The following is a 144,179-nucleotide window of genomic DNA, read 5'->3' as shown; positions in this document are numbered from 1 at the left end:
CCCCAAGTACCCAATAATGCACACTAGTCAACACACCCACCTACCACCTGACTGCCAACAACCATTGAGACACGACTATAAAATGACACCCACCCACTACCACAATCCTTTGCATCACAGCATTGCTGCTAGCAAGAGGCCCTATACTATCTACAGCATACTCAAATTTAAGGCACACAACCACCACCCTACCACACCCACCACACAAACACCCACCACACCATTCCTACACACCACACACCTGCACCCCCCAACTCACTCAACCCACACACTGAGCACCACACACCATGGCACCCAAAAAAAACCTAAATTCACGGAGACCGAGTTGAGGGTAATGGTCGATGAAATTCTCCGTGTTGAGCCCCACATATTCGGGGCACTAGTCCAGCAGAGCACCGTGGCACAAAAGAATCACATGTGGGACAGAATCGTCAGTCGGGTGAATGCGTCAGGGACCGTGCCTAGGACAAAGCACGAAATACAGAGGCGTTGGCATGACCTGAAAACCAGGGTGAAAGGCATCCACGCCAAAAACCATGCGAGAGCCAATCACACTGGCGGCGGAACACCCCCGGAGCCCATACCCTACACCGATTGGGAGGAGAAGGTGCTGGTTATACTTCACCCAGAGAGCCTAGACGGACTTGAGGAAGGAGAAGAGGCTGGTAAGTACAAACCAAGCACCATGATCAGTACGACATGGTCAGCCTCACACAACTGAGAAGACACATCTCCCAGGCCCCAACCCATTCACGTCGGACACATACTCACCAAAATGTAAATGGCTACCAACATGCCCCCATGTCCACAGGGAGGGTGGTGGAGGGTGGTGGAGGGTAGGATGTGTGGGGTGTGTGAGAGGTCACAACTACAACTCCCAACAGGCCCCCATGTCCACAGGGAGGGCGGTGGTGGTGTGTGGGGTGGGTGAGAGGTCACAACTACAACTCCCAACAGGCCCCCATGTCCACAGGGAGGGCGGTGGTGGTGTGTGGGGTGGGTGAGAGGTCACAACTACAACTCCCAACAGGCCCCCATGTCAACAGGGAGGGCGGTGGTGGTGTGTGGGGTGGGTGGGAGGTCACAACTACAACTCCCAACAGGCCCCCATGTCCACAGGGAGGGCGGTGGTGGTGTGTGGGGTGGGTGAGAGGTCACAACTACAACTCCCGACAGGCCCCCATGTCCACAGGGAGGGCGGTGGTGGTGTGTGGGGTGGGTGAGAGGTCACAACTACAACTCCCAACAGGCCCCCATGTCCACAGGGAGGGTGGTGGAGGGTGGTGGAGGGTAGGGTGTGTGGGGTGTGTGAGAGGTCACAACTACAACTCCCAACAGGCCCCCATGTCCACAGGGAGGGTGGTGGAGGGTGGTGGAAGGTGGTGGAAGGTAGGGTGTGTGAGAGGTCACAACTACAACTCCCAACAGGCCCCCATGTCCACAGGGAGGGCGGTGGTGGTGTGTGGGGTGGGTGAGAGGTCACAACTACAACTCCCAACAGGCCCCCATTTCCACAGGGAGGGCGGTGGTGGTGTGTGGGGTGGGTGAGAGGTCACAACTACAACTCCCAACAGGCCCCCATGTCCACAGGGAGGGTGGTGGAGGGTAGGGTGTGTGGGGTGTGTGAGAGGTCACAATTACAACTCCCAACAGGCCCCCATGTCCACAGGGAGGGCGGTGGTGGTGTGTGGGGTGGGTGAGAGGTCACAACTACAACTCCCAACAGGCCCCCATGTCCACAGGGAGGGTGGTGGAGGGTGGTGGAGGGTAGGGTGTGTGGAGGTGTGTGGGGTGGGTGAGAGGTCACAACTACAACTCCCAACAGGCCCCCATGTCCACAGGGAGGGTGGTGGAGGGTGGTGGAGGGTAGGGTGTGTGGGGTGTGTGGGGTGTGTGAGAGGTCACAACTACAACTCCCAGCAGGCCCCCATGTCCACAGGGAGGGTGGTGGAGGGTAGGGTGTGTGAGAGGTCACAACTACAACTCCCAACAGGCCCCCATGTCCACAGGGAGGGCGGTGGTGGTGTGTGGGGTGGGTGAGAGGTCACAACTACAACTCCCAACAGGCCCCCATGTCCACAGGGAGGGCGGTGGTGGTGTGTGGGGTGGGTGAGAGGTCACAACTACAACTCCCAACAGGCCCCCATGTCCACAGGGAGGGCGGTGGTGGTGTGTGGGGTGGGTGAGAGGTCACAACTACAACTCCCAACAGGCCCCCATGTCCACAGGGAGGGCGGTGGTGGTGTGTGGGGTGTGTGAGAGGTCACAACTACAACTCCCAACAGGCCCCCATGTCCACAGGGAGGGCGGTGGTGGTGTGTGAGGCGGGTGAGAGGTCACAACTACAACTCCCAACAGGCCCCCATGTCCACAGGGAGGGCGGTGGTGGTGTGTGGGGTGGGTGAGAGGTCACAACTACAACTCCCAACAGGCCCCCATGTCCACAGGGAGGGTGGTGGAGAGTAGTGGAGGGTGGTGGAGGGTAGTGTGGGTGGGGTGTTTGCGACAGGACACTGAAATGTATACAAATTGATATGAACATGTAATGTCCACATTACTGACCTGCACAATCTTGTCCCTCAGGTGATCGTAATCTGACTGGGGAAACCAGCACCCGGCCGCCAGACTCGCCTCACACCCATACCGGACTCTCTGGGGACGATGACACAGGCAGCTCCGGTGCGAAGGATGGTGCGGGCCCAAGCAGACAGCCAGGGCCATTTGGCTCACAGGGAATCCCGGCCCCGACAACCGTCGCATGTGTAACTCCAGCGACACCGGCCTCAGTGATCTGCAGAGTCACCACCACCACCACCACCACCAGTACCACCACTCCTGCCTGTGCCACCCAGCCTAATCCACCGCACGACACAGGTCCATCGGCCTCCCACCCAAGCAGGGTGAGTGGGCCACAAAGGAGAGAGGCGAGGCCACAGCAGGCAATCAGGAGACCCACACTCCGCCGCACAGAGGAAGGACACCCACCCCATCCTGTGGCAGAGTCCCTTGAAGCCCTAGCCAGGTGCCAGGCTTCATACGACCGTAGCCAGGAACAGGCAGATCGTGCCCACCAGGACTCGGTGGACAACACGAACATGTTGCGTGAAATTTCGGGCTACCTTGGCAAGATAGTGGACATCATGGGCCAGCAGACAACAATGTGGAGGGAATGGATAGCCCGGAACAACCCCACCCCCCCTCAACCAATTGTCCTTGCGCCACGGCCAGCAACACCACCGCCACCGCCACCACCACCACCACCTGTGCCCCTGGCGACGGATGTGGCCCCTGAACAACCTGCCCCCCCAGCTGACTCTGTTCCACCTCAAAGACGGAGGGGCCGTCCGAGGCTGGAAGTGGGTGAGAGCAGTGTGGGTGCGCCATACACACGCTCCAAGAGGGGCCGCCACTGACTCTGACACTGACTGAGCCAGCCATTCACCCTGCCAAGTATCCTGTCCCACATAGCCAATCATTGGCACAGGTCTGCTGGACTAGCCTGACACCACCCAATGTGGTGTCAGCACGGACATTTCATCGGCCATTACCTTCAACTCCCACTCCCCCACCCCACACTTACTTGTAAATATTCACCTGCACAAATGCACAACCTGTAAATAAATGCCACTTACACACTCAATGATGTGTTGCCTCCATGTTTAATCACATGATTGCCTCAGAAACAGACGTAACCAGGTGCAGGGATCCAAGTCGTACATAATCATGCCGCTGCGGGAGTGACCTAGGGAAATTCTGAGACAGCAAACACACGTCAGGAAACAGATTCACACACATCACAACACACTGCACAGCAACATTACACAAACTACACTCATCAATAAAGCATTGGATGAGAGGACACACATCATGGAGACTTGCATGTCCAAATGAATGAACACACACATATGCAACCATCACATACCAGAACACACAGCTGATGCACCCCACATCCACACAACACCAGCAAACATACATAAGGCATTGTCAACCTGCACAAGAGGTAGTTACTCACATTCAATGAAAATAGCGATCAATGAGCTGACGCCTCTGGTCCACACCTTCCTCCTCACCACTATCCTCATCAGTCGACATGGGTGGGATGGGAGGCCGAGAAACTTCTTCGTCTTCAGGGTCCAAGAGCAGTTCAATGTCATTGCGCACGGCCAGGTTGTGGAGCATGCAGCAGGCAATCACGATCCTGCATACTTTGCCTGGTGAGTAAGGCAGGGCCCCTCCGGTCTTATCCAGGCACCGAAACCTAGACTTTAGCAGTCCAAAAGTCCGTTCAACCACTCTACGTGTCCTTCCATGTGCATCATTGTAGCGCATTTCACCCGCTGTAGTAGGATTACGTATGGGACTCAGGAGCCAGGGCCGGTTTGGGTACGCCTAGTCGCCTATGTAGGGGGATGACAGACATAAATATCACAACCAGATTTGGTGGGTACCCCATGCCACACAGAAAGCACAAAAGTTCCCACAGCATACTCACCAACAAGCCACGCTTGACCGGGACGCAGATTTGCCATCAGTTGGGGGACAATGCTGCTCAGCATGATGTGGGCGTCATGTGCGGAGCCTGGAAATCTTGCGCACACATGGGAGATGATGTTGTTGGCCAGGCACACCACCTGCACATTCAGCTAATGGAAGTGCTTCCGATTCCTAAAAACCTGCTCACGTGCCCGTGGTGGAATGATAGCGATATGTGTGCCATCAATGGAACCCACTACGTGTGGTATCTGGCCCAGTGTATAGAAGTCTGCTTTGACTGCTGGCAACTCTTCCGGCGGTGGGAAATGGATATAGTCATCCTTGTACAGCATCATAGCTTTTAAAACATCCCGAAGTACCATGCTGAACATGGCCTGTGACATCCCCCCGGCATGTCCAACTGTGTACTGAAAGGTTCCAGTAGCAAAAAAGTGTAGGGCCGCCATCACCTTTGCTGTGGGTGTAATTGAACCAGGATAAGTCCTTCGTGGCTGCAGATGAGGAGACAATTGGGCAATAAGCTCCATCAACCGAAGTCGATCAAGCCGGAATTTCCTAATCACCTCCTCGTCAACCATATCCTCCAGCACAGTGTATGGCCGATGCACATTTGGAGCCCTCCTGTGTGGGAGAGAGATGTAACTTGAGTCAACTTGCAAACGACGCATACGTGTGCAACTACATCACATGTAAGCCAACATTAGCAAGAAGAAAAATGTTTCGGAGAATGGTCATATGTGTGACATCTCTGATAGTTACTACAATACGGAGTGGCCCTTTAACAATGTGCAGCCACTTGCAACAGGAAGTGTGTCAACACGTACAACGCTACTTAGTCACATGTGAACATTACTGACAATACGTGTGTCATGGCCCTAATGTGTAGAAGCCACATCACAGACACACATGCTAGTGCATGCACACAAACGATAATGATACACACACACCATGTCATCATGCACCAATGCCAACACCAACAATGGTGAGCATACAGTCATTACATGCATGGTGACACAACAGCCAACACACATACACTGAATGCATTTGTACCCCCACCATTGTAGTCACCTCGCCTGAACCACACACTGACAACAGATTCAGCATGTGGCCGTACAGTCGTGATGTCATGTGTAGATGTGAAGATGTAATAACGTCTGTAGAGTCACACCCGACGTCAACACGTTGACATGCACATCTGTTGCACATTGTGTGCCCACCAATGGGCATAGTATGGACACACATGGAATAGTGCATGACATATGAAGTTTCCCTATTACGCTCACAACCCTCATGACGCAACTACAGACAACACATCACGGTGCAGCGTCTGACAATAAAAAATCCTTGGCGCCGCCATGGCGGTGCACTGCTTCCGCTATCTTCCAATGGCCATACGCGGCCAGCTTTACCTCTTCCCATTAGCTGCATGTGCACGGACCGTCACGGTCACACATCGGCAACCGCACGTGCACGCTTCCGGCACGGATGCTTCAGTTGCAACAATGTTCTATCACTGGCGCCACCATGGCGGTGCACGTACTCTGCAGGGGAGGTGCAGGCCTACACACCCTTTAGATGTAGTCAATGGACATGGCAGTTCATGTCCCCTCTTACAGTCACATTGCATCATCCACCGTCCACCGGCCGGACCAGCCCGGCCTAGGACCTGCGTGCCGGCCATGTCCACAACCGGCGTGCCGGCCATGTCAGCCCCCGTCGTGCCAGGCCTGGCCTAGGACCGGCGTGCCGGCCATGTCAGCCACCGCCGGGCCAGCCCGGCCTAGGACCTGCGAGCCGGCCATGTCCACAACCGGCGTGCCGGCCATGTCAGCCCCCACCGTGCCAAGCCTGGCCTAGGACCGGCGTGCCGGCCATGTCAGCCACCGCCGGGCCAGCCTGGCCCGGCGGTGGCTGACATGGCCGGCACGCCGGTCTTAGGCCAGGCCTGGCACGGCGGGGGCTGACGTGGCCGGCACGCCGGTTGTGGACAAGGCCGGCACGCAGGTCCTAGGCCGGGCTGGTCCGGCCGGTGGACGGTGGATGATGCAATGTGACTGTAAGAGGGGACATGAACTGCCATGTCCATTGACTACATCTAAAGGGTGTGTAGGCCTGCACCTCCCCCGCAGAGTACGTGCACCGCCATGGTGGCGCCAGTGATAGAACATTGTTGCAACTGAAGCATCCGTGCCGGAAGCTTGCACGTGCGGTTGCCGATGTGTGACCGTGACGGTCCGTGCACATGCAGCCAATGGGAAGAGGGAACGATGGCCGCGTATGGCCAATCGAAAGTAGCGGAAGCAGTGCACCGCAACATCAGGGCCAGTCATTGGCCCTTTTACGAACACGCTTCCAGGGCTGACCAATTGCTGGCGACGTATGCCACTGACACGTGCTGAGGGCCCTATATATGTGTGATGTTCAAAAGCACACATCCTACCATGGGAACCAGTGCTGCCTCTTCACCTCGACCTGCTGCTGCTGAGCTGACCACCGACTGCTGCCTGTGACCATCACCTCGACCTGCTGCTGCTGAGCTGACCACCGACTGCTGCCTGTGACCATCACCTCGACCTGCTGCTGCTGAGCTGACCACCGACTTCTGCCTGTGACCATCACCTCGACCTGCTGCTGCTGAGCTGACCACCGACTGCTGCTCCAGTGCCATACTCCGTGATCTTGCCATGTCGAGAGCAAAAGAGATCCGGTCTCGTCCCTTCACCGTCGCGGAACTTGATGTCCTCGTGGACGGTGTGCTCCGCAACTTTGGACGGCTCTACGGCGCACCCGGACAGGTGGTAAGTGCAGTGTGGGACATGTTTGTGTGCATGAGGTGGCCAATGACTCCTGGCTTCTGCAATCTTAGCTGTGTACTGTGGCCTCGACATCTTTTTCGGATTGTGCATGGCGGATGACACATACGTGTTGCCCCTATCTGTGTGACAGGCCAACTGTCCACTGACTTGCACCCTTGTGTCTCCCATCATGGTAGGTCAAGCTGCACCTTCCCAAGGACGTGTGGAGGAGCATTGCACGTGATGTACGGGCATTGGGGGTGTGCAACAGACAACATACACACTGCCACAAACGCTGGGACGACATTTCCAGGCTGAGCAAGAATGTAGCGGAAGTGACACTGGGGATGATTCCAAGGACGCCACGTCTGGCCCGACGCTCCATGACCCCTCTCATGCACCGTATCATTGCTTCCTGACCTGTCCGAACGGCTGAGTGTGGATCAACAGCAAACTAGCGGTGAGCACACTGTCTGTGTAGGATACTTGGAAGTGCAATGCATGTATTGGTGCCCAGACACAGTATTGAGTTCCGTGGTGCGTATGTATCTCTACGATGTCATGTTGGTGCCATTGGGTGTGTGTAATTTGACATCCAGGTCCGGCTTGTTGACACGCCACTTGCTTAGTAGTTGAGTGTTTAAGCACATGTCGTAGTGGTCCGTGGACCCATGGCAACACATGTGTGCAGATGTACGTGCTCCTGCCCTGTCCCCATGCTGTACATGTGTCACGGCCACCAACACTTATGTAATGTGAGGATGACTGGTAGAGGTGGGCCGTGTGCTGGATGGGGGCTAGAAGAACTTTGTCAGCTATGGAATTAGGGATTCCTTGGCCTTCTGTACGTGAGTGTGCCCATGACTTACACCTCTTTTCTGTGCATTTCAGCTTTGACAGAGGGCACTCAGCCACAGACGGCGGAGATGAGTGGAGGCAATGCATCCAGATCAGACTTTGCACACACGCTGACTGACACAGAGGAGGGCAGCGCCGGAGAGGGGACAGGACCGTCCCTGAGGACTCGCATGTGGAGACACCATCGTCCTCATCTTCGGAAAATCTTGGTGAGCCAGCACTGTTGTCACAGACTGGGAGTGGGCAATCAACACCTTCTGTCGGGACACAGCCCACAGGGCCCACACTTCCGCCAACTGCACCATGTACTGTTCGTGCACGCAGGAGTAGGGGGAGCAGAGTGGCGTTCGGTGCAGGCACCGCTGCCCCTGCCACGGTGAGCCAAAATGCACTGTGTGCTGAGGCTGTTGATCTGATGCGACAGCTGTGTGTGGGGCAGACCAATATGACAAATGCTTTCCAAGACCATGATAGGAAGTTGGTGCAGGTGGTGGCATTCATGGAAGGGATGCATGGCGATCTTGCTGGTCTACACAGGACAGTTCAGTCATTGGCAAGCAGTGTGTCGTCTGCCATAGTACAGTCGCATGGACAGGGTGCTACTTCTGTTTCCCCATCTCCACCACTGGATGTCTCAGGGGGTAGTGAATATTCTGACCAGGACTCTAATACAGGTTATTGCACTAGAAGCAGCGTCAGACAGCACGTCAGGGCACGGAGGGTACAGACACCATCCCCTAGGTCATCAAAATCTGTTCACAAAGACAATGTCAGATACACTGGAGTACACACACAGGATCCACAAGTGGTGTTGGGGGACATGCCTTCACATGCTACACAGGCATTCAACACAAAAGGTACTCCCAAGGCAAGGGATACTCCCAAGTCCATGGACAGTCCCTTGGACAAGGACAGTCAAAAGACAAAGGCAGCTCCTAAGAGCAGGGAGAGTCCCAAGGCCAGGCCCACAAGAGAGGAAAGGGCCACTCCCAAGGACATGGACAGTCAAAAGACAAAGGCAGCTCCTAAGAGCAGGGAGAGTCCCAAGGGCAGGCCCACAACAGAGGAAAGGGCCACTCCCAAGGACATGGACAGTCAAAAGACAAAGGCAGCTCCTAAGAGCAGGGAGAGTCCCAAAGGCAGGCCCACAACAGAGGAAAGGGCCACTCCCAAGGACATGGACAGTCAAAAGACAAAGGCAGCTCCTAAGAGCAGGGAGAGTCCCAAGGGCAGGCCCACAACAGAGGAAAGGGCCACTCCCAAGGACATGGACAGTCAAAATACAAAGGCAGCTCCTAAGAGCAGGGAGAGTCCCAAGGGAAGGCCCACAACAGAGGAAAGGGCCACTCCCAAGGACAGGGACAGTCAAAAGACAAAGGCAGCTCTTAAGAGCAGGGAGAGTCCCGAGGGCAGGCCCACAACAGAGGAAGGGGCCACTCCCAAGGACAGGGACAGGGACAGGGACAGTCAAAAGACAAAGGCACCTCCTAAGAGCAGGAAGTGTCCCAAGGGCAGGCACACAACAGAGCAAGGGCCATCTCCCAAGGGCAGAGACACACACAGTGAGCAGGTGTCTTCTGGATACAGGTACACCACAGACGACAAGTCTGCTGGCAGGAACAGGGCACCGTCCAGGGCACAGGCAAAGTCCAGAGACAACACTCCACCTACGGATAAGGCACATCCTAGGGACAAGGATTCTCCCATGATCAATGGCGCAGTCAAGGACAGGCATACGTCACCCCTGGCTGCACTGCGGCTGATGTTTTCGAATGAACGGCAAACTGATGTCTCCGCGGCGGAGTCCCCCCATACCTCCACTCCCATCCAGGCCAGTCAGAAGCAGAGGAGGGAGTCCCCTGTTGTTGCATCCACCATTACACATGATTCTGAGTCCAGGCGGCAGGCACACAGCAAACGACAAGCAGGCTCCAGCACGTCCCCAGAAAGCCGATCCCCGGCAGCAGATGCTCCACCTATGGTGGGTGATATTTGTTTTGAGTCACCACCACTTGCCAGTCCTGTCCTGTCCAGGGTGCACTCACATATCCCTAAGAAACGAAGGCACACACCATTGACACCTGCCCACCCAGATGTCGCTCAAGTACAGCTATCCCCAGCTCCCAGTGCCACCCTGCCTCCTGGCCCATACAGCCCTGTGGCTCATCATTTAAGTGGTCCCAGTGGTGCAGGTGCAGTTGACTCTCATGTATCAGATAGTGCCACTGTGTCTGTTGTTTGCTGTCATGCATCATGTAGTAGCACAGTCTCAGTTGTGCCCTCTCCTGTTTCAGGTGCTGGCAGTGTATCTGGGTCTATGGCTCATGTGTCTGTGAGTAGATCTGTGGCTGTGTCTCACACTCCTGTTTCTGGTGCTGGCAGTGTGTCTGGGTCTGTGGCCCATGTGTGTATCACTAGGGCTGTGGCTGAGTCTCTACAATCTCAGAGGAGCTTCCTGAGTGAAGAGGACTCCGCCCGAGTTAAACATTTGGAATCTTGGGTTGGTGACTCTCCCCAGGTTCTCAATCATTTTCCTGCGCTTTCTATGGAGGGATTAAACCTCCTGCTGGATAGAATGAAGTCTGCCTCTCCCTTAGACCCGGTTCCTTTGAAAGTACTAAAGGACTGTAGGGATACTATTCTTCCTCCCATGCTGAAAATTATGAATGAAGCGATGGAACATGGTATCTTTCCTGTAGCCTGGAAGAAAGCCATCGTAAAACCTCTGCTTAAAAAGCCCACTCTGGATCCAGGGATCCTGCAGAATTTTAGACCTATATCTCTTCTGCCGGCCCCTGCTGAGATGCTTGAAGCCCACCTGAACTGCCATCTCTCTCGCTTTCTGGATGCTTCAGGGTTTTTGGATGGGTCCCAACATGGCTTTAGAAAGCTTCATAGCACGGAGTCTGCTTTGACTATGGTCACGGATAACATACGTCGGAAAGTAGACCTGGGCCAAACTTCCGTGCTAGTACTGCTAGACCTTACAGCAGCGTTCGACACCCTGTCTCCCCTTACGTTAACATCTAGGTTAAGGGAGGCAGGGGTAACAGGATCGGCCCTTAGTATCCTGAGCTCTTTCCTACAACAAAGAGAGCAGCGTGTGATGCTTGGAGATCTCCTCTCCCCTGCTAAGTCTTTGCAATGTGGGGTGCCACAGGGGTCGGCATTGAGTCCAACCCTGTTTAATATCTACGTGGCCCCCCTTGCTAGACTAGTAAGATCTCAGGGGATGGAGGTAGTGTCGTACGCTGATGACACGCAGATTATGGTGTCCCTGACCCACTCTGCGAGTGTCACCGCTTCCAACTTTAGGTCCTGCATGCAACTTGTTGCAGAGTGGATGATTTTCAATTCTCTAAGGCTGAACGGTGACAAAACAGAGGTCCTGGTCTTTGGCAAAGACCAGGACATGTGGTCAGGTGAATGGTGGCCTCCATCTTTAGGCAACTGCCCCACTCCCACACAATCTGCTAGGAATCTAGGGGTCATTTTTGACACTCGGCTATCTATGGAAGCCCAGGTCAATAAAACTGTGGCCACCTGCTGGGGTGTCATTAGGACTCTGAAAAGAATCCTTCACTATCTCTCCCTGCAGGCACGCAAGCAGGTTGTGATCGCTCTTGTTGGCTCAAGGCTTGATTATTGTAACTCACTGTATGCCGGAGCCAACAAGGGATTTTTACAGCGCTTGCAGGTCGAACAGAATGCGGTGGCATGATTTGTCTTGGCCCTGCCCTGGTTGTCCTCAGCGACCATGGCAAGGAAGAGTCTTCATTGGCTCCCCATCATCTCGAGAGTATCTTTTAAACTCCTCTGCCTTACATATCGTGCCCTCATGGCCGGCCCAGCTGATGCGCTTGGATCCCGGCTTACTCGATATGTTCCGAGTAGATGCCTACGCTCCTTAGAGCTTAATCAACTGGTAGTTCCGCGCTCCAGGAAGGTTAGATGGGGAAGTAAGGCCTTTTCCATCTTGGCACCCCAATTATGGAACTCACTTCCCCTTGAGATTAAATCACAACCCTCACTGGATCTTTTTAGGAAGGCTCTGAAAACTTGGTGCTTTGGTAATGCGTACCAGTAAGCTCTACCCATCTTGTGCCTCAGCTAGTTTGGTGTTAGGCGCCTTGACGCCCATGGGGCTAAGTCGCGCATGTGTAAATCCCGCTTCATTCATTCATTCATTCATTCACTCCTGTTTCTCTTGCTGGCAGTGTGTCTGGGTCTGTGGCCCATGTGTGTGCCACTCGGGCTGTGGCTGTGTCTCACACTCCTGTTTCTGGTGCTGGCAGTGTGTCTGGATCTGTGGCCCATGTGTGTGTCACTCGGGCTGTGGCTGTGTCTCACATTCCTGTTTCTGGTGCTGGCAGTGTGTCTGGGTCTGTGGCCCATGTGTGTGTCACTCGGGCTGTGGCTGTGGCTGTGTCTCACACTCCTGTTTCTGGTGCTGGCAGTGTGTCCGAGGCAGGTAATTCACGCAGTCCACCTGATTCTGTGATGTGAGGTGCTGTTCACTTCACTCACATGTTATTTCACATGGTGTGTGCATTGTCCATTGAGAACAGCCTTGCACTGTTGTGGTCCCTGGGACGGGTTGGTTGGAACACGTACTTGTGCTGCCTCTGATGTACCTGCTCTGTTGTCCACATTGCCCTGTTGATGCTGTGATACTGCATTCTGCCCTCTCACGTGCTGCCTCTGATGTACCTTCTCTGTTGTCCACATTGCCCTGTTGATGCTGTGATACTGCATTCTGCCCTCTCACGTGCTGCCTCTGATGTACCTGCTCTCTTGTCCACATTGCCCTGTTTATGCTGTGATACTGCATTCTGCCCTCTCACGTGCTGCCTCTGATGGACATGTTCAGTGCTATGGACTGTTGATGCACTTAGCCCCTCTCACGTGCTGCCTCTGATGGACCTGCTCTGTTGGGCACAATGCCCTGTTGATGCTGTGATACTGCATTCTGCCCTCTCACGTGCTGCCTCTGATGTACCTGCTCTGTTGTCCACATTGCCCTGTTGATGCTGTGATACTGCATTCTGCCCTCTCACGTGCTGCCTCTGATGTACCTGCTCTGTTGTCCACATTGCCCTGTTGATGCTGTGATACTGCATTCTGCCCTCTCACGTGCTGCCTCTGATGTACCTGCTCTGTTGTCCACATTGCCCTGTTGATGCTGTGATACTGCATTCTGCCCTCTCACGTGCTGCCTCTGATGTACCTGCTCTGTTGAAAGGGCCACTCCCAAGGACATGGACAGTCAAAAGACAAAGGCAGCTCCTAAGAGCAGGGAGAGTCCCAAGGCCAGGCCCACAACAGAGGAAAGGGCCACTCCCAAGGACATGGACAGTCAAAAGACAAAGGCAGCTCCTAAGAGCAGGGAGAGTCCCAAGGGCAGGCCCACAACAGAGGAAAGGGCCACTCCCAAGGACATGGACAGTCAAAATACAAAGGCAGCTCCTAAGAGCAGGGAGAGTCCCAAGGGCAGGCCCACAACAGAGGAAAGGGCCACTCCCAAGGACAGGGACAGTCAAAAGACAAAGGCAGCTCCTAAGAGCAGGGAGAGTCCCAAGGGCAGGCCCACAACAGAGGAAGGGGCCGCTCCCAAGGACAGGGACAGGGACAGTCAAAAGACAAAGGCACCTCCTAAGAGCAGGAAGTGTCCCAAGGGCAGGCACACAACAGAGCAAGGGCCATCTCCCAAGGGCAGGGACACACACAGTGAGCAGGTGTCTTCTGGATACAGGTACACCACAGACGACAAGTCTGCTGGCAGGAACAGGGCACCGTCCAGGGCACAGGCAAAGTCCAGAGACAACACTCCACCTATGGATAAGGCACATCCTAGGGACAAGGATTCTCCCATGGACAATGGCGCAGTCAAGGACAGGCATACGTCACCCCTGGCTGCACTGCGGCTGATGTTTTCGAATGAACGGCAAACTGATGTCTCCGCGGCGGAGTCCCCCCATACCTCCACTCCCATCCAGGCCAGTCAGAAGCAGAGGAGGGAGTCCCCTGTTGTTGCATCCCCCATTACACATGATTCTGAGTCCAGGCGGCAGGCACACAGCAAACGACAAGCAGGCTCCAGCCCGTCCCCAGAAAGCCGATCCCCGGCAGCAGATGCTCCACCTATGGTGGGTGATATTTGTTTTGAGTCACCACCACTTGCCAGTCCTGTCCTGTCCAGGGAGCACTCACATATCCCTAAGAAACGCAGACACACACCATTGACACCTGCCCACCCCGATGTCGCTCAAGTACAGATATCCCCAGCTCCCAGTGCCACCCTGCCTCCTGGCCCATACAGCCCTGTGGCTCATCATTTAAGTGGTCCCAGTGGCGCAGGTGCAGTTGACTCTCATGTATCAGATAGTGGAACTGTGTCTGTTGTTTGCTGTCATGCATCATGTAGTAGCACAGTCTCAGTTGTGCCCTCTCCTGTTTCAGGTGCTGGCAGTGTATCTGGGTCTATGGCTCATGTGTCTGTGAGTAGATCTGTGGCTGTGTCTCACACTCCTGTTTCTGGTGCTGGCAGTGTGTCTGGGTCTGTGGCCCATGTGTGTGTCACCCGGGCTGTGGCTGTGTCTCACACTCCTGTTTCTGGTGCTGGCAGTGTCTCTGGGTCTGTGGCCCATGTGTGTGCCACTCGGGCTGTGGCTGTGTATCACACTCCTGTTTCTGGTGCTGGCAGTGTGTCTGGGTCTGTGGCCCATGTGTGTGTCACTCGGGCTGTGGCTATGTCTCACATTCCTGTTTCTGGTGCTGGCAGTGTGTCTGGGTCTGTGGCCCATGTGTGTGTCATTTGGGCTGTGGCTGTGTCTCACACTCCTGTTTCTGGTGCTGGCAGTGTGTCCGAGGCAGGTAATTCACGCAGTCCACCTGATTCTGTGATGTGAGGTGCTGTTCACTTCACTCACATGTTATTTCACATGGTGTGTGCATTGTCCATTGAGAACAGCCTTGCACTGTTGTGGTCCCTGGGACGGGTTGGTTGGAACACGTACTTGTGCTGCCTCTGATGTACCTGCTCTGTTGTCCACATTGCCCTGTTGATGCTGTGATACTGCATTCTGCCCTCTCCCGTGCTGCCTCTGATGTACCTGCTCTGTTGTCCACATTGCCCTGTTGATGCTGTGATACTGCATTCTGCCCTCTCACGTGCTGCCTCTGATGTACCTGCTCTGTTGTCCACATTGCCCTGTTGATGCTGTGATACTGCATTCTGCCCTCTCACGTGCTGCCTATGATGGACATGTTCAGTGCTATGGACTGTTGATGCACTTAGCCCCTCTCACGTGCTGCCTCTGATGTACCTGCTCTGTTGGGCACAATGCCCTGTTGATGCTGTGATACTGCATTCTGCCCTCTCACGTGCTGCCTCTGATGTACCTGCTCTGTTGTCCACATTGCCCTGTTGATGCTGTGATACTGCATTCTGCCCTCTCACGTGCTGCCTCTGATGTACCTGCTCTGTTGTCCACATTGCCCTGTTGATGTTGTGATACTGCATTCTGCCCTCTCACGTGCTGCCTCTGATGTACCTGCTCTGTTGTCCACATTGCCCTGTTGATGCTGTGATACTGCATTCTGCCCTCTCACGTGCTGCCTCTGATGTACCTGCTCTGTTGTCCACATTGCCCTGTTGATGCTGTGATACTGCATTCTGCCCTCTCACGTGCTGCCTCTGATGTACCTGCTCTGTTGTCCACATTGCCCTGTTGATGCTGTGATACTGCATTCTGCCCTCTCACGTGCTGCCTCTGATGGACATGTTCAGTGCTATGGACTGTTGATGCACTTAGCCCCTCTCACGTGCTGCCTCTGATGTACCTGCTCTGTTGGGCACAATGCCCTGTTGATGCTGTGATACTGCATTCTGCCCTCTGATGTGCTGCCTCTGATGTACCTGCTCTGTTGTCCACATTGCCCTGTTGATGCTGTGATACTGCATTCTGCCCTCTGATGTGCTGCCTCTGATGTACCTGCTCTGTTGTCCACATTGCCCTGTTGATGCTGTGATACTGCATTCTGCCCTATGATGTGCTGCCTCTGATGTACCTGCTCTGTTGTCCCCATTGCCCTGTTGATGCTGTCACGTGCTGCCTCTGATGGACATGTTCAGTGCTATGGACTGTTGATGCACTTAGCCCCTCTCACGTGCTGCCTCTGATGGACATGTTCAGTGCTATGGACTGTTGATGCACTTAACCCCTCTCACGTGCTGCCTCTGATGGACATGTTCAGTGCTATGGACTGTTGATGCACTTAGCCCCTCTCACGTGCTGCCTCTGATGGACATTTTCAGTGCTATGGACTGTTGATGCACTTTGCCCCTCTCACGTGCTGCCTCTGATGGACATTTTCAGTGCTATGGACTGTTGATGCACTTTGCCCCTCTCACGTGCTGCCTCTGATGTACCTGCTCTGTTGGGCACAATGCCCTGTTGATGCTGTGATACTGCATTCTGCCCTCTGATGTATTGCCTCTGATGTACCTGCTCTGTTGTCCACATTGCCCTGTTGATGCTGTGATACTGCATTCTGCCCTCTGATGTGCTGCCTCTGATGTTCATGCTCTGGTGCACACTTTGCCCATGCTCACGCATACACTGTGATTATACCCCTATTATGTGTAATAAAGGTAGTCAATCATGTCTCGTGGTTTGTCGTTGTCATTCCTGCTTGCGTACTACAAATGTGTATTTCTATTTGCTTCTCATCAGTGGTTTCGGTAACATGACACTCCCCCTCCCTACGTCACGACCCTTGCAGGTATTCCCCTCCAGACAGCCAATGGTTTGTGCCTTACATGCGTCGGCGTCGATGGTGGGCCAAGACTAGGACGTGGTGGATGGCGAAGAGCATCGGGAAAGCGTGTAGCGCTGGGTCCATGGTGGCGAACAGCTTGTGGTGGGTATCTCTGCTATGTATCTTATCTTCGCTGTGGGCAATCAGCCGTGTTCAGACAGGTTGTTTTTCCGCTGCGGTTTTATGTGTATTTTCCGCCATCTTGATTTGGGGGACGGTCTTAGACGTCAGTACGTACGGCGGAGTCTCAGGATTCGTTCCGTCCGCCGCGTGGTCGGGTGTAGTTGGGCGGCGGTGCGTGATTTCCCGTCGCGGACGGAATTTTGACACTATTTCCTATCCTGATATGGCGGACGGAGTGTCCGCGGCTGGCGGAAACGGAAAAGGCATTTTCCGCTTACTCCAGGGCTGCGGTCGCTCTTCCGTCCGCCATCCTAATGATCCCCTTAGTTTACACCCATACCAGAAGATCCTGGCCCCCACAACCACATAGGTGCTGATATCTCCCTCTCAAGAACTCCCCTGTACCCCAGGGTTGAAGCCCACATTGATAGAGTATCTCTACCAATGCGAGAAGGGGCCATATGATAAGGTATGCTGCATCTGTGTGGGGAAGGGCGGTTTCTCCTTTAAAATAAAAATGTTATCATACTGTTTGACGTTGTTTAAGACTCCTCCATGTAATATTCCTCGGGCAGTCAGATTTTGGGTTTTTACAATTTCATAAGCCATTCTGCTTTTTTGCAACTATAAATATGTATTTTTGGGATTAAACAGCTTTCACAATAAAAGAAAGAAATCAAGTTGGGTACCTGTCAGAATCCTCCTGATTTACTTTTTCAATTGAGAGAGGAAAGTGCAAGCCGGAGTGACCTATGGAATTTCTAAGTCTCTCTCAGGTATTTTACTGCATATGGAGTAAATATTCAACTTTTTGGAAATTGTAAAAGCAGTCCAGAAGTAGGTCTCGAAAGCTGCAAAAGTGGTAGGTCCTTCAATGTACACGGAGCATATGATTGCATAAGTAACTGTAATGCAATACTGGAAATGTTTGGAACTTTGTTTTTCTCATGCTAAAATTACTTATCACTGTGAAAAAAACCTTCCTGTACACACGCACCATTTTTGGGAGACACGCTTTCCTCTGCATGAATGGTACTTATGTTCTTGGTAGAGATACATTTCCAAGCAGGAGTTTTCAATAACGTCCTGCCAAAATATCAACGTTAGAATATCAACTACGACAGTATCATAAAGGCATGCTTAAGTAGGTTAACATAGTTCTACATTTGTTAATTTCACATCTGTGTACTTTGAGGATATGTAACGTCAAGGTACACTGTACTATATGAGTAGAACATAAATGCCATTGGGCAAGTAGAGGACTGGTTTGAATGCAAGTTCTGCTGAGGCTGTACTAGTCCATTCGTAAATGAAATAGGTTACATTTTTTAGAAGAGGATTATTGTTGTAGATGTGAGGAAGGTAATCCTGGACTATTTCACATGTGGGTGAGAGGTAGCATAATGTAAGATTTTCAGGCCAGAAGTATGAACACATTTTCCCGTAGACACAGAGGGGTCGATTCTGATCCGGTAAAAAGTGCTCCGAATTGCTGTTCGGAGTGTTTTTTCCCGTATGAATCGTACCCTGCAACGTCCCCCGTACGTACGACGAAGTACGATTCGTACCAGGAGCTGGTCTCCGTACGAATCGTACAGGGACCGTACAAATCAAATCCCCGTACGAATCTCCCTCGGAACCCGCTGTACATGACATCTGTATGGTTCACGGTTGCTTTTTCCGAACTGGCAAGTACGATTCGTGTGGGGTACGCACCGTACGACCCTTTTTATACGGGAGCTGAAAACAGCCATAAAAGCAAAGTTTGCCCCGAAACAGGTACGGAACGGCCCCCCGGGTACGGTGCGTACACCCCATGATCGCAGTGGTACGGTCACGGGGTGTACGCACCGTACCCCGCGATCTTGGGGTGTACGCACTGTACCCCATGTACGCTGGGTGTATGGTGCGTACCCCATGTATGCTGGGTGTATGTTGCCTACCCCCCATGATCGCAGAGGTACGGTGCGTACCCCTGCGATCATGGGGGGGTACGCACCGTATGGTGTGTATGTGAATTATTATTATTATTATTATAATTGCATTTGTTGAGCGCGCAGCTACCCGAAGGTTTCCCGGCGCTGTAGCAAACGGAAGATGGGAAGAAAAACATGGGCAAGGCAGTTACATGTTAAAAAGCCAGGTCTTAATACCTTTGCGGAATGCCATATAACAGACTTCCGAACGCAGGGATTGGGGCATAGAGTTCCATAAAGAGGGGGCCAGAAAGGCGAACGAACGTCCGCCCATCTTGGCTCGCTTCACACGTGGAATTTGAAACTTATTTTGGGTGGACGATCTTAAAGTGCGAGATGGAACATAGTGCTGGACCAAGGAAGATAGATATTTCGGGGCCTGATCCATTTTAATACGGTGCATGATACAAAGAGCTTTGAATTTTATACGGCTCTCTATTCGTAGCCAATGCAGTTTGTGCAGATGGGTAGTGGCCGATGATCTAGCAGGTAGGTTGCATATCAAGCGCACAGCCATATTCTGAACAACCTGAAGTTTCTTTAGTACCTCCTTACAGGCGCCCAGAAGTAGTACATTCCCGTAGTCCATCCGAGAGATAACAAGGGCTTGGACCACGGTTCTCAGGGTATCCACTGGGAGCATCCATGTGATTTTTCTAAGCCACCTGATGATGGTAGTACAGGTGGCAGAGACCTTTACCACATGTTGCTTCAATGACAACTGGTTGTCAAGCAGAACCCCGAGATTACGGGCAGAGTCTGAGGGGGTAGGTAAAGGGCCCATCTGAGGAGGCCAATGTTGCGGGCCCCACAAAGGTGCATTGGGACCGAATAGGAGCAGCTCCGTTTTGTCCCCATTGAGCTTTAATTTATGTCTCTGCATCCAATTGGCAATCTGTTCCAAACCGGTCTGCAAAGAGGAGGAAGGCGAATGATTCTTGGTGGAAAGAGAGTAGACGATTTGAGTATCGTCAGCGTAAGAATATATTGTGAGACCCGCTTGCTCTGCCAAGAAAGCAAGCGGTCTCACATAGAGATTAAAGAAGAGGGGACTAAGAATAGACCCTTGGGGAACACCGTGAGGGGAAGAGTAGATAGAAGAAACAGAGGTAGCAGAAAAGCCCTGGAAAGTGCGATTAGAAAGGAAACTAGCAATCCAGGCCAGGGCAGGGCCAACAATCCCCACGGATTGCAAGGTGGACAATAAGATGGAATGGGAGACGGTGTCAAATGCGGCACTCAAGTCAAGTAAAATGAGTGCCACAGTCTCCCCATTGTCCACCTGTCTCCTGATGGTCTCAGACACGCCAAGAAGCGTAGTCTCCGTGGAGAAACCAGCCCTGAACCCAGACTGAGAGCAGTGAAGAAGGTGAGAAGATTCCACATAAGAGGTGAGAAAAGAATTCACGTGTTTTTCAAGAATTTTAGAATAACAGGAAAGGAGAGAGATAGGACGAAAGTTAGAGAGGTTATTAGAATCCGCATTGGCCTTCTTTAGCAATGGAACCACCATTGCATGTTTCCATTCGCTGGGAACTGAAGCCTCCTCCAGTGAGGCATTCAACATATCTAGAATGATCTGAAGCAGATTTGGGTCCAGGGAGGCCATTATTTGAGGGGGCAGCGGGTCGGTGGGGGAACCCGATTTAATTTCCTGTAAGTATTTCTGGAGAAGCGGAAGAGATATCGGTTCCCAAAAGTGAATAGGTGGAGTAGTATGAGTTCCATCATCAGCAGCAGCAAAACGGGGAGTGGAAAATACGGGCTCAAGAATAGTAGGAGCATTGGGAGTGGCATCAAGGATAGCATAGATCTTTAGATTTAGCCAAAGCGTTGCATTGGGAGGAGTCCAAAGAAGGATCTTTAGGTGCAGAGGACATGCCAGAAAGATCTTTTACTAGTTTAAACAGAGCCTTAGGTCTATTTTGGGCCTTGAGTATGATGCTATTAGCATGATTGGCTCTGGCAGTGTCACAAGCAGTGTGGTAAGTCCGGAGGGCAGCCTTGTAATTTGCTTTCTTAAGTGTGCAATAGTCCGAACGCCATAAGCGCTCCAGTTTCTTGCAACGGGACTTTTCCAAATGCAAAGAGTCATTAAACCAGGGGGCTGGTGGATGATGGAACTGTGACTTATTCCTCTGAGTGGGGAGACATAAATCTAAGGCTGTGTTTAGCCAGGAATTGACTGCAGAAACATCCTTGGTAGAGATGATGAGAGATGTTGGTTTTGAATTATCGAGGCAAGAGTTAAGTTTGTCTATATTCAAACGTTTCCAGTTCCTACTAGCTTTATGAGGGGGAAGTGTAGAGGAATTATTATGAGCTGGTATTGTAATTGAAAAGTTAACAGTAAAATGATCGGACCAAATGACAGGGGAGGAAGAGTGGTGGGTAATACAGTTGAGATTTGAGATGATGGGATCCAATAAATTTCCAGTTTATGGGTGGGGCCGGAATTGTGTAGGTGGAGGTCAAGGGCAGCTAAGTCCTGAAGTAGGCGCATACCAATGGGACAAGATGTGAGATTAAAATGAATATTTAAGTCACCCACAACTAAAAAATTAGTGGCTTGTAAAATAAGAGGGGCAATCAGCTCGGGGAAGGAAGAGGAATGTGCGCTTTTCTGTACGAATCGCCCTTACCTGACGTGGACCGTACAAATTGCGTCCTGATACCCCGGTCCGGATCGTACTCGTCGAGTCCTACGGTGTGTGTACGAGTCGTACGGAGACGGCTCCGGATGTGAATCATATGGACGAGAATTTTAATGGATCGGAATCGGCCCCAGAATGGGTGAAACTGTTTGATACATCTGGCCCTTCGGGTGTAAGTCTTTTATTAAATGTGTTATAGTGTTAAGAAGTAATTTAGCAGAGGATAATGGTGGTATACAGTTCATATCTAAGTTGAAGAACTGGAGGAAACTCCTGGCTCTAGCACAGATGTTTAATAGATATTTGAAAATTGGAAAACTAAAGGGAACATATCACTAATATGTGGTTGAAGAATATGCTGAATCTAGGCGGATTGGAAAGAATTACATTCAGGAGTGAGGGAAAGCGCTGGTTTATTTAGGAATATAGTATATATTTATGGGTTCCTATAAGGTTGTCCAAATGTTTAACTGGACCTTTCTTAGCCAATGTTTTTGGACTGAGTATCGATGAGTGTATAGTATTGAATTTTATTATTTTCTTGAAGTCAATAATGTATTTCCTGGAAGATTGCAAATCTGCGAAAATGTAGCTCTATACTATACTACAAGATCAAGTCCCCCCATGACATCCTTCACCTCAATGACACCTTGAATAAAGTCCAAGCTTGGTTCCATCTTAACCATCTCAAATTGAATCCTAAAAAAACTGAGATCATCCTTTTCACTCCCAAAAACAGTGCTTTGCCCATCCAACTCTGGCTCAATGATATCAAAGCACTCAATTGCTCCCTCTCCACCACTCTGTCAAATCCCTGGGCATCAGCATTGATCAGAATCTTACTCTCATCCCCCACATTAAAAATGCTGCTAAAGGTGCTCTCTTCACCCTTCTCCACCTAAGAAAAATCAAACCTTTTATTCCAGCTGCTGACTTTAAAATCGTTGTCCAATCTCTTGCATTATCCAGAATTGACTATGGCAACGCCAACCTTGTAGGCACCCCTAAAGTCCACCTTGCCCCGATAAAATCTGTTCTCAACCTGGCTGACAGGCTTATCTCGGACTGTAAGCGATTTGATCACATCTCTCCTGTCCTCAAAAACCTCAATTGGTTCCCAATCAAAGGTAGATCCACCTTCAAGATGGCATGTATCACTCACAAAGCTCTTCACCAAAACACCCCCTCCTCCCTCTCTGACAAACTAAACAAAAGCTGGTTGCTCCAGGTCCTTGAGAAGCACTAATGCCCTTATCCTCATCCCCCGAGACTCAAATGTAAGAAGACCCAATCACGTGCATTCTCCGGAAATGCCCCTACGATTTGGAACTCTCTCCTCAAAGATCTTCGCTGCAACCCCTCCTACCCTCTCTTCAAAAAAAGACTCAAGGTGCTTCTTCTCAACAAATACTGGGGTACCTAACGCCGCTGTAATGACACAGTCCTTATTTTGTACTCTCCTCGACCCACCTCCTCTTTCTTCCTCTTCCTATTTCCGCTCCCCTTCTCCTTCTTCCCTTCTCTCTCCTATCTTGCAACCTCCCTTGTCCCCCTTATTTATCTCTTAGTTACATTCTTTGCTCCTTTCCCTCGTCTAACTGAAATCCCCTATCCTATGTGAGCTTAATGCACAATGTAATTTTTGTCCTGATGTGGTTACCTATCTGTAAAGCGCTCTGATTCTCTTGGGTCCAGTAGCGCTATATAAAACCTTTTAAATAAATAAATAAATAAAATAAATAAATAAGAACGTACTTTAAGAAACCTCTGCAAAATAAAGGAAAGTTCATCTTTGCAGAAAAGAGAGTTCTGTAGTTCTGTGAAATGAGATTAGGTCAAATATGCATTTTGGGGCATTGTTGTGTAAAACTATGCTGATTATAGTTAATATTTTATGATATGTCCTTCTTTGACATTTCCCCAATATAGCCCATTGAGGATTGGGAGAGCCTAGTCTGATATCCAACAATATTAATACGCCATCCGACATATGTTACTGGAACTAATGAGCATGCCGAGCAAAGGCATTGAAATTATCAAGAGTGCATTACTGTGTGCCAGCATGGGCATGATCAAGGACTGTTTTACTGTGCTGATGACCAATGTTTAGAGATGATGTCTTATTGTCTTTTGGGCAAACTGGAATGAGGCATCATGTCGTCACAAAATTGAGACACAGTTGAGACAAAGTAGGTTCTGATTTCTTTGCTTTTGAGATTTTGAGGGTTGCTCCAATTTGAAAAGGTGGGGAGTGACCAGAGAGACCAATGCATTATTGAGTGTTGCCAGCATAGATGTGTGCAATTCCCTGCTTGGAGCCCTGATTGCAGAGATCAGACATGACTGAGCTTGCACTAGATTGTTTTCGTTAAGAGTCAATGGTGTTCAACAGTTAACAGGTGAGGTCAAAAGCAGGTTCGCTTAGATTGTTGGGAATACCTTCAGGTAGAAGATTTCTTATCTTGAGAAAGTAGGTATTAAGCAATATATGAATCATGGAGGAGGTGAACTCTCAGTTTTAAATTTTTTCAATGCAAGAGTTTTCTTATGTCAACAGAGGAAGGGTAATACAAGGAGATTTTGATGTCTGTCCCCTTTATTAATGTTTCCCTAGGACATTTCAGGGGATTATCAAGTGCAGAAGCATAATGTTATCTTTTGAACTGATTGATGGTTAGAGAATATCAAGGTTGGGGTTCTGGGTTGTTCTGAAAATAATGTGTAGTTCCTTTATTTCCTATCTTTTCTTCTTAGCTCTTGTTCAAACAAGGAGTAAATAAGAAAAAGGGAAAATATCTTCTTCTAAACTGCTATATCTGGGAAAAACACGTTGATGGTTGATCTGAATTTGTATAGGAACATGCAGGGAAAAATACGTTTTAGGACAAATTATTATAAAATAAGGAGTTGCACATCTAGAATAGATAATTACAGTGCAGGGGTTAATGGAAGGAGATTAGACATTGACTGTATTACGCTGCAGGCCTCATATCACGCCAATTCAAATCAGCCTTGTTGCACTCCTTCATAGAGTCCGGTTCTCAGAGTGTGGGTTGTGGTTTGACCTAATTGGCACGTGTTAGGTGTGAGATAGACTTGTAACTGTGCACAAGCATGAGGTGTTGCTGAAAGATGTGATATTCATATTATGCCTCATCTGGGTACCTGCCATCCTGTGAGCAATTTTCTATAACATTGAATTGTGTGAATGTAAGAACCTGGGCCAGATGTGCAAAGTATGTATGTGGCCACACACACAACGATTCTGAGTTTGCAACTGCAAACATTTCTTTTAAAATGCATTTAACCATTTTAGGAGTCAGTAAGTTTTTTATGATTCTTAAAATGTCTTTAGAAGTGGAGCATGAATCACTCTTTGAAAGGGGTGTGCAGTTGGTGTGCCTTTCAAACATAGGGTCATAAAACATTGAAAAGTTTCCAACCACCAAGTTGAAGTGGCAACCTGCTCACATATGGGAGTAGGTACCCTTTGTGGATGTCAAAGGAAAGAGTTTGTTCCTTGGAGCGAAACCAGCTGCATTTAAAAAACAAAGTTTCATTTGTTTGGAAGGCATTCACCGATGTGGTGGTCTGATAAACCCGGCAGGCTACCTTCCTTCTGATGGACCCAATCAGTGAAAGTCACAATTTGAGACCTACATCATTATTAATAATGAGATATGTTGAAATGTGACCCACTCTGAATGTGAATTTTCCTTAGAGATCTAATTGTACATAGGTCAGTTTGAAAAGTTATTTATTAATCAGGAAAACCCTGGTTACAAATTGCGACCTGTATTTTTAGAACAGTAAGTAGTATATGCGGCCCATTGTAGCTGTTCTTTCATAAGAATCTAAGATGAGGAGAATTGTTGGATTTCAGGTAAGATGGATAGAGGAAAGAGGAGACTCAGGGTGTTACTAATGCTGTGATTCTGGGCTTGAACCATCTTAGAGAGGCCAGTAAGAGACACAATTGACTTAAATGCTGGTCTCAGTGAAGAAGACCCTATTATAGTCACGAGGAAGGAGGTGGAGTAGTCCACAAATTTGGCAAGAAAGTTGGGATCTTTGTACGGAGGACATTTTATGGAAGTTAGATTTACAGGCGAGACTGGTGCTTGGAGGTGAGCAATAAAGCTTCAAGGGGCGGCCGAAGGAATTTCGCGAATGGAGACAGTGTAAGAGTCACAGTGGGTGGTGAAGAGTTCACACTCAATGTTCCAAGCTAATGCTGAGATAATATGATAAGAGTTACACAACACTAACACAGGGATGTAAGTCAATGGAAGATCACTTTGGGTTTCGACCTATATATATAATTTTTATTGCTTGATTAATTAAAATCATTGCAATCACAACATCTTAGTTCACCAAGAAAAATACATTTACATTTACTTGAAAATGAACAAAACCATGACTAGATTTCTACACACCATATCCTAAACCAAAGGAGTGAGTGTCAAGATCGTAGAGTTGATCATTCTTTTGAAATTTCAGAGACACACTAGTTTTTATTCTAACCACGGGACCCTCAACTCCACAAGTACCCCCAAAGGCCGCTTTTCTGCACTCAGACGTTTTACATTAGACAGAACAAGAATTCCCCACACTGTGAGAATCCCCTCCCCCACTCCCAGCCAGGCAGTGCACATGCTTCCTGTTTGGTCAGTAGATGAAACGAGACCTTCTCTTGGTCTCATTAGTCACTTTCCTGCCCATGCTGCAGAGGTGAGGGACACATTCAGCGCCAGAGTGACACCTGCAGAGAAAATCTGCACTACACCAATAGGACAAAATTTGCGTTCATCATACCTGGGGATGGCTGACATCACATATGTGGACGTGAGAGTTTCTAAGACAAAGAGGATACCCCCAACTTCTCAAGAGAGCCCAGAAAGTAAGGATATTCTGCTATATGTCATGTATTGATGGGCATACCATAGTTTGTTTAAGGAAAGCTTCTAAAATATTCTGCAAAATTATATGGGTTTATCCCCTTTGTCCTGAAGTTGTCAATTTTCCATTAAATTCTATATTCATGTCTGCTTTGCCCTGAAGTGTCTTCTTTCCCATCCTTTTACTTTTCATGCCTTTTAAAATCCAGCCCCCAAAAATGCTTCCAAAATCTTTTTTTATTTTTATTTGGGAAACCAGATGGCAGTTTAGATGTACTTTCCTCCTTCAGATTTATTTAGAACTGGGTGCTTAATCTTCGAGTAATAAAGTTACTTCTCAGCATTCCTTCTAAATGTAGGAAATAAAAGAGAAATAACATGCAATTAAATAGTTAGTGCATGAGTTTCTACTTTTATGAGTTCAATGATATGCTGTTGCGGCAGTAGAACAGTACTACTCCAATTTAAGGGAAGTGCAAAAAATTCTGGCGGCTGGACACGTTTTCCTTAAAAATTGCCTTACCATACAATCGCAACTCATCCCTGTTCTGTCACTGAAGGTGTGCAATATATTCCTCCAGCACAAACTGTAAACAATGGCGCCGGATGAAATAGACAGTATACGAGAGTGACTCTAGCTGTGCACTGCAGTAGAATTAAGGCGAGAATGAAGGCTGCCTGTGCTGTGGGATCTGCCTTGTATTTTCACAGCATTCACCGGTGTGTTTTTGGCTCTGCGCGTTTTTTTGTTAAGCACTTTTATGTGTATTTTCCACAACACTCCTTTTGTGCCAAACAACAGCACAAGAGTTCCTGTTTTATTTCTTTATTTTGTGAACTGACCCATATTCTGTGTTTTCTATGCAACATTCATGAACCTACGATATAGGATCCCCAAAGGTAGTACACAGACACACAGAGGTGGGGAAAAGTACGGTTTTTAAAAAAAAAACATTTCCCTACATATTCTTACATCTAAAATTACGTTTAATCGTAACCATAATTAATTACTCTTGGTACCATTCACTTTCTAGCACTCCCTCTCAGTTAACTTGCACCTCGATGGTGCTGAATTACACTTGAGGTTACTCCTGCCCCCAGGCAGGGAGAACATGACAGACCAGTCTACGCTGCACTGCCCATATGAGGACCGGGCAACGACTGAGCGGTTTCTGTAATGGAACAGAATAGCTGAACAGGAGTGGAGTGCAATGATAACCAGAGTAATTATCAATGATTAGGAAGTATTGAGTCAGAACAATACATCACTATTTGTTGGTGCCTGTGGTGGGTCTCACTGGTGGCCTCATTTATGGGATTTTGGCACCTTACACCAAAGTGAAAGGGCAGGAATGCACCGTATTTAAGCAATACAGTGAATTCCTGACCGTTTTCCCTGCGCTGGTGCTGTTTCAGTGACCTAGTGCCAACATAGGCACCCTTGCACCATGGTGCAAGGGTGCCTCTGTTGCATGCAGGATGTTTTTGTGCAGGAAGGGGCACCTTCTGTGCAAAAACAATCCTAAGAGCCGTTTTCTTCTTTCTATGTGTGCTGCAGGATGTTTGCAATGCATGATAAAATAGCTTCTAATTCCTTGCTTACAGTCTGAGTACAGTAGGGTATGAGTTACAGTACCTGTGCATATATCTGTTTCTTGATTACTTATTATCTTACAAAATTATGCCCACTTGAGCAGCTATTGCTGATAAAATGCTTAATTTGAGCAGGTGCTTTCAGGTGCTCAGCACCTGCACTTCTTTCACAGGCTACAATTTCTGAACCTGGAGGTGGTGGTATCAATATTAATTGTTCAATTCAAAATAAAAAGAATAACATACATTGCATGGTGACTGGCTGGTAAATGTTCATAGGCAGGACGGCATACGCCTGTCCAGGCAGGCATGATTGTATTTCATCACGCTGGTCACAAATCCAAGAAGTCATCGACAAAGTATGGCTTGCATTCTGTTCCCCTAGTCTGCTGCACCCGGCCACTGCCTGAGCCTAAACCTCCCACTGAATAATTGTAGCTGGCTTATGACAGAGTTGAGGCAAGGAAGCTGCAAGAGCGCATTTGGAACTTAGGAGTGAGGGCTCTTGAGGAAGAAGAAATGAAATTAAGTGTGTACTTTCCACTTGTTGCGTAGCCAGAGTAGCATATCCGGCAGCCCTGGATTGCTGCTATCCTCAATGTGCTTGATGAGGCTGTGGCCCAACACAACTTTTGTGCACCATGGCATCACCAGTAGAATCTGTGTGCTGCACCCCAGCATGGTAATTGCTGAGCGTGAGTGAGTCCAGTAGACACCCCAGCCATACTTACTGGCATTGGCAGCATTACTGCTGGGGACAACGCCTGTGCTGTAGCAGTCAGGATCACAGCAAGCTAAGCAGTGGATGCCGATGCCGTCGCCTTCCCTGGACCTACTACTTGCAGGCAGTACTAGCAGTGACATGACCTGCTGTGCTCAAACAGCCGCCAGTTCCGAGATAAACCCAGTAATACCACACTTATTAATATATGCAAAAAAGCATTTTCATTTGGTGTACATTTTGTTTTTGCACTCAGTGTAGGTAAGAAAGTAAAACATCTTCTGCTTCTTTAGGAATGACAACAGGGAAACACAGAGTACAAAATATCAGGGACATCTACAGGCTGACGACAGGGGTTACAGGCAGCAGCAGTGTTAGAGATGAGAGACAGCAAAAGTAAAGAGGAGAAGAAACAACAAGAGAGGAGAGAGATAAAACGGGGCAAAGTAGAAGAAAAGGAGGAGAGCAAATCAGATACAAAGAGAAAGTAGCCATGATGTGAAGAAGAGAGCATTAAGAAGAGAGAATATAGAATGAAAGGATTTGGAGGACAGGACAAAGGAAAAAAAGCAGTCAAATGATAAAATGGGGACACAGCTAATCACTGCTAGAGAGTGATAGTAAAGAGCCAAGATCGAGGGAAGAGAGCAGAGCATGGATAACATTGAGGAGAAAAAAAGGCAGGGCTGAAATGAATAGAGGGCAAATCAGAAATACAGGGTGTGACAAAGGTGATAGAAAACAATTAGAGAGGTGAGAGGATAGACTCTTGGAGCAAAGACTTAGGGGACAGACAACAGATCAAGGTTAGAAGATAGAGACTTAGGCAGTGAGAGTGTTGAAAGTGGGGCTCACCGGAGGAAGACGTGTGTGGTGGCCTCCTTGGCAAAATGTTCAGCACCTGAACTTCTTATTTTACAAATTAAGCACTTGATCTATGTGTGACTGTATTGCAACTGTATTATTCTTCTATTGTACTTATGCGAGAGTGCTTTAGGGTTCAAGAACATCAGTATTTTATTTGTAGCCTCTTGGTATGCCACAATATGTTTTATTACCAGCTTGGGGAGTGACCAGCATTCTGATAAATTCTTTCATTTGAGATCTCATTTTATCAGTGGTATCTATCTGATTACATGTTTGCCCACATTTGGGCAGTGCTTAGCTAACACCCACCATATTTATCTAAAAGATCCCACTGTCCCTTAAACAGTTGGACGGGCTTGCAATCTACTGTATTTCAGATTTATTTCATTGATTGTACACTGTTTCCTTCCTTTCTCTGGAATGTGTCCCATTTATGGTCAATTTGGCTGTATTGAGCGTGTTATCAACTAATTTGACATTCCAACAGGGCCACCGCAGCCACTTTCACTGTAATGTCCTTTGTTTATTTCCATGCATTTATGTTGGTAACACATCACCTTACTCATGATTTATGAGGCCACTCAAAGCTATGCAGGGTGGCTTTGCACAGCTTCATAAATTTAATTGAGAGCCTTTCGTCACACATCATAAATAAGCCCCTGGGTATCTGCATCTCGCAGACACAAATCTGGGTATCTGTGATCTCTGTTTCTGTAGCTGTGCCTCCCTCTCTATCACACACACAATGCCTGTATGAACACACATATACACAAACTCAAAAATCTCAACATTTGTGCATGACATGGAGACCAGGAGGTTCAGGTGAAAAATGTTAAGTCGTGGGAGGATGTATTACTCTTTCTAGAACTACTGCTTCCCAATCACGCACACTTCCGCACAATGTATGTCACTATATTGTGGTAAAACTATCAACCAACCAAAATAATGCATCAACTATTTTAACAACCACTACATCTTGTCAAGGTAGGTAGATATTGCTAACGCGCTTCAAATTCTTGACCATAACGGTACCTGCCTCCTCATCCTACTTGACCTTTCATCAGCATTTGACGCGGTCAAACACGAGAACTTACTCTAACTGTTGAATATCAGAATGGGTCTTTCAGGGACACTACTCAAATGGTTCACCTCCTTCCTTCATAACCGGACTCAGAAATTAAAAATTAACAACACTATGTCCACACCCGTTCCAGTAACACTAGGTGTCCCACAAGGATCCTCCTTATCCCCAACCCTGTTCAATCTGGTCATGGAGCCTCTCACCACACTGCTACATGCCTCTAATGTGCAATTTCACATGTATGCGGACGATACCCAACTCTACCTCAAACTGCAATCCCCTGAAGACATCAAACTCCTCAGCTCAACACTTAAGGACACACAGACATGGCTGGCAGAGAATCATCTCAAACTTAATGCTCTAAAAACTGAATTCCTCCTAATAGCACCCCCTCCAAAATCCTCATCGCTCTGGATTGGCTTAAACACCTCATTGCATTCAACGTCCAACCTATCATTGTAGACCCAGCAAAATCTTTAGGTATAACCCTCAACTCCAATCTCAATATGCAACAACATATCAGCAATGCAACGAAGGGAGCTAATTTCCAAATCAATACCTTGAGGAAGGTGAAACCCTTCCTCCCAGCCAAGGACTTTAGGACTGCAGTCCCTCAGATTGATTATGGAAGTGCCGCCCTCAGCGGGCTCCCCCAATCAACAACCGCACCATTAGGAGCCTCTATCAATGCTGCAGCGAGGCTCATCACTGGATCAAAAAAACGCTCACACATCTCTCCTGAATTAAAATCTCTGAATTGGCTACCTTACGAAGCCAGAATACACCTGAAAATCGCGTGCATTACTCATAAGGCCTTACACCACAACTCGCCCAGTTACATTGCTCAGAAATTGACAATTTCAGGAGGCTCAAGAGCCACAAGAAGCGCAGAAACTCCACAAGAAAAAAACATACAAACGCTCCTTCTCAGGGATGGCTCCCAGGATCTGGAATGCCCTCCCTCCAGAAACAAGACTTATCTCATCCACTGTGTAGTAAATACTATCTTCACTGTTCCTCTCTGGCTAGACAATACTATTATACTTATGACATCATAGAATGCCAGAGTGTCTCTCTAGCTGACTGTACCTTTCTATTACCTATTGTGACAGTTGGTCATCTGAGGCTGAGCTACCAACAGCGAGCTCCTGGTGGGGTTTACCTTATAACTTAACTTATCTGTCTAACCTGGAAGGAACCTGCAATAAAGGATCTTAACCTATCAAGTGGACTCTGCATCTTCCTTTACCACATTTTGGCGACGTTTTCTTGAGGATGAACCTGCGTATGCACTAAAGAAGCTACTTCAACAAAAGAAACTAAAGAAAGGAACTAAGGACTTTATGAAAATTACATCTACACAAAAGGTAAAAATTACATCTACACAAAAGGTAACGCCCAGATGACCCCACCAGTGTCCTGTGCCACCTGGACAGCCTACACCCTGGGCGCATGTCTTTACCTCAATTCTTGTTAGCGTTCAGTCAACCAGCAGTCTACAACCTGAGCCTTTGTTACTGTTATGCCTGCTGTCACCTTGCTTCTGTCAGCTGAAAGTCTTCCAGTATTACCCTTCCCTGAGGCCTGCAGTATGTTATATTAAGTCTAGCCTTCGTACAGTGTGGGAAGAGTCAAGTGTTGGCAATAACTGGCAATTTATGTAAAGTGCTCAATTGGCTGCATCAGAGACAAATACTATGAACCTTTCACCAGCGCATAGATACAGCGCCGCTTCAGCTTGAGCCTTCGTGCCTCCCACCGTCCGGACAGTATGACATGTTTGGGGAGTTTCTCCAGCTGTCCCGGATCTGTTTGAGGCTGCCCTGTGTGTGCTTGTCACGGCTCTGTCGGGAGAAACCTGAAGCATTGGTGAAGAGTAAGACGTGTTGATCAATTTCACCTGCATACACTCAATTGCCTTCGTGAACAGTGCGATGTATACACAAGTATGGAGGCGGTGAATGTGTGTAAAGCCTGGACGGCCTCAGCGTCAGTCTCCCAAGTTTTGCCTTGCTGTGCTCATTCACTCACCGTCTTGTATCCCGCTGTCCGTTGGTGACGGTTGGTCTGCAACCATCTTCTCTCCTTCCTGTCAGCCTTTCATCTGATGACGTCCCTGGAATGCTTCGGGGAGTTGGTGAGGCCGGGTTCTTCTCGAGTCCTGTGACGCCTGTGACGCCGATCTTCACGCTTCTTACGCCGCCGCGACCGATGTGGCTGCCATCTTGTGATTGTTTGGATCGTCATAGCAACCACTGCCACTCGTAGCGTTTTCAGTCTATTGCGTGAGTCTTGGGAGTTTGTTTTTTCCTTCGGTGATGTACACACCAGTGTATATTTGGATCTCTGAGTTTTCTTCATGAGTGCTAACCATGAAGCTTCGTTTAGAGGATGTAGGAAACAATGGAGCGGAAGAGACTTTGCTCATGGAAATAATCACTCTGTACTCAGCTGACAAAAACCCACGACGACTTCTGGAAGCTCAACAATGTCGACAGAGAACAGTAAACACAGAACCCGGGTGAGAGGTCGCTCACCGAAGCTGGCATTGTTACTAATTTGTTTTAAAGTGTTTAGCTTGCATATTGTTTTCAGCATGATCTTTTGTGTGGTTGGTAGTCTCTTCAGTGTTTGCCCTATCGTTTACATCTGGGATCAGATTGACAGTATTTAACTCTACCGAAATCATTTTTCTAGGGTTATGATGTACACCATAGTGAATCCTATGTAGGGCTTAGTGTCGTTTCGTTTATCAGTGTGGGTGTGATGTCATAGTGGGTAGTCCAAGCCCATACCAGTTCACAAGGTGTGTGTTTCACTAGTCCTTGTTGAATGTTTGCGAATAGTCTCTTGTCCCAGGGTTTTAGTCTTTATCCTGTCGAGTACCCTAGTCTGGAGATGTTGGTTTTTGTGGGTAGTCCATGCCCATGGTTGTACCCTTACCTGAGTATGTTGGTGTTTGTGGGTAGTCCATGCCTATCTCTTGTCCCAGGGTTATAGTCCATACTATGCGCTGTACCCTCGTCTGGGGACGTTAGTGTCTGTGGTAGTCCATGCCCATGGTTGGTTGATTGGGGATGTTGAAGGGTAGTCCATACCCGTAGTATGTTCCATAAGTATTAATGGATAGTCCATGCCCCTTTTCCCAGAGATAATTTGTTTACTCTGCGGTGTACCCTTTTCAGGGGAGGTTAAATGTTTTTTTTGGGTAGTCCCATGTTCCATAAGTAGTTATGGGTAGTCCATGCCCTTTTCCCAGAGATATTTTGTCTACTCTGTGGTGTACCCTATTTAGGGGAAGCCAAAAATGTTTTTGGGTAGTCAACGCCCATGCTGTCCTGCAACGTACCCTTTGCAAGAGAGGTTCAACGTCTCCTGATATTGGTAGAAAATGATTGTACACTGTGTTTTGTCTGAGTCTACCTGCTTGTAGCTACTGTCCAGGGCTTCATTCAGGTGAGATTTTCAGTTGTATTTTTATCATACATTTAGTGTCGGCGTATCCTCTTCAAGGGTAATGTTAAGGATAGTCTTAGTTTTGTTTCAAAACCTTACTCTATTGTTAAGGGAAGGGGATGCGGCATATAATGTCATAATACTGATTCTTTGTTCTCTTCTCTCCTAATAATACCTCATGCTAAAGTCATCTTTTGTTGTACACTACTAATAATTTTGGTTCTTCTAAATTGTGTACTTCCTTACTATTTAGGGCATATTAGGTATAATTGTTGATTATTCCTTTGTTCTGCTATTACTCCATAAAGAGAGAGGATGTGTAGTAAATACTATCTTCACTGTTCCTCTCTGGCTAGACAATACTATTATACTTATGACATCATAGAATGCCAGAGTGTCTCTCTAGCTGACTGTACCTTTCTATTACCTATTGTGACAGTTGGTCATCTGAGGCTGAGCTACCAACAGCGAGCTCCTGGTGGGGTTTACCTTATAACTTAACTTATCTGTCTAACCTGGAAGGAACCTGCAATAAAGGATCTTAACCTATCAAGTGGACATCTTCCTTTACCACACACTGCATCCTTCAAAAAGGAAGTCAAATCGATCCTCTTGGCTAAATTCACTTGAACATAAACTGTTGGAAATACTGTTGACTGTTTATCTCTCCCTTGTATTACATTGTCTGAATCGACCACCCAATCACATTTTGTTACCTTGCATTGTTCGCTATTTGCACAAACTGTCTTGTTAAGTTTTCTTTTTTTTTTGTCCTCATCTCATTTCATATTTATGTAAAGCGCTCTGATATCTGTAAGGATCTTGTTCGCGCTATATAAAACTTTGAAAATAAATAAAATAAATAAATATAGTGGGTCTCAGTCTTGCAGATACTTAGGGAATGTGACCCCCCCCCCACAGAGTGCCCATTCCCCAATCAGAATGCCTGTAGTTAGGGGGTTTGTAAAATAGGGTGGGCCGGAAGATCTTCCTGTGATCAGGATCTATGTGTAGCTACATCTCCACCAGTAGTAACCTTGAACAGAAGAGGAAAGGGTAAAGCAACATAATTGAATAAACTCATGAGCCTTCTGTGCTCCATTGTTTTGTTACTTTGGTTCTAAAAGCATGTACCCAAAAACTCTCTAGCTCCACTGATAGCCTGTCTTTACTCTGCCGCTAGACTTCTAACAGGCTCTAAGAAATGTTTCCACATCTCTCCCCAAGCTCTAAATTGGCTCCCTCTCGAGGCCAGAACCAACTTAAGCTGGCATGCATCACACACAAGGCCCTCTACTCCAATTCCCCAGCAGATCTCGCCCAAAAACTTGTGATCTCCGGAGGAGCTAGAAACTCACGGTCTGCCAGAGACATGTTGCTACAACCAGCATGCCTGCGGGGAAAAAAAACGAACAATCGGGCCTTCTCTCGGGCCGCCCCAAGAATTTGGAATTCATGACCGCCCGTCATCAGAAGACTTGCATCCTTTGCACACTTTAAAAAGGAGGCCAAGACTTTCCTAATGGGAAATTCCTCTCCTAACGCTCGCATTCAATAACCCCAGTGACTTTGGTGTCTCATACCATTACTGCCTTCCCTACGGTCTCCCGGATTATCCCCGCCCGGCACTTCTGAACAGCATTCCTTGGAACTGAGATTGCTATACTTGTATAATTTGTATAACATGCTATTTGTTTTTATCCCAACTGTTATCAAAATCTGTTATTGCTGTCTCTTTTCCTTGTTTCATATAAATTCCTCTCCTAGCGTTCGCATGTTAATCACCACATCAACTGTTTTCTCACACTATTACACTTTACCCACGGCTATCTGGATGGTACCCAATAGGCTCTTCGGGGCATCCTTCCGTGGTCCTGACACTACCTCACTTGTACAATGTTACTATAGATTCTTATACCAACTGTTTCCATGATTTGTTTCTGCCATTCTTCCCTTTCCTATTACTTATTGCAACTACCTGTTTTTACCCCAACTGTATCCATCCTTCCCAAGCTCATGTATTTTACCTCTCAATCCTGTAAAGTGCTCTGATACCTTCACGGGTCTGGTTTCGCGCTCTATATAACTCAAATAAATAAATAAATGTATAATATGGTCTTTATCTCACTTCTTTCATTTTATCTAATGTGATGGTTGGGTTGATAGTGCCACAAAACCTCAGTGACTGATTGCTTATAATTATCCACATAACATTTGAGTTTCAGAGACACATTCAGGGGCTATTTCAATTATCCTATCCCTACCATACATGCACCAATATTTTTCCAAACAATTATTTTTTAATATTTTTTAAATAGCTATCTCCTTTGGCAGCACCCTTTTTATGTCGAGGATTTTTATTTCATTACACTGTTCTTAAAGGTCCTTTCAAAAGTAAATAATTTGACATCAATATGACACCATAACGGTTAATGTTGGGCTAGAATTGACCGAGCTGCATACAGCGATTTCCGCCATTTAAAATTTATACTAACATGAGCATCCGTGTACTGAGGTTCTCACTTGCCTGAAATTTAGATGTAAGAGCACAGCTCATAGGTTGGGTGCGCTCTGCAAGCCATGACACAGTTGGCTGGGTTGACATGGCTGCTTTCTGCATATATTCTCCTTTTTTATGACACATATGTTGATAGGCAATGTCGAGTATACATTTTTCATACTCCTTTGCACAAATCCCTATGTTCTATTCCAGGGATTCATAATCAAGGGCCATGGTTTTAAGAACTCCTTTGAATGATTGCCCTGTTTTCTTCTTTTTATTCCTTACTACAAGATACAGCTCTGTGGTAAAGGCGTCCTTTTCAGGCTTGAGAGTGCACTCAACTATTTTGGATAAGATAACCTGCATTTTCACCCTGGGCATGAGTTTGCGTGTTGGTGTTGGCCACTAGGCGCACTTAACCAATGCATGTGGCATCATAATTGTGTCCTATTGTTTTGGTGTGATGTTGTCTGAACACTTCTCATTTTCTTTCTACTCTATTTTGCGAGGCTTTGGTGGACCCTGTGATCTGTTAGGCAATCCAGTTCCACTTGGCTTACCTTTGTGAGGCTGTTAGTATTGTTTTACTTTCTTAGCAGAGTGCCTTTCTTCTTTGGGTCCTGAGGAATGACTTGGAACCATTTTTGGGTCAATGGTAGGCAGGAACATGTTGACCACATAAAGGGTGTATATTTTTTCCAAACCACATGTACTCGCTTATTCTTAATCCTATCTTGGAGGGCACCAGAATAAAGGCTTTTCAGCCCATCTGGAGATATTTTTTTCTCTATTTCTCCTCTGCACTCTGCCCCTCAATCTAAACCATCATCTGCTCATCTTCTTAAAAAAACACCTCTGCTCCTCCCACATGGGTGAGTGAGGGTTCTCTTCCTTAAAGAAGAGTTATTTATTTATTTATTGTATTTATTTATTGAACTTGTAAAGTGCACTGCCACCATGCAGGCATCCTGGCGCTAGTAGCTCAAGAGGGGTGGAAGGGAGTGTCAGGTCAGACCGAACAGCTATTACTTGGGAAACAGCCAGGTTTTAAGACTTTTCCTAAAAGGGAGAAGCTCCTTGATTTGCCTAATCTCCCACGGGAGTCTATTCCATAGATTGGCAGCAGCCACTCCAAAGGACCTACCCCCTGACCTAGCCTTCAGGAACCTTGGCACTCTCACCAGCAGCCACAGCCGGTGGTAGGTGTAACTGCAGGGCGGTGACGTAGGGAGGGGGAGGGGCAGGGTGGTTGGATGTAATGTATGGATTACGGACTTTAACAGGTAAGTAATCTGTGGACCCCTATTCAAGCTGACTCTAAGAGTTTCAACTAAAATAAGGATATTGAGCCTTCCTCTGCTCACAAGGATATGATCTTGTCCGGTTGATTTTAACAAAACTTAACGCCGTATTGGTTGATGCACATTGCAGCCACAGTCTCCCTGAAGACTGTGACGCATCAACCAGATCCACCATCCATGTGGTTACGTCTGTTGAATGTAAACTTAGGCAATTACATTTCCAACAGGCAAGCAATTTAGTCCTGTGGTGACGCTTTCTGCTACTTCAACATTCTTGAATTTGCACTATCCTAATTTGATCAATTACATTAGGCTATTACAAATATAAATTTCAACAGTCCTGAAGATGGTCTCACAGATTAACACTTAGAAGACCGAAACGTCGACCAGCGCCTTTTCCTTTTCTATCCATCAAATTGAGAATTAGGAAAGGTGTCACTTGGACCTACAGAGCTATATATTTGTTTATGATCAATGTACCTGTAGTTCTGATTTTTTGTATATACATTTGTATTTCAAATTGATCACCTTTTAATTGAATGATAAACTCAATATTTTCCTATACACTCGTTTAGTGTTTGTTCTTCTATGTTTGTTTTATGTTGTATAACAGTATGTATCTTTCATATAATCAGTAGAAAGATTTATTTGGGATTTAATCCACTAGAGGGCTATTGAATTGTCCTTATACGTTTTTTTGAATTACTTCCTAAAGTTATTTGTGGAAATAAATTCCCTTGAAGGCACTCCTTACCTTTCCTTCTATCCCATGAAGAGCCTTAAAGACAAGACAAAAGGACGTAAATTGCACTCTCTGTCTCAACGGGAGCCAGTGGAGTTCTGCCAGAGCTGCAGATGCGGATGCTTTTCTGGGCAACCCCAAAACACACCAACTCTCTGGTTCTTTTTGTCTTTTGTTTCTTTTTGTTAGAAACCAGACATACTTTTCCTGTGTTACTCTATGTTTAGGAAGTAGTATGTTTCTGGTTGGGCAGCTACCTTAGGATCCTTTGTGTGAATTCACAGATTTTCTAAGCCATTAATGCTCATCTCGTTTCTCAAGACGTTTGTTCTCTGACGGTATGCTGGGAGTTGGCATTTAAGTGCCATGTGAAAATTTTGTATTGAACCCTACAAACACAGAGAATCTATATATAATGTAATTTGTTTTAATTTTGAGTGCTTATCCCTTATCATTCTTGTGTTTTCCAGAGTAGTTTCAGTATTCTGTTATCTCATGTATAATATGTTATGTTACATCATTTTTTAACATTTCTTGACTCATTAATTCTTGTTAGGTGTTACTAGCTCAGCATTATCCCTAGGGCCTTGAAGCTTATGGTTCAGTGTGCACTATAGAAATAAAAAAATTATTAAGTATTGCAGCATCTAATTGAACATAAAAGTGAATGCTGCCAACCCTAAATGTACAAGGCATGATTTGAGGATGGCAGAAGCAATTTGTATTTCATTCTTAAGAAAACTGTTTCCTACTATGCCCTACAACATTGCAATTTAACATCAAACCACTCCCTGATGTTCTAATCTCATTCTGAACTAATCGCCATTTGCACACCCTTCGCCCTGCATGTTTAGCCATATACATAAATGTAAATTTGGATTTGTGAATAAGACCCCAACTATGAAGACCTTGGCATACAAATGACCATTAGTTCAGGCTAACCTTCGAACTTCAGAGATCATGTCTCACATGTTATTATTATTATGCGTTCTTATATAGCGCTCGATTACCCATAGGCATCTCGGCGCTTGCCTTGGGAACCCGTCCTGGTTTTTCCCTGTGAGATACCCGTACTGGGCATTCCCAAGGTGAAAGCCAGGCATCCCGCCGCAGGGGGGGCATAGTGGAGATTAAGCAAGCTAATGCCCAGAGCTGCAGAGTGTGAACCTGTGACTCAAGTAGGCACCGGAACGAGAATTATAGAGTCCGTGGATATTTGGGCTCAAGACCCTGCCGCGTCGGGACTTGAACCCTGGTCCCGGGTCTGACCTCTTCTTCAGGGTCTGCCGCCTCTAACCAGTGAGCCACACTTCTCCACATGTAAACTCACTACTATACGTAAGTTCGTGCCTTTTTGCTAGTCACCATTTCCATGTGTAAATTTACTACTGGGTGCAGACCGAAAATAGGGAGTGGATCTTGCTAGAACAGGATCTACAAGTGTAAATTTGTTTCTAGATACTGTTCACACATCGGGAGAGGCCCCTACACCAGTGTGGAGATATCCCTATGGAATATAATGGGAAGGATTCGTAATGTGCATTCATTCATAGAAAAGTGTTAAAACTATTTTAATGAATAATAAAAATGCAAATCAAAATAAAATAATCATTATTAACCTACAACTAAAAAAGTAAATGTTACAGCTCAATAATTAATCAAATTAAGGGCCTGATTATGACTTTGGTGGTGCACCTCCACCGAGCAGCCGGCTTCCCTGTCTGCCATATTGCGACCTTACAATGAGGCTGGCGGTCGCACAAAGGAGGACGAAGCCAGATTGCAATGCAGCCCACACTGCGCACTGCTGGACACACCCGGACTGTGCTCCCAGCCATTCGGGGGAGTGTTTTTCAAGACAAATATTCTTGCTGCAGGTACAGCGCCGTCTGATCCGACAGCATTGGTGTGCTTCTATATGCACCAGTGTCATGACCTAAGGGCACATATGCCCTCAGGTCATCATTTGATCATTTAATCGCGTTGCCACCAACTTGCGCATTGCAGAGTACATACCATGAAATATCAGCGGTAATGCAATTCCTGATCTGGACTGCGGTAGAAATGCCTACACCACTAGCATTCACCACTCCCACCTCTCCTGCTGCTGCCACGGTAGCACCAATGTCGGTGGAGGCAATGGGCGGACGGTGATCTCCTCCGCTTCATAATCCAGTGGTTGTACAACCAGGGAAGCAGGCGAGAAGACCACCAGAGAGCGACGGTGGTCACCCGGGCTGCCAGAGTTATAATCAGTCCCTAATTGTTTAACAAATAATTAAATAAAAAAATATAGTCATTACATTGATAGCGCCTGATTCACAAAAAAAGTGTCCTATCATTTAATGTGTGGAGACTCCACAGTCGTAAAGATACTACTCATAAAATAACTTTGTTAACAGCAAACAATTTCATACTGACACAAAATTATAAGTTTACCTTTCTGAATCAAGCCCATACTTATTATTTAAAATATTGAAAAACAAACTATGCCCTCACTATCATTTTTATATTTATTGTTTTAATAATTTATTTAAACATATTTGCTTAATTATTTGAATCAATTTGGATTTTTAGTAAAAGTTTAAAAATTGTATTTCTTTTCAAACAAAAAATGTAGTATTTTTTATTTAATACTGCTTGAGTTACAGGGGACAGCATTTTAAATGCACTGCCGGCTAAACTTGTTGGCTGCTATGATGACAAACCTGATAAACAAGATGTTCAGTACTATTTTGTCGCGGTTCAAAGAGGCAATGATGGCCTGTCGGCAGGGATTGGGATCCCAGTTTATTCCATTCTGTTTGTAGGCTCACCCTGCATTCTTTTCGCAATGCTGAACAAAGACATCCTACATGTTCAAGTGATTCCTCTCTGATTCCGCAGCCCTTGCAGATTATGCTCTCTCTAGGGTGATGCCTACTGGCTAAATGGTTAGGAAGGGGCACTCCCCTAGCCTGAGGGCCATACATCTTGGTTTCCAATAACTGGGATAAGTACAGGGAAAGTAAGATACTGTGGTTGCTGACTGGGACCAGGCAATGATTGACCAGGCATGTCGGGGTTTGGCGAGTTGTACCCTATTCAAGTGAAATGACCAAAGATGGTTACTTCTCCTTAAACATGTTTTGACATTTTGTTGAGATGAGTTATTCTCCCAAAGATCTTTTGCTTCCAGGAGCTGCAGACAGTCTTCTAGATGTCTTTGATGTGGTTGACCTGGTTGGCTGCAACTAATTTCAAGGCATAGCAATGCCTCCAAGCTGTCAGCCCTTTGTAAATTGCTGCACAATTTGAGTTAATCAATGGCCCCTGCCACCCTCTGGTCTGAGAGGCCAAATTCGAGTCTAACCTGAGCTGGAGATGAAGATTTCAGTAATCCGAATACTTGCTCATAGAATTTTACAATGAGTTTGTTCAACAAGCTGGAGTCTATTCCTAGCATGATTTCTCGCCATAGTTTAAGGAGGGAAGAATTTTAGCCCTCGTGACAGTTATTAATGGAGACAAGATTGGGCCCAATAGATGTTTCGCTAGTTTTGAAAGCATCACCTGTAACATCAGGACTTTGGCTCGGATCTCTTGTCGTTTCACAAAGGTATAAATGTGAACCCCTAAACATTTGTAAGACTGGTCTGTCGTGATACGTTTGCAGCCGTAGGACCATCCCCTTCCTCGATATTTTCTCTGCCCGTATGTTACGACCTTGGTTTTGGTTAGATTCACCTCCAAATTATTGGCAGTTGTGTAGATACATAATTGATCAAGAAGTCATTGGTGGCCCACCCTTGTGTAACTAAACAGAGCTAGATCTTAGGCATACAGCAGATTGCTGATCTGGGTGCCACCAATTTTTGGGGGATGACTGATAATACCTTTGAAGGACTGCGATAAATCTGCATTAAATAAGTTACAAAGCAGGGGGGCCAACACACACCCCTATTTTACTCCTCGCGATGTCATTATTTTCCTAGAGATGTGTGCTCCTTCACACAGTTTAATGCGGATCCGTGTGTTGGTGTGGAGCTGGATAATGGTCTCCAAGAGAGGCCAGGGTATCCCTCATTTCTGTAACTTTATCCCACAGTAGACCCCTTGGCATTCATTCAAAAGCTGTGAATGTTTGTGGATAGCATTTTGAATTATGCAAACAGTACCATGTTGTACTGCTAAATATGCTACAAATTGCAGTTTGTGACTAGCCCGCCTTTGATGCAAGCTACTGATATAACAATATTTTATGTACAGCTTTATGTTATGTTATGTTAAGAAGTTTTGTAAAATGCGCAGCTGCCCCAGCAAAGGGGCGTCCCGGCGCTGGCCGTGTGAGGGCACAGACAACATAACAGACTAACAGTGGCAGGAAATCCCATCAAAGCTACACTAAAGGAAAAAGAAAGGTTTTAATAGCTTCCCTGAAAGCAGACAGGCAATCAATGGCCCGGATTTGCTCAGGCAAAGAGTTCCATAGCCTGGGGCAAGGTGGCGGAAGGAACGTCCGCCGACACGAGAGAGCCTAATTCTTGGCACGACCGCCAGACGTTGCCCGGCAGAGCGAAGCTGGCGGGAGGGGACATAGAAAAAGATCAGGACTAGCAGATTTCAGTATCTTAAAGGAAAGACACAGAGTCTCAAACTGAATTCGCCTTTTCACAGGAAGCCAGTGCAGCCTATGGATAGTACTGGTTGCAGAGCAGAAGCGTGGAAGACACACCAAGGCTCTGACAGCAGCATTTTTGCACACGCTGCATCCTGAGTATTTCTGCCTTATTCGCCACCAAGAGGAGGGAACTTGCATAGTCCAAGCGAGATAGTATGGTCGCCTAAACGATCAATTGTCGTATAGGAGGATCAAAGAACTTCAGAACGGGCCGAAGAACACGCAGAAGGCCAAAGCAGGTGGCGGCAACTTGCCTAGTGTGGTCTTGAAAAGAAAGAGATGAGTCCATCAGGGCCCCAAGGTTTTTTACCACTTCCTTGGTTTAGGGATAACACCCAAGGCAGTGGGCCACCAATCCTTATTCCAGAGACTAGTATTGTTTCCAACCAACAGAATCTCAGTTTTGGTGGCATTTAGTTGCAGGCAATTGACAGCCATCCATTCTGCTACTGCAGTCATCCCTTCTCTAAATCTAGAGGCAGACGAAGAGGATCCTTCAGCCAGGGTGATAACAAGCTGTGTGTCGTCCGCATAGGAGACCATAGTAAGGTCCCATTGCTTGGCGACCGCAGCCAATGTACATAAAGATTAAAAAGAGAAGGGCTCAGTGCCGACCCCTGAGGGACCCCCTGATTGATAGGATGGACCTTAGAAAGGAAAGGGGGGGCGGACACACGGAAGGATCTTTTAGTCAGAATAAAACAAAACCATTCTAACGCAGACCCCTTCATCCCCACTTCTTCTAACCTTTGGAGTAGGATGCCATGAGAAACCGTGTCAAAGGCGTCACTGAGATCAAGCAAAAACAGATCCACACTTTGACCTGTATCCTTGATAGACCGCAGATGTTCAGTTGTGGCCAGCAGGGCCGTTTCCGTACTATGACCCGGACAGAACCCATTCTGTGAAGAATCCAGGATGTTATTAGAGTCCACAAACTGAGTCAGTACATTGTTGACGTGTGCCTCTGCGATTTTGGCCACCCAAGGAAGAATGGATATGGGTCTGAAATTCTCAGGTTTGGTAGGGTCAAGCGTAAATTTCTTTAGAATGGGCGAGGCCCATTCCTGTTTCCATAAGGCCCGAACTATTCCAGTTTGCAAAGCAGGCGCCGAAAAATGGAAAGAGATACCCTGAATTGCGTAGGCCTCAAAGGGTCAGAGGGGGAACCAGATTTAATTTTTCCACATAGTCTAGTGAACTCTTCCTCTTATAGGGTCTGGATTATTGACATAGTAGCACCAGAACTGCTGCCAGACAACAATAGGGAAGGAAGGGTGGAGATATGAGGGAAAGATTTGTAGATGTAGATGGTATGGACCTTTTCCACAAAAAAGGTAGCTAGTTCGTCGCATTGGCGCGCAGACGATATAGCAGGTCCGGCAATTTTTCTGGTCCTAAGGTCTTTAAGAATCTTAAAGATGCATTTAACAGGATTTGGACTTGACCTAATTTCATTCACATAGAAGGCAGCACGGGCTTTACAAATGGCTCTGTGATACTGTTTAATTTTGGCCAGATGACATAGCTTTTTCACTGACTCATAATCTTTCCTCCAGACCCGTTCTGCCTGTTTACATTCTTTCCTTAAAGCAATCAAGGAGTCGTCATACCAAGGGCTAGAAGAGGCAGTCCGTTCCTTGTCCCATTTAGCAGGGATAAGGGTATCAAAGCCCTTCTTAATCCAGTCACAGAACAGACCATAATCTAGGTCACTGTCATGCGAGAGTCCCAGCAGGTTGGCATCAAGGAAAGTGTGAAAATCTGCCAGCTTCAGTTTACGCCAAGGGCGTTTAAAGACCGATTTATGGGTCCCTGGGTTAGGAGGCTCTACGAGCGGAGCAGACCACTCCACCAGCGAGTGATCTATCCAGCCCATAGGTTTTGGTGTCTCCACTCTTACAGATGACAGGTTAGAGAATAAAGGGTCTAACAGGTGCCCAGCTTGATGCGTACGACCAGCTACCAACTGGTCCAGCTGAAGCGCCGCCAGATCCGCAAGTACGCTACAAATGGCACTGTCCTGGATGAGGTCAAAGTGGAGGTTTAAGTCTCCACAGATACTAAAGTTAGCTGAATCTGCAGCCAGCACACTTGCCACTTCCAAAATAGCCTCCTTAAACTTGGTAGCCGGACCCGGAGGACGGTATACCAGGAGACCTGTTAAAGTATACTGCGGGCTTACAGAGACCTGGAAGCGAGCCGATTCACAACCCACATTCACACATAAAAAATAAGTCAGGGGCTTTCTGAGTAATCAGGTCATATATCTCCGAGTAATGTTTTACTAACGATCTTACATTGAGTTGGAATATTTTCAAACGGGCCAAGGATTGACTGCTCTGAACACCTAATGTGGGGACAGGGGTAGGGATGGAGAAATTACTACACACAGGGCATTCCCATTGCTTAACCCCTAAATACGGTGGAAAAGCATTAAATATGGCTGATCCAAGGTTCATTCATAGGAGTTCTTACCTACCATAGGAGAGTAATCCCATCTGTTTGTGGCCAGAATTCCTGGCGAGAGGCGACGTACAGGCACGGACGGGCGCAGACGGGATTGCCTTTGGCGCGCCCGCTGCGCGTCCGAAATGTCATGTGAGATTTATACGCAAGCCCCTCCCCCAGCTAGACCACTTCCTACGGTCCCGCCGGGCTCCGGGACTGACACAAGATGGCGCCCTACCCTACTCAACAAACAGCACAGAAAGCTGCGGTGGACCGGGGCAGGGGGAGCACAGTACACGCAAAGGTAGGTGAGTTAAAAATGAAATAATAGTTGCCACAAAGCGCTCAGTCTTTAAATGGATTTAAAAGTTAGCATGAGTTAAAAACAGAATTAGGAAGGGGACATGAACAGAAGAGATCTCAGCCACAAAGAACTCGCAGTCTGTTACACCACACGAGCGACGAGCGAGGAGCTGCCACCACCCTCGCACTATCGCATCGAGTCCCACACTGTCAGCCGATTTATGCGCAAGCCCCTCCCCCAGCTAGACCGCTGCCTACAGTCTCGCCAGGCTCCGAGACTGACACAAGATGGCGCCCTGCCCTCCACAACAAACGGCACAGAAAGCTGCGGTGGACCGGGGCAGAGGGAGCACAGTACACGCAAAGGTAGGTGAGTTAAAAATGAAATAATAGTTGCCACAAAGCGCTCAGTCTTTAAATGGATTTAAAAGTTAGCATGAGTTAAAAACAGAATCAGGAAGGGGACATGAACAGAAGAGATCTCAGCCACAAAGAACTCGCAGTCTGTTACACCACACGAGCGATGAGCGAGGAGCTGCCACCACCCTCGCACTATCGCCGCCAAGCCCCACACTGTCAGCCGATTTATGTGCATGCCCCTCCCCCAGCTAGACCGCTGCCTACGGTCCCGCCGGGCTCCGAGACTGACACAAGATGGCGCCCTGCCCTCCACAACAAATGGCACAGAAAGCCGCGGTGGACCGGGGCAGGGGGAGCACAGTACACACAAAGGTAGGTGAGTTAAAAATGAAATAATAGTTGCCACAAAGCGCTCAGTCTTTCAATGGATTTAAAAGTTAGCATGAGGTAAAAACAGAATCGGGAAGGGGACACCACACTCACACTATCGCACTTATGAAAGTCTTTTCTCCAAAGGCATATGCATGGTGACCACTGTGTTGATCTGTGATATTTTATAGCAAGAACCTGACTTTTTTAAGGTATGTAAACTCATAATTCTGTGGTAATGTTTTGTGAAAGTGGCAAATTCGGAAACTGCATGAACCTAATACTTACTTCCACACAGCAGTTGTAATTTGCAGCAAAATAGGTTTTCCTGAAGATGGATCCAACAAATAGTTTTTCTACATAATAACTATGGCACAAAAAGAAAATCCGGCAAAAATGTTTTCCTCAAAGGCTCAAAGTCTGCACTTTACTGGGTTTGAATGTACCATTTTTTTTAACTTAGTCAAATCTGTATAATTGGTGGATATACACCAGTTATGTACAGCTTCATAACTCACACACCTGCCATATTTTGCTGTTGGTAGGAAGACATTTTTTAAAATGCTTTTTTAGTATATGCACATGGGGGTGGGAGTTATGAAGTTTGTTCTGCAATCTGTACCATAATTGGTGAATTTCCAATGTTTTTCGGTTTTTGTATGTACTTAACCAGAACAATTTTTAACTCTGTTTTTCAGTCAATGTGTAGGATTCGTTTTAATGATATACTGCATTAATCTGCCATGCACCAATTTTGATCCTCCCCATTAACTTTGTCCCCATGTCTGAGCTGCATGAATTCTGATGATTTTGCACATGGCTTACTTTGCTGTCATGCAGATTCATTAAGCAGCACCAACATTATTAGTGAATAACACTGTTACTGCCCACATTTATTTTTGCCCATCATTCTTGGATGTGTTCATAACTTGACATATAAAAAGAAAGCTACCCTGCTAAAAATCTACTAAAGTTATTGTGTATTCAGCAAACAATGTAACATGTATTAACACATGAATAAGCTCCTATTTAAATATCCTACCCTAAAAGGGCCTGCTTGAAACTGAGAATACCAAGAGTAGGCAAAAAATACTAAGTCCCTGGCAAATTTCACGCAGATCCAGAAAACAATGCCATAGTTATTAATACTTAATTTTTTCCCCGGACCTCTCTTTAACTTACCTACCCCATTAGACCAATTCAAACCTAAAATACCAAGGCTGGGTGTAACTTGCTCATTGACTGCCACACTTCATGCAGATTTACCAAACAGCACCAAAGTTATCAGCAAATACAATTTTTAACCCCTCTGCCTTCCTGGATGGATTGGCACCAAACTTGACAATACTATTAGAAATCATTTTAAACCTATGCCAAATGGTGTGATTTGTGTCACACAGTTCCAAAGTTATTAGCAAATGATTACTTTTTGCGATCCCACACCTACTTTTTTCATCTGAGCCACCTTGATGGATCTACATAAGAGAAGCCTCAACATGCTAATGGCTGCAAAATATAAAAATGAATCAAATGGTATTAAGGTTAAAATGCATTCAGGAGATGCTTACTCAAGTGCAACCTGCACCTTTTCTAAATACTATCTCAACAATCGCTTAATCGTTTTGTTGAACCTGGCTCTCTCTGCAGGGTCACCCCCAAACGTCTTGCCTTTTACCCTCTAACAATTGGTATATTTAATTTACTTATAAGTCACTGTTAGAGTGGCATACCATATATCCAGGGCCAATAAATTAAATGCTACCACTGATTGTGCCACCCACTTATGTAGCATCTTAAAACATGTATCAGGTCCTCCACTGTAGCCTCTAGGAAGTTTTAAACTGCTATGTTGACTTGGCACTAAAACCCCCTTGCCAAGCCTTAAACTCCCCTTTTAATACATATAAGTCACCCGCAAGGTGGACACAATGTAGCCCATAGAGCAGGGTACTGTGTAATTAAAATGTTGGACATGTCATTTTAAGTTTTACGTATCCTGGTACAGAAAAACACATACAATATGTTTCCCTACTGTGAGACTTACCCCTTCCATAGAATAACATTGGGAATTATCTATTACATGTAATAAGTTGTAATTTACAATTGGGGCAGGTAGGTATATCATGATTGATGTCTGTGAAATGGTAATGAAAACCCCTATCTAATGGTATAGTTGGGTGTTTGATTACAATTTTGAAAAATGCCACTTTTAGAAAGTCAAAGGAACAAATGATGGACAGAATGCTGAATAATGCAAATATTCACCCTCAGTCACAAGGATCTGGGTTTAATGCATCATTGTTTTGCTCAACACGCCACCCCAGTTTGGAGCCAGTCATATACAAATCAGTCCTGACCCTCTTGGGAACAGTGCAGCCCGAACTGCCAAGCCAGGTCATCCCTGGACCAGCAGCAAGCATCATGGGACTGGTTTTGGGGCATCGCCCCTCATTAGCAAGGCTAGCTTGAATCCAGGGGTGCAGTGAATACGGGTTCCACGTCTGTGCAAACCCCACCACTTAGGGCAACAAAAGGAAAAGCAACAAATGATGGATGGAGTGCTCAACAATCCAGACATTCACACCCAGTCACATGGATCTGGTTTAATCCATCGTTCTTTTGCTCACCACGTGACCACTGTTTGGACCCAGCCATGGCTTTGGGTACAGATCTATGTACTGGGGTGAATGTTGAACATAGTGCAGCATTCTTTCCATCAATTCTTTTTTTGCCCTGTCACCCCGAGTGGGACAGGTATGCCCACATGTGGGTCCCGTGCTCTCCATGCAACTGGATTCAAGCTAGTCTGGCTGATGAGGGGTGATGCCCGGAAATTGGATACATTATGCTTTTTTCCAGTCCAGGGAGGACCTGGCCTGGTAGTTTGGGCTGGGGTCAAGACTGACTTGCATATGGCTGTGTCTGCACTGGAATGGCAAGGGGTGCAAAAAACGATGGATTTAGGCCCAGATCTCTGTACAGGGGTAAATGTTTGATATTGGTCAGCATTTTGTCCATGAATTGTGTCTTTTTACACTTTTAGAATGTGCCATTTGTCTGCCCTTACCCCTTTTGTGCCTCTAGCCTGTCTTGAGTCATATGATAGGGTGTAACTCAGTCAGACTTTGTCAATCCCTGCCAGACAGTTACACAATAGATGGAATAGACATGCCTTAATGGGCCATATGCTGACACGCAAAGGGGTGGAGCTAAGCACAGCCCTCCTTGCAACTGAATTCCTACTCTGCCCTCACACAAAGGGCATATTACCTCCCTATCGTCACTGTAGCCAGCTTGGAGACAGGGCAGGAGAGTTAGGAAATTCCATGCACTTAATAGCCACAGTTTAAAGCTTCTCCAGCCTTCCAGAAAGTGGGCACCATGGTATAAAAACGGGACCCCAGACACCAACTCTTCAGTTCACTCTTGGAACTGTGGGAGGACTCTCAGAGGACTGCCTGCTGCTGTGACCTGCTGTGCACTCTGCAATACTAATTTATTGTGCCTGGAAGGACTGCCTTCCTTGAACCATCAGAGACCAGGTCTGCTGTTGTACCCTGCTTCTTCACCTAAACCCAGGTTAAGAGTCATAGGGACACAAAAGGCTCCCACCATCTTGAACCCACACCTGGACTCAGCCTGAGTCAGCCCTGAATCCCCAGGAGGTAGCCCACAAGTACAGGATCCATGGTTGTTGTGCTAAAGGTGGCCAGATGGCCAAACCCCAAAACTGAGGGATTAAAAACATTTTGTCCAAAAGCTGCTATGAGAACTAAAAGAAGACAGGGACAGCTCACTTAGCCACCCAAGGTGCATTGCTGTTTGGATTGATTTCACAGCTTCTCCTCAGTAGCAAATGTGTTTCAGTGGTTTTTCAACAAAGAACCATATGGCCTCATAGTACTGAATTTTGCTAAGCCCTGTGCCTCGTCCCGCTGGAGATTTTTTACTTCCATTTCAGAGACTAGGGCCTGATTTAGGTGTCGGCAGATGGGTTCCTCGGCCACAACGGTGACGGATATTCCGTCCTCCAAAATATAAATCCCATTCTATTCTATGGAATTTATATTTTGGCCAACAGGATATGCGTTATCGTTGTGACGAAGTAACCCATCTTCCAAGACCTAAATCAGTCCCTAAGTCTGAACGTAGAAATCTTCACCAGAGCTTCGACCCAGGGCTATCGGATGACAACGTTCCCTCCTCAGACACCTTCTGCAGCCTTGCCCCACTGAATTTTACACTTTTCCTCAGAAATTTTTTAGTCCAAAAGTAAGCACTGACCGGGTCCAATCCACTTCTTGTTTCCACACCATGCTCCACTCTAGTTGGCCATATTTTTCTACTTTGGCCTGGTCTCACACTACTACATGGTTGCAGATGACACTCTAAACTTAAAAAAAATATATATTTTTTTTAATTTTTCAACCCATTTAATCGAGGCATTATATAAACAAAAAACAAGGTTATGATACAATCACAAACAATTATACATATAGAATAGAAAACAAAGCTGTCAAGCCCAATATGGGCTGGGTATCCCAGACAAAATAATAATAATTTATTAGAACAATTCATTTTATCATAATCAATACCCATAATTCTCGAGCATTCTAGCGGAGCCCTTCACTAAATGACATTTTTTTACAACAGATTAAATTTAAAGATAGCCAATACTAATAATGCTAATATGGTCCTTTGTTACCTATACTAAATGTATTGAATCTAATCCGATATCGGAGTCCAAATTTTGCATCCTATAGCCCTTTTCCTTCTCCCTCTGATCTTATGAATTGATAACTCTAGATTATACGTGGCTTATAGTCTTGACCACCAGTTGATGAACGTTGGAGGGTAAGGACTAATCCAATCATTGGTAATACATGCGCGAACCAGCGCCATAGCAATAAATAGAATAACGGTTGCGGTTCTCGATCTTAAACTACACTCCCTGTCAGAACCTACACCTATAATTACTAATTCACCAGTAATTATAATCGGAGCTCCAAGAATTATACCTAAAAATCTCTCAATCTCTTGAAAAAAATGCCCCAATCTTGGGCAAGAGAAAAACATATGAATCAAATCTGCAGCCCGCAAACCACACCTATTGCATTTGTCCCCGATCATTGCCCCCCCATTTAGCAATTTTCCCAGGAGTATAATATAAACCAAAGAGGGCCATATAGTGCTGACTTCTTAGTCTGCCAGCCAAATCGAGAGCTTTTTCTATATGTATACCTTAAACTCCCAGTTTGTTTGCCCATTTTGAGTTCCATATACCCACATCATCTGGGATTGTTTCCAATAGTTGTTGATATAGCTGACCTATTGGGTTTTTTTTCTAATTTTTTTAAATTAAGATTGAAGATATTTAAAAATCTTGTTTGCCTAGGCCGAATTTCTCCTGTAGAACTGAAAAAGACAAAAGTTGACCTTTATCAAACAGATCACTTACACACCATAGTTCCTTTAATCCCCATCTAAATGCAACTTGATCCCGAAAGATTATAGTGAGCAAACCAGAAGCGGGGAAGGGGGTATAGGCATTTAAATTTGAAACGTGAAGCTTACGTTTAATCTGTTTCCAGACTGCATAAGCGGCCTTAAGTATCTTGAACTTAGTCTTTTTAAAGTAACTAGGCTCCATTACCCTAACTAAATAAGAATTGGTCTCTTCCCTCAACCCAAATTCATAAATGGATGGTCTATGAAAAGAGGGAATCTCAGCCTTGGCCCCAACTAAAAGGGGACCCATATACTGCAACATAGCAGCCCAATAATACATCAAAAAACATGGGATACCCCAACCCCAACAATGTCTTGGTAGGACCATCTTCATATCTGCCCTTCTCAGTCTTTGATACCCCCAGAGAAATCTAGAACAGATCCTCTCTAATTTAGTGAAACAAGAAACAGAGAACTCAAGGGGAATTGTTCTGAACATATAAAGAAATTTAGAGAGGACTGATATTTCTAAAACATGACACCTCCCATGAAGAGAAAGATGAAGGTTATCTAATCTTTCCAATGTTGCATTCACCTTATCCATCACTGGGGTAATGTTCAAATCATGAATCTTATCCAGTTCAGACGTAATTTTAATTCCCAGATACTTTGCTTCAGAGACGATTGGTAGATTTGCCAGAGATTCAGTACCTGAATAAAGTATCTGAGTTTTATCTACATTTAATTTGTAACTGGAAAATCTACCAAACTGCGCAGCCAGCATCTTGATTGTAGGGAGCGCCGAAGATTTATCACTGGTAAGTACCACAATATCGTTGGCGTATGCCAACTCTCTGCTATAAAAGCTTACTGGCTTGATATATGTGTTCAAATTTAATTTATTAAGAAATAAATCAATGTATAGTGCAAATTATAAAGGGGAACACGGGCACCCTTGCCTGGTACCCCTACTGATACTGAATGATCCTCACTCCTGTCCAGAAATGTGTATAGTTGCTTCTGGGCATATATTGAGGTCTTAACTGCTTGAAGGAATTCGCAGCAAAACCCCTTCCATCGCAAGACATCCCACATATACCACCAGGAGACCCTGTTGAACGCCTTCTCGGCGTCCAAGAGTATTACCCCCAGTGAAGATTTGGTTGCCTGAGCCCAATCCAAAAGAGCTATTACACGTCTCACGTGGTCGGCTGTGTCCCTGCCAGGGATTACCCCATTCTGAAAATTGGATACTAAAGGGGTAATAACCATTCTTAAGCGACAAGCCATAATTTTCGAGGAAATCTTGCTATCCGAATTAATAAGCAAAATGGGCCTGTATGACGAAGGGTACAACTCAGGTTTATCCTTTTTTTAAAGATAATTATGGTGGTTTTACGCCAAGAGTCAGGAGCGGAGTCACGTTGAGCAGAAAGAAACAGTGCCATAATTCCGGACAAAGCACCTGCCGAAATGTCTTAAAAAATTCAAGAGGAATACCGTCCGGCCTACTCCTTTTTCTGTGGCTAAAGACAGTATTGCTCCCTCCACCTCTTCCCAGGTTATACATGCAGCCAATTTCTCGTTGTGTAACCTTATTTGTTTCAGTTTTGAGTCTAAATTCCTTCTGCACCTATTGTCTCTTCTTCTGTATATAGCTTATGATAATACCTATAAAACACATTCAAAACTTCGCCTGGGGAATCCTGGAACTGATCAAGATGCTGCTGAAATCTATAGATTTGGTTGGCTATTTCCCTTTGCTGCAATCTCTTCGCTAAAATCCTACAAGTATTTTCCCGAGCTTCATATACTTGGGTCCTGTACAGAGCCACTTTAGCCGATACTTCCATAGCAAAATGTTGATGAATTTTAATTTTTAAGATTGCAATAGCCTTTAAGGTTACCTCACTATTTCGCTGCCTCGTTATTTCCCCCATAAACTCTATTTGTAACAATCTTAACTGATCGATCCAGCCCTTAATTTCCACCAAGATTTTCCGCTGTTTGGCTACAGAATAGCTGAGTGTTTCCCCCCGAACCCGGCCCTAAAGGCATCCCATACAATGGGGTCAGAGGCTGTGCCTTGATTAATTTTGAAAAATTCCTTAATCCAATTGTCAATATCAGCCCAATATTCAGAATCCAGCAGACTGAGGGGGGCATTGTTGGTATTTGATGTTTGTTATGCATTATGGATATGGTACTTACTTCTAATTGAGAGACAATAATCTTTTTCGTTCTTATGAAACTTAGTCCTGGGTTTGAACTGAGCAGACGGGATCTGACACTTTTTAGATATAATAATGACCGGTAGACTAAGTATATGTACGTGGACTATATGTGGCTTGAACGGAAAAAAAAAGAGGGGTGATGGCCCAAATCTTGCAGGTCATGCGTATCGATGTGCTCTGTATACAAGAAACCCATATCCCCTGGAATAATCGTAAGTGGTTGAGTGACTTGGGTATAGAAATACTTGCTTGTACTAGACTGAGTACAACTACTAGAGGAGTTGCAATTCTGACTAAACACTGTTTGGGAGTATGTAAATGGTTATAAGAGGATGTCTTGGGGTGGTAGGCCATCGCCGAAATCCTTGTTAATGGTTCTCCATTGACGATCTGCCCTATCAATGGCTCTAATTTAGATGACCCGGAAGTGATGCAATATCTGAGGGTTGAATTAGCTCTATTGTCATACCCCTTAATTCTTTGTGGGGACTTCAATCTTCATTTAGAGAGCTACTTTGATATACCTAGCAACCTTCCATATAAGGCAAGACAAAATATGTTTTTAAAGCTACGCAAGGCTTTGTTAAAGAACTTAGGTTGGTTGATCTAAGGTACAATCATAAGAATGATGATCTTGGAGCTACTTTCTACTCAGCTCCACATAAAAAATATGTTCCTGCAGAAAAAGTATTGAGTGCTAAGATAGAGATCACACCCAGGAGCATTTCAGATCACAACCCAGTCATTTTAGAATTAGGTATTAGTCCTAGGACCCAGCCAAAGGCATGGACGTTTGAATTTAAACTAGTGCTGGGCACTTTAAACTTTTAGGTGCAAGCTTTTACTAAACACTTTAAAGATTGATACCTAGGGGCTCATTAGGATTGCGGATTTCCCGCATCCTCCGGGCCGGCGGAAGCCACCGCCGGCCCGGAGGATGCGGGAAATCCTCTGCGGACTGAAAAAGACCCCGCCAGATTAGGATGGCTGGGGGATGGTTTTTCAGTGCGCAGCTTTTCCGCCGCGGTCGCCTTCCGACCGCGGCGGAAAAGCAATAACATGGCTGGCGGTGTCTATCAGACACCGCCAGACATATTATGATCGCGTAGAAAGTATGCTTTTCCACAGCGGCTTTTCCGCCGTGGAAAAGCATACAGAGATTGCCTTCGGGGGCCCGTTGCGGGCCCCCTGGGTGAAGGGGGGGTGGGGGATGCACATGGGGGGTACCTATGGTACCCCCCTGCATTTGCGTGAACAAAGCGGCAGGCACCGCACGGTGCCTGCCGCTTTGTGCACGCAAATGCTGTGCATGCATTTTTAACATTGCGGCGGGTGCAGCTTGAAGCTCCACCCGCTGCAATGTTAAAAATAGAGGATGTGACCGCCACCCTGGCGGTCACATCCTAATCTGTATGGAGGGACCGCCGCTGCCCCTGCGGACGGTCCCTCCTACTCTATGGTGGCGGACGGACTCAAGTCCATCCGCCATCATAATCGGCCCCTTAGTGTCCTACTGATTGGATTGTTGTCATTTTGGTGTCAAATAATTATTAAAATGTGCTCTATGGTTCTAATTTCATTAGGGATTTTTCTTATATTGTGTTTCCGTATTATTACTGTTTGCATGCTGCATAATTACTATCCACATTGTCTCTCAGTTAAGCCTTATTGCTTTTTAATACCTTGCTCCCCAGGCTAAAGCACAGGTTACCTTAGTGCCTTTTTGTGGGTCACCCTGCAAGGGAATGTGCCTGTTGCTTGACCAAGGTTCCCTCCCCACTCAACCAACAACCCATTTTCTCAAAGGTTTTTCCACCAAACCAAGAAATACTTGCTTTTTGAGCGAAATTCTACTGTTATGCTAAGACTAGCATAAAGTTACTCAAAGGACTTTGCTAAAGCGATGAGTAGCTTTCCCTATCAAGATAAAATAGGAAAATGCATCTTTTTTGTCCTCCCTTTACTTTTTTCCTTTGCACAGAACTGCACAAAAATTGGTGAAAATGGTGGGTGTTTACTTGAGTTCAAAATTACAGACCTTACCTACACATGTAAACAGAGCCCTGTGCATGGTAACCACTGTATTAGACAAATGTCTATTTATGTGCAAAAGTGAACATGGAAAACCATTATTTTATTTCATGCAGAAGTGAGCCATGAGATTTAATACCATAGTAAATTCTAAAAACATTTAGAGAGAGGTAAAAAAAATAGTTCAAAAGGAATTTTTTCATTTCTCTATGAAATATTTTTTCAGAGCAACACCTCATCCCATATCTCATTTTTTTATTTTGGAACTCCTCATCTGTGCTGAAATTCTGTACACCCTCAGGAGTTCCCCATAGGGAATACTTCATTTGAGGGCTAGGAGATGATTGGTTGTGACACATAGTAGTCTGTATCCAGAAAAAAAGCTCTGTAGTTGTCCTTCTTGGACTTTAAGTTTGGTATCTAAGAACCCAGCACAGGAATGGCTGTAATGCATCTTGCATTTGAAATTCAGTTGATTGACAGCAAGTTACTTGACATAATCCATTAGTTTATCTGTCCTACCTTTCAAAACATTGTCAATGGTAAGCAAACATTACACCACTTTATTGGTGCATCTCTCCATATCAGGCACCCAAGCCACTTGCTTGCCCAATAAGCCCATGAACAAATTTGCTTAACCAGGGTTGAAGCAGTTGCCCATGTCAGTTCTCCTGATCTGTCTACAAAGTTATTTTCGGAAGTAAAATACATATTCGGTTGAGCAGAAAGGGATCAAACGAGACATTATGGTATTCACATGTACAAATCATTTGTATTTGTATTGTATTGATAGTAGATTAAAATTTACCTCTGCACTGTATTAATGCATATATGAATGTGTGTTCATTAGTGCAGTTGCTCTAAATTAGGTGCGTTATTGTACGGATCACTTTATTTTTGCTGGTATTGCATAATTCCATAGATAGAGTGTATATGCGTGTTTGTGTTTTTGTAGAAACAGTAAATAGAGAGTTATAAAATACTGTTCATTATAAAATATTATTATCAGGCATTGCCCTTTCAATAAAAATGGAGGGGTGTATATATTTAAATTAATTGATAGAATTTTTGGTGATTCAGTGGATTTGGATTTGCAGAATTATTCTAATGAAGTGATCGGTATTAAAAACCATAAAATACTAGTCCTGTGCATGTACCGTGGAAGAAGAAAACCAATTGTTTCATTACATTAAAAAATATATATATGTAGTACATTACGTATATATGTGATTTTTTTCCATTTGAAACCATATATAAAGTTTATTTATAATAGAAAGAATGTCTCTAGTTAAATAAAATCAAAATAAATTGTAGTATATTAGTATATAGTAAACTCTTGGAATTAACTAAAAAAACAGTACACAGACATAATACTTAAGAAATAGAATTAGAAAATCCTTAGAAATTCCCTTTAAAAAAACAAAGGTTACTGGGACATTATAGTTAGGAACTACAATTAAGAAAAACTTAAAAATTCACTGAAAAAAACAAAGTTACAGAGATCTTACAGTTAGGGAATAGAATGTAAACAATCTTAGAAATGTACTGAAAAAACAAAGGTTACAGAGATGTTATAGTTGGACTCAGATTTCACTACTATAAAACCATTGAAATTCAGCAGAAACAGTTACGTGATCTATCTATAACTTACGCCCCCACAATGCACTGCTTATGACCTCACATATTGCATCACTCATCAAATGGACAATGACGTAACTGGTGACATCATTGATGACATCTCGAATGCCATAACTGATTACATCACCCATAGAGCCACTCACACCCCCACTTACAACCCCAAACAGCTTCTCATGCACTTACTTACACACCCCATTCACACATCCATACAATCCACCAGAAGCCCACTCACTCATCTATACAGCCACTTACACAGACATTGACTGTGCAATCCAGCCACTCACACACCCACTCACTTACTCATACACCCACTGAAACAGCCACTTACTGACCCATACACCCACTTGCACACCCAGTCACTCACCCATAAATCCATTCACACAGCAACTCAGTCACCCATGCAGCCACCTATAGAGCACCCACAGAGCCACTTAGTCACTGATACAGCCACTCACACACACACACTCACCCACCCATACATCCACTTACACAGCCACTCACCCACACATACAGACACTCACCCACCTGTACAGACACACACACACATTTATCATGCATACATTCACTCAAACACCCACCCACACACCCATACAACGACTCAGTGAGTCACTCACTCACAGATTCAGACAGTCACAAAGCCACGGTGACAAAAGTTAGAAATAGTATCTCTCATTAGTAGTACAGAAACCATAGTAATTGAACTTATGCTGTAGCTTTGTGTATATATTTAAGTGTGTGAAACTTTTATAAAACACTTACACTCCCTAGATGAAGTAATCAGTGATATCATCAGTAATGTCAATTGAGATGTCATCAGTGGGGATGTACGTTGTTACAACGCATGTTGTAACAACGCATGCCTTTACTACGCAAGTTTTACAACGCAAGTCGTTACAACGACTTGCGTTGGAGGGCGTGGATTTAGGAATCTTATAATATTATTTTCCAACACCAGTCCCCGTAACAGTAGGGAAGGTGTTGGAATATAAAGTTGCAAGATTCCTTATCCCACAGCGCCATCCAGCGCAAGTCGTAGTAACGACTTGCGTTGTAATAGCTGTGGGGTAAAGGCACTGCGGTGTAAAAGCCGCGTCGTAAACGATGTTCCCCCATCAGTGGTGTCCTTTGAAGCACATACCTTAAAAATACACACTTTGGGGCCCATTACGATGGCGGAAGGGACTTTGTCCACCCGCCACCGTAACGGTAAACATGACCGACCGCCAGAGGTGCGGTGGTCCTACTATGCCAATTAGAATGCGCCCGCCACCCTGGTGGTCGCATCCTGCATATTATGCATTGTGGCGGGTGGTGCTGTCAGCAGCACCCACCACAATGCAAAATACATATGTTGTGCATTGGCATGCACAACATGACAGGCACTGTGGGGGGCCTGCCACCCTGTGCATTCCAATCAAGGGGGTACCATGGGTACCCCCCAAGTACAGGCATCCACCGCCCCACCCCCCAGGGGCCCACAAAGGTATTCACCACATGCCCCACACACCCATTCTAATATGGAGGCACCGCCACCATATTGTGGGCCTTTTCCGCCCGGCCTTTTCCTGCCGGCGGAAAAGCGGTGGACGGTCTTTCCGTCCACCACGGTACCCTCCGCCATGCTAATGTGGCCGGTTGGGCGGTGGCGATCCGCCCGCGATCATAATAGGCCCCTTTGTGTTATAGAGTCATGAGTGGAAAAGGCATGAGCAGCAAGGAATTGCGGTGTAAAGGCAATAACTGGTAAAAAATGCATGGTAAAATCATTGCGTGGTACATGCGCCATAGTAATGGCATTGCATGATAATGCCTTCATTGTAAAGGCTGTTTCTTGTCTAATGTGATTAAATCTATTTACAAACCTGCTTTACTGAGGACACCAGTAGCAAATGAGCCTGAAGAAGGCACGGCATAAAGCCTGCAGAGTGCAACAAAGACATTGGATTGGCCTAGGTCACCATGCAACAAATATCAGACATGGAAATCACTCAACCCAAGAAATTAAGAAGGAATGAGAAGCCAGTTTCTTGTACTTTGTCAGAAAAATACGATTTGTACCCAAACACAACACTGAAACTGAGACACTCTGGTCATGTCTGGAAACCAGTGGCGTATGATGGGGGGGTGCGGTGAGGGTGCACCGCCCCGGGTGTTATCACTGAGGGGGTGACAAAATGGCAAAAATATGTGTATTAAACATATATTTTTGCCTTTTTTCCAAGCCGGGGGAGACAAAAAATGTTCCGCAACGGGTACCACCTGACCGTGCTACGCCACTGGTGGAAGCTCTCTGACAACCGCAGAGCTTGCGCGGGATAAGAAATCCAAGCTCAGGGCAAAATTAGCTGAAGTCAGGATGTTTCAGTAGACTAATGAATTCCTTGCATGATTACTGTTTTAACATAGGAGCACAAGTGTGAATCCTGGTGGTGCTGTTCAGCCTTCCATCCTTCTGAGGATGATGAGTTGAGCAGCAATGGGTTGGGTACCAATAAAGATGGTCACTTAGCACAAAAAACCTGGGCTGAATGTGCCTTCCCAAATACATGTGCAGCTCACTAGGTCTTGGCACCACTGTCAATGTGCCTGTTTAGAAACCCATCCCAGGAAAAACAAACTTTGTTACCTGACGCAATCTTCTCTTTTTGAAAAGTTGTGTTGTTTGAAATTTTCCTCCTTTTGCTTTATTTTTTTCTGCACCCTCTCTCTAATTTATTTCTTCCCATATTTCATTCAACTTTGTCCATGTAGATGTTTCTGCTGAAAACCGCCTTTGCGCTGACAGTAATCTAACCATCTATTTTTCATTGGTCTTTTTGCAGGGGTCTTCTACTCAGATCTAAGTTTGATTCATCAGCCCGGAGGCGCAGGTATGTCTTGTGCTGGAGTGTGTCTGAATTTCGATGTGGGTGGCTTTCCTGACAGTAGTGTAGAAGAGAAAAGCTGGTTATGCTTCTGAGTGACACAATTCTTTGATTATGAGCTAAGGCAGAAATGGCACTTCCTCTTAGTAATCAACACTTCAATCAAGCCCTGCTACACACATTTCACTAAAGGTCTCGCCACACAATCAAGGCCAAAATATAATTACCAGTATGTACATTTTCCTTGTGACTTTCCTCCTCAGATTAAAAGGCTCAAAGAAAAGTATACAACTATTTCATTTGACAAATAATGAATCCAGTCCTATATATGTCAAATTACATTTACAATCAGTGATGCATCTAGTTTGTGTCTTCTCAGCGTGATGTGTTTAACTTGCTTTTAAACACACCACGACTAATTGACAAGTAACTTTTTATCCAGGTTTGCAGACATTAATTCACACATTGCAAAAAGCAGTTTGCAGCTCACATATGTGCTCTAACGTGTGAGGAATTGTCTGCTTTTTGGCCAATCTCGTCTTTGGATCTCTGCTGCAGTGACTCTCTCTAACTGTGTCTCACTCACCGTGAACTCTAGGCCTGGGCCAAATTTCAATTATGCTGAAGTAATCAAAGTAAATTTGGTAATTCTGCATTACTCTTTGACTCAAAATTACCGATAATATTGTGATTACACACACTGGGTAATTAAAGTATTTTGATGGGAAAGTCCTACCCCAAGACCACATTTACTGACTGGGAGTGGCTGCCTGCACTCACTGTGGTTTGTTGCAATTAGAGCTATTTCTTATCGCAAGATGCATCTTCGTGTACATTGAGGATGCAGCAGTGCATTTCGGCTAAGCAAAGAGTAAATTGGGTGGAAATCCTACTCCAAGTGCACATTTAGCTTGAGCAGCTGCCCGCACTCACTATTCATGTTGTGTTGCATTTAGCACTATTTCTTAGCGCAAAATCTATCTTTGCATCCATTTTGACACGAGGGGACATTTTTGCGCTAATAAAATTGAGCTAAATGCAGAATAACCCTTCTCCCTCAATTTCTCGCAGTCTTGCAGAATATTTTGGGTAATTCTGGTTGATAATCCTACACAAAATTTTGCGAGTTATGCCCACCCCTAGTAAATGCTGATAAAAAGGGATGGAGTGCGATCTCCCAAAGTGTTTCCATTTTAATATAATGGTCTACAGAGACAACATGTACATTTGTATGAGACAAAACTGACAAAGTTAAATAGGAAGATCTATGTCTTCATTTATTTCCTGAAGATAACTTCTTTTGGTCTCTAGCACAGCTAAAGCGGTAGAAAATTCCAGAGTTGGGCTACCAGTAACTGGAGGGAATAGACTCTCTGTCTGACACTTCTGAACTCTGCATGCAGAAAGCTTTGGATTCAAGGACCTGAAATCTAACGTAGGAATACAGGACCAAATCAGGTGTCAGGAAAGATGATGACAGTGTTGGCAAAGCCCACAATGCAAAGCAGAGGGCCTTAAATGTATTACAATATTTAACCAGCAGCCATTGAAGATCAGACAGGTGAGGAAACAGATTGATGGTTGGGAATACGCAAGAGCAAAGGGTCAGCCATGTTTTTTATTGTTTACAGACGTTTAAATAATGTCTGTGAATTGCCCAGATGCAGAGCATTCCCATAGACCAGGTGAGATGTGATCACACATGGGTGTGAAGGGGAAGGGCCTACAAGATTTTCTTAACCGCTTAAATGGGGTTGCAATACCGCCGCGGTGCGGCAGTTTTATTGAGTGGGCGGGGCCGCGTCAGTCAACGGACGTGCGCAGCACTACAGAGGTACGGGCACATAGAAGGGGCTTAGGCTCCTTAGAAGGGGCTTAGGCTCCTTAGAAGACCAAATCCGCAGGCTGACAGCTTTTTTATGTGGTGGCTTGGAGTTAGATTGTCATCGAACCACACACCAAGAGGTTTTACTGCAGGATTAGGAGCAGTAAAGGGCCAGAAACGTTCAGCCACCAGCGGCGAACCCAAAGGTGGAGCTGGTTCCCCACTACCATTATTTCTTTCTTGTCGCCACTGTTCAGTTTCAGATGGTTTCCCATCCAATAAGCCACAGCGGATAAACAATTCATCATTGCCTGTGATTGTTACCTTGATCCAGCCTAATTGAGATTACAAGCTGAGTGTCGCCAGCATACGTAATCAAGGTAGGCCAAATTATTCCAAAATGTTGACTAGACATCTATTTTAAAAGGTGTTGGGATGAAGGAAAATCCATGAGGAACACTACAAGAGACTGTCAAGGTGGGAAAAAAGGCTTGTCTGAAACTTGAAAGCAACAATCCTTCAAAATAGAAGAAAATCTCATCAAAGCCTTATTAGAAATACCAGAGCCAAACAATTTCTGTAATATAGTGGTATGGAACACAGTGTCAAAATTAGTGCCAGGTCAAGCAAGATATGAACGAAAACCTGCATGTGAAGAGTGGAAAAGATTATGTGAGTCAAGGTGGGCAGAGCGTTGACGATTAATGTGACCTTCGCTTGAAAAGTGAGAAGGGACATAGGAGGATAAATTCCAAGTTTCACTGGGTCCAGGAAAGGTTTCTTCAGTAGCAGGATAACTTCTCATATGTTTCCATGAGAGAGGGACCTGTGCAGAGGACTTCGTGAGTTTGAGGAAATCTACGAGTGAATAACAGACGTAAACTTATTGATAACCTGGGGTGGCTCAAGACCAAGTTAGGAGCCCGATTTAACAGAATTAGCCAGGCTCTAAATGTTCTCTCGCCAAATATGACCATAGGTCAACATACCCAGTACAGCGGGCTTAAGGGGCTCCTAAGTCGCAGGAGCTTTTGCATTCTGAGCCTCTACTGGAAAGGCAGTGTAGATATCACTAAGTTTTCAGTCAAAGAATCCTGCAAGTTTGATACATCTTTTGATGGTAGATAAGGCAGGGAGAGACTTGGAAGTGGGTTCTAGCATGGACTTAATGGGTAAAAACATTCCTTTAGAGAAGTTAGGAACTTCCTCAATTTTCATGCTGAAAAATACTGAGCAGGCTTTCCTGTTAGCATTATGATAAAGTTCAATTGTCACGCTATATTTCCTTTTGCCAATGAGTAAATCTTTTTTACACCAGTCACATTCTAACACTTGGCAGTCTTTTTAAAGAGTTTAACACTGACTGGTAAATCAAGCTGCAGGGGTTTAATATCGGTCTTGTATACAGTAGTCAGAGGAATTAATTTGTCTAAAGTGGACAAATCCAAGCCTTCACTGCCATATTAGCTTCATCTACATTAGTACTGAGAACCAATTTCAATAAGTTGAAAAGATCCCAGAAACCCCAAAATTAAGTTTAGATCATCGTCTTGAGATTGGCGGTAAGGCTGGATTGGGAGATGTGGTATGTTCTGGTGCAGTATTGATTGACCCAGACAAGAGCAACGAGGAGATCTACATACAGAGTTGCAAAGTTAGTAACACATGGATCTAGAATATACCCAGAAACATGAGTGGAAGCCTTGACTTGTATAGGGTGAATGGCTTTGAAGTCTTTCATTAAGTTGGATATGGAAGCAAAGCCTAGTTTGTCAAAATGTGGATTGAGATTACCTAGTCTAGTGAAGTTAGACTATTCCAGAGCATGTAGCATGATACCTTCTTCAAGAGGTTGAGAAAAACTAGCCTAGGGCCCAGGAGGATGGTAAGTCAAGACACCAGATAAAAAATATTAGGAGAACATTTGAAAGAGAAAGTGATTCATTTCTACTCAGGCATCCTAAGATCCAATATATCACAAGAACTACCACTGGCACTACCTCGGTTATCGTTACAATCCTGTCTAATGATACAGTAGCCCTCTAGCAGTGCTTGATCAACATCAGGCATAGATCTGTCATTGATCTCGGTGTCAAATAAAAATAAGGCATCATGTCTATGTTCACCTATAAAACTTAAGATGTCTAATTTATGGTTGAATAGAGAGTGGCCTTTGATGCTAAAAAAGCAAATAAAGTCCTTAAGAAGGAGAGTGGGGTGTTTTTCAGTCTGGAGCTCAAGTTTGAAAGAAAAGTTACAGTACTGTTGTGTCCTTCCTTGGCTGTTGAGTAGGATGAGGTAAGATGACCTGGTTTCCTCACTGCCATAATAGAAAATCCTGAAAGGAATAAGGAAGGTGGTCAGTCTAAGGGGTCAATTACGATGGCGGATGGACAAAGTCCGTCCGCCATCCTGTCGGAGAACGGGACCGTCCGCCACAGGGGCGGAGGTCCCGTGTCTCGAATTAGGATGCACCCGCCAAAGTGGCGGGTGCATCCCGCATTTTTAACATTGCGGCGGGCGGTACTGAAAGCACCGCCCGCCGCAATGCTAAAAATGCATGTTGTGCGTTTCAAAGCAAAACATGACAGGCACCGCGCGGTGCCTGCAATGTTGTATTTTGAAATGCAGGGGGGTACCATAGGTACCCCCCATGTGCACCCCCCACCCCCCTTCACCCTGGGGGACCGCAACGGGCCCCCAAAGCAAAGACCGTATGCCTTTTTGTGGCGGCATTGCCGCCACGGAAAGGCATTGCCCACAGCACATCCTAATATGGCTGGCGGTGTCTGATAGACACCGCCACCATATTAGACATTTTCCACCGTGGTCGCAAGGCGACCGTGGTGGAAAAGCGGCAGACGGTCTTCCCGTCCGCCGCGGTCCCCCCCACCATTGTAATATGGTGGGGGGAAATAGGTGGCAGACGGGCATGGATGGTGGACGGATCGCCACCGCCTGCATGGCGGTGGCGTTCCGTCCGCCATCCTAATCGGCCCCTAAGATTGTCCAGGATTCCTGGTCCATGATGTCAGTCGGGTGTGGACGGCTTGGAGGGGTTTGCCTTTGCTTGTTAGGCCTGCCAAGGACACTTTCAAGCAATGACGTTCTTTAAAGAGGGGAAAGTCATTAAGACTGAAAGTACTTGCCAACTAGAGCACCCGCATTCAAAATGGTGCCTCTAGCTGGCACAGAGAAGATGGCTGACCCCGAAGGACACTCTCTACGCAACTAAACTCATGGACCATGGACTCGGAAAAGAAGTAAGAATTAAGGAGTAAATGGGGCCTTTCAATGGGACAGAGGTACCCACTTTCTGAAACTTTCAACTCCCACCCGAAAACCTCTGCACAAGGGAGAGACTTTGAAAGGCACTAGATTTGGCAGGACTACATGAAAAAGAGGACACCTTGAGAATGGACACTGATCTTAAGCCGTGGAGTACTCTGACCTTGTCTGGTCTTCTGTCTCTAGATCTGCACAAACCAAGCTCATCACTGCTCAGCATGACTGAATCATGACTAGCCCTATACACATTATAGTGGGTGACCATATGTCTTTTCCACCTGTGCTACGCGTGGAGCTGGCTGAATACAGAAGGGGCGTGTTCACCGTAAATGCCAAATTCATGAAGTCTTTGACCACTTGATTCTGACCTTTACCCTCCAGTGTGGAGGATGTGCTCTGCATTGGTTGGTTAAAAATATAGTGACCTATTTACAAAGACATTTTGCGGTACATATAGCAATACTCCTTTGGTACTCTTTTACAATCTCAGGGAACATCCAGGTAATGTTCATATATATTTTAGTACAAATAGAAAGGACTGTTCTCTCTTTCAACCTTTAGTAATAGGGAGTTAGATGTTTTTGTGATGATTCTCAAAACGATATAAGTACTTAAAAGAATAACTACTACTTCCTGTTTTCATAAAAGCTTTTATGAATCACCCGCATTGATTTCACACACGACATATATTGTGTGTGACCCAGGCAGGCCAGTAGGCCCGTTTGCCATGACCACTAGCAATCCGATGCCAGTATTGCACATGTGTGAGTCTCCTACAAACATCGACACAAGCTGGCACGAGTCGTCTGTCCATGGGCAGCTCTTTGAAAGCAACAACAGCAGTCCCCGTGCTTGGAAGTTTAGAGCAGATATCCAGGGTTTATTGTAGAGAAAACTATCCTTAGTGGGCAGCATTGGTAGGGCATAATAATGGCCTCAAACATTAAAGGTACCTGAAATAAAACTACAATGAGAAACGTCAGCTGCAGGACGTTGTCCAGTTGGGTATCAGATTTCATCACAATGCATGATTTCATGTTGAAGTGATGAATTACAAATGCACAGAAGTAAATGCACCTGCTAAAGTACACTATTCAAATGTATGCAGAACAAGGTCTGGTTCTAGTCTAGGACAAAGAAACTGGCATGCATTACACACACGGCTCTATACACAAACTCTCCTGCTTATCTGGCACAGAAACTAGTGGTATCTGGAGGAAGCAGGAACTCCCGGTCTGCTAGAAACCTCTTACTCCAACCTGCCTACTTTCAGAAAAATAGAACCTACAATAGGGCGTTCACTGGAGCAGCACCAAGAATTTGGAACTCTTTCCCACCTGCCATCAGAAGAATCCCTTCTCTAGGACATATCAAGAAGGAGGCCAAAACCTTCCTCATGGGTAAATTCCTCGTCTAAGGCCTGCCCTCAACCACCACATTGTGCCAGATGAATCTAAGACTATCGCTTCTTCCCCAGATCACCAATTCTCCCCGCCGAGAATATGTGGGACCTTTGTTTTTACTGACTCTAACTGTGATTGTAACAATACACCTGTATACTCTTTTTCCCTATGTTCTCAGCAGCCCAATCCCTCACCATCCTTTTTGTTGATTTTGTATATTTCTGCACTTAACTTTTTGTTTGTTCACCACTATATACCGTGTAAAGTGCTCTAATACCCTCACGGGTCAAGTTTGTGCTCTATAAAACACAAAAATAAATAAATAAGCATAGGTTTATATATTTAGAAATCCAAAGAATTTTGGAGAGACATCACTTTTTTTTTATAAATAAAAGCAAGAGGTCAGACGTGGTTATAAACTTGCGAGCAAGAGATGAATTATACTAATTCATTTGAATATTGGCTGAGCATTGGAACCATAGCAAGGAAAAACAGACATGTCCAAACTTAAAGGTATAATGGTCCGCTGTCTCTGTCTGTAGAGTTACTGAAAGCCATTACATACTGCTCTTCCAGCTGTGATGCAAGTAGTGCAGTCAGTAGGCTACTATGTGAAAGGGAGAAAAATATATCTTTGTATTGTGCAGAAATTGCTCACCACTAATGCAAGCTACTACCAATGTCATTGATTAGTGCGGTGGGACAGGGACTGGCCCTTTTGCTGTGTTCTATGTGCATTGCATGGTGCCAGCTCCTAAGTGCCCTGACCAGGGTACAGGCACGATGACCATCTGACCAAGGTCTTCGCAGACTACAGCTCGAAGAAGTGGTGGTTGCCAGGAGACAGGAGGGTCTGTCGCTGTGCCCGCACTGCACCTCTACCAACTTGAATGTGTGAAACCCACATCTCCACCACCCTATCCGAGGACAGAAATGTTTTACCCATCCGCCCTTGTGTTATGTCGCTTCCTCGGAAGCAGGCTCCCTGATTCTCAGCCTATGTACATCAGATCAATTTAATATGCATCAAAGATGATACATACCAAGGTATGTGGATATGGAGTTAAGGATACTAAATCTATACTTACCTATTTGCACATATCTTCTCAATATTTTGGTCCTGAATATTTGTAAACAATATTCTGTCCATACGATTTGTGTGCCATAGATATTCTATCAGACAAGCCCTCATGAGCCATCGTCCCTCTCTAAGTAATTTACCCAGAGTTCACTTGATGTAAAAGGCAACCCTTTTATATATATATATGTGCCACTTTTTATCGTAGCTTGTTAAATTCATCGTTTGTAGTACCGTCGCAGCAGTCATAGAAAACCCTTTGAAATTATTTTGAGGAAGCCAGACATATTTGTGTACTACTGAGAGGTAGCTTGCTCGCTCAGATACCCAACACCACACAGCTCTTTGCTCAGCTACTGTTGCTGGTGACCTGCCAATGATCAACAGAGCTCTGTCTTTGGTGTTTCTGACCACAACTAACACTGAGGTTCCACCTCCGGTTCTACTGCACAGAATGTCGAGCAACAGAGGGTTTGTCCATAGAGGGTGCATAGACCTCGTTTCATTTGTATAAAATCTTAGTTCCTTGTTACTCAATGGAGGATGAGGAAGGATATACAACTTTACACTCTCTGGGAAGGCAAACGCCTGCAAACGAAGGTATGCAGTATTTTTATATCACATTTTTATGTACCTTGAGATACGACAGGACTTACTGTGAAGTCTGTAGAGCAGCGGGCGCCTCTCACCTCCTGTGCCTATATGACTTGTGATACTGTAAGCGCCACATGGAGCCTCCACCCTCGAAACATGGACGTGTGCTCAGAATTACTGTATGCAATGAAGAGTACATCCTCTTGCAAGACAGGGGTATGCTTTAACCTCTCTAGAGCTGAGGGAATCCTCACATCCTATACCCATATGTACCCATATGTACCCAGAGCCTGATTCACAAAGGTAAACGCAACCGTGGCCCGTGCAGGTAAGAGCGGTGGGGCAGCGGGACCAGGTGTGGGGGGATTTCAACAGATGACGAGGAGGGAAAAATCATTATTTACTTAATTTTCCCTGCGTTGTCATCTGTCGAAATCCCCCCCCGCCCTCCACCCAGCCCTACTGCTCGTACCTGCACGGGCCACGGCTGGTTAAACATGCACTTTGGTAAACTACCAAAATATAGAATGGACAGAATATCGACTCCAAAATATAGAATGGACAGAATATCAACTCCAAAATATAGATAGGACAGAATATCAAATTACATTTTTATTTATATGTATTGATAATTAATTGACTGACAACTCATTTTTATTAATTGGTAATTAATTTTTATTAAATTGATTAATTGCTAATTATATTAATTGTATTATTTATTTGGAGCGGGTTGTGGGTTTATAGGGGAATAGGGTGGGAAGTAATTTAATTGTAATAAAGTTAATGTTTATCTTTATTTATATGTATTGATAATTAATTGATTGATAATTAATTGGTAATTAATTTTTATTAATTGGTAATTGATTTTTAAAAATGTATTAATTGATGATTATGTTAATTGTATTATTTATTATTAGGAGCGGGTTCTGGGTTTATAGGGGAATAGGGTGGGAATTAATTTAATTGTAATAAAGTAAATATTTATTTTTATTTATATGTACTGATAATTAATTGATAATTTTTAATTGGTAATTCATTTTATTAATTGGTAATTTCCTTTTTTAATTGGTGATTAATTTTTATTAATTGGCAATTATTTTTAATTAATTTTGTATTGGTATTGACAATTAATTTAATTTAATTCCCTACTGTTGCACTCTCTGGAGTGGGAATAGTAATTTTTACCCCTACGCTATCCAACGTTTTCCCTACTGTTGCACTCACTAGAGTGGGAATAGTAATGTTTACCCCTACGCTATCCAACGCTTTCCCTACTGTTGCACTCTCTGGAGTGGGAATAGTAATTTTTACCCCCCCCCCCCGCTATCCAATGCTTTCCCTACTTTTGCACTCTTTGGAGTGGGAATAGTAATTTTTACCCTCTCACTATTCAACGCTTTCCCTACTATTGCACTCACTGGAGTGGGAATAGTAATTTTTACCCTCTCACTATCCAGAAAATTCTCTACTTTGTTTTACATTACATTTATTATTTTTACATTTTAAGCTTTTTTACATTATTTTAATTATGTTTTATTGAATTGGTTTTAATATTTAATTATATATTATTTTTTATACATTTTAAAAATGTGATATTTTAATTAACTATATTTTAACATTCTATATTTTGGATTCGATATTTTAATACTTACCTGTTTGTAGATAGGGATTCTATATTCTGTACTTCGATATTTTGGAGTCGATATTTTGGGCATTCTATATTATGTCCCGCGATATTAAGTCACTGAACCATGCACTTTTGCGTAATTTTACAACTGTTTGCTATTCACAAAGCTATTTTACCAGTAGTATCTTTATGACTTCTGAGTCTCCACACATAAAAGATAGAACAGTCCTATTTTTATAAGTGGATACTTCACTATCGTAAAGATGCCACTAGTAACATACCTTTGTTAATATCAAACAGCTATCAAGCTCCTACCGTGTACCTTGTAGTGTAAGCTCCATAATTTAGGGGGCATTATAACCACTGCTATGTTTCTATGACTGGTGCCCCTGCCATCTCAGTGTGCAGATAGCTCTCATTCTTTTACTAAATGACTTCTTATGTTCTGATATTCACATCACTTTGGGCCGATTCACAAAAGTAATCTGAAATAAAATCCTAACTTTTCGACTTTCGGTATGCACAAAGGGCATTTAGGAGTAGTAAAGTTAGGATTGTGTCTCAGATAAACTTAAGTTAAAATTAAGACCAAAACTTAAGTAACACAAAGAGTAACACGTGTGTAGCAAGAGGTGGAAAGAGAATACTCTCTTTAATAATGCTCTTCTGCAGTCTAATATATTTGACCATTATGCTGCGGCCAGAGTAAGTGCAGAGACTCTGCTATGAGTGTGGAGACACCACCCGACTGCGTAGACTCCTCCCCAATTGCAGAGACTCCACCCGAGTGCAGCACTCGGCTGTCATAAATATACTACTTCTAACTTAACTTTGCGAATAGCAAAAATATTGTAAACTTACACCAAAAGTGTAAGCTTACCTTTGTGAACCAGGCCCTCAGCTTATCATGTAAAAGTTCATGCTCGACTGATTTAGCTTTTTAGTTGAAAATTAACAGCTGCTCTTCATTAAGTTGAGCTACAAAATGTCCTAAATCAATGCTTTTGGTCCTCACTTGGCCCATAGCATATTCAACTTCATTCATATCTATGGCTGCCTCATTCTCAATCATAGGCTGGCCAAGAGTGTCTTTACTATCATTGTGTGAGCTCTGGCTGCCTTATAAACAGTCTTTGTGGTAATTGTTTCCTCTTGTTAAATTTCATCATTCAACATTTTCAGATAAGCAAGAAACACTGCTCATTGTATGTTATCTTTAACTCCATTGAAAGCATCTTTGCAGCTGTCATGGCCACCTAACAATTCATTTTCTGAACCCCATGGTTTAAAATGTTGCCCAAGGGTAAAGTAAAAGAATTCTATTTTCTCAACAGTTTGACAGCACAGTTCACAATGAGTAATGAGACTTGCTTTTGAGTGTGTCACTAAACATCCACTACAGGCAGTCGCTGCAAACTTTCCTTGCTCAATGTTTTGCCCATGTTATTTCTGTACGTTAGTTCTGCAGTACTTCATACAGATAAAGGTTTTCTAAGTGCACTTCCCAAGTAGGGTAATATGTGTCCATCATATTTGTTTTAAGTATGTCAGTGTTTTCTGGATCAAACTGAGCAATATATCCAATTTCTGGAAATGTTTTCGGCACCTTTTTTCACGCTGATGCTAGGCCGAATTTACCCAAATGATCAATTTGGATTTACCATATAAGCTAGAAGAACTCAGCTTATTGCAGGTCACGGATGTATGACGTTACAACGCATACTTTTACTCCACATACCATTACAACGCGGTATTTACAACGAATACCGTTACAACGCATAGCGCTTAGAGGTGCTGGATAGTGGTAAGTATAATTTTCTATTCCAACTCCAGTCCCCGTGGACACTAGGGAAGGTGTTGGATAGAAAATTAAACTTATTCCCTATCCTAGAGCGCCCCCCAGCGCAATGCGTTGTAATGGTATGCGTTGTAATGGTCGCGTTGTAGTGGTAGTGCGGAGTAAAAATTGCGTTGTAACAGGTGTATACCCAGGTCACATAAGATCAAATGTCTCTCTGGAAAAGCATCTTTAAAATGAAACTGTTAAGCATTTTATTTAAATACTTCTCTGCTTCTATCACTTCCCTTTCTTCCATTTCTGTCTTTTCAGACTTTTTAATGTATGAAGTGACGTATTGACCAACAGCAATAGAATTATCTGCACCCAACTGAATATCCATGTTAGCATTTCACATAAACAGGATTAACGCATTGTAATCATTGATAGGTTTTGATGCCACACTTCTCTTCAGGTTTTATGTGAATTAGGTGATTTTCCAGTAACAATATGTCGGACTGCAGACATGAACTGTTCACTCTTCCTTTTGAAATTATAGACCTAGGGAACCCAAAGCAATCTTCAGTGTAGTATTTACAAAGATTTAAACTTAATGTTTACATTGGCTGGCCTGAGAAATTCTTGAAGATCTTCCCAAGCATACTCTTCATAGCTCAAAGTGACAAAGCAGGTAGGTGCACCTAGATTGCATAACATACACTTTAGCTCACCATGGTAGTTGAACCAGTATTAATTGGAACAATGTTGGCAATCTGTGATGTTTATGAGATGAATCTCTAGAACTGCATATTTTCATTATACTTTTCCACAAAACTTCTGGCAGTGATATCAGTGAACCGTGTCCCTGTATTCATAACATGGGCTACAGCATAAAATACCTCCAACCTCTTACTTGGATGTTGGTTGTGTGTAGTGGAGTGTGAGGCAGAACGGGTCTCTCCGCCACAACACTTTTCTCCAATGAGGGTTGTGCATAGTAGGGTGTGGGGAGAGACTTATCTCGCTGGTTGATTCCTCTCTCTTGGTGATGGTGTGCATAGTAGGGCGTGGGGAGGCACTGGCCTCCCCACAAACACCATTACCCAGGGTATGGGGTATGCATAGTAGGGTGTGGAGAGGAAGTGGTCTCTCCGCTAACTCGACAAGATAACAAGTATGTGTAGGAGTTTGTTGGGAGCGACTACCCTCTTCACTGATACCTCTCTCTTGGGTGACAGGTTTGCACTGTAGTGACTGTGGAGGGACTAGCCTTTTAACTAACCACCCTCTACAGGGTAACAAACATGTTTTGTAGTGTGTGGAGAGGGCCTAGCTTCTCCTTTGTGAACTCTCACTTAGGTGAAAAATATGTATAAATTGGTGTGGGAGCGACTGACCATGGATGATGAATGTGCGTAGTAGAGTTTGGAAAGGAACTGTCCTTTCCACTGAGGCCTATTGGATAACAAGTGTGCATAGTAGGTGTGGGGAGAGACTAACATCTCTGCTGAGACCTCTCTCTTGATTGACAAGTGTATGTAGTTGGGAGTGGAGAGATTATAGCCTCTCCACTGAGACCTTGTTCTGGGATAATGGGTGGCATTAGTAGGGTGTGGAGAGGGATTACCCTCACTGCTGACACCTATTCTCTAAGTGTTGTTTCATTCGTACTAGGGTGTGGGGGGGAACTAACCTCTCCACTAACACTCCTCAACAGGGTGACAGGCATTCATAGTAGTGTGTGAAGAGGTACAAGCCTTTCCACTGAGACCTCTTTCTTGGATGACGGGTGTGCATAGTAGGGTGTAGACAGGGTCAGGCCTCTACACAGAGACGTCTCTCTGGGATGACTAGTATGCATAGTGGGTGTATAGAGGGACTAGCTTATCTAAATATAGCTATCCCCAGAGCATCAGGTGTGTGTAGTCAGTTATGGGTGGGGGACTAATTCCACCGCTAACACCTTCCCACAGGATGACAGGCACACATATTAGTTTTGGGGGAGGTACTAGCCTCTCCGCTGACATCTCTTTCTTGGCGTGCTTAGTAGGGTGCACAGAGGTTCTGGTATCTCCACTAAGACCTCTCTCTTGGATGCTGGGTGTGAGTATTAGAGTGTGGATAGGGAATAGCCTCTCCGCTGAGTCCTCTCTCTTGGATGATGAGTATGCTTAGTAAGGTGTGGGAAGGGATTGACCTCTCTGCTGAGACTTCTCTCTTGGATGACAGGCTGTGACACCTGTACCTGCCGTTTGAACTCTGCCCATACCTGAGATTAAGGCTGGTAACCTATGTGTCCTTCAAGTGCTGGTCATGGGAGTACCAGTGTTTTTGCAATAGATAGATATTTATATATATATATATATATATGTAAAAGCATTTCTTGGTCTACTACTAACTTTGGCGAAGATTGACAAATCTTCATGAAACTTTCCAGAAAGTATATTCTTTCCCCTCACCTCCTAACTGGAATGTTTTGAGCTGATCGTCAAGTAAGGGCCGAGAAAAAAGGAGGGATTCCAAAGCACATTTCCCCATTCATTTTTCCATAGGAACTTTAAACGGATTTACACCAGCCACAGCCCGTGGAGGGAGTTTTGGTGGGGCGGAGAGGCGGGGCGGGAGAGGGGCAGGGTGGGGGTTGCTAAAAACCGGAGTATGGATAATTGAAGGTAAGTAAACGATTTAATTAATAAAACGAATTTCGTAGCGCGCCCTGCATCACATTTTGCGATGCAGGGCGCGCTACGAAATTCGTTTTATTAATTAAATTGTTTACTTACCTTCAATTATCCATACTCCGGTTTTTAGCACCCCCCCGCCCCGCCTCTCCGCCCCACCAAAACTCCCTCCACAGGACGTGGCTGATTTACACTAAAGTTGTCAGAAAGCTAGATGTTGGTCCAAAAAGAGAGCGTTTTGTGATATGTTGTAAATCTGTCCAGCAGGTTTTGGGCAATTAAGGCAAACAAATTTGCATATATCACACCACAAAGGATCTGCAGTGTAACAGATCTCATGCTGAGAAATGATTGACTGGTAGCACATTAACAATGATGTGGAGGAAGCTTAACACTTTGGACTCAATCCTGAGTCCTAGGAAAAATGCAAAACAAATACACATAAGAGGGCAGGATATGCCTACCCTGAATCCCAATGTATAGTGGCAGGGTCCTCGAGAGACTCTCCCAGTGGCCAAAATGTAATTTTTATGTTTAATTTTGCCAGCAATATGCGGAGGATCTTAAAATACTTGGTAAAATAAACAAAACACCGCCCAGTGGGACCAGGGTCCAGGGAAGGCGGTGCATTTTTTATTTAGGGAGAGGGGGTTGTGGATCACTACGGAAGCTTCTAAGAGACTTAGGGGACCTCATTACTCCGGGTCGGACCTTTATTAAAGGGGAGCTGTATGGCTCCCATCTCTGAGCCTAGAAAGGACCTGGGAACACCATCCTCTGAATCATTGTCCATAATAAAGGGAAGGTGGATGGTGCCCCCTGGGGTGGATCACAGTCTGGGAGTGTGGTACATGTTCTAATTAGGAAGAGTGGGGTGCATGGACCCTACAATAAACACAAGAACGGTTGTGGCCTATATTCGCCTGCACTCTGTTTGTCCTACTACTTCTAGTAGTGCTCACTCTTGGAGTCTACCGTTACAAAACACCTGAAATCTGACTAGATAAATATTTATTTATTTATTTATTCAAGAGTTTTATATAGCGCTGGCTAGACCCGGAGGTATCAGAGCGCTTTACATGTGGTTCAACAAAAATTACATTACAAGATTAAATCAGTTCCAATTTACATCAGTTTCTAGACAAAACAATTGCAAGAGCATAGAAGACGAGATAATTGAAGTGTAGAGGGGAAGGGGTAAGGGTAAAGGGCTAGGAGGGAGATACGGCAGAGAGACAAAAGGAAAGTCTGTCCAAAGTTCGTCTGGGTAGGTGACGGTCGAGGGGAAGTCCCAAAACCCATCTTCTCTATAGCTATCAGGTAGCTCCACCGGGCATTGGCCAAAGACCTCGGTCTCAATGGGAAAAACAATTAAAGAAACATGGAGGGCAAAATAAATGGAGCGTAGAGGGGAGGGTGCATGGAAGGAGAGAAGGGGGGATAGGGGAAGAGACAACAGGGAGAGACTAAATAAGTCTCTCTAAAGGACCACTGGGTAGGTGACGACCAAGCAACGGCGTAGCTAGAGCTTGTGGCGCCCGGAGCTATCCCTCAGATTGCCGCCCATGGCATCCGCAGCCCTGTGATTGCGTGAGCTTAAGTCTCGGACACATGTCACACATAGCAATCTGAAACCTTGGCAGCTATGGATGGCATGTGTCATGAAGTCATTTGCTGACTGCCTAACTTGGTTAGTCCCCCCCCACTTCTTTTTATAAGACTTGTGCCCACTGCCCTGCCACTCACTAAAGAGACCTCAGGGTCGGACCCCAAGATTGGCTGGAGGGTCTTGGAGTCCAGTGAGATGCATCCTCAGTGGGGTGACAAGGAGAGGTGCCAGAGCAGCGGGGGGCACAATGCGGACTCCCTGCAGACACTGAGATATGCAGGGCGCAGATGGAATATAAAGAAGACCACTCGAAAAGCAAAGATGGATGAAACATCACCGGAGGTGCACAGCATGTGAGACACAGCAGCAGAAGGGTGCCCACCCCGCAGTCTGCACAGCTCTGTCCATTGCCCATCCCACACTCTGCCCAGTGCTCACCCCACAGCCTGCCCAGCTCTGACCATTGCCCATCCCACAGTCTGCCCAGCTGTGCCCGGTGCCCCCCGTCAGGGTGTTCATCTCTCACCCTTTAGCCTCCTCAGCTAAAAATGAAGCTCTGTCTATGCTTTTAAATGATGGAGGACTGTGATGAGTGTCTCCCACTCTGGGTATTCCTCATTCCTTGGCCCCACCCCTGCCCTAGTTATTTCCCATTCTCCACAGCCCCTGTGCTGTACGAAGAGACTGCCCCTTTGCCGGTTATTCCTCACTCCCCTCCTCTCTAGGGCTGCGACCATGGTACATTCGTGTTTTTTGCAGTCATTCTATAGTGCTGCCTCGGTGCTGAGGCGCTTTACACGAGGCCCAGGGACACTCCACAGGTGCACCGGGGGCTGCCCAGGATCACAGGGTGTGGAGCTGGTGCCGAGACTGCACCCGGCTCCGAACTCGGCCTCTCTGCTTGCTCCCCCATGAAAGGCCAGCGCTGCGTCAGGGCAGGGTGTGGGGGCAGCAGATAGCGCCTAGAAGGGCCGGGGCTGAACATAGAGTGGCTCATAGAAGGGCAGGGTGCCTGGTGTTAACCTATGCTATGGTGAGTAAAAAACAAAAGTTGCTATTGCACTCTACCTGAGCTGTGCTCTGGGATAATCACCATCCATAACAGGCAAGGCGCGACCCTTCGGGCAGCTGGCAGCCTCTCACGAGAGAAGAGCGCGTGACGCCTCGTCACTGCTGCTGTGCTGCGCTACATTTCAGCGTGAGGGCTGGACAAACTTTATGCCCAGGGCCGTCATTGGTAGCGCTTTCGCGCGCTACAAGATTGACGGCCCTGGGACTGGAACCACAAACCAGGTACATACGTCGCTTAACAAGCACTAAGATGGTGTGCTTGCTGTTCACACGGGGGCTAAGCGGCATGCACTGGCGGCCGGTGGCAGCGGCCTTTATAATTTATTTGGGGACACGGCGAGTGTCCAAATCAATTATAAAGGCCGCTGCCACCAGCCGCCAGGACAGCGTGACCACTGCCGCCACCAAAATAGTGCCGCCTGGGGCGGACCGCCCCCCTGGCCCCCCCCTAGCTATGCCAGTGCGACCAAGGAGGGAGTCCACGGCCCATCTCCCCTATAGCTAAACCAGGTAGGTCCATCTGGCATTTGACAAAATAGTTTAGTCTCAATACGTTGAGAAATACAAAGTTAGAGGAGCACACTGACCTAAAAGAATTATTTTTAGCTACAATATCTATCAACAAAGAGTCCCCACTTCTAAAGCATGTATTATGCATTCATATTCAAAATCAATATTGCACGTGAGACAACATGATCATTCTTTTCTCAAAAAAGGGGAAAGATCTCCATGTTCATTTTTCTTTTTCCTTTTTATTCATGCATCACAACAACATTGTAAAAAAGGCTTGATACAGCTAGAACACAGCCTAGGCGTTTCATCCCTGTTACACAGGACTTCTTCAAGGCTGTGGAAAGACACACACAAGACAAAGCTTTAAAACAATAACCTAGCACAATACAATTAACATGGACAATAACAGAAAACGACATGAATTTCCCCTTTTAACACAATACACTTAACATAGATTTACACAAGAAAAACATGAATTTCCCTTTTAACATCATTAATACAAGATAAAAACTGAACATGAACCTAAAAACTCATGCCCTGCATAAGAACAGACAGGAGACAATGACAGTTGTTAAAACATCCAAATGCACAAAAACACACATCGAGAATACAACATGAATACAATATGATTCAAACAGTACATATTCTCAGTTCATTAAATGCAAGTGCGAACACTTAATAATGAAGTGGGCATAATACACATGATACAATACATTACCTCTACATATACACATTAGTGCACTCAGCTCATTCTATTTGCCTCCTCCCCATAGAAACATGGAGGCCCCATTAACTGAGTCGAACACCCAGTCTAAGTCTCATTTCTTTGGCACATGACCTTAACTGTCTACACTCAGGATAAGTTCCTTAATATTTAAACTTAATCCTAAAACCTCCTTTCGACAGCAGGCCATGCTGTCTCTATTTAGACTACTAGCAAAAGCAAGCCCAACTGTTACAAGCTTTCCAATATAGGTGCACCTTACTCCAGGAAAAACTTTTCTTGACACACCAATACATAGGACTTACCAAGCAATTCAGGCTTGTGTAATCCAAATTTTCAACAAGCCAAAATATCACTCACTCCAGGGTTCAACTAATTCCAATGCTGTGTACAGAAGAATAAAGAAGAGGAGAGAGAACAACATGAAACAAACCTTTCCAAACTGTACCGAACACCCAACCATATTCCCAACTTAGAGCGGCCATCAAAAACCATCCTTACCTAAACTTAGCATGAGTCAAGAAACCGCATTTTGAAAGTACACTAAGTCCAGATGAACAATTCACATCAGGTTCTTCTAAACAACTCCCCGCAATCTGCAGGCAAAAGGATAACATCATTATTTGTCCCTTTAACAAAAAAGGAAGGAATACTAATTCTCTTAAAATAGCATTGCACGTACCGGCTTGTGTATTTATGTCTTCCACCTCAGATTACTTTGATGGAACAACCACAGCCTTCGTGTTATATTGAGAAGGCCCTGAGTTTACGCCGGCCGTTGTTTCGCAGCTATACAACCGATGGGCATTTGGTGCTCCCTGAAAGGTGTCAAGAACCCCAGTGTTATTCTCAGTTTTACATCCAAAAGCCATTGTCCATAATTAATTTTGGTTGAGCAAGGCTGGAGGATCGTCAAGAAAACCCCTTCCCTCCTCAACAACTGGCCCTACCCTGAGTGCGCTAACACAAAAACAATTATTGCACAACTTTCCAGATATGACAAGGCATTGCACCCAAAATGCACAAGCAAATTTCACCTCTAAGATAGTCAAGAGCCTCAGCACCCGAAGAGGCCCATTATCGACTTGTTAAGAAATTGTGTCCACAAGCACAAACATGTGATGCCTCCAAATCAGAAAGAAACACATTGACCATGAGTAACCTGTTATCAAACCCGTCAGGTGATTGTACACCCACAGCCGCAAACAGAGTAAAGTGAACCCCCCGAACACCAGCACCAGAAGTGTCCGCTATTCAACTTGTTAAAATGTTTTTATGTGTCTACAAGCATAACACGTGTTACGTCAAAATCTGAAGGAAGCACAACCACCAAGAGTGGCCTGTTACACAGCCCATTATAAAATCATCAATCTGCACTGCAAACACCGTAAAGCGACACGCCCCGAACACGTTGTCAGCCCCCAACTGACTCGCAACTTCTTACCTAGTCGGAGCACGAAAGAACCATCCACTGTATGAGGGGTGTAGCCGAGCAGACATCTTCAAACCCTTTAAATATTCCTCCACCTAAGCCGGTTGGTCCACCCCATTACCTGTGTGATCCGAAGAACGGACTAGCCTTGTGCCAACAGTGGCGGCCATCATGTAACGGGGTCCTTTACAGTCCGTCTCATTAGAGACGGACTGTAAAGGTAGTGCAGCAAAGTGTTTTCCCTCGCTCGCGATCGCGAATGTTAAGTTTGCGATTGCGAACCGTAAATTTGCGATCATGAGCTGCTGCTCGGTTAGAATTTCTACCCGAGCAGCAGGGATACCAGCACAAACTGAAGTTTGTACTGTACTCCACCACTCGTGGAACTTTGCAGAGTTTTTTGTAACTATGCGGAGTTTTGCGCAGCAAAACTACACGAACTACGCCCAGGCATTAGATCATAAGATGCACGTTGGCAGTCAATGCTTCCAAAAATCAAGAAACAATGTCAGGCTTTATTACGGCCATGATAAACCTGTTCACAGCCATCCCGAGTCAGGCAAGGGAGGCCCTTCATTGTCATCATATTCACCACAGCTCTTGAATGACGTGTTGGCCATCTTGGGCTACGAATCCCAAATCCTTCCATTACGAACGTATCAAACATTCCCAAATTCCTTAGCACCTTATTTCGACTGACATCTCAGAAATATTACAATTAATCACTCCCTTATTATTCCACTTACATTCTTGGGGTGTGTAGACTTGAATTCAGAAGTGAAAATTCTACGCAATAACCAGCCAAGAAAGATGATCAGATGAGTCATACAAAGACCTATTCACCTCTAACAGAACTTTTCCAATAGGGTCATTGAAGGATGCAACCCAAGAACATCCAAATGGATTTCCAATAGTCAGTGGATAGCTAAAGCGTCTCAAAGGGATAACCATACATTCTATAGTTTCCATTCACGCCCTTAACCAACAAACAGCTGCCGGAAACTCAGGTCTAATAGCCAGTAGATAGTTAGAGCATCCCAAAGGGATAATCATACATCCCATAATTTCCATTCATGCCCTTAACCAATAAACAGTCCATTAGCGTGAAATCCACTTGGATTCGGTCTGTCTTAATAAAAGCTACCGATCACCACCTGTTTTATCCACTCTAACAAAACCAATACCATAGTACCTACAGAGAGATTCCTTGTTCCTGTCACATGCGTGTGCTGATAACGGGTACAAGGCCTCCTTGTTCTTAAACGCGCTCAAATGCTCTGCAAGTCTAACTCATAGGGCCAGATGTATGAAGCCTTTTTTCCGTTCGCAAATGGACTGATTCTCAGAATCGGCCCGTTGGTGAACGGGAAAAAGTCTTTTGGAAGTATCATCCCAAAATCCCTCGCACAATAGGGAATAGCAACATTTGTGATTCCCTATTCTGCGAATGCATTTCAGGAATTGCAAATTGCGATTCCTTAAATGCATTTCTGGAAGCACCCAAGTTGTGCGATTTTGCCCTTAGAATTGGCACATAACCACCAACTTCAAGTTGATGGTAATTTGTGATTTCTTTGAAAAATTTACTTTTTTGCATTTTTCAAAATGCCATGTGGTGCACATACATGCCCTTAGGGCATGTATGTGAACCACATGTGTATACATGCTTATTTTAGGGTTGCAAAAGGGTGTCCTTTTTGACCCCCTTGAAATTGCATGCGCAATTTGCGAGTACCTATTGGGTACTCGCAAATCGAGAATGTCTTCCTCTCAGCCCATAAGAATGAATGGTAAGGTATTCCTTAATTGCGAATCACAATTTGCGATCCGCAATTAAGGAATACGTAGGAATCACAAATAATTTTGCGATTCCTACATACATTGCTTTCTGCGGGTCCTTAATAGCGATTTGCTAAAACCGCTATTAAGGACTCACAATTTTTTTTTTTTAATACAAATGCCCCTTAGTTCCCTCATACTACTGCCAATGTACACTTTCCCGCAGGCACAGATGATGACATAAACACCAAAAGTTGTACGACTATTGAAAAAGCTGTTGATCCTATATTCACGCTTCGTGTTAAATCCGAAAGTCGTCGTCTTATTCATTCCTAGGTGGCACATGCTGAAAGTGGTGCACATGAAAAAGCCTGTAGGTTTATGGGGCAACCAATTCAAAGGGCTCACCTCTTTTATTTCTCTTGTATAACTGCGGCTAACCACATCTTTAATCATACGACCTCTTCTATAGGTGACTCTCAGATAGTTGCTAATATACGTCCCCAAGCCTGGGACACTTTCCAACACGCTCCAATGTTTTCTGAGCACACGCCAAATCTGATGGCAAGAGGAATCAAAATTGTTTATTAAGGCTAGAGGTTTGCATTTCTCATCCCCGGTCTTAGTCTTAAGCAGATCCCTTCTGTTGATGTCAGCTACCTTCCTCCTGGCATTACCCAGTAACTTTCCATCATACCCCCATAAAGTGAGCCTATCTGTAAGATTATCCTAATTCCTTTCATATTCAATGTCCTCGCTACAATTTCGTTTGATTCATAACATCTCCGTAAAGGGGATCACTTTGATCGTGCTCTTTGGGTGCACACTGTCTCCCTGTAAAATGCTGTTGCAAGCTGTGGGCTTACGAAATAGAGGAAATAGAGTGCTCTCAATCCTGCTGTCTTTAATATACAATTGAACATCCAAGAAAGCTATCCTAGTTTTACTGCTGTTCATTGTGAACCTCACATTTGGATCATTATTGTTCAGGTATCTGATGTATTCCTCCATTTTGTCTAAGGTCCCTGTCCATATTACTACGATGCCATTTATAAATCGCCCCCAGTAGTGGACATACTGCGTCCACTCCGAGGCCCACGGGAGGCTTCAGGTACTCCATCTCTTGAGTTGATGTTTTATTAAATGGGGGTACATGGCCTCCAATCCCAAGCCTAAATAGGACTCTGTGGACCCTATCATCTGTGGCAGTGTCCTAATTAAAGGGCAATGTGAGAGTGCTCCCGAGGTGGACCGGTATCTGGAGCTGTGGTGCATTTCTTATTTTACCACTTCGGTGCTCAAGACGAGCTCAGCTCGTCATGACCACACCCGTTTTTATTGCTGTCCAGCACAGCAGAGGAATGACTCCAGCAGCCTTGTGGTTAGGGAGAGGGGGAACATGGACTACCTTCTCAATCCTCAAAGCGGCGTTGGGCACTTCATTCCTTGGGGTTGAATATGTTATTAAAGGGGGGTGCGTGTCCTCCTTCCCTAAGCCTAAAAAGGCCCTGTGGACCCTATCCTCTGGGACAGTGTGAAACATAAAAGGGAGGGGGTGTGGCCCCCTTCACCAAGCCTCTAAGAGGCCCCAGCGACCCGATCCCCAAGCTTATATATTAAAAGGGAGGGGTGCTGCATGGCCCCCTCTTCGAGCGAAAAGAGTCCCTGGGATACCCAACCTCTGGCCGGCTCAGGTACGGCGCCTTAGGTTCCCGCAACGGACAGGATTGTACCCTGCCCAACAACGCTGTTGGGAAAAGTGTAATGTGCTCCCACCCAACAGGGCAAAAGCTACACCTGCTGGGGGCAGCATAAAACTATTTCCTGCCTGTGCTCTCGGGCTAGCAACAATTCTGAATAGCTCTCACCCTCCGAGAACAAAAGAAAACTGCTCTAAAGGGGTTGGCTTTATGTATGGTACTAAAATATTATTGTACATCGTTTTACATTTTTAAAACCTAGAAATTCATTGAAAGAAACTAAAGACTAAAGTGTTGCTATAGTTAGGTAGCTATGTCACCCAAAACATGCAGTCTTAAATAAATAAAAAAATTTAATTCACCTGTGATACTTACACTCTGATAATTATGCCACATATTACATCACTAATGACATTTTCTATGACAATTTTGAGAATCTCACCACCACATTTGCAATTAAATTATTGATGAGAAACTATGCATGGCAGGGGCGCAAATTATAGTTAACTAACTGTGAGATTTAAAGCTAAATGAGGTAAATATAACTGATGAGTTTCAGTGGCTCTGTAAGTTTAAAATGGCATGTTTTAAGTGACATTTTCACCTAACTATAACAACGTTACCCTTTGTCTTTTTCAGTGAATATATTAAGATAGATAGATAGATAGATAGATAGATAGATAGATAGATAGATAGATAGATAGATAGATAGATAGATAGATAGATAGATAGATAGATAGATAGATAGATAGATAGATAGATAGATAGATAGATAGATAGATAGATAGATAGATAGATAGATAGATAGATAGACAGAAAAGCGTTGGATATGTTGGATCTTAAATACTTATGGTTAATTCTGTAAGAGTCTAAATGATTACTAATTTGAGTTTAATTTCAGAGACGTTCGTAAATTCTAGATTTTTTTTCATGAGCTGCCAGAACAATATTGCTCAAAAATCTAAAATACTGTTAAAAAGTGTATAATACAGTTATTTAAATGTTTGTAATCTTACCTTGGCATGTGTTTTTATTGCAAAATCCGGTTGTTTGAGAGCAGGCGCTGGCCAAGAGACAGTTTATTTATTGTTTAGAAAATATATATTTTGTATACTTGGAATTTTGTTGACTGTTGTTATAAGTGGACAAAGTCAAACATTACACCCAGTAATATTGAAGTGCACCTGCATGTAAATTACATATTCACTCGGTCTTTATAATGTGTTTGTATTTTCAGCTCCGGCCGCGCCTCCTGTTTGCAGTTTCCTTTCTAGGGCACTGGTGGTTGTGGTGGTGTTGCTGCTTGCTGTGGTGATAGTTCTGACAGTTTTCAGTAAGTGGATTTAGGTTCACCTATGACGTTCTCTAAACAAATTTCTTCACCTGATAGATGAAAATTGATCTGGTTCACAAGAGCACAGACAAATAACAATATGCATGTTTAGGCATAGACATATACAAACATTACAAACGTATGGATAATGTTTATTCTTATAACAGTCGTGGTAGTACTTATAATAATGTACAGTTAAAACACTGAAACCAATAATCCAATCTATCACCCAAAAAATACAAAGATTTGTATCCCATAACAAATAGAGCAGAAATGATCAGAGAAAAAATCACATGTTCATCAAAAAGAAGTCACTGTGACAGTCCCACCAAAAATATTCAAAAGATGTAAATAAAAATTTCTTCAATCCTTTCTTAATATATAACAAACAAGCACTGGCAGAGCGAATATGCCTGTCTCATTTCCGGCATGTGGTCTTTGCTATATCATTGCCAAGGCTGCCAAGTAGCTTGAAGACATGTGTGGCTCCTTCTGTCAGTCTTACACTGAAGGGAAGTGTTGCTTCATTATCCATGCACTACAACTGAGCCACCAGGGTCGAGCTGGGATCACAAACCAGACCTGGGAATTATGTCTGACCAGCCTCGGGAAGGGGTGGGGGGGCTGGCGTGCATGCTGCTGTGCTTTTGTTACAAGGGTCCGCTATTGCAGCAGTGCTGCAAAACTGACCCCCTGCAACGAAAACAGGCCCCCACCAGCACAAAACTGGCCTCCCACCCATCGTGCCCACCAGGAACACACCCGGCGCCTGCTATGACCAGTCCGGCCCTGTGAGCCACTGCCTTCCCTGACACATACACCGAATGAAACCAAGCATGCTTGTGACCAAGAGACGCTCCATATAACTTAGTCACGACTGTCAGTGGCCCCACCCAATGCACCCACTAATGTGCGCAGTGATAAGTGGCAGTGGTCCTACACAGTACATGTATCAATCGACCCAGTAACAAACAGCCTTAGTCCTATAGAGTGCATGAATGAATGGGCCTACTGACAAGGACCAGTGGTCCCATTCAGTGCATGCATCCAAAGAAGAGCAACAGTGATTCCACAATAAGCATGTATTGATTGGCCAATCACCAGATCCAGTGCCCCCACACAGTAAAATGCATTAATGGGTATAGTAACAGGCATCCGTGGCCCCAGACAGTAGCTACTTCAATGAGTCATCAATCACTGGTTCTAGTAACAGGTGCCAGTGACCCCACACAGTATTTCATCAAATGACATAGTAATGAGTATCAGTGGTACAGATTGCATGGATCAATGGGCCTTATTAGGAGGGACAGTGCTCCCCACAATGCATGATTTAACAGGGCTAGTAACTAGCATGCATAGGCCCATGCAGTGCATTCTTAAATTGGATAGTAATGAGCACCAGTGGCCCCATATTGCAGGAATCAATTGGCTCAGTATAAAGCATTAGACCCCAAACTGGCCATTCAGTAATGGCTCTAGTGTAAAGCAACCCTGGTCCACATAATACATGCATCACTAGACATAGTATCTTGAATCAGTGGCCACAAAGAGTAAATGCAACAACAACACATGTCAATTACCTCATACTGCATCAGTGGCCAAGTAACATGCATCAGTGGCCCCATACAGTTCATACATCTATGTGCCTGGTAAGGAGCATCAGTAACCCGACACAAAGCTCACATCAATGGTGTGGTAAGTAGCACACATGGCCACCCTCAGAACATAGTTCTAGTCACAAGTGTCAGCTGCCCACACATTGCATGCACCACAGAGCCAATTAAAAGGCATATGTGGTTCTGTACGTTGCAAACAATCACTGAAATGAACCCCAGTGCCTCACAAGATGCGCTTATCAATCGGCAAAGTAAAGAGACGCAGAGTGCATCTATTATTGGGCCGAGTAGGGAACATCAGTGGTCCTAAGGAGTGCATGTAACAATAGGTCTAATAACGAGCTTCAATTCCGCTACACATTAATACATCAATGGGACTAGTGATACTCCAACCATGTTCTCACTCCAGGCATGTATCAGTGTGTCCAGTGGTATTCAATAGTGGTCTCAGACCCTGCATGCATCAGTGGGTCTAGTAGCATGTGTCAGTGGCCTGCATGCATCGATAGGCCAAATAATTAGCTTTAGTCGCCTCACAAATTGCAAACATCAATAAATATGGTGAAGATCATCAGTGGCATCACAGGTTGCATGCAACAATAAGCCGAGTAACAAGCATTAATAAGTTTCATGGGACAATATTTTTATGCAGTCTGCATTGCACCGTACCCAGTGTGAACTCAGAGAAAGGTCAGGAAAGAAGCAGAAGAATAAAAGCAGAGGAGAACATATAGCTAAATGTACTAATCGATTGTTTTGGTCGCAAACACTCCAAGCTGAAACATTGGAGCATTTACCACTGCAAAATAGGATTTTACTATCAACTTTTATTAACTCCTAAAATGGGCTTGTCATCAGTGATGTCAATAACCATATCATGAATTATGTAATATGTGACATCATCAACAGTGCATTGCGGGGCTGTGAGTTATAGTTAGCTCAACTAACTATAACGGCTGAATTTCTCTGGTTTTGTATGAGTGAAATGTCCAACTAACTATAAAGTCCCTGAAACCTGTGTTTTTTTCAGTAAATTTCTAAGGTTTTTTAAATGATAATTGCTAACTATATTGTCCCTGAAACCTATGGTTTTTTTCAGTGAAATTCTATGGTTTTTAAATGCTAATTTCTAACTATAATATCCCTGAAACCTATGGTTTTTTCAGTGGATTTCAAAGGTTTTTGTAATGCTAATTTCTAACTATAACGTCCCTAACACCTATAGTTTTTAGAGTGAATTTCAAAGGTTTTTTTAAAGTCTTATTTCTAGCTATGCCTACAGAGGTAGGACATGTGCAGAAAGAGGAAGAAAGGCATGAAAGAAGTTGGAGAAATGAAGAAAGAGACAACAGATGTCCAGAAAGACGAAGAAAAGTGCAGAAAGAATCAAGAGACATGCAGAAAGAACCAACAGAGGTGCAGAAAGAGGCCTTGTTGCAAAGTCATCCTGTGCCCTCAACTTTTTGCTGACTGGTACAGGTGGTAACTGACTCTGACTAACCAGGCCCGGAGCCAATGCTATGCTGAAAAACACTTAGAATACAGTGAAAACACCTACATACACTAGGGTACAGTATGATTGGGGTACCCCTGGATTGGCATGCCTCCCCTGTAAGACCCTAGTACATAATAGGCAGGGGGGTTAAAACTATGTCTAACTAAGAGGTACAGAAAGAGGCAAGAGAAGTGCAGAAAGAAGCAGTGGAGTTACAGAACGAGGCACGAGTGGTACAGAAATAGGGAAGAGGGGTGTAGAAAGAGGCAAGAGAGTTGCACAAAGAGGGAAGAGGGATGCAGAAAGAGGCAGGAGAGGTGCAGAAAGAAGCAACAGAGGTGTCGAAAGACGCAAGAGATGTGCAGAAAGGAGCAAGTGAAGTGCAGAAAGAGGCAACAGAGGTGCAGAAAGATGCAAGAGAGGTGTAGAAAGAAGCAAGAGAATTGCTGAAAAGCAACAGAAGTTTAGAAAGAACCAAGAGACATGCAAAAAGCCAAGTGAGATGCAGAAAGAAGCAAGAAGCAAGAGCAGTGCAGGAAGAACCAACAGAGGTGCAAAAAGAGGTAGCAGGGGTGTAGAAAGAGCAAGCGAGGTGCAAAAAGAGGCAAGGGAGGTATAGAAAGAGGCAAGAGAGGCGCAGGAGAGGCATGTGAGATGCAGACAGGCAAGAAAGGTACAGAAAGAGGGAAGATGAGTGCAGAAAGAGAACATGGGAGCAGAAAAAAGCAAGACAGGTGCAAAAAGAAGCATTGAAAGTGCAGAATGAAGCAAAAGGGTTGCAGAAAGAGGCAAGAGGAGTGCAGGAAGAAGCAACAAAGGTGCAGGAGGAGGCAAGAGAATTGCAGAAAGAGACAAAGAGGTACAGAAAGAGGGAACAGAGGTGCAAACAGAGGGAAGAGCGGTGCAGAAACAGGTAAAAGGGGTGCTAGAATTTGCAAGAGTGGTGCAGAAATTTGCAAGAGAGTAGCAGAAAGAAATAAGAGCAGTGCAAGAGAACCAACATAGGTTCAAAAAGAGTCAAGTGTGGTGCAGATAGAGGCAAGAGGACTGTAGAAAAGGCAAGAGAGTTGCAGAAACAGGCAAAAGAGGTGCAGAAAGAGGGAACAGGTGGGCAGACTGAGGCAAGAGTGGTGCAGAAAGAGGATACAGAGTTACAGAAAAAGGCAAGAGGGATGCGTAAATTTGGAAAAGAGGTGCAGGAAGAAGCCAGAGCAGTGCAGAAAGAACCAACAGAGGGGCAGAAAGAAGCAAGTGAAATGCAGAACGAAGCAAAAGAGGTGCAGGACAAACCGACAGAGGTGGAAAAAGAGGGGTGCAGAAAGGGGTAGGAGAGGTGCACAAAGAGGCAAGAGGGGTATAGAAAGAGGCAGGAGGGGTACAGAAAGAGGAAGAGAACTGCAGAAAGAAGCAACAGAGGTGCTGAAAGAGGCACAAAGGGTGCAGAAAGAGATAAGACAGGTGAAAAAAGAAGGAACAGAGGTACAGAAAGAGACAAGAGAGGTATAGAAAGAGGTAAGAGAGTTGCATAGAGGGGGAAGAGGGATGTAGAAACAGGCAAATGGGGTGCAGAAAGAAGCAAGTGAGGTGTAGAAAGAGGCAAGAGAGATGCAAAAAAAAGTAAGAGAGTTCCAGAAAGAGGCAAGTGAAGTGCAGAAAGAGGAAAGAGAACTGCAGAAAGAGGCAATAGAGGTACAGAAAGAGACAAGTGAGGTGCAGAAAGAAGCAAGATAAGTGCAGAAAGAAGCAACAGAAGTGCAGAAAGAGAGAAGAGGGGTGCAGAGAGAGGCAAGATCGGTGCAAAAAGAATCAAGAAAAGGTGCAGAAAGAAACAGAAGAAGTGCAGAAAGAAGGATCAGAGGTGCAAAAAGAGGCAAAAGGAGTGCAGAAAGACATAAGAGGGGTACAGAAAAAGGCACGAGAGGTGCAGGAAGAGGGAAGAGGTGTGCAAAAAGAGGCAAGAGGGATACCGAAAGAAGTAAATGAGGTGCAGAAAGAGGCAACGGACGTGCAGAAAAAGGGAATAGAGGTGCAGAAAGTAGAAAAGATTTGCAGAAGGAGGCAAGAGAAGTGCACAAAAAGAAAGAAATGAGTAGAAAGAAGCAACAGAAATGCAGAAAGAGGCAAGAGAGGCACAGAAGGAAGCAAGAGTGGCTTGCACAACATTAGTACCATTTTAACACCCACATTTAGCAATAAGTAACAGGTGACTACTCTAGATTTGCAAACAGCCTTCCACCACCCTGTAACAGTTGTCGCTGCATCCTTGGTAACGTTTGAGCCGTTTGAGCTAGAAACAAGGCTTTTTTTGTTCAAATCTGCAGATTAGGGAGCAGATGATGAATTATGTGGCTGAAGCAGAAAATGTATAATTGTGCGAAAATCAGTGCAGCCAAACAGTCGCATAATCCAGTGGCCCTGTTCATACCTCTGACTAGGTCCACAAGTGCTCCTCAGTGATTCCTTCTTTTTTTGTCACACTGAGTTCATAGTTTAGCTTCTATGGACACGTGGACGACTAAACCTGACATTGCCACTCCCCAACACAGACTACCATACCACATAATTACTCTCCATAACACATAATCCCACTCCACATAATTCTTATACACTAAATACCATACTTTTTACCACATAATTCCACTACACACAACGTACATCCACTCCACTCCAAAAAACATTAGTAAAAAACTTTTACATTTAAAACGCTATTACATTGAAACACTTCTTTAACAATAGGTCGCGTTTGCAGAGTGGTGGAAAAAGGGTGCTGGGCCTCCAACCAGCGCTCAGGAATTCTGCTGCGTAGGACTTACAGGAGGTACCAGAAGGGCTTCTTGGCCCCCAAAGTCCCTCAGGAGCAAATTGGACTTCATATCCATCCTGTAGTCTGCCAGGTGGCATGTTTGCAGAGTGGTGGAGAAAGGCAGGCATGGCCTTCGAAGACGTCTTAGCAATCCCACTGTGTGGGACTTACTGGAAGTAAAAAGAGGGGTATTTGGCCCCAAGGACATCCTCAGGGGCCAACTACCCCTCCTACTACCTCTAGTATGTACCACACAGCAGGATTGCTAAGTTCTCATAGCACTCTGCAAACACACTCCCTAGCGTGCTCTTGGATGGGGATTGAAGTCCCCTTCACTGCTGGGGGCCATTAGGGTCCAACTAGCCCACCAGGTACCTCCAGTAAGCGGAAACACCTGGATTGCTGAGAGTGGTCCGAGGCCACACCCTCTTTTAAAACAACTCTTCAAACGTGACTTGTGGAGCACTGCTGCTCGGGGTATGAGGTCCACTTGTGTCCTGAGGTCCTCAGGACACAAGAGGACCTCATCGCCCCACCAGCAGTACGCCAAGATGTGTGTTTGCAAAGTGGTGTAAAAAGGGGTGTGGCCTCGGACCACCTCTGTGCAATCCAGCTGTGTTTTGCTCACTGGAGGTACCTGGTGGGCTAGTTGCCCCCCAGGGACCCGCAGCATTCAAGGGGACTTAATTCCCTAATTTAGAATGAGCCCGGGGGCACATTTGCAGAGTGGTGAGCAAAGGGGATGTGACCTATTATGCTAATTTAGCAATCTTGCTGTGTAGTACTTACTGGAGGTAATAGTAGGGGTAGTTGGCCCCCAAGGATGTCCTTGGGGGCCAACTACCCCTCTTGTTACCTCTAGTAAGTCCCACACACTAGGATTGCTAAGACGTCTTCGGAGGAGGCCATATCCCCCTTTCTCCACCACTCTGCAAATGCAGTGGTGAGATGCCAGCTTTTTTTACTATATTTTTAGAAGGGGGGCTAGTATTTTTAGGGCTCTAGGGACCCCATCCCCCAGGGCCTGAACTTAAAAAAAAAAACAATAACTGGAAGGGGCCGCATTGCCCCCTTCCTGAGGCCGATTTCGGCCCCGGGGACGCACCCCCCGGGGCATGCCTCCTTTTCTATGTATATTTATAGGGAAGGGGGACACATGCCCCCCCTTCCCTGGGCCACTTTTGACCCCGGGCCATTATTTAAATTATATTTATTTGAGGAGGAAAGTCGCGCGGCTCCGCTTCCCAGGCTGATTTCGGCTCCAGGGACCTCATCCCCCAGAGCCCGTCAATTTTTTAAATAAAGGGAGGGGGCCACATGGTGGACCCCTATTCCACCTCACGCAACAGATCCCGTCCCTTCCTCCCATCGCAGCCCCCCCTACATGGTCCAGGAACCTATCACAAATCAACACAATCGAACTAGAAGAAAGAATAGCCTCCTCCCTGCCAATCTCCACGGAAGGCCTCTCAGCTACTTAACTCATCTCACACTACAACACTACCACGTCCGCCATCCTAGACCAATTGGCACCCCTAAAACAGAAAAAACCTAGGAACATCCATCGAGAACCTGGTTTAACAAGGACATCAACGAAGAAAGGAGACATCTCAGAGCCACAGAACGCCATTGGAGAAAGAACCCCTCCTCTATCCATCGCGAGGAACTCAGAGCAGTGAAAGTAAGGTACAAGAAACACATCAACAGCGAAAAAACAAACTTCTTCTACATTGCGCTAGACAAGGCAAAAAACAGACCAAGAGAACTCTTTGACATCATCAAAAAACAAACATCCGAACCATCTACTATCCATGCCCAACCCTCCAAAACCCTATGTGATAACTTCGTCACCTTCTTCAATGAAAAAATAGCCAAGATCGAACTATCTCCAGACATCAACCCTCTTCCGATCGGCAATAACGACCTAACAGCAATAGAAACCACCTCTAGAGATCCCTCCTCTATCGCCTGGTCCTCCTTCGACCACATCCATGAAGCCGAGATCCTCAATCTAATCTCATCCTCCAAACCCTCATCCCACAACCTTGATCCCATCCCCTCCCAAATGGCCAAAGACCTGAAACTCACCCTTGCTCCACTCTGGTGTGAAATCATCAACAGCTCCTTAAAAACTGGCATCATTCCTGACTGCCTCAAAGTCGGCCAGGTCACTCCTCTCCTGAAGAAACCAGGCCTAGACTCTAATGGCCTAAACAACTTCAGACCAGTCTCCAGTCTGCCCTTCCTAGCCAAAATCTTAGAAAACTGTGTATTACGTCAACCTAACAATCAGATCGACAACATCAATCTTCTAGACCACAACCAATCAGGCTTCAGAAAAGGCTATAGCACCGAAACCGCAATCCTGAACATATTGGATGACATCCGCAACTCCCTTGATTCAGATCAGTGCTGCTTACTCATCCTTCTAGACCTATCAGCGGCCTTTGACACGGTAGACCACAAGCTGCTCATCAAGGCCCTTAAAGAACGATTAGGTGCGGATGATGTGGTCCTGCAATGGTTCGACTCCTTCTTTCAGAACTGCTTCCAAAGAGTCAAAATAAAATCCTTCACATCCAACCCTCTCCCCGTGACCAGAGGGGTCCCCCAAGGATCTGTTCTTTCCCCTCAACTGTTCAACATATATATGGTACCCCTCACCACCATACTGAAGAAAGCCACATCCCTTTCCATCTCTATGCAGACGACACACAGATCTACATAGAAACCGCCTCTTTTAACGACATTCTAAGGCTCAACAACACTCTCAAAGAAATCCAAGACTGGCTAGGGAGGAACCACCTTAAACTCAATCAAGGAAAAACCGAGATCCTCCTCATCTCTAGCAAGGAGGATAACCCTCAAATCACTGAATGGGTGAAAGCTAATGATTCTCTCAAAGGAAATCTCACCCTGACTAACTCGGTAAAATCACTTGGAATCACCCTTGATCACAAACTATCAATGACGAACCACATAAACAACTTTGCGAGCGCCTTCCTCAATCTGAAGCTCCTCAACAAAATCAAACCACACATTCCCCAGAGTGATCTCAAACAAGCCACCCAAGCACTGGTGCTGTCCAGACTAGACTATGGGATCGCAACCCTATCCGGCACAGCCCTATCCCACCTAGCGCCACTTAAAACTACTCTCAATGCAGCAGCCAGAATGGTCTCAGGTGCAAAGAAATTCAACTACATATCTACTGCACTCAGAGATTTAAAATGGCTCCCAGTGGAAATGCGCGCCAGCTTCAGAACGGCCTGCCTTACACACAAAGCCTTGCACACAGGGAAACCGGAATACTTAGCCTCTAAACTCAAGAAAGCGGGTCAATCCAGAAATCTCAGAAGTTCAAACTCCCTCCTACTCATCCCCTTGAAAACCCGGAAACAAAAAACCGCAACCCGCTCTTTTGTTGGCAACGCCCCAAAAATTTGGAACTGCATCTCTGTGGACATCAGAACTACCCCTTCCTTTCCAGAATTCAAAAGCCGTCTAAAAATCCTCTACCGCAACAGCTCACCCTGTAACCCTGATGACCACAAAGACGCTACCTCAGAGTCGCCCTTCTGGCGCCAGACAATTCTGTTAATCTTTGAACATGTATGAATCTGTTTGTATTGTCCTACACTTGTCTTTTCCACATCGACTGTATAGCGCTCCGATACCCTCTGGTCTGGCCAGCACTATAGAAAACTTCTAAAATAAAAAAATAAATAAAAAGGATGTACTCCCAAAAGAGATTGCCTCTTGGCCCTTACGGCACAGGTGAAGGCCTCTTTCCCTGCTGCCATAGTTTTTTCATAGTTGGTGTAACCATCAAGCATTTATGCTAATTGCTTAAATTTCTTGTGCATTGCCACCCAATATCTTTGTCCTGTGGCACAGTGCTAATGTTCAGACACATCTACTTCATGTGTAATGTTTCCAATAAACACACCTTTTGGAGAAGTCCACACACTAAAGCAATTTGTCAGATTATTGAAATCTTTTAATTTCTATACCCCACAGCAGTCATATTAAACCACAAATGGTTCCAGGTGCCTGTATTTTGATGATGAATGTATCAGTTTTAGTAGTTCAACACCAGAAGGACAAATTTGCTTAATATTCTTCTTGATGTAATTTATAGTGTTGTTTACTCTGCAATTCTGAGCTGAAACTATGGTGCTGAATTTACATTAGCAAATAAAGTCATTTATAATAAACATTTTGACTCCATGCATGTGCTTGTTCATTCACATTATGCAGCCTTGACCCTTATCTGTTTACTATGTCAGCCCTTAGGTATGCCACTCAAATTCATTTTAAGACAAAGAAGACTAATGCCTCTGATGCTGACAGCACCTGCCAGATATGTCCAACCTCCAGCTCCAAATTTCAGGAGACAGACATTTTGAAGGATTTGAAAACCTATCTCTGTGGAGATATGAATGGTAAGAAAATCGGCAGTGATTTTTGACTGGGAGGTACTGGTTCAGGGGCAACTTTTTTGCGCAAGCGCTTTTCTGAAGATTAAGAAAGACTGCACATCATCACCTTCAATCCATCTAAACTAAAAGAATAGGTAGTTTAAGAAGGCAGAAAAGGCAGGAGCACAATGCTTATAACTAGATAAGGAAAGTGCTCCATATGTATTGTATGCATTACCTTCAGATATAAAAGTAGATTCAGAGAGAGTGAAGGTTACAAGGAAAATATGTGTGGGCCCTGATGTGCTTGGGTTAGCCTTCTTGTACATTTAAGACAATACAGTATAAAGGGTAAACATGGGCGTAGAGGTTATACCTGCTTGGAAGGGAAAAGATGAGTAAGAAAAATAGGTTTTATAGGGTGTTGTGGTAATCTTATCCTAGAGACACTCATCAAGCACATAACTACATAAAGGTGTCTCAGTGCTAATCTACCAGGAAAATATCAGTTTCCCGATATTGAGATAGTGGTGCTGTGAAAATGATTGGGGGTAAACCCTGAGGACTATTTCATTTTATCAATGGCTTCCAGAAGCTTTAGGTGGAATTTAAAAATTCACAGTAAAAATTTGGGATTCTCAGTTTGACCTCTACAAAAAAGATGGAATTGATTAACTCCTAATTGACACATGTATCTTTCCACTAAGGCCATAGTAAATGGTGCAGGACTATACATCAACGGTATCGAAAGTTAAATGTCACCTTGGGACTGCAATAGATGTTGGGCCATCCACTGGGCCAGCAATGGGATGCATAGCCTAATTACTGTGCTTTCGAATCTGCAGGCAAACCTGTCCAAAAACTTTTTGGGACAGAAAAGAACCCTGCTTTTATATATTATAATAAATAAGTTACCCACACTAGGCCTTGTATCCCACAAGTCAGGGTGTTTAGTAAAGGTTGTACAACCAAAAGTGTTATATTGGCTTGGACCTTCAGTGAATACCCCTCAACACGCACTTTCACCGTTGAAGGGCAGTAGCTATTGCATGGGAAAAACTAAAGTTAATAATAAAATAACTCTGCTACCTCTTGTTTAGAATAAGCAACTAGATTAATTCAAACACTATTTTTATTTTTTGTTAAAAATCCAATTCAGTGGTGGAGTTTGATTTTTGATAAAGATACAGGAAGAGTAACTTTTAGATAATGTTAGACTTTGTCTGCCTGAAACTGCTCCTCGACCAGAAGTGGTGGCTTAGGCCTTTTGGTAGGAAGACTTGGGTGAGAGGTATGTGGCTCATCCCAGCTCAGGAAAGACAGTTGGGGAGGGTTCAAGAACTTCAGTAACTTGAAAGGTGCCCGGCTGAGGCATGCCATTCATGGATAAATATAAATGGAGACCAAGGAAAGATGTGTATTTACTCTCTAGGCCAACTGTAGTTAGCTTGGCACCCCTTGGCACCCGCCAAGTGAGAGAATGCGCCGTCCTTGAACCAGTTTGGTGTGGATATCAGCTGCATGACAGGGCAGTAGGGTTCTGCCAATGTTGGATTTTACTCACAAAATGGCACTGTGAGATAGTTAATAGTAAGGCAAACAGGATGTGCTTCAAAAGTGAGACGTGTTCAGTTTGGTCACATTTTTCACATTGGTTAGGGAGTGCCAAGGGTCACCCCTACCCATTAACTAGTGAATCCTACAAAACTGACAGCTCAACCGCAAGTCATCAGAATACTTTGTAGACCTATGGAATACAACAATATCACTGCACCTGTTGTCTACCACCTGTGTAAAGACCAGCCGGGCTGGACATGTTCCCACTTATGTTATGTTGAGTTATGCATATTGGTAGAGTGAACTATCACCTGAAGGGTATCCTGGGGTTGACCAGGTGTGAGTCTAGCCAAACCTCGCACATAGGGGGACTACTCAAAAAGTATGGTCTTCAGCTTCTTGTGGAACTTAAGAAGTGAGGAGGAGGCTCTTATGTCTAGCAACAGGTCATATTACTCTTTACAGGCGATGTAGGAGAAGTCTTGACAACCAGAAATGTTTTTCCATATGTGTAGAATGTGTGCAAGTAGTAGTCCGGAAGAGCGGAGGTGTCTGGAAGGTTTATGAAAGCAGATGCAATTGTTAAGTTATGCTAGTGCCTTAAAAGTGTGGGGTAGGAGTTTGAATGATGCTTGTGTATAGGGATCCAGTGGTGCTTCCTAAGTTGTAGTGTGCTGTGAGTGTGGCATGGAAGGTTGTGAGTGATTCTGGCTGCTGAGTTATGAATGTCTGTAACCTTCTGGTCAGTTTGGAGTTGTCCCCTGCATAGAGGATGTTCCTGTAGTCTAGCTTGTTTGTGACGAGGGAGCGCATTAAGGTTTTCTGGGTGCTGATCGAAAGCCATTTGAAAATCTTCTTCAGCATCTTCTGGGTATGGAAACATGATGCGGTGACAGCATTGATTTGGGTGGTCATATCACATTTGCTGTCAATTCTCAGCCTGAATGGGGGGGAGAGGTTATCGGTCCCAGTGCGGTTGGCCACCAGGTGGAGTCCCATGGTAAAGTGTTCTTCCCAAAGATCACAATTTTGGTCCTGTCGGTGTTCAGCTTCAGGCAGCTGGTCTTCATCCAGCGGGTGATTTCAGTCATGCAGGCATTGAACTTATCCGGGGTACTTGGCATATTGTCCATGAGGGAGAGAATGAGTTGCTTGTCTACAGCGTAGCAGAGGATGTTGATGTTGTTATAGTGGATTATTATTGCTAGAAGGTTCATGTAATGTGTTGAAGAGGGTCGGGCACGAGGAGTATCCTTGAAGAACTCAGCAGATGAGGTCATAGACGTCCAAAGTATATAGTGACAGGATGACTGAGTCAGTCCTTCCAGTCAGGAAGGAGCAGATCCATTGTAGGGCATGTCCTTGGATTCCGATGTCATGTGAGCACTGGATAAGGAAGGGGGTGGGAGATCATGTTTATTGCTTCAGAGAGGCCCATCAGGATGAGGGTCAACATGGCCTCAGTGTCCAGAGTCATGCAGATGCTATGCATTGGGGTGATGAGGAGAGTCTCAAAGCTGTGGTTGGGTTTGAACTCAGACTGAGTGCTGTCAAGGAGTTAGTGGTCATTGAGGTACTCGGTGAGGCATCTGTTGAAGATTTTCTTTAAGACCATGGTCGGGAATGGCACGATGGAGATCGGTCTCTAGTTATTGAGACTTGAAGGGTTCGCAGAGGGTTTCTTCAGCAATAGGATGTTTCCAAGCATCTGGGAGTGTTGTGGAGAAGATGGAGGCATTCGGGAATGGCACTGATGGGTTTCAGTCCTCTGGAGTAGGCATGGTGGGGACAGGGGTGGGATGGGGCCTCCTGAGTAGATAGAATTTATGGTGGCAGCAGTTTCTGCTGCAGTGATGATGGGGTATGTGGTTAGCACTAGTTCTTTGATTAAGATTGTGAGATGTTTCATGAGGTCTTTCTGGTCCATTTGCAGGTTAAATGTGTTGTAAATGGTGGTAATTTTGTTACTAAACAATTGAGAGAGATTGTTGCAGAGATCCCAGTTGGAGGTGGCTGGTGAGGTGAAATCCATCACAATGGCAAATATTTATTTTCTTTTGTTCCTGCTGATACCAATGCAGTGTGCCACAATGGCAAGTTTGCTGGCCTGGATCATTTTGTGGTAGCATCTCAGGACAGATTTGAATGCTTATACATGCGACTGAGAAGTAGACTCCAAAGGTCTGTTGACTGTACTCCTGTGACAGAAAATGCTGTAAAAGGCCCTTTCTTGAAGTGATCAGTCAACCTGTAACAATTACACCTGAACTAAACCCAGCAGGTTGCCTCTGTTGGAGTGAGTCCTGGCCTCTAAGTGCAGTTCCTGGGCCTGGGTGCCTTATTAGTGATCAAGAGGAACTTCTCCATAAAGTTTAAAAAGCTGAGACATCGAAGATGTTTGGACTTACAAGATTTCCAAAATTCCAAAAGGACTCTACAGCAAAAGTGTTCATTTCAGTATGACTTCATCGCTTTCAGCCTTGAACTGCTGGAGGATTTTGAGCTGTCAATATTGGGCAAAGGGGCTAATTTAGTCTGTGGAGGATGGATTAATGTTCATCAGGGCACCCGTCACCCTTATGGACATCCTGTTTCCCATATTTATAGATGTTTCTTTGACCATGCGGACATCTGTTAACATTGGCAGGGCTGATGTCCTAGCGGTTCCTGTCAATATTGACTAAGTGAGAACACAATGGCCATCATCAATCCTTTACACAGTTTCTTGTTATTCAAATACAAACTCCTAAAGAGTGAATTTGTTTTGGAAAATGAAAAACCCAATGACCAACATACCATGGGAATATTCTTCAATTATGTGGGGGGTTATTATTATTTTTTTACTCTCCCTCACTGACAGATTTTACCTGGCATGACGAACAGCAAAAAAAAAAAACATCTGATGGCCCACGCTGATGGCCCATACTTAGTCAGGGTGTTGGAGAAGTACGTTGACTAATGGAATAGGCTGGGTAGTTGACACAGATAAGTTCCACCCGGCTCTAAATCGGATGGGCAGACCTTGAGTTTGACAGAGAGGGAACTCCCCCACTGTCGAATGAAGGTAGAAATCTTGACCTGGTGAAGACGCAAAAAGTATCTGATGAGAGGGCTTTGGTGGGAGGAAAATTTAAATGTTTCCCCTCAGTGTTTTTTTCCACCAAAGCAATGGTGTCAGCGAACCCTATTGCAACAGCTATCCAACTTGAGGAGGACTTAGCCAGGTACAGTCTTCCACATTGCTCTGCTGGGGGAATTGTATTCTATAAAAAGACTAGGGCCAGGTTTAGATCTTGGTGGATGGATTACTCTGTCACAACAGTGAAGGATATCCAGTCCTCCAAAATAAAAATCCCATTATAACCAATGGAATTTATATATCAACAGACAGGATATTGTCTCCATTTTAACAGAGTAACCCGTCCACCAAGATCTAAATCAGGCCTTAAGTCAGGAGGCAAAACTTTGATCAGGACACTCTGCTTGAGGTATCCGACTTTCGCATTCATCTCTGTCAGCCTATAACCAATCCTAGGTCTTGCTCAATCGTAAGCAGTGACTTCTGATAGGTGCTGTACTTATTTTTGTTACTTTTGGCCCAAAACTTTATTAGTTCATGTCTCTAGTTCCCTTTAGTGGATTTTAGCCATTTTGGTATCATTTTTTTAATTAGATTTTCCTTTATTTTTAGAAAATGCTTGAGTTGATAGTTATTGTGTTTTGTTTGGACTGTTCAATTTATTTTTACTGCTAAACAATTTAAACACATTTCCATAAGTTAAGTCTGTCTGGGTTGCTCTATATCTATCAGGAGTTGAGCCCAGGTGTTTTTTATCGAATTTATATGTTAGACTCGAGAACATTTTGAACTTTTTCTTGAGAATGACCCACATCCTCTCCAACTTGTAGCCTATTGTCTAACAAATCGTTGATGCAAATTTATGGAGTAGTGAAGGAAGAAGTATAGATATATTAAAGCTATTGTTTTCTCCAATTAGAATCCATATGTTTGATTTGTCCTCACAAATGGCTGAGTTTCAGAAACAGATGCTACTTCTTCTCTGAGCAGTCAGAATCCTGGGACTTCAGTAAGAAATACTGCCTAACCCACAGATCCGATCTCATCATCATAGACGACCAAAATGAAATTGTTAAGTATTGGAATGAACACTGTTTATCTAAATGTGATATTACTAAAAATGATGATGGGCAATGAAAATACTGTAAATTGTGTTCCACATATAACTTCTTCTTACTCTTTTTACCTAAAAAATAAAATGCCAACAGGCACACAATGGGTTTCATGACAACAGCCCTAACATGCATATAGCTCAAATACAGAGGGGTTGATTCACACAGGTCCTTCCCGCTCGTGGTGGAAGCCCCGCAGTCATAAAGGGGTCTCCACACTCAAGGCAGAATGGCATTCTCTTTGCAGAGATTCCGTCTTGAATGGGGATACTCTCCCACTACTGCGCTGTCCCTGCCACGAGTGCGGAAACCCTTTGTGAATCAGACCTGGTTGTATTACTGACTAGCTCCAAACCCCCTTGGCCCTCATTACGAGTGATCTGGTCTTTGGAGTAATAGTTATCATACCTGATGAAAACCAACACCAATTACTACAGAGTTAATCAGAAGTGATTTTACGTGGTGTTTCCATGTTGCTCGCTTCATATTGGCTTTAAGTTCATGTGTTTTAAGGTCTTACATTTCCAATACACATGGAGCTGTTGAAGAGGGCAATGTGGCTGAGGATGAGGCATATTCTCTTGCAATAGATCCAGAGTTTACCCCAACTCCTTGGCCTCCCATCATCTCATGGTACACCTTTGCTTTCTACAAGAGACCATAACATTTCTTCTTTATGGCTGACCCTAGATGCTCATCTGGATAAATCTGAGTTGACCAAGAAGGATCCATACTGTTGTATACCCCGTGGAACTGCAGATTGCTCCAACAAAATGTAACTTAAGAGTGGAAGACATTGATACATACCTGTGGTAAAACCGTAGTTATAATGTTTAGGTAAAATGGACTGCATTTGGGAAGCTCTAAACTACACCTTGAAATTGAGCTTTTCGCTTTTGACCCTATAGATGCATATATACATAGGGGCAGGGAAATAAGCCCTGCTCTGTGATGCTCAATTCACCCAGTAAGACCCAAAAAGTACAATGTGCTAAACCTTTCATAGGCATAATTGAGACAGAGACTATTGGAAGAAATTAAGTCTGTACAAGTGTGAACCCACGCATGACCCCATGTTTGTTTACCCTGTTAGGCATGAGGGTATATAGGTAGGAAGTTTCAACTGGCATTTTGCATGCTGTTAAAGGTTTTGCATGCTTTTTGTCACATAGTTAGTAGGTGCATTTATGTGGCGCATGCATAGGCATCCTGCTGTGCAGGAGTTCAATTGATTGTGCCAGACATTAACCATGACCAGACTGCAATGGAGACTACTGTTAACTGTTACAACAGAGGGGGTCAAAAAATGACGAATTCTAAGTAACAGCGGTGGCTATTCTGCTGTGATAGCATATACTGAGCCAATCCACACTCCAGGAAACCTCTCCATAGAAACATCTACATGTTCAAGCATCAGCCTGTGTTGGTGGCATGACTGTAATGGAGCAATCCCAACCCACATAACCATAATCCCACCGGGATGATACAGAACAGTGGACATTGAGCCAAGTATCAAAAAGCAAATAGATCACTGGCAGAAGTTTAGCAAAAGAAGCAGTCTCTCAAAAAATATGAAGAGGCTATGAGTATTTTCTTTACATCAGGATTGAGCTCCATCATACTTCTGGTGTGTACAGACTGCTGATAAATTGCTCACCGTATCATCCCATTGATAAATTGGACAGAGTACAACTTGAGGTTTATGTGGCCTGCTGACACAGGTGAGACTATAAACACAGGATACATAATATGGCAAATATACCATAAGTATTAGTATTTGACAATAAGAAATTAACTGGGCACTTCTGGGCTGTACTTTGGATCCTGTCAAGGAACTTTGTTGAGCTTTAGTTTAGCCAAGAGTGTCCTTGAGTAGAATAAAAATGAACCAAGACAGTGTGAGTGCACAGGCCACGATGATCTCTACCCCATTAACAATCATCCCAGAGGTACCTGCATGCTGCCGGCCCTGGGCTCTAAGCTAGGAATTCCTGCTATTGTGAAAACATTTTCAAGAATGCAAATAAGGATAAAGGGTCCCTCCCCTTGTCCATAAGCTGCACATCAATAAAAACAGTTACATTTTTTGGAAAAAAACTAAAGCCAAAGGTGGCTAAAAAACAAACAAAACCTAATAAGCCATGGGATCCACTAGTTTTGGTGCCAATTTAAGCCAATTTAAAAATCACTGCCATTCACTCTTACCAATGTCAGAGATGTTCTCGTTAATGCAGTGTGATATTACACACTACACAATATGAGGAATCACTTCCATAATTATAACACATATTTGGAAGTCATATTTGGTAGGACATGAATGTGTATAAAAATGCAATACCCTAAAGTACTGTCAGACACTGCTAAATAAAGAGTATGCTATATTGTACCAAAGACCTCATGTCCACAGCAACAAAGTGATTAATTATATCGCCAATGCTAGATGCATTCTCAAAATACCAATATCTTTCCACACAAAGAAACAATTGTGCAAATGCAATTCCATTTAAGTGTAACTCTGGCATTTTTGTCAGAGAATCATAACAGCTCTTTCATGAATTTCAACATATTCACTCTCATTTACAGTTCATTTTCATCTTTCACAAGCAATGTCATTGGTGCAAGTTAGTTTAGAAGCGGAGGTGGGTCTGTGTTGCATAAAGTGCCTCGTTTTGGTGGTCACTTCCATTGCCACTGGTTTATGAACTCTGCACAATGAGGCTCTGCTGTGCAGTCCCCAGTTTATGTGCCATGACACCAAAGACATTATAACTTTGGCTAACTTCTAAGTGATATATTTAACTTCCCAGTAAGGTCATAATATAGTGCTGGAAATACACCAATGTCATAGAAAAATTAAATGTCACCTGTAGACCACAGCACAAGTTGTACTATCCACTAAGCTAAAAAAGAAAACATGGCATGAAGCCTACCTGTGCAGCCTGTCTCCTGGAGCTTTTCAACCTGCAGGGGAACATTTAAAAATAACTATTTTGACTGGAAAGAACCCCATTTTTAGTATAAAATAAGTCACCACCAAGTAGGCCTTGTAACTCACAAGGTAGAATGCCTATAATTTAAAGATGGCCAATTCAGGAGTGTAGTATTGAGATGTATCTAAGAGTCCCCCAATACCATTTTCACTGTGAAAGAGAAGTAAATGTCCTATCAGGAAAACTACAGTTTATAATACTATTATAACCCTGCTTTCCTTTGCTTGAGACAAGCTACCATAATAAGTCAAGCACAATATTTAATATTTATTTAAAATCCAATTCACTGGTGATGTTGGATTTTTGATGAATAGTTCGACAGGTCACTTGAACCTCAAGTAGGATAATTAGCATTAGCCTGCCAACAGTTGGTCCCAGTCAATGCTCCTCATTAATGAGGTGTGAAAACTGCTCCCGAGCTGAAACAATGGCTTAGGGCTTTAAGCAGGATCACCTGGGTGTGAGGTATGTGTCTCAGCTCAGGAACATCAGCTGGGGAGAGGTCAGGAATTTCATTAACTTGAAAGAGACCAGAGTGAAGCATGCCTGCTTTATGATAAGTGCAAAAGAAAACCTGTGTAAGAGAAGCCTGTTGTTTCCTCGTGACGCTGTAGCCAGCTTGGTGTAGCTAAGGAGAAGAGGACTGTTCATTTCTCCAGGCACACATCTAATTGACTCAGCAGCCGCCTACACTGGCAGAAAGGGGCTGCCGTCATGGGTTTGCCTTGGAATATGCACTGTGGCAAAGTGTGCAGTAAAGCAAGCAAGATGTGCTGAAAAAGTGGGGAGTGTTGGCCCCGGGAACTCTTCTCTTCTTGGTTAGTGAGTGTCCAGGACTCACCCTCACCTAATGCCTAGTAAAACACAAAAGTGCCACCATAATTAATCAGACAACACTGGATGAAAAGAAGACTTGAATTACTCTTTGAGACATGTATAGAGACCTGAAGAGTTTAACCTGCTCCCAAATATATGGAGGACTAAGAGGTGGACTCCAAGGGACGGTTAGCTGACGTCCTGACTGGCTACAGGGACACAACAGGCTTTCTGAAGAGCATAGCTGCCCAGAAGCAATTTGGCCTGGACTGAACCCTTATGGTTGCCTCTTCTGGGGTGTGCCCTTGCCACTAACAGCTACCCCTATGGTCCTGCGAGCCTATGAAGAGGCTAGAAGGCACTTCTCCAGAAAGTTTGAAAAGTTGGGACAATGTTTTCTACTTCCAAGACGTCCAGCGTGTCTGTGGGATATCATTGGCAATGGTGTCCAATTTTGAGCTGGCTTACTTGAATACAGCATCAGATTTTTAAGGTCCATAAAAAAACGATATTGGAATCCAGTAATCTCGGCTGGGTGAAAGCTCAGAAAGTATTTGCCCTATGCAAGGTCTTTGGCAGCAGCAAAACTTCAATTGCTTCTTCTCTGAGCTTTTCCTTCCAAAAACAAATGGCTGCAGCAGAACCCCATACAACAGTTATCTGGCTTTGAGAGGACTTCATTGGATACAGCCTGCAACCTTGTCCAGCTGATGGATTTCAATTTCCAATTCAGCGACTAAATCAGAAAGTGCCACAGGACATCGCTGTTGGCCTAAAATTGCACCTACGTCTCAGTTAACCATGAACAGTTACTTTTGATTGATATTTTGCTTTATTTTACAGGGCTTTTTGCCTTAACTTTTACCTTCCATCTTTAAACATTCATAACACTGATTTCCCTTATTGAATTTTTGTCATGAGGTTGTAATTTTAATCATAAAACTGTTCTCAATTTTGTTTTACGCTTCCTGTGGGATTTTCTGTCTTTTATTCGGACTTGGTAACTGTTTTTTAATGCTAAATACTTTACACATTTTAGCTTGTCTGCTCTGCACCATAGCTATCATGGGGTTGAGTCCAGGTTTAAATATTTGAAGCTGTTTTACCCTACTAGGTTTGGGATTGTATTTCTTGTGGTGGATTCACATCTACTCCAATGAATAATCCACTTTTTCACTATATGTACATATATGTGTGTTTATGTGTGAGAGAGGTAAAGGAGGCCCTTTTACCTTTTGAAAAAGCTTCTGCATTCATGCACCCGATGGATGAGATCCCGTTCCATCCGTCCGCCCTCTGACTTATCCAGATTTTACTACGAGTGAAGAAAATTGGCCATTGCGCCTTACTGGTCCAGGCTTGACTTATCCGGCCTACGCTAGGACTGTCCTCCCACAATCATCCCCCACATCTCTATCTGTCTTGAGGAAGACCCGCTGTGACCACCAATTGGGGCACTACAGGGTCGAAACATCGACGCTTTATCAAGGTCCAGCTCCACCGGGTTTCTGTACTAGGAAAGATAGAAACTCCTGGATTGTAATCAACCTCTGGCCTTTTTTAAAAACACCTGTATATAGAAATATGTTTACACTGTATATATTGCTCACCACTTGATCACCATGCACAACTGTCACCCATAGGCACCCTTAAGTTTTGTACATGATTGCCCTTGACAGTCTACCATTGTAACAACTATAATACTTATCATTGAATGAAGTCATTCTGATAAGCACTTTAATCAAACCTCATCAATCGCAGGTCTTAATCATTAACAGCACTTTCATTGAAGAATTGTGTGCTTGAGAGCTTATCTTTATGATTACATTAACTGTAACCTTAACTAATGCTTGTTCTACCCGACAGAACCACTTTTTCTTAAACGATTGGAAAAGCACACCAGGTAGTGTTTGCAAACCTCATAACTTAATGTAACAGATGTTTCTCTCTTAGGATTTCATAGAGGGCAAAGACATTAGTAAATCATACTTTTGGATCGGCCTGCAATACAACAAGAGCAATTCTGAATGGTCATGGCTCAATGGCTCCACACTTCAAAATGGCAGGTATGTCACAAATCCCAGTGGGTCATTCATATTGTGACACGGTGACACACTCTAATCTTGCATAGAAATACAAATGAATGCAGACTAGCGGAGGAATATCCTGCACTAGGTAAACTATGGTGAAAGGTGCCAGATGAATGTAATTGCCTGAATAAACAGAAGCAGGATAGACTACACTCTGTGGTGCAGCCCCTCTATTTTGCACAAAGGTTTATAATTGTCACAGTTGTCTTCTCCTCGGGATCAGGGTGATGCTGAAAGGGTCCACCTCCTGACTTCCCCACACTCTGACTATTACAACAACACAGAGTGTAGAGGTAATCAAGCGAGGGAAAAGGGTACGGGAAGGGGCAGCAACGGAAGGGATAGCTGAAACGACAAACGAAAACAAAGGTTAAAGCATCCATACCTAACTACTCTCATACATTCTCGCTAATGAACCTCTATCTACCACAGCAAGCAGGAGGTAAACCCTTCCTCTCTAGTTAGCAGATGCTTCTCTACTTTGTGGAGGTTACCCTTTTTTCTCGCTGCCCCAGAAACAAAAAAAGATCTCTCTCCAGTAAACCAGTATCCGAAAATGTCACTAGAAGGAATGAGGTACTGCAGGATACTGAAGAACAAGGCTTCTGTTAATCCAAGTCACTGCTAACACGCTATCCAAGAGAAGAACAAAAGAAAACAAACCACGTATTCCTATCTGGGCCCAATAAGCGGAACACTTAAAAAATAAGCAGAACAAAGTACAAGTTCAAACCTCCTCCGAGGCTTACCAGCGTGTTACTTCCAATACCAAGCTGTACTGAAACTTTGCAGTCTGGATCCCAGGTCCAACGTTTGTGATAGCACTGAGTCCCGATCTAATCCCTTCCCCGCTGCAGCTGCAAGCGGGAAGAGAGCGGGAGCAGAACAAACGAAGATCTCTGTCCGCTGTAGCCTGGATCAGATATCCTGTGTCTCCGCCGAGAACACAGACTGCCAAAAACCCTTCCCCGCCGCAGCCGCAAACGGGAAGGGAACCAGTATGGAAGTAAAAAGTAAATGAGCTCTTTTCGCCTTCACCGAGCTCCGAACAACGCTTCTCCGCCGAGAACGCGTGAGTCTTTTCCCGCTGCAGCCGCAAACGGGAATAACATGAACAAAGGTCTAATCCTTCTGGAGGTTTGCACGTAGAATCCCTTAACTCAGGAACGCTTTGCACCAGAAAAGCGGTCCTTCTCCCAACAATCCAAACAACAGTTCCTTCGTAAGGAACGCATCCAGGAAACTAACAAGGTTCGGATGAATAATCACATACAGCGCGCCCTGGTGTTGCGCTGGGGTATATCTCCAGAACTCCTCCCACTATCTTTGCATTCTGGTAGTTGTAGTCAGGTAGGCGCATTGGACAAATCATGACAATAATGGGAGAAGAATTAACCATAGCCTTTCTTCTATGGCCTTCTGTGCTTGGCTGTCTTTTGCACCGTAGGCAGGTCCTAAGCAAACAGCAGAGATGTACAGCTTGGCCATGATTTGAGAGGAGAGAAAAAGTTTGGGTGGACAGCTCTTGCTCAGAACATCATGGGCATTTAGGAGAAACAAGGAAGAATGCTACTGGCAAAGGTGTTTAGGTCAACAGAACGCAGAGTTTCTGTCATGGCACCTGATGAGCATTAGAGGAGTTCAAGCAAGCACAAACATTGTGGTGTTGTTCATAGGCTATTTGAGAGCTGTGAAATGGTCTTCTACCACTGCCCTGTAGATGTGTACAGAAGTGATGAGGAATGGCACATTTTTGAGTGGTTTCTGTTGTGCGCTCTAGGAATATATATATATATATATATATAGTAGGTAGTTATAGTTAGGATTGTTTTCCATAGGGAATCAGCAAAATATATATACATATATATATATATATACATATATATATATATATATATATATATATATATATTATTATATATTATAATAATAATAATCCACATTTGTAAAGTGCGAACCATCACCCGTTAGGGTCTCTGGGCGCTGGGGGCCGTCGGGAAGATTAAGCAAGCTATTGCCCAGAGTCACCTGAGCTAATCTTCCGTCGGCCCCGGGGATCGAACCGTGATCCCCAGATTCCAATGTCAGTCGCCCTGGCCGCAGCGTCATCTCACAGGTTCTCCCATAGCCTACATAAATTGCTGCTATATATATATACACCATGTGACTCTGGGCAATAGCTTGCTTAATCTTCCCGACGGCCCCCAGCGCCTAGAGACCCTAACGGGTGATGGTTCGCACTTTACAAATGTGGATTATTATTATTATTATTATTATTATTATTGTCATAGCCCTGTAGATGTTTACAGAAGTGATGAGACTTGGCAAGTTTCTGATATGGTGTCTTTTGAGCATTAGATGAGTACCAGCGCAAGCATTGACCTATAGTGTATAGTCTACGGTGGAAACTGTGAGATTGTCTTCTACCACTGCCATGTTTATATGTACACAGCTGGTTAGAGAAGCCTTCAAGTATGCAACCTTCTGCAGATTTAATATTGTTGCTGAGTGTAGATGTGATTGGAGAAACTATGATTTGAATGGCATAGTCTCACATGCCAAGAGTACCATTGTCCCTGAGTACAAAGGTTTTTGCAAGATGAAGTTGATGAATATGTTTCAAGGGTTGGGTTGCTAGCAACACAGACAGAAAACTCCTTGGCCTTGCCATGTGGTTTTACCATGACAAAAGTCTGGCTGGGAACGTTAGCAAGACAAAGTTTTTGTTTGAATTATCGTTTTGAACTATAGTAGTCCATTGGCACCGGGGGAAAAGCGGCGAGGGGCTGAGAGGCCCTAACGAAATCCAGGGGTGAACTGAAGACGCAGGGAGAGGGCACACAATCTGATGCCTGGGACCCTCGTCCAGTCATCATCCCCCCCCACAGAGACTATCATCTCCTGCTGGCGGGCCGAAGACACAGATAAGCACACCGTCAGGAGTAAGGAGGACATATGGCCTAAAGTGGGACTCTGAGGAGTGACTAACGGGGTCCCTCCACGCTCAGGATAGGCCGTGAATGGCCTGGGGAGTTGAGTCGGGCAAGCTGAGTGGCTGAGAAGAGGAGTGGAGAGACAGGCAAAGCAACGGGCGACGGAGAACGGGGCCCTGCTAGTGAGGCCAGCGCTGGCCTACAATCTACTAGCACGACATGGGTAAAAAGGACGCGGTCCGCAAGGCCCCAAGGCAGGGAACAATCGACAGATTTGCGACGGCACCACTGGTAACCGATGTGGAGGGCACAGGATCAAGATTGGATACAGCCCTCCTGATGGGGGCCATACAAGCATCCAGGGAGGACATTCAAGCCTCACGCGTGGCCCTAGAAGTCAAGATAGGGGAGGTGGGCACAGAAGTCACGTTGCTACGCCAAGATTTCCGCAATCTCACAGAGAGGGTGACCACAGCAGAAACAAGACTGAGTGAAGCAGAAGATGTCATACACTCTCTCCAGAAGGACATGAAAGAGCTCAGAGACTCGAACAAGCAACTGCAATGGAAGGTGGACGACGCAGAAAATAGGGCACGACGTAATAACCTGCGCTTTGTTGGATTTAGGGAAGGAATTGAAGGGTCCAATATGGTGGAGTTCCTGCGCACATGGATAATGAAAACGATGCCACAGGCGACATTCTCCAACTGCTTTGTCACAGAAAGAGCACACCGGGCACTCCTTGCAAAACCGCTGGTGGGGGCACGACCTAGACCGATCATCGCTCGGTTTTTGAACTTTGCAGACCGAGACGTGATACTACACGAAGCCAGAAAGTTGGGGGAGATCCGCGTGGAGAACTCACAAATCATGATCTTTCCCGACTATAGCCAAGAGGTACAGAAGATGAGACGCACCTTCGATGCGGTGAAGGCAAAGTTGAGAGACTTGAAGATCCAATACATGCTGCTCTTCCCGGCTAAGCTTAAAGTTATCTATAAAGAAAAAACGTACTTCTTCACACACCCCGAAGATGCGTGTCAATGGCTGGATGAACGCCCACCCATACGGAGACGAGAGGAAGGGGAGCGATACGTGGCGGCAACGGGCTCCACGACCGAGAATCAGTCGGAGACGACGAAGACGCAGCGGCAGCGCAGAACGAGGGGGAACAGGAGAGTGAAGACGGTGCCCTATCCCACGCAGAGCCCGACTAGCAGGAGACAACAGTACCCCGGTACCCCCCAACGCGGTGGACATGCGGGATCCAGGTTCCGCTGCCTGTCGGGACATGAGCGCTTCAAGGGGGACGAAGACACGGGGGTACCACATCCGAAAGTGAAGAGTTGGAGGAACAGTCGTTGCATCCGCTGGTAGCGGCAATCAATGAGATGGAGCAGGACACGACTAAAGAAGGGGTACCTACACAGGGAGATGGTCAAGACTCCAATGCCTGATCAAGAGACACTCTGGATGGATGAGATATAGGCTCATGGACTGGAAGCACGCAAGTTGTTTCACACCCCATAAGTTCTATTTGTATAGTTTTTCTTTCTCTTTCTAATCTACTGAACAGGAATGTGGATATTGTAAGAGCAGTTTTTTCAAGTTTTTGCTAGGCAGACTGTTTGGGGTAGGTTTGTAGGGGGAGGAAATTGGGGAGGGCGACAGACCTTCTCCGCCAGTAGGTCCTTTTCCTGCTTGGGTAGAGGATGGGACTGAAGGGGGAGGGAGGTAGGGTGGGGAGTTGGAGGGGGAGTTGGGGCTGTTCGAAAAGTGAGAATCTACGGGGATGGAGCAACCAGGTGAGGGAGGATCGGGGGGTGGGGAGTTGGGGTGGAGAGGGAGGGGGGTTCATGTCACTGAGGTCATACACGCCGGCGTTCTAGACACTGTATCCACACCAGGATTACGCAACACAATTCGGGAATCAGGACAAAATGTCAGGTGACCATATGCGAGAGGTGCAAGAACAGAGGGGGTTTAGCATACTATCTTGGAATGTGAATGGGCTTGGTAGTAAAATTAAGAGAGGGCTAGTAAATGCATACATAAAACGGCTGGGTCTAGACATAATCCTGCTGCAGGAAACGCACCTTAAGGGAACCCAATGTGCCTTCTTGGATAGAGGTCAATACAGAGTCCTTGCGCATGCAGGGTTTACCCCAGGGGGGTGGCCATAATAATAAAGAAGAACCCACCGTTTCGCATAGCTCAGATGTGGACGGATCCTCAGGGGACCTACTTAGGAGTGAGGGGTGTGCGGAGGAGACGGGAATCCATGATAGTTTCGGCTTATGCTCCCCCTACACTACAAGCAGCTACACTCAAGGGGGTTGTGGACATCCTACTTAATACAGCAGACACCATACAAGTCCTTGGGGGAGATTTTAATGATGTGATGGAACCGACGTTAGACAGGACAGGGGTTAGACCAAGAAACCAGACCCAGACCTTACTCTCCAAGACGATTACTACCCTGGGGTTGACCGATGTGTGGAGATGGCTGCATCCAGAACTGACGGCCTACTCCTTCTTCTCTGGAGCCCATAGGGTCTACTCAAGACTGGACTACATTTTCCTAGCCAGACACGACTTGACGACGGGAGATGTAGCTGAATAAAAAGCAAGAGGAATATCAGACCATTCCCCGCTCCTGGCTCGAGTGGGGGGAGGAGGGGTGAGAGGATGGGATACTGGAGGTTGACAGCCTGGAACCTACAAAATGCGACCATATTGAAGGGTATCCGTGCGGACGTAAAAGTCTATATAGCTGAAAATGAAGGCATAGTTACGTCCAAAGCTGTCTTCTGGGAGGCCTTTAAGGCGGTTCTTAGAGACAGGGCACAGAACAGACTAGCCGAGGAGAGGCGGAAGCTACAAAATGAAATTGGGTCTCTAGTGGCACAGATATTGGAATAGGAGAGGGAGTATCAGGCCACAAGAGTGACAGGGACACTTAGGAGGTTGACGGACGTACAGCACTAATATAGAGAGGTAGTTACAGGAGAAGCTAAAACCCAGGCACTGGCGACACTCCATCGCCTTGTGGTATATAAATAAATAATACCGGATCTAGGTTTTACTGGACATAGCAATAACAGATAGCTCAATAAAAAAGAGTCAAGATTCGAGGTAGTAGGAGTTTGCAGGTTTAATACAGCATAAAGGACAGGAACAGGACAACCTGCACGGGAACAGGATGGCAGCGCTGCCGGGGGCAGGATCAGAATCGGCGTAACATTTAATAACAGTCCACAAATATATATACTAAAACAGTTACATTACAATGAATTACAGTAGGCGGAGCAGTGGGTGTGGTCAATAGCAGTCGCGAAAGATAAGGGTGAAAATGGGTGTAACAGGGCGTATACATAGACATGTGATGTAAACGTAACAGAATATGTCATAAATGGGGCGGAAACATGGAGGGGGCTACCTAAGGAGCCGGGACCTCTAACCTAATGGTGCGCGTAAACTGACAATGACGTGTTACTAGGAGAAGCTGGGGGCTATGAACTCTGTGCTAGGAGCAGAGACTGAAGTCTGGAGAGTCAGGGCGACATGTACCTAAACAGTATCTAGTATCTAATGTTTAGAGAACATGTTGATATAAACTAAGAGTCAGGAGGGGAGAGGCTAACGGACTCTAAGACTGGAGCATGCATTATTCTACATGTAGTGCGTGATGAAGAATATTAAATGACCATTAAATGCAGTATTTCTCTTACATGGAGACGTAAAGGCTAGACAATGACGGAAACTATTGATGCGATTCAGTAGCTTAGGAATGCAGAGAAGGAGGGCTGGACTGATAACTAGAATCATAACATACTCTTGGCAGACTCGTAGGCAGAGCCAGGCTGAGCCGGGCACTGTGAGGCAGGAAGTAAGTGAAGGGTCGAGGATACAGGTGGGGGCTGTATCGCTCCTCAGCGAGGCTCAGGAGACAGGAGCCGAATCTGGTGTCCGGGCCCTTTTGAGGCCTAGAAATGGGGACTTTACAATGAAATAACGTGCACACTGAGAAACGTGGCAACGTAACTTTACATAGGCCTGATACTCGTAGCTTTCACGAGAACTGGAAACTGGCATACTAGTGATGGACACAACTGTAATTGCGTCTTTAATCAAACATGGGGGATACATATGCATATTTAATCATGCACACATAACATAAGATGGAGGACTCGTAGGGACACAGAATATGGCAAAATTTACTTTTCCACATTCCCTCCTTGTCACTACGTTTCCATCAGGAAACATCAATATTCATGATACCATCTATCATTTCATACAGTATCATTTGCTCGTCTCGAGTTTTCTTGGAACTGGATTTAGGACGGGACTTGGGACTAGGAATACAAGATGTAGCACAAATGCCGCAAATCGCAGGGCCACATTGTAAACAGAGGCAGCAACTGAATATGATCGCTACTGCAATACCCAGAAATGACAATACTTTCCATCCCCAGGCGGAAATTATATTCCAGAACCAACCGGACCATGTCCAGGTGCCTGGATCTTGGTGTAACATATGGGCAATTTTATGGAGTCTGGTAATAGCTGAATAAACAGACGGTGCGTTATTAGGAATGAAAATGCAGCAACTAGATCCGATGACTCTACAGGCCCCGCCCCTATCGGCCAGTATGACGTCAAGGACGAGACGATTCTGGAGCACGACAATTCTCATAAAGGATTGTTCTTCGGTTAAGTTACCTAGAGCAGAAGTAGTCTCAATCACTACTGCTTCAAGTGTTCTGGTTAATCTACGTATCAGTTTACTATTTACAACAGTACCTAAGTAGGGGAAGACACCTTTATTGATATCTATGTATTGTTCTAGAGCAGTTTCAGTATAATCGACAATCGGGAGATTTCTCTTGTGTCTAGTATGTACTAGGTGGGAATTCCTATGATAGTCAGGTGGGGCTAGGAAAACTGGTGGCAGTAGGAAGGCAATGTAACATGTACCCTCCCAATCGAGGGGCAGACGAACATATGCGGTCTGACCACAAACAAAATAAGAATGACGTGAAGCTTTGAAAATAGATTTCCTACTGTCACTATACTTGACAATAGTAGTACAATCACTATGTCCTACATGTGCGGAACCATTATTTCGGACACATAATTCACCTTTGACTTGTAGTACTGAAATAGCAGGTAAGTCTGGAGTAGAATCAGACTGAACATTCAGGACCATGAAATTCGAAGAATAATTACCTAGATTATAAACTTCATTCTCTAGATCTAACCCTGTTCTGTGGGGAAGACCTTGCTTGTCTGGGAAACATGTACTGTTAAGTAAAGACATATCTGTTGAGGATGACGTTAACGTGGACCATGCTCCACACGAACCATTATGTGAAAATGGATAAGGAAAGAGTGGCAGAACTCCCTTCGGTGTCTGGAAAGGGGGGAGTCGACCACACACCCAACAATTTGTGGCATTGCTGGTCTGGTGTGAATAATGTAACATGCGGATAAAAGAGTTATTACGCATAGCAAGACGATATGAGAGTTCATGAGGAGGCAGATCACTAAACGTGTGCTCTACTGTAACATTAGCAGACTTATTTACATGAGAAACTGAAAAACACAAATAAAATGCATAACTGGTGCAGGAAATCATAATGCTAAAATATAGCAGAAAACATAAAATAATAGTGCAACTTCTAGAGTTCTCACTAACTCTCTCTCTGTGGGGGTCTATTATATACATGTCAGAAACCGGTCTAACCGTTTCACCTAGGGGAGGACTTAGACAATCAAACTGGCTGACTTATTTTACTAGACCTTAGTTTAAGCTTATACTCCTGTTGCGGAGTTTTCTCTAACAGGGAAGGGTTCGTAGCAATGTCTTTTGCGGGACAGTCCTTAAGAATAGTACTTTGGCAGTCTTTAAGATCCTCGGAAATGTTCTTTGAAACAGGTTTCAATCCAAAAAATCTTTTCACATGTGACAAATGGACCCAGCCCTTCCTGCCTTCCAGCTTGACGGCAGTACGGGTGGCCAGGAGGACCTGTCGGGGTTCCTTCCAGCGAGGCTCCAGCGGACTTGAACGATCAAAATTCCTGACCAGAACCATGGATCCGGGAACGATTTCATGCGGTGCCACCTCGGTATTGTCTGGAAATGCGGCAGCAACCTGTGAACGACAAGAGTTGAGGGCAGACATCAAGGAAGCTAGGTAATCTGTCAGCATATTACTTGAAACATCGGTAATACTTCGGGGTCTAGGTGTACCCCACATGTTAGGGGGGCGGCCGAATACGACCTCATAAGGGGACAGGCCTGATCTAGAATGTGCGACCATGCGCATATAAAACAAGGCAACTGGCAGAGCTACTAGCCAGTCCACACCTTTCTCTTTGCATACCTTTGCGATTCGGATTTTCAGGGTCTGATTATGTCTCTCTACGAGACCGGCTGCTTCTGGATGGCGTACACAATGGAACTTCCACTGGTACCCTAACAAAAGGGAAACATGTTTCATCAACTCGGATGAGAATGGCTGGCCGTTGTCAGAATATACGACTCTAGGGAGTCCGTAGTGGGGGAAGAATTCACGAACCAACTGCTTGGCAGTGGTCGCGGCTGTGTAATCTGGGACTGGATATGCCTCTGTCCACCTGGACAAAGCGCATACCACTACAAGGACATACTTGAAACCTCGACATCGCTCCATCTGAATATAATCCATCTGGAGGACTTCAAAAGGGTGGTCAGGGGGCTGGAATCCACCTTGTTCCACCGGGACACTTTTACCTGGATTAAACTGGCAACATATCATACAGGTACGGACTTTCTGCTTGGCTGCAGCTCGTAAATGCTTGTTGAACCAAATGTTCTGGATACTGTCTAACATAGCTTTTTCTCCTAAATGTGCTGGACTATGTGCGGTATTGATAATGATTTGAACCATGGAGTCGGGGAGAAACCATGTGGCTTTACCCTTCGTTACCCATCCCTGATCTGTCTGGACCCCTCCTTGTTCGGACCATTTCTTGATTTCATCGGGAGTAGCATGTAACTGGATATCTATGACATCTTGAGTGGGGTCCTTAACTGTCATACAGGTAGTCAGATCTGGAGTGTATGTCGGTGTCTTATTAACTGGAATGTCTGGTGTCTGTGCTGTAAGCTTGGCTGTGCGATCTGCTAGATCATTACCTTGAGAAATAGTGTCAGTAACTTTCGTATGTGCTTTGCATTTCATGATAGCAATAGATGTCGGTAAGTGTATGGCATCTAACAGAGCTTGAATAAGGAGACCATGCTGAATCTTGGTTCCATGAGAAGTCATGAAACCTCTCTCCTGCCAGAGCACTCCGAAGTCGTGTACGACTCCGAATGCATAACGTGAATCTGTGTAAACATTAACTTTCAGGTTCTTGGCGTGTATGCAGGCTTGTGTCAGAGCAACTAGCTCTGCTGCTTGAGCAGACAGGGTGTCAATACGGTGTGTTTCTATAACTTCAGTGTCAGTAGTCACTGCATACGCGGCTACTAGTTCTCCTGTACTTGTTCTCATACATGAACCATCCACATAAAGTGTCAGGTCGGGATCTGGTAATGGAATATCTGTCAGATCTTGTCTTGGCTTAGTCATAATGTTAACTACTTCCACACAGTCGTGTGTGGCAGGATTTGAATTAACCGACGGTAACAGTGTGGCAGGATTTAAAACGTTGCAGCGTCTGATTTCTATGTGTGGCTGGAACAGTGTCAATTCATAACCTGTTAAACGTGCAATTGTCAAGTGCTGAGTCTGTGTTCGGTTTAAAAGAACTTCCACGGAGTGTGGAACTTGTACTGTCAAGGAATGTCCTAATACTATGGAATCACTTTGTCTGATAGCTAGTGCTGTGGCTGCAACTGACTTGAGGCACGCAGGCAGAGCCTGGGCTACAGGATCTAATGTGCTCGAAAAATAAGCACAGGGCTTGTATTGTCCTGCTTGATCTTGTGTGAGAACAGATAATGCTGTACCTTCGCGTTCAGTGACAAAAAGTGTAAAAGGCTTACTGTAGTTCGGTGTTGCTAGAACTGGAGCTTGGCATAGAGCCTTCTTTAACTCATTAAAACTAAATGTATGTTCAGATGTCCAAGGGAGGACAGTCGATACGGCTGCCTCCTGTGTCGTTAACTGTATCAGTGGTTTAGCTAGAAATGCATACTGAGGAATCCATTGTCTGCAGTAAGAAGTGAGGCCAATAAAAGCACGTACCTCCTTCTGGGTCTTGGGCTGAGGAAGGCTCGCTATTAACTGGATACGGTCGGGTGTCAACTGCCTACCCCTCTTGGACAGTAAGTGGCCTAAGTAGATCACTTGCTGGACACAGAATTGAAGCTTAGAAGGGGACACCTTGTGCCCCATCTCGGCAAGGAAATACAAGACTGTAAGAGATGCTCGCTCGCAAGCACGTTCAGAACGGGCTGTGATCAGTAGATCATCGACATACTGGAGCAGGGCAGTGTCAGTTGGCATGTGAATATTGTCTAGTTGTCTCTTAAGTGCTTGACTGTAAATACTTGGACTTTCTGTGAAACCTTGAGGAGCGCGTGTGAACATATAGCTCCTTCCATTTAAACAAAATCCGAAAAGAAACTGGCTGTCTGGATGAATGGGGACACTGAAGAACGCGTTCTTGAGGTCTATGACTGTAAAAAATGAGGCTTCAGAATCAATGGCTGTCAATAGGGAAGAGATATCTGGGACAACTGGGTACTGGGGAATAATACATTTATTAAGCTCTCGGAGGTCAATCACTAATCGATATACTGGGGGTGCATTTGGATCAGTACGTTTCATGACTGGAATGATCGGAGAATTACATACATTGGAGTCAGTTTCTACAACTACGCCTTGAGCCATGAGCTCGTCAATAATTTTGGATAAGGCTGCTACAGCCTCAGGTGGCAATCTGTACTGTCTGATTCGTGGTAACACTACACCTGGCTTGAGAGTCACACGATGGGGTGTGATTTGCATATAACCAACATCAGTTGGACCTTGTGCCCATAGATGCTGCGGAACATTAGACAATCTCGGATCAAAATCTCGTAATACATAGTGACCCTTGAAGTCACGTAGGAACAATCGTATTCCCTCGGGGGAGCAGCAAATAACTGCACCTAATTCTTTCAGTGTCTTAATGCCTAACAGATTTTCTGGACATGACTTCGTAAGTAACAGATCAGTAGTGCGGGACAATGGACCTACTTCTAGAGTAACTGGCTTAGATATCTCGTTTATAATAGGCTTTCCTGAAAATCCAAGGGAAACATTTCTTGAGCCTGAGAGCGGAGCCCCTGGAACTTCGGCGTGACTAATGGTGGTCCTACTTGCCCCTGTATCAATCAAAAACTTTCTGTCTTTCCCTAATACTTGACTATGAACATAGGGACCCTCTTGATCTACAGGTATCTCGATGAGAGGCAAGCCTACCTCCCTCTCTAGGCTGTTTCATGAATATGGCTGATACTCTGGATACTCGGACTGTGCATACTGGTACATCTGCTGTGTAACATGCTGTGTTGCAGCAATAGGCTGCGGTACTGGAACTGTCTGTTGTGCATTCTGTGGCTGAGAAGTCTGTGAAACTTGTTCTTGTCTAGGCGGACGTGGTCTTTCTTTAGTCTTACCGGTAGCTATATTGTGTTTCAGAACTGCACACTCGTTTATGAAATGACCTGGCTGTTTACAATAATTGCATGTCCCTTTAACGGGAACTGCAGGATGACTGGCCTGATTCGGACCCCTCTTCTGACTGTCTTGTGGAATAGATTGTGCAACTAGTACTTTCATTTTCGTGTCTTTCATACGTTTTCTTTCATGATCTTGCTCTTCTCTGATTCTATTCTGGTGGTATTGGAGCATCTGTAACATTTGGGACGGGGTATTAGCTTGCCAGGTACTTTCGACTTTCAAAACTCGATTCTTAACTTGTGGACTTGAATTCTCGACTAATTTAGTAACAAAAAGATGAGGGTATGACTCGCTACTTGTCTTGAGGCCACTGTTTATACTAAAACATTTCTCGAATCTAGAATAAAAATCACTAGTGTCTTCGTCTTGTTTCTGTTTACAGGCTGAGATTGCATCCCAGTCTTCCTTTTTAGTGGCTAATAATCTTGGCAAAACTTGTATTAACAGTTCTGGTAATTCTTTACATTTCTCTCCTAGACCGGTACCTGGTACTCGTATCTTATCTTCGGCTTCTAGAACTGCCCAATCGATCTTTTTCTCTCCCACCTCCCAATCTTTTTCCTTGAGTTTTTCATATACCCCTGCGGGCAACAGGACTTTTAACATTTTAATTATATCTGGATACGTGTATTCTCCCATACGGAGCATGTCTTTTAATTCTCGGTGGAACCCTGCTGGATCTTTGTCATGACAGGGAATTAACTTTTTCATCTCTAAGAGTTCCATCTTTGTAATCGGAGTGTAAACAAACACTTGTTGCATTTCACCATCTGTTGTCCTAACTGGGTGTACTTCTCGTAACGGATTCTGTCTGTCTATGTAAAACGGTTTACTTTCTGGAGGTGAGACATGAACAAAATGCGGGTTCAAAAACATACTATATTTGTGGCGCTGTTCTAGAATGACACTAATTAAATCGGTACCTAAACCTTTCCATCTATACTGGAGTAACTCGTTCAGGACATCGTGTAACGGACCTGGATCAGAATGTTGACCCTCATACAAAGTAATGAGGTGCTGGATCATATACATACCCACCAGTCGCTGCTCGGCTGGGGGCAATTTCAGGAACATTTGTGCCACTATTTCGTCTGGAAAAGTGGTAGAATCAGTAATCCATCGGACTGCTGATCGGGCTAGTTCTTGTTCATGCATAGTACTTAACTCACTATAACCGATTCGTGATTTCAGAATATGATCGGTAGCTTGAAATACTTGTTCTAGAGAACCTTGTTCTGGTGCTGGATGATGAAAAACTGACTTGTGTTCTAGGCGTAAATTACGGTCTGGAAATCTAGATTTTCCTACATACGCTATTCTAGTGGGATTCTCGTCCTCTACCTCTTCAGTAGAGTCATTTTCTTTCTCGCTTACTTGTGCTGCTTTACGTTGTTCGTGTAACTTTAGTATTTCCTTACGAATTTTCTTGTACATACTCTCTATACTACTGATAGTCTTGTGTTTACCCTCGGCTATATTATCACTCCACCTTGTCAGGATTTTCATTTCGGCCGGATCTTTAGTCGGGTAATCTTGTTCTCTTATTAGACAATTAATCAGAAACTTTAATATCATGAGCTGGATCTCAGCTTTCCTTTGAGACATGGCTTCGCCAATACTTTCTGGATCATCCCCTGTACGGATGAAACGATATATTCTGTCTAGATCTCCTTTCATATCTGGTAGGGTGTCTAAATACCCGGTCACCCGTCTTACACGGATGGAATATATTACTGTACTATCATCACCTGCAACTGGATCATAGCGGCATTCAGTGAGAGCTCGTCGGATTTCTGCAACGGACTTAAATTTGGGCGTACGCTGTAACGCACATTCATGTAACTCGGCCAACGTTCTACGTTGGTGCGGTGGCGGGGTACCAGGAGGACCTCCTCCTGCGGCCCCTAAACTGGAATCGTCGACTGATACTCTTCGTACCAGCGCGGCGGGAAATTGTAATGTAGGCTGGACCGGGGGTACCGTAGCAGGTACTGCAAGAGGTGCCCCGGTGTCTGGGGGAGCAGGAATTGCCTGATTTACAGGGACTGGCGGAACAGGATTTGCATATTCCGGGACTGTGTCGTCCAAATAGGACGAGATGAAAATATCAGCTGCGGTCGGTTTGTGACGTAGCTTGGTCGGAACTAGTGGTGGCGGAAAATTACTGGATGCCTCCGGGGTTGCTTTTGGCAAGCCCTCGGCAAGAAGAGGATACATACCCTTGATGAGGGCATGCCTCTGTCTGTCTGACTGTTCTGTTTTAACTCGTTCACCTATCTCGATTAGTTCCCTTTCTTGGGCTCGTTCTAAGGATTCTCTACTTAGTTCTGACTTTCTGATTTCTTTTTCGGTTCTTTTATGAGATTCTTTGCGCCATAACTCGATGGCATCTTTCTGTGACTGTCTGGCTTTCTTTTTCCATAATGCTTCTTCTACTCTCATGATGCACTCGGCATCCCACGTACCTGATACGGGCCATCTATACTTTTCTTCTAACTGTTTGGTATACTCTACCCATAAGTCTAGATATAATATGGCACTTATGCCATGCTTCTGATACATAAAATGACCTGGACTGTCCCTAGGCGGGACAGGAACTGCTGCTTCTAGCAGACCTTTTCTAGTTTTTAACTGACGTAATTTCGAGAATAAGGGCATGACTGAACTGTAATCTAGACACAATACAATACACAATGAACACGATAATTACTTCACATTCATACCACGACATTAAAATACATGAAGAATATTTAAAATAACAGTTCGAACAGAATACTACCTGGAATACTGAAAACAGAATACATGAATTTTCTCGAGAACAGAACTGACTAGAACAGAAACTAGATGCACTGCTGAAACAGTACGAAACTTACCGGTCTCATAAAGAGACACGTCAGGACCCGCATCCACCGAAGTGGACACTTCGTTTTGGGTCTGTGTACCACCAACCCACGGACCAGAGTCAATTAGATTGACCCTGTCTAGATACTACCCCAGCAATGGTACTCACCGGGCAGCAAGAACGGAAGGCCTCGGACTGGACTGGACTGCTTCGACGCCGGACGGACGAACTTCGAACTTCTGTTACGGGTGGGCCTCCGGATACCTCGGACCTTGGACTCTCGGCTTGGGCTCTGGTCGGGACTCGCCGCGTTCCTCCACCGCCTCGTCTGGATGCTGAACCGCCACCTCCGTCTCCTCCGTGGGCCTGAGGGATACTTGAAGCAGAAATATCTGCACGTGCACGGTATGGTTCCGTCACGGCTGCAGAGGGTCAGGGGGCCGGTGTGGCTTCACCGGCGCGTGGGGAAAGGGCAAGTCCCTATTCGGGCGCCATTATGTGGTATATAAATAAATAATACCGGATCTAGGTTTTACTGGACATAGCAATAACAGATAGCTCAATAAATAAGAGTCAAGATTCGAGGTAGTAGGAGTTTGCAGGTTTAATACAGCATAAAGGACAGGAACAGGACAACCTGCACGGGAACAGGATGGCAGCGCTGCCGGGGGCAGGATCAGAATCGGCGTAACATTTAATAACAGTCCACAAATATATATACTAAAACAGTTACATTACAATGAATTACAGTAGGCGGAGCAGTGGGTGTGGTCAATAGCAGTCGCGAAAGATAAGGGTGAAAATGGGTGTAACAGGGCGTATACATAGACATGTGATGTAAACGTAACAGAATATGATGTGGGAGACAAATCTGGAAAGTTACTGGCGTGGCTCAGTAGGAAGGAAAGAGATGCCAGGTGGATAGAGCAGGTTAGAGACCCTCAGGGGACACTGGTAAGGTCGGACGCTCAGATCGCAGAGGCATTTGCCGCCCATTACATATTATTCTATGAAGCTAGAGACCTAGGGACACAGGAGGATGCCCTACGCTACATGTCAAACATCGAGCTACCGGCACTAAGTGCTGACTCTTAACGAGGCCTGGAGGCTGACATTACGCTGGACGAAATTAAGGCTAAGTTGAGAGCGGGAAAGTCCCCTGGCCCGAACGGATTTCCTGCGGAATTTTTCAAACGTACGGCCGACCTATTGGCTCGCCATCTCCTGGGACTCTTTGAGGAAGCGGTGCAGGAGGGGAGACTGTTGTCAGACTTCGTATGGCAACAATAATTCCAGTAAATAAAGAGGGGAAACCAGCGGACGACTGTACATCGTACCGCCCCATCTCTCTCCTGAACATAGAGGTGAAATTATTGGCGACTATCCTAGCACTCCGACTACGGACGGTGATATCCGAATTAGTTCACCTGGACCAGACGGGCTTTCTCCCCGACAGGGCCACTAGATTAAACTTCAGACGCATTCACAACTGGCTACAGGAGGTGGGCAAGAGAGGGGAGCTGCACTGGTTCCTGTCCTTGGATGCCGAGAAAAAGTTTTAACGCTGTCCACTGGCCCTTTCTCGAGGGTGTCTTGGCGCGGTTCTGCTTTGGCCCCAAATTCCAGAAATGGGTACAACTGCTATACACGGAGCCTAGAGCCAAAGTTAGGGTTAACGGAATCTTGTCCCAGGACTTCCCGGTAAGACGAGGGACCAGACAGGGGTGCCCGCTGTCCCCCCTCCTCTTTGCGCTCACAATAGAGGTGCTAGTGGGCGCGATTCGCCAAAATGAGGTGTGGAAAAATACAAACTGGGGGGCACTACCAACCAGAATATAAGATCCTTAATTATTGCCCGGCGATGTCGCCTCTTGAACCCACAAAGAAGTTAAACTATTGAAGAGGCAGGCGCTGGAGACTGGAAGGCAGGAAACAAGGTTTTTATTCGCTCCGGAGGAGAACACAACGAAAACGGACAGAAGGTATCGTTCTGAGGTGCTCTAACTGCATCCCGGAGGCCTGGCCTCTTATACACAAGTTGATCTCTTTATTACATGTAACACATTCTCGTTGATACTTTGATGTACGGAAAGACATCCTCAGAATCCCCCCTTCCCAGCCCGTTCCCATGCAAGGCTACAGTGGAAGTCCCCGCCCCGTTCACAACAGGTGATGATCATTGCGCAGCTGGGTATTCCGCCGATTCACGGAGTGTGCGGGTTTCGATCGGATCTCGTGGGATGGGGGGGGGGGCTTTGATCATCTCGGGGGTCCTTTGAGGAGGGAAGCTTCCTATTGTAGGGGGAGGGGCAAGAGATTGGTATCGGCAGAGCTAGGTGTCGGCCTGGGAACGGGGAAGACAAACGGGCACACGGGGAAAAGGGGTTTGCATCAAAAAGGGCCGGAGGTCATGACGGGGAAGCAGGGAGGTGTCGCGCTGGGAACAGGATGAGGGCCTGGGGCAGAGCAGCGCCGAAGAGGGGTTTATGACTCAAGGCAGGTGCAAGCAGGGGGGGGTTGCCAGCGAAGTTAGGAGAGAGAGAGAGAGACGCGCTGGCTCTCGGCGAGAGCAGGGAAGCCATGGTGTCCAAAAATGGCGGCTGTTTTACGCGCACAAAAGGTTTAAGGAGAGCAAGAGGGCGCCGATAATGTTGACGGTTTTCAGCCTAACTTTTAACAGTCCTCCCTTTTCAACATATCTAGCCAACTTGCTTACTCAATGTCAATTTTCATCAAATTCCTAACTTCGGTATCATATAATGCCCTCATATGTTCGCTTCCAATGTCCACAGTTTTGGGAAAAATACAACTCGCACATAAAGAACACATAGGTGGCAAACATTGAATTCCTAAGCATAGGCCACATATTACGACTACGGGAATCAGGATAATGGTGAGCAGTCTCCAGCCCCAGTTTTTGACGGTGTCCCAGAACCAACCACCAAGCGACCATTCTTCTTGCTCTTGGTGAACTTCCGAAGAGAGTCTGTGAAGATGTTCGATGGCTTTGTACACTGAGGGTGAGTTGTCCGGTATGTATGTACAACAGCTGGCCCCAATAATGCGGCATGCTCCTCCGCGGTCCGCCAGAACCACATCTAGAACGAGGCGGTTCTGAAGAGCCACCAAACGGACCGCTTGGAGCTCGGCAGTGTTGTTGGCAAAGATGCCCGCTGTGATGTTCATGGTTGTCTCGACTGCCTGAGTCAAATGTCGGATGGCACGGCTGTTTGCCATCGGGCCCCAGAGGGGGACGAGTCCTTTCATAGCATCGAGGAACTGTGCTCCTGTTGAGTCGGCTTGCTCAACGTCTTTGGCTCGTTTTTGCCTGTGGTGATTCGCTGGGGCCACATAAGTTGGAGGAAGGACGAAGGAGATGTAGCAAGTGCCCCCCCAGCCTTTGGGGAGCCAGGTGTAGGCCTTCGTGCCACAGATGAAATACATGTTTGGGGATGACACAAAGGAAGGTGGATCCGTGGAGTCCAAAGTTCTGGTAAAGCGGCAAGCGCTGTGACCCACCAGCTGTGTCCCAAGTCCTTCTACACACATGTGGCCTGTGACGTTGATGACCGTCAGGGCTACAGTCAGAGTGGCAGCCGTTCGTTTCCGCAGATAGGAGAAGGTGGGTCTGGTTGGATTGTTGAACACCTGCATTTCGATTCGTTCTTTGGCCGGAATGTCCATTTGGATTGAGTCGCTGGGGGTCAGCGGGCAGAAGTGTGTCTTTGTCTTGTTTCGCCCGGCCCCATGAGAAGAATGTGCTGCAGCTCTGCTGGAGGTGGCATTTCCCGTATAGCTCTCTTGCAGGAGGATCAGCCAGGCAAGGCAGGAGCCGTGGACGGAGAAGGGTGAAGGGATGAATGGTATTGAATGTCCAGTGGCATGGGGTAGCAACCCACAGATCCAGCAGTTGGTGGCGTTGGTGGCAAGATTGTGCTGGTGAAGTAGCTGCACGAAAGAGTTGTTCCAAAACTCCTTTCGCCTCTCTCTTAGTTGAGGAGAGAGCGAAATTAGATAATGTTCCTTCATGGTGGTAGGCTGAGCAGTGGTTAGGAATGTTTCGTGAGCAGGTGCGTGTTCTTCCATAATCCAGAGCGTAGTCATGAGGAGAAAACAGAGGAGGATTACGATGAAGAGTGCAATTGTCTTTGAGCTATGGAGTCTGTCTGTTCTCGGATTTCTGTAGTGGGTATTTCCTGTTGTCTCAGTCGGCTTCTTGTTTGGCGCTTCCATCATCTTCTTATCTGGCGCTTCCATCATCTTCGTCTTCAAGGTGCTCGGTAGTGGGCAGGACCACAGACTCAGTTTTAGCTTCTCTCCAGGTAACCCTTGGTAGTTTGGGTCACCGTTCTGAGATTCTTTAACCTAGTCCGTGGCCTACTTAGCCGAAGCTCCCTCCTTTCGACGCAGGAAATACCCTTCTCGAGATGGCACAGTGGGGTCAGGATGTTTTGAAAGTTCAAGTGTCTCTGTATCAGGGTAGCAGTTCAACGATGGTCGGTCCCGGTTCAGGAGCTCTTCTTGGGTGTTGACGGTGTCTGTCGTGGCCAGGGCTGGAGAGACCTTTTTGCAGTGATGAGCGTGCAGCCAGTGTTTCTTCCCCTCCACTCGAAGTGCGGTCCGAGTGGTGATCAGCACTTGCCAGGGGCCCGTCCACCGGGGTTCCAAACTCTTTGATCGCTGAAAGTTTCGGATCAGCACGAAGTCCCCCGGCTGGATGGCGTGACCCGGACCCCTGGAAGCATCGGGGATGGCCTGCCGCACCTGCTGATGAAGGACAGACAAAGTTTCAGTCAATTTGTACAGATAATCAGACATTAGGACATCCGGAACGTCATGAATGGACGTTGGTTTCGGGGCAGACCAGACGTTCATGGGTCGACCGAAGACAACTTCATAAGGGGTTAAGTGATGTCGGGTGGGGGTAGAGCGCATCGATAGCAATGCCAATGGGAGGGCGTCTGGCCATTTCAGGCCCGTCGTAGCCACTATTTTGGCCAGTTTAAGCTTTAGTGTGGCGTTGTGTCGTTCGACAAGCCCAGCAGATTGAGGGTGGAAGACTGCGTGGAATTTCTGTTTGATACCCAGCCCATTTAGGATGAGCTGGATAACGTTGGCTACGAAGTGGGGGCCATTATCACTCCATAAAACACGACAGAGGCCATAACGGGGGAAAAACTCCTTTAACAGGACCTTTGCAGTGGCCATAGCGGTGTTGTCACGGGTTGGATATGCTTCCACCCATTTGCTAAATGCGCACACCACGACAAGTACATATTTCAGGCCTTGGCATCTGTCTAGCTGGATGTAGTCCATCTGCAGGACTTCAAATGGGTGGTTTGGGACCCCAAATCCCCCCCGGGGTACTACAGTTCCCTTCCCGGGGTTGTGTTGCAGGCATATTAAGCATTGTTGGACCAGGCGTTTGGCGGAATCTGGGATCTTGTCATTGTGCCAAACCCTGGAGACAAGTTCGATCATGGGGGCTGATCCTATGTGGGCTGGGGAGTGTGCCATGGATAATATGGGAATCAAGTATGAATCAGGTAGCAACCATCTGTTCGTGTCTTTTGTCCGCCAGCAGCCTTCATCGTCTTTCAATCCCACCCGTGCCCATTCAGTCAATTCGTGTTGTGTGCTAGCCATTTGTATGTCTCTAATTGTGTCCTTGGCGTCAGTCCAGTTTTCTGCTTGTGACCTGGTCACGTACATACGTGTTGTCGTTCTATTCTCAGCTGTCGTTCGGGCGGTGATGTCGGCTAGTGCATTTCCCTGTCCAATAATGTCTGTCACCTTCTTGTGTGCCTGGCATTTGATAACGGCAAGTTTGTTGGGGAGGAGGACAGCTTCGATTAAGGCGGAGACTAAATCCCCGTGCAGAATGGGTGTGCCGTGTGAGGTCAAGTATCCTCTCTCCCTCCAGAGGAGCCCAAAATGGTGAACCACCCCGAAGGCATACTGGCTGTCGGTGTAAATGTTCGCCGTGGTTCCTGTTGCCAGGATGCAGGCTCTCGTCAAAGCAATCAGTTCCGCTGCCTGGGCAGATCGCTGGGTGATGCGGGCTGTTTCTACTACAGTTCGAGCCGTGGTGACTGCATAGGCAGCGGAAGTGGTACCATCGGAGAGTTTGATGCAAGAACCGTCCACCCACAACTCCCCGTCGGGGTCAGGGAAAGCTGTGTCTCTGAGATCGACCCTACTCCTGGTCTGTTCGTCCGTAAGAGTCACGCAGTCATGTGCGGGGTGCACATTGGGGTCGTTCTCTGGCAAGGGTAACAGAGTTGCTGGGTTCAGGGTGGTGCATCTTTTCAGGGTGATATGGGGGGCAAGCAAGGTTAGTTCGTATCCAGTCAGTCGTGCACTCGTCAGATGTTGCGTCTTGGTTTGGTTCAGGAGGGTGTCGACTGCATGGGGTACCAGTACCGTGAGGGAATTCGAGAGTACGATCCCCTCACTCTGTCGGATAGAGACTGCAGCAGCAGCTACAGCTCGAAGGCAGGCAGGCAAGGCTCTGGCGACAGGGTCAAGAGTGGCAGAGAAGTAAGCGCACGGTCGTTGCTTAGGACCGATGGCCTGGGTCAGGACAGATAAAGCGCACCCCTCCCTTTCGTGAGTGTAAAGGGAGAAGGGCTTTCTGTAATCGGGGGTACCCAGGACAGGGGCTGAGCAAAGGGCATCTCGTAGTTCTGTGAAGGAGGTTTGACACTCAGGAGTCCAAGGGAGTGGGAAAGGGACGTCTTTGTTTAGGAGAGAGAGCAGTGGTTTTACAACGAGGCTGAAGTTTGGCAACCATTGTCGGCAGAAGGAGGTGAGGCCTAATAGGGAGCGAACCTGCTTCTGGGTTTTAGGGACAGGGGTGTCTAGAATGGTCTGGATTCGATCAGGGGTGAGTTTCCTTCCATCTTTGGACAGAAGGTGGCCTAGGTAAGTGACCTGGGGTAGGCAGAATTGCAACTTCTTCTTGGAGACCTTGTGGCCATTTTCCGCAAGGAAGTGCAAGAGTTGAATGGTGGCGGTAACCGCTAGAGGGGTGGTGTCGGCTGCCAAAAGGATGTCATCGACATATTGTACCAACACCACCCCGTCGGGTAACCGGACTTGGTCTAGTTGCCTTTTGAGGGCCTGGCTGTAGATGCTAGGGCTCTCCGTGTAGCCTTGAGGGGCTCGGCAAAACCTATATGAGCGGGATTTTAGGGTAAAGCCGAAGAGATATCGGCTGTCTGGGTGGATGGGGATGGAGAAGAATGCGTTCTTGAGGTCGATGACGGAAAAGGTGGTGGCAGTGGATGGAATCAAGGTCAGGATGGTGGTGATGTCTGAGACCACAGGGTACTGGGGTACCACCACTTTGTTGATCTCTCGGAGGTCGATGATGAAACGGTATGCTTTCTCATCTCCCTCTCCCTGCTTCTTGATAATGGGCAAGATAGGGCTGTTGCAAACGTTGCTAACCACTTCCTCTACCACTCCTGCGTCTATCAGTGACTGGATAATCATTACCAATGCCTTCTCGCCCTCTGGCGATATCCGATATTGTGGGAGTTTTGGGAGTGTTGCGTCTGGTCGGACAGTAATGTGCACTGGGTCAATTAACATACGCCCTACGTCCGAATCCGCTTTGGCCCACAGATACGGAGGTAGGGTGTCAAGCAGGGACGCGTCGACGTCGGTGATGGAAAACATGTGTCGGGGGGAACAATGTTTAAGCAGAACGGGGTTGTCGTAAAGAAACACTCGAACTCCATCTTGAGAACACCTAATCGTCGCTCGGAAGTGTTTCAGTAAGTCAAGTCCCATAATGGCGTCAGGGCTATTGGAGGAAAGCAAAAACGTGGTGTCGGTGGTGTTGTTTTCTACGTCAAAGAGAATCGGGGCAGACAAAGGGTTGGTGGAGGGCGTTCCATCGAAACCTGTCGATGTTATGAGTGAGCCAGACAAGGGTGCCCTTGGAATCAGTCGTTTAGATAACGCACTACGTGTTGCGCCAGTGTCTACCAGAAATGGAGACTTGGTACCCAGGACCTTAGCAGTGACATAAGGGCCCTGCTGGTCAACATAGAGCTCGACTGGATCCCTCCCTCGCCCTTGGCTGTCCTATGCAAAGGTGTGAGTGTCGTCATAGTCAGATTGTTGATATTGGTTCTGTCTGGGTCGATCGAACGTATTCGGTCTGCTTGATCTGTCATTAGTCGCGTCATTTGGGGGCCCTCGTTGTGGTCCCTTAGGTCTCGGTCCGTTTGCTACATCCCTGGGGTCTCTGTTCCTGATCATTTCCAGGAGAACTGGGCACTGGGATTTCCAATGGCCAGTCCCTTTGCAGAAAGCGCACTGGTCATCTCTAAGGTCTGTGCGTCCACTGTAGGGAGTCAGAGTGCGGTCCTGGGGAAATGCAGTCTTAGGGACGTTTGTCTGGTAGTTTCCCCGGTATTGGTCTCGTCCTATAGTTACCCCTTGCAGTTTAGCAATCATCACCCTCTCTTTTAAGTCTTTCTTCTTTTTCTCTGTCGCCCTATCGTTTTCATTTTTCTGATGCTCATAATATTGGGCCATTTGGAGAATCGCTGTAGGTTTGGAGGCTGCCCAACTACTCTCGCTGGCCTGTAGTTTCTGGGAGATGTCCAATGATAGGCCCTTAACATAATTCTGGACAAACAGATGGTGTCCGGTTGCAGTGGTCATGTCCTGGCCGCTGTAATCGGAGAACACCGTTTCAAACCGGGAGAAGTATTCCGATACATCCTCCTGGGGTTTTTGGCGACAGGCTGTTACTATCGACCAGTCCACTTTCTTTTCTGGGATTAGGGTTTTTAATTTCTCTACAATTTTATCTGGGAGGTCTAGAATGGATTTCAACGGCTTTTGTCCTGGTCCCCGTTGTTTGTCCAAGTCATCGAGTTGTGGCCAGGTATGTCCGAACAGCTCAAGGTGGTCGACTTTCCGGATTTGCTTCCACACATCAGCTGGTAGACATAACCCGAAGAACAAGTCGATGTCAGCCAGGGTCATGATAGTTGAACCCAGGGCTGTACCCAATTCAGTATAGAAGGCAGTGGGGTTTTTACGTAGGTCGGGTAGAGATTTCCGGAATGTCAGTATCTCTTGCCGGTCCCATGGCTGGTAGACCCAGTTGTATACTACCCTTCCCTTTGCATCTTGGTTGTTTGCATCATCGTGAGTCCCTGTACCTCGAGGGGGAACCCAGTAAGGGGCAGCCTCACGTATCGGCATCATGGTGTTAGATAGCTCGGTTGGTGGTTCGGTCGCTACGGGGGCCGCGGATTTAGCTCCCGGCTTTCGTTCAGTGAGGTGGCGGAAAACCTCAAGCGTACGCGTAAGGAGGTCCGACACATCACACTCGCCCTCATCCCCGATATCGACCTTCCGGTACAGAGTCCTTAGGCTCTCGGGACCTTTGTCTCGATATCGGTCCTCGTATGCATTCAAGACATGATAACACAGTCGTACGGTAAAATGTCGCCTGCGACTCCCTGTATACGAGCTGAACATATCTGTGATGTACTCTTCATCATCCTTCCTTTCTACCAGTGTCCTTGCTATTTTGTCGATCCCCGCTCGCTCATCTTTGTCTAGCCTGTTTGTTCTTGCAAGGCCAGCTCCTCGAGTCTCATGCTCGTCTAACGTTGTCGTTGATGCGGGTTTTAATACAAGGGGTTCGGCTGGCACAGAGGCCATTGGGGCCGACGCTGCGGCGGTACCTTCGTTTGTACCTGGGGGTGGCGCGTGCTGCGCCAAGGGCCGAGAAGGGGCGTATGGAGGGGGCATGTAGATGATAGGAGGACCTAACAGCAGGTCCTCATTGGCTTGTCGTTTCGAGGGTAAATCAGGGTAGAGCATGGAGGGGGTTCTAACCGGACACTGGCTTGGCGTTTCCCTTTCTAGTTTCTGTTTAGCTTTCTCTCTTTCCTCTATCTCCTTTTTTAGTTTCTGAGCAGCTAGGTGGGCTGCTTTTTGCAGCTCTTTTTCCAACCTACTCTCAGTTTTCTTTTTACGCTGTTCAGTTTCTTTTCGCCACATGCCGAAGCTATCAAGCATAGTAGGTGTTGTCTTGTTTTTACCTAGGGCAGTTTCTAGCATTTTTATTTTATCATCATCGAAGGATCCTATCAGGGGCCATTGACTTTCTTGACCCTGTTTTGTATATTTATGCCATAGTTTACTATAGGCAATAGCGGTCAATCCATGCTTCATGAACATGTCCTTATTAGGGGTGCCTTCCAGTGGGGCTGGATGGTCCATCTCTAATAAGCGGTCCGGGCTAAACAGGCTACTAATCAGTGGGGAGAAGACAGACATGACGGCTCGTAACGAGGGACTAAAAAGTCAGCACTGCCTATCTTATCACTAGGTGCAAAGACTAGACAGAATATTTCTATTCTACGTTGTTTGCAGGCAGTGAATACCTCATGGATCACAATAACCAAAGACCAATAAATAACAATGGGGAGAATGAGTAGGTCCGCAAAGATCTGCGTTACCTACCTTTTTCACTATCTGCAAAAAGGGTGGTCTCTTCCCTGTTTGCAGACAGGGAATCTCCAGGAAACAATAATTTTGCGAACAACAGTTCAGTTTCAAGCAATTATAGGGTGGGGGAGAAAAAAATAAGCACGGCTGCTACCCTACCTATCCTCCACTGCTTGCAAAGAGAGAGACCTTTGTTTCTCCGTTTGCAGACAGTGAATCCCTCATAGATCAAGATAACAAAAGACCGATAAATAACAATGGGGAGAATGAGTAGGTCCGCAAAGATCTGCGTTACCTACCCTTTTCACTATCTGCAAAAAGGGTGGTCTCTTCCCTTTTTGTAGACAGGGAATCTCCAGGAAACAATAGTTTGTGAACAACAGCTCAGTTTCAGGTGACTATTGAGTGGGGGAGAAAAATAAGCACGGTTGTCTGCCCTACCTATCCTCCACTGCTTGCAAAGAGAGAGCCTGTTGTTTCTCTGTTTGCAGACAGTGAATCTCCAAATAAACAAAAAGAGCAATACTAGTATTTAACAAACAAGCAATCAAGCAATTTTTTCGCAATTTGTCGTGGTAACACGACCTTACCCGGACCGCATGGACAGTTTCCTGACTTCTGAATCCAGCGCCCGATCGTCCTCTCTTCTTCGTTATCCTCGCGGCACTCCTGATGGTTCCCAGTCAGGACCGTAGATCACTCGAGAGAGGTCTGTTCGGAACCAGTGAAGTTCGGATGATCGGCTGTCAGACGAGGGTCTATCGGACAGACGCGTTCCCGATCGTTGCAGTCGTTCACTTTGTCGTCAGGACCTCTCCCACTGGATCCATGGGTCGCTGATGGGCCCCACGCTTGGGACGCCAATTGTGGAAAAATACAAACTGGGGGGCACTACCAACCAGAATATAAGATCCTTAATTATTGCCCGGCGATGTCGCCTCTTGAACCCACAAAGAAGTTAAACTATTGAAGAGGCAGGCGCTGGAGACTGGAAGGCAGGAAACAAGGTTTTTATTCGCTCCGGAGGAGAACACAACGAAAACGGACAGAAGGTATCGTTCTGAGGTGCTCTAACTGCATCCCGGAGGCCTGGCCTCTTATACACAAGTTGATCTCTTTATTACATGTAACACATTCTCGTTGATACTTTGATGTACGGAAAGACATCCTCAGAATCCCCCCTTCCCAGCCCGTTCCCATGCAAGGCTACAGTGGAAGTCCCCGCCCCGTTCACAACAGGTGATGATCATTGCGCAGCTGGGTATTCCGCCGATTCACGGAGTGTGCGGGTTTCGATCGGATCTCGTGGGATGGGGGGGGGGCTTTGATCATCTCGGGGGTCCTTTGAGGAGGGAAGCTTCCTATTGTAGGGGGAGGGGCAAGAGATTGGTATCGGCAGAGCTAGGTGTCGGCCTGGGAACGGGGAAGACAAACGGGCACACGGGGAAAAGGGGTTTGCATCAAAAAGGGCCGGAGGTCATGACGGGGAAGCAGGGAGGTGTCGCGCTGGGAACAGGATGAGGGCCTGGGGCAGAGCAGCGCCGAAGAGGGGTTTATGACTCAAGGCAGGTGCAAGCAGGGGGGGGTTGCCAGCGAAGTTAGGAGAGAGAGAGAGAGACGCGCTGGCTCTCGGCGAGAGCAGGGAAGCCATGGTGTCCAAAAATGGCGGCTGTTTTACGCGCACAAAAGGTTTAAGGAGAGCAAGAGGGCGCCGATAATGTTGACGGTTTTCAGCCTAACTTTTAACAGTGGGCATTAAAGGTTTCAGACTGGGGTCGACAGACTCCGCTGAGGAAAATATATCACTGTACGCAGATGTTGTCCTCCTATACATCACACAACCGGAAGCAACGATTCCGGCACTGTTTGCGGAAGTGGAACAGTATGGGGCCCATGCGGGGTATCAGATAAACTGGCACAAGTCGGTCCTCTACGACCCCCGGGGGCAGGAACAGTGGACAGTTCTGCCAGGAAGGCTGCAAACAACAAGTGCAGTATATGTGACACTGGATAGCTGCAGGTGCTACGAACAGAATATAGAACGGATAGTGCAGAACCTTATAGAAGACGCAAACCAGTGGCGGCTGCTCCCTCTTACTATACTATAACGAGCGGCCATGTTTAAAATGATAACGCTACCGAGGTTCCTGTATGCACTCCAAAACAAGTTCTACCCTCTTCCACGAAAGGTGTTTGAGAGAATAAACGCAGAAATTAGAACTTTCCTGTGGCTGGGAAAACAGCCGCAAATTGCATTGACCACCCTACAACGCCATCAGTATAGTGGAGGGATTTCACTTCCGAATCTTGAGGCTTACTACTGGGCACACCTAGCCCCGGTTAACGACTGGCTTTATGCCCCGGCCGACCACCCCACATACGCCCTCGAACGGCACAGCATGGCCAATCGACCCTGTACATATTATCCATATGGGGGTGGAGGGAGGGCGAGACTGCTCCCGGCCACTAGGCTTACCCTGGCGACGTGGAGCAGAGCAACTAAGAGTACTGAGTGGGAGAAAAAGCCTACCCGCCAGACACCGCTGTGGCACTGTGCTTGGTTGACGGAACTGCATAAATTGAAGGGGTTCCAGAGATGGGATGACATAGGGATCTCAACACTAGGGGACGTAATAGCTAGGGGGAACTGAAGTCCTTTCAAGCACTAAGGAAGGGATTTGGTCTGCATCACACGCAATATCTTAAGTATGCACAGCTGCGCCATGCGTGACGAGCGGAGAAGATCCAACTGGAAACACTTCCAGAATATGCGCCTCTTGAGGGCCGGCTGCTACAGGAACAAATCCCGGAAAGGGCGGTATCACTCACGTATAGAACGTTGATGAATAACATGACTGACGACATGGGTAACCTCAGAAGGAAGTGGGAGAGCGAAGTGGGGGAAATGGATAATGGATAATGTAGACTGGGATACGGTATTAATGCACCCCAGAGAGGTAGCTATTAAATCCAGGTTAAGACTCATCCAATACAATGTTCTCCATAGGACATACTACGATAGAGTGCGACTGCATAAAATGGGTAGGGCTGGAGACACGCGATGCTTGAGGTGCAGCCGTACCGGAGGTGACTTCTACAATACCATCTGGTCCAGCCCGGCGATTCAGATCTACTGGGAGGAGGTACTGAGTGAACTGGGCGAGATGCTTGAGACCCCCCTACAGCTGGATCCTAAATTGGTCCTGCTGGGTATGACCAATGATGTGGATCTCACCCGTCCCCTACTGATCTTTCTGGTCTTGGCCCTGGCGGCAGCTAAGAGGGACATAGCCAGGCACTGGGGAGCGGATGCACCGCCGCAGCTGGACGAATGGAGAAGAGAGCTAGATTCTTACATGGCTGCCAAAAGAGTCACCTATAAGGCAAGAGGATGCCACAAGAAGTTTGGCAGAGTGTGAGGCAAATGGAGACGATACCATGGACTGGATGGGGGGCTCTGAAATAGGACACAAGGGACATAGAGGCACGGGGGAACAAAGGCACCGAACGAGGGAATGTATGGGACACAAAGATTCGAACTGGCAAAGAGCTTTACAGAAAGTACTCGGGTTGTTTGAAAGGGATGGGATTTATGCTGTGATGCTGGATGGGTGGAGGGTGGAAGGGATGGGAGTGATGACCGAAGATGACATGATTGTAATGCTTTTCTATAATAAAATGCAAATGAAAATGTTTATAAAAAAATAAAAAAATAAGCATTCATTCCATTACTGGCAATTGGCATAAATAACATGATATTTTTCACTTTATGACTAAACTGTAGACATTGTGGAACTTAGGTTTGTCTGAGGAAAACTCTTTGGGTTTTCAGACTTTTTGTGAGTCCCTTTAACAGTACAGTCAGGTATCTGAGGTGTTCCAAATACTTTTGTACATATTTTAATGTACCGCGTGGCCCTTTTAAGACACACTCAAACAGCTGTGATTTCAGCAGTACTACAGTGTCTCTCAATCTCCAACTCTGTCTCCTTCACTTCTCTTTCAATATCTAACAATGCAATCTTAATCGGGCCACAAAAAACGGGTGCAAATTATCAACACGCAAATTGACAATTGTGTGAGGTTCACAATTTAGTAGTTGTAAAATTTTGACCCAATTAAGTAGGGGTGGTCTGGTATTAATAGCATATGTTACACCTCATTAGAGCATGTGCAATAGGCATCTTTTGTGTAAGGTTTCATGGCGGAGGAGTTTTGCCCAGCCCCCCCCCCCCCCCGCCCCAAGCAGCACAGCTGCAAAACTTGAAAAATAAAATAAAAACAATCCATGTTTATTATAGTTTTATTTTGGGATGACAGGCACTAAGGGGGAGTGGTGGGCACTGTTATCAGTGCTCATGATGGCCTAACCGTCATGTGCACTGAAGCTGTCTCCAGCCCTGAGCTGAGTTGCCAGGTTGGAAACAGCGGGCACAAGCTCCCAGTCTCCCTAGGAGTTTAAATTGAAGACCCTCATGCCACTCCTGATGCTGCTGTCAGGCTGTGGGGGCAGTGTCAGGATTGGACGCAGAGCTCTCTGGCCTGTGACTGCAGTGGAGCCAGAAGAGCGGCGATGAGGCGGGATTCAGGTACGTTTAAAAACAAAAAGGTCCCCTCCCTACCACCCAGCCCGCATGTTTGCCTCAACACTAGCCACGACTGGTTTCATAAGCTGAAAACCACGGGGAAAAGCACCCAGGATTTCTGGGCACGCATAACTCCATTTTGGGAGCAAATAGAAATTTGTGCTCAAAATGAGATTCACAACTGGGTCGTGTTCAGCTCCTAATTCTGATCTAGGGGCATGAGCATGGTGTACAGAATTTTTTTTATCATGGTGATAAGATTAGTGACACAGATCAAAGACAACAGAAGAAGGAAGTAAAGATTGAAAGAGAAAAAAAATATGAAAAAGAGACAGGTTGAAACACAATGTCCGTAAACATTTAGGCCATCTTTCAGAGATCACAGCACATTTCTGTTATTTGAGCATTGTGCAAATTACCGCAATCAGTAGTAGTTATATTACAGTAAACTTAGAATGACATGGGGGGCAAAATGTTGTAGCTGTGCCATGCATTTTATTCCACATGTAAACATGTTGTTAAAGGGCACCACATTTCTCTGCAAAGAAGCAACATTACTGATATTCTTGATCTATTAATATCATTTTTCTCTCAAAATTGTGGAAAATGCACAAATCAATTTTCAACATATTTCTTTATTTTTTGTAATAAGCCCATCGTTCTTTAAATGGTGACCTTACCATTAAAACACTATGCAGGAGTTGTTGCACAAATGAAACTAATATAAGTAATACATCCCAAATGTACTGTCTCAACACAAATGGCAACATTTAGTAACTTTTGGTGGAAAGAAGAGCAGCAACCAAAGGCAGAGAGAAAAGCAGCACCATATTCACTAAGATATGGTGCTGTTTTCTGTCTCCTTTGCTCAAGTGGACTCTAGGCAGCCAGGCATTATTCACAAACTCTTGCACCTTACTACCTTAGTGCAAGGGTGATCATCTGATGTTTAGCATAGGTTCTGTACTGGAAAGATATTGTTTCAATATAAAACTATGCTTTGATATTAAGGCTGGGCAATAGATTCCGCTCCGCTGGTGTAGTAAGTGGAGTTTTGGTCAATCCGCATTACGCTTGTAACATGGAGTTATGGCAAAAGTGACAACTGCCATTAGCAAATTTTTGGTCACACTGCCCGGCTGCTTACCATACTTCCGATAATTGATCATGCTTTACTGAGACACAGATCAGATTTTCACCCTATAAACCAATACGTCATATGCCGTCTACAGATGTTTCGAATGTCCTCTTTCTGCATCAGGTGAAGCTGCCAGTCCCTTTTTGGTTTCTACTCCCAGGCTTTGGAATGTTCTATCTTGTACCATCAGACATAGATTAATAGTTCCCTTCAGTAGTTTCTCAATCTATGGATCTCTATTTCCAAACCAAAACATAACCTTTTGGTTTCACTTTGAATAATTTTCTAAGATATACAAATAATATTTGTTTAGACTGCAAACCAGTTGTAGAAATAATATTTGTTTTGAAACACCAAAATATGCAAGGGGTTGATTGAACCTGCAAAACCTACACTTACAGCAATGACAATGTCACAGAGTATTCTGCATTAGGGCAATCCTGCTTGCTAGCTCATCTATTTCTGTTTCTCTGACAGCATACCAGTGAGGACACACAAACCCGGAAATGACTGTGGTTCCTACAGCAGCAGAGAGATCTACCCTCAGGACTGCAACTACAGAAACAAGTGGGTCTGTGAGAAAGAGGCTGCCCAGTTCGACGAGAGATTTTTCGGCACCAATTAATCATCCAAATACAAAAGCTTTCAGTTAAAATAAATGTTACTTTAAATCGGCACTATCTCTTGGTAATTTAAACTACGTTTGTTTGTTTACAAAAAGTCAGGCTTGGCGCCGCGGTATGCTAAACCTCAGTTTGCCATTTTGAAAAACAAATCTCTTTAAAATTGATGTCTGGATGTAACATTATGACGTACCAACACTCTACAGTCTTAAAGGAGCGCAAACCCGTCTTGAGCCACCCGGCTTGCCGTCGCCCTGCGTGCCTCCATTTTGCCTTACACCACCGGACCTTCGTGAATTTCATTTATGCTGCCAACCACGTTATTAAGATATTGTTAATCTCCTCAATCTCAATTTTGGATTACCTTAGCTGCACATTGTTATTCAACGCAGGTACTGTTCTGTTGCATTCTCTTCTGTGTTTCATTAGTGCAACTTCAAAAACTTCAACGCTGCATGTTTTCGGTGACATGCACACCATGACAGGTATTTATTTTGATAGCGAGTTCTATTTTAATTATATGCTTTATGGCAGTACAACAACTTCAACGTCAGGCATGTTTTCGGTGACATGCACACCATCACAAAGGCATTTATATTTTACAGAAGTTCAGCTATTCATAATTATTGTGTTTGCAGGGCGAGGCAGCAAATATTTTTTTTCCTTCAGGTTGCACCTTCTTAAATTGACGCAGGTGTTTTATTTCACAGCTATCATTAACTTACACTTCTATACCATTTTCTTGAGGATGATAGTCAACGGTGACTACCTTATTTATTTTAGTTTCTTATTTTATTATTCTCACAGGTGTTCTCCATTTGGTATATTGGATTTTATGAGCTATGCATAGTACAAGTGATTATTTGGTGAATTATTTTCTGCTTCTTCAATGTTTTTTCTAGTATACAGAATATTTTAAAGTAAATAGTTCTGTTTCTCTTATGAGTGGACCTGTATTGTCTACATTTTACCGGTTTATTAATTGATTGCTGACGTCAGTTTTAAAGGTTCAGTGCACTAAACGTTATTTTATTGATTATATATGAGCTCTATAATTTTCTCCTTTGCGCAAAGATTTTCAAGACTTTTTATGTGCGTAGAAGTCCGTTACATGAATTGTCATTAAGGTTTTCAAGACTTTTTATGTGCGTAGACGTGCGTTACATGAATTGTCACAAAGGTTTTCAAAACTTTTTATGTATGTAGACGTACGTTACATGAATTGTCATTATTCACTTATTACTTTAAAGTTTTTAGTGTCACATGTACGTAATTCTGTTATGTGATTACTATGCCAGTTTTTCACCCGGTTTTACAGGTTTCTTTCAGAATTAATTATTCTTTCTGGCAACTTTTCTTCAGGGTTATATGCATGTGATATTGTTGAGAGATTATTATACCAGTTTTTCACTACCTATACATTTTTTCTGACAACTTTTCCTCAGTGTTATATGCGAGTAGCTCTGTTTTATGTTTATTATGCCAGTTTCTAACCGTTTTTACAGTTTCATTCAGAATTTATTATTCTTGCTGGCAACTTTTCTTCTGTTCAAGCTCTTATTAGATGTTAATGTTCATTTTTTTTCTCCACTTTTAACTTTCTCATATTTGTGCTTTACTTGGTTCTACCTTTCACTACTCGGTTCATTGTTTCTCATTTACACCAGTCTGGCCAATTGGTGTGTTTGCTGATTCCGTGAATTTTGTGTTTGGTGTCCATACTCTTATTTTCGTTTTCTTCTTTTCCTTTAGGGAGAAGATGTGTTGTCTTTTGCATTTTCATTTAGTTTCTATTCATTCTTCTTAGTTCTAATCTTGTTTGATTTTCTCTGTTGATTCTTCTTGCTTCTTATCTTGCTTGATTTTTCTTTGTTGATTCTTCTTGGTTTTGATCTTGCTTGATTTTCCACCTCTTAGATGTTACTGTAATTGTTCTAGTCATTTCTTCTTTTGTCAACTGTTTTTATGATTATGTTTACCTTCTTCACTGTGTATGTATCCAATTCTACTCCCGTCTCTTCGTACCTTCCGTTCACTTTTTACATAAACCATTCCTACGTCCGTTTCTATTTATCTTCCTTATATCTGGTTATTATTTGTAATTGCTTTGTTCACATCTTAACTTTTGATTGCAATTACAAAATGTATAAAAGGGGAAGATGTGTAATGTTGGCTTTCTAGTTGTTTTACCTATGTCATCAAATAGAATGTTACCACACAAGATGTCTGATTGGAATGTTATGTTCTGAGGGGAGAGTCAGTTGGGAGCTGAGGATTGAGCTGACTGGTTACAGCTCCTGGTGGGGATTTACCTTGGAATTACTCTTACTATCTTGAACTACCACCTCATGTCAACTTTATTAATAAATACATCTTTCTACAAGAACCTACGTGACATGATCATCATTTAACATCACTACACTGGAGATATTGCTGTGTGTTCGTTGATTTCAGAGGAGCCTGTTACAGGATACAAATTCCCTTTTAAAACCCAATCGCTCACCTTGCAAGCACTTTCAAACATCCCATATACCTGTATTAATAATTCTACACATATAATGTCAACACATGTGCTCCTCACAAGTGTTGTAGGGAATTTTCAACTTTACTTTTGTTTTCTGCTAGTCTACAGAACATATAGGGCAAAGTCTGCAGTGATGCATTGCAGATTTCGCTAGTCCTCCAATGGAATGGTTAAAAACTGACCTCATACAGACTACAAGAGTGCTATTGGACCTTTTCACAAACAGTTTTTTGTAGAATGTAGAGTTGTACCACAATAGCACTACTAAAATACTACAAATGCTATTCACAAACTACCAGTGTAAATCTCCACCTCCACCTTTACTATCTTTTCTATAGGGAGATGCTTGCACACTTATGTTTACTAGTCAGTAGTACATGTAGAAAGAACCAGGAAGAGTGTCCTGAAAAATGGGCATACTTACAACTAAGGGGCCGATTCTGATCTCGCACGGAATAGCTCTGAACGCGATCCAGCCGGGAAAAGTATGAGCCGGATGCTTGTTTTCCGACTGACTTGTATGACAGTACGAGCGCGCAAGTACGATGCAGGAAACGTGACATTGCCGACTGAGACGTTTCCGGGTCCGGGTCACTCCGTACGTGTCGGCCGTAAGTGAACCGTGCCATGTAATAGAGGCGATTTTCGACCGGGACAGTATGATGCACGATTTGGACAGCTGGATAGAGACGGAGTTTCTGACTCGTAAAAGCGCAGGGAAACTGACTTCAGGGGTTCGCACCGGACCCCCCTTCACCCGTAGCCTTATGAGTTAGTCACAGGGGGGGAGCTCAAGGATCCCCCAACACGTGCATGTATGGTGCGGGTGGCACAGATGCATCCCGACTACAGGGGGCGCCCTTATGCACAACGTACCTTTTTCATCAATGGGAGCCTATCTACGTGTCATACAACAGGCTCCCATTGACTTCAGTGGGGCTCCGAGCGACTCGTGTCCGTAAGCGTGTGTTTGCATCGTACTCTGGCGTTTGGAGCCCCGAAGTGCGAGTCGGTCGGAAAGCACTCCGATCCGACTCGGATGGAGGGCTTTCCCAACGAGATGGGAATCGGACCCTTAATGGGAGGATTTTAGGGAAAACTAAGGAGGGGTAATGGGGAGGCTAGGGTGGGGTTTAGGGTGAGACATCCATCCAACCACCACAGAAGAGTAAAAGCATCCTTTATAGCATCTTGGCATTGGGCAGCCCTTGCTGCGCTGCACTACGCCAAAGTGAAAGGGCAGGAATGCACCGTATTTAAGCAATATGGTGCATTCCTATCCTTTCTGCTGCTTTGGTAGCATTTGACGGTGTTATGGCAGTGCACCATGGTGAAATGGTGCCCTAGTTGTAGGCAGGATTACCTGCACAAAAACAATCCAACAAGGCGTTTTCCTCTTTCTTTGTCTGCTGTAGAATGCAGTAAACACCTCACCCCAGGAGGCGTACAGATTTGGCTCTTCACCAGGGTTACATCACTTTGTAAATCTGTTGAAGCGTCAAATTTCATAGGTGTTACATGAGAAAACCTACCCTAATGCCCATGGAATGACTCGGGCGCAGAGTAAGGCGAAGCAGCGATGTGTGCTGCGTCTCCTTACTCATGATTATGAGGCCACTCAAAGCCCTTCAGGGTGTCTTTGCATGGCTTCATACACTTTATGAGAGCTCTGAGTC

General features: G+C 45.4%; 1 protein-coding gene and 1 long non-coding RNA gene across 2 annotated transcripts; one reads left to right on the top strand and one right to left on the bottom strand.

The window, feature by feature from the left end:
- The first annotated feature begins 26,451 nt into the window (after nt 1-26,451).
- On the top strand, nt 26,452-140,033 carry LOC144767738 (C-type lectin domain family 12 member B-like). The gene is made up of 7 exons (XM_078651124.1): nt 26,452-26,620; nt 61,199-61,246; nt 85,579-85,674; nt 95,878-96,033; nt 101,565-101,716; nt 107,517-107,629; nt 139,834-140,033. Exons 1-7 carry the CDS (start codon nt 26,542-26,544, stop codon nt 139,979-139,981), a joined length of 792 nt encoding a protein of 263 aa, XP_078507250.1. The 5' UTR covers nt 26,452-26,541; the 3' UTR covers nt 139,982-140,033.
- On the bottom strand, nt 85,364-108,895 carry LOC144767739 (uncharacterized). The gene is made up of 3 exons (XR_013598328.1): nt 108,403-108,895; nt 104,688-104,718; nt 85,364-85,724 (listed from the first exon to the last, which is right to left on the bottom strand). It is a non-coding gene; the product is annotated as an uncharacterized LOC144767739 (long non-coding RNA).
- Nucleotides 140,034-144,179: the final 4,146 nt, after the last annotated feature.

The sequence above is a fragment of the Lissotriton helveticus genome, chromosome 7, assembly GCF_964261635.1.
Source record: "Lissotriton helveticus chromosome 7, aLisHel1.1, whole genome shotgun sequence".
NCBI lineage: Eukaryota > Metazoa > Chordata > Amphibia > Caudata > Salamandridae > Lissotriton > Lissotriton helveticus.
Note: the sequence above shows the minus strand (reverse complement) of the source record. Positions and strands in the feature narration are given on the sequence as shown.

What these genes read in the sequence shown, in the direction of transcription:
- LOC144767738 (XM_078651124.1), top strand. Translation starts at nt 26,542, where the DNA reads ATGGCTGACATCACATATGTGGACGTGAGAGTTTCTAAGACAAAGAGG. An exon ending in TCTCTGTGGAGATATGAATG is followed by an intron (nt 96,034 to 101,564) that starts GTAAGAAAATCG and finishes TTCTCCAATTAG; the next exon opens with AATCCATATGTTTGATTTGT. An exon ending in TCCACACTTCAAAATGGCAG is followed by an intron (nt 107,630 to 139,833) that starts GTATGTCACAAA and finishes TTTCTCTGACAG; the next exon opens with CATACCAGTGAGGACACACA.